Source organism: Rutilus rutilus (genome assembly GCF_951802725.1).
Source record: "Rutilus rutilus genome assembly, chromosome: 6".
NCBI classification, from domain to species: domain Eukaryota; kingdom Metazoa; phylum Chordata; class Actinopteri; order Cypriniformes; family Leuciscidae; genus Rutilus; species Rutilus rutilus.
This window is the reverse complement of record NC_140214.1, coordinates 14,700,184-14,844,362: the sequence shown is the minus strand read 5'-3', so window position 1 is coordinate 14,844,362 and position 144,179 is coordinate 14,700,184. Positions and strand designations below refer to the sequence as shown.

The following is a 144,179-nucleotide window of genomic DNA, read 5'->3' as shown; positions in this document are numbered from 1 at the left end:
AGGCGACAGATGATACTGGTGAGCAATCCATTTATTACTAACTCTAAATAGAACGCCCAAGGCCAGCACAGACAAGTTGCTGCTTCTGCTTTAATATCTAATGATGCCCTTTTAGGCTCGCCGATTTGTCTTGTGAAAACTATTTAGTCTGGAGCTATTTGTTGAAACAGTTTGGAAGTTTGCCGCTGCAGCAGATTGATCAATTATAGAGGCCTATTGATTGGAAATGTCAGCAGGCATGACTGTGTCCATCGACTGTATTCATAATATTTTCCTCCACCTGTCGATACGAGACAGAGGGCCACCACTTCTTGGTGAGGGGTGAGGCGGGGTTCTGTCCGCGAGCCTGATAAAGCAACAGCGGTTATGTGCATAATCTGACCTTTGGCATTGGCAGAACCTGCTGAAAAGTCTCTATGAAGAGAGAGGCTGTCAGTTGGACGTTTCACAGGGGCTTTTGACATTGCAGACACTGCTGGCACAGTCTCCTCTACTGCCTGCTTTAATAGCTCTCATCATAAGTGCTTGTTATAGAATAAAAACAACCCAGAGAGTTGATGGCTCTGAAGTACAAATTCCATTTTCCAAAGTGGGCTTTGCATTTGGAATTTTAAATTTAAATCAGATGCTCAAAGTCATTCCAGTCAAAATCTCCAATTTAATTTATACTCGATGTTTGATATTCATGTGATGCTCTCTAGTCTTCTGGATTCAGATAAAAAATGCAGGCATTAATGCAGAATGCCCACAAGCCAGTGCAGAATTAGCATTTAAAATGGTCTGAGTTGAGTTTAATGAGCCTCTACCAGGGACAGCTTTGTTTTTTCTGTATTCTTGGATTATCGGAAGCAAGTTTACACATTTGGACACAAGTCTGTCCAGTCACAAATAAGAGTTATAACTGTCAATGCAGATTCCATTATAGCTTAACATTCCTGTCTTGATAATATTTTGATATTATCATTGATATAATTGATAATGCACCATTTGTGTAAAAACATAAAACCTGAAGAGAAAGACAGACATAAGAAGAGACATAAAAACATCAAAATAACTACTTGTTGTGACTATTTGCAAATGACTACAATCAAATTATAGTATCTAACATTTGTACTTGGTGTAAATACTGTTTCATTTGTGTAGATAGTCTTTTTGTTGTCTGGTTCTCAACCCCTTGTGAGTGTAAAATGGGTTTCTCATACTTATTTTCAGAGCTGCAACAGACTGAGAGATCTAAAAAACTAACATCCTTTCACAGAATTTTTTCTTTCTTTCTTTCTATGAAACAGCAAGTTCTCCTTTGATTATTCAGACGAATCTTCACGTTTGAGTAAACTTTCAACTGAGTAAACTTGAGTAAAAGTATTCAGTTTCATAAATTCATATTTTAGTCTTGGCAAGCTATACAATAAAGATTTCCTTTGCCTGCCTCTTTGCTGTTAAAAGTGGATTTTTGGCTAATTGTATGGAAATCAACAGGGGTCCATTGGACCCCTAGGTGTTAAAAGCAAAACTCGAGAGCATGTAGATGTGAATTTGATTGTACAATAATTATTCGTACTTGTACACTAAGATTAACACTCACAGCTCCAATGTAAAAAAAACCTGTCAAATAAAAATGTGAAGTTGAATGTTGAGAATTGCACTCGCAGACAATAGTCACAAATCTGTATTCTGAATTTGAAGCTGCAGACACCAAAATGTAGGCTATACCGCATTTCCAAAACACTTTGCATGCACATAGGGTAAGTTTCACAGAATTTTACTTTATCTGCTATTCATGCTGACTTTCATTTCCATCACAACATTTATAGCACCTATCCAAAAGATAATCACATGTGCTCAACTCAAGCACTGAGGCTTTCAGTCATTTTAGAGGTACGTTTCATATCAGTTATCAGTGTTCAGTCATACCTCGATTTTGTCTCTCTCTTGCCCGGGTGTATAAAGAGCCAGAGAATCCCTGCTGGTGTTACTGATGGAGAGAGCACTTCAGCGGACACGTGTGGCCTCCTCACACCATTGGTTATCATAGCAACACGCTTGATTGATAGATTGCTGAGCGTTTGTTTATTTTTCGCCAGTCAGAACGACCGCCATTGCACAAAAAGTCTGCAGACGGTGCCGGCAGGAGCCCTACTGTAACCCAGGTCATTAAAATGCAGAAATCTTTCAATCCCCAGGTATTTGTGTACTCTTCCATGAAATTAAAATTGTTGTTGAACCATGGATTAACTTGGGGCGAGGTAATTGAATACACAAGCGTAAGCACATTCGAAGTATAGTAGCGCGTCTCCTGCTTCCTGTCTCAGCACTCAGCATACATTTAATAGCATGTTTTAGTCATTGTGCGATTCTAAACTCAAGATGCTTAAAAAAGTTATCTTTTTGATCACATATGATGAATTTTATTTTAGCCAACTACGTCAACCTAACTCGCAATTAAGGAGAACCAACACACTTTCATGGAAAATCGTCTATTTAACGGGTTGGCGCATTGATTTTCATGTTTCGTACGATTGACTTTCGTTTCGCCCCACTGACACATTAGGTTGGATCTTTATGGTTACTTTTTTTCTTCTTCTACAGAAGTCGTCTTACGTTTCCGTAAGAATCGTACGAATTCAAACGAAAATTGGAATATCGTAAAATCCTACGTTTTCTCACGAGATGACAAAAATAAAATAAAATTCTGTCATTTGCTCACCCTCATGTTGTTACAAACCGCTATTAGCCTACTTTTTTTTTCTCTCTCGGCGGAACACAAAAAATATATATTTTGAAGACTGTTTGTCCATACAATGAAAGTAAATGGGGTCCAAAAACCCCCTCTGGAAACCTTTGATTTTTGTATTATCATTATACACACACACACACACACACACACACACACACACAAAACAACATTGAGACTTTTTTTTGGAAGGGTATGTAAATGACCAAAAAAAAAAAAAACTTCACGGGATTTGGTGTTTAAATTGATATTTAAAATGCTAACCAAGCTCATGAATTATTCATGTTTTGTTTCACATGCATGCAAAAACTGAGTGCTCATATATGTATGTAAGAGAGGGTAATTTGTTGGTGTAACAGGGTAGAGAGGTAGAATCGCTATAGGCGTTCCCACAATCTTCCCATATCAGCCACTGGATGCCAGTATAGTACTGACTGAGATCCTGACTGCACCCTATTAGTAGGATTTTTTTTTATTATTATTCATCAAATAGTGGGGTTTTATTACCATGATGTCATCAGTTAAAAATCATTTAGCATTTTAAAGATGTATGCTACCAGTTTATGACAAACACAACACAGGTAAACACTGTAAAAGAGTGATAGGTGGCTTCTGCAGTCATATCATAAGCTTGAGATGTTTGTTGGCAGTGAAGTATCAACTGCTGCTATCCCTCTAGCAGCTTATCAATTTCTCCAAGCACTTTGGAGGCAATCCTCAGCTCCGTTCCCACCTGTCACCAGCACGCTGTACCTCTCACAAGCCGAAGGGTGAAAATTCACTCACACAAGGTAATTGTGTCAAAGTACATGTTTGAACAGCAGTAGAACAGATGTATAATTTTCCTGTTGCCTTCCTTACACCTCCACAATTTGTCTCTGAACTTTACCTTCGACACTCTCGCAATGTGTTGCCTCAGAATTTTCGTGTACTTGTATGAGCCTGTGCAGAACCGGAACTGTAAAGGACGACAGATGGAAATGAATTAATTTGCATTGAAAACACAATTTCAGTTCACTAAGGATCCTTTGTCAAATTTAGCAAAGATGCGTTTTCCATTCCGGCCGACTTCTGTGAGGAGACAGCTGTTTTTAATGCAGGGGCAGCGCGGGTCACAACACTGATATTTCAGTAGGTCAGCTGTCTGATAACACTCTCCAGCAAAGGCTTGCCCACTGGGGTTGTTTCCATTACTGTGTTTAAAGCACAATAGAGTAAATCCAGTCTCCAGACTTTTCTTTAAAGGGTTTATCTTAATAATGTGTTTCAGGAGAGGTCAAAGTTCATCCTGGCTCCTGGCAATCTCCAACGCTCGGTTACAAATCACTGCAGAGTTTCAGCCTATACTTTATGGACACCAGCTGATAAAGGTTTTGCTTTTAAACTCATTTTATTTATGCACATCCCAAGATCAATCATATATGTATTGAATTTGTATTTGAATTCCTAAAGTCATGCAGATTTAAAAAACACAGTTGCCTCAAAAAATATTTGGACTCACATTAACAAATTTCTTTGTGTCTTTTAAATTAAAGGGGCTATATGTAGAATTCAGAAACCCTTGTTATTAACGATGCCTGTGGCTGTTAAAGGGATAGTTCACCCCAAAAATAAAATTATGTCATTATTTACTCTCCCTTATGTCGTTCCAAACCAGTGAGACTTTCGGTTATCTTCGGAACACAAATAAAATTGTAATGAAATCTGAGATTTCTGTCCCTTAGACAGTCTACACAACTACCATTTGACACTTCAGAAAGTTCATAAAGAGATTGTAAAACTAATCCATATGATTCGAGCATTTTAGTAAAAACATTTTTGAAGAGACAGAATTTTTGAATTTGGGCATTTATTCACATAAGCATTCATCATCTTCAGAAAATATAGACTAAACCACTCGATGCACATGAATTAGTTTTATGATCTCCTTTTGAAGCGTTGAAGTGGTAGGTGCTTAGACTGTCAATGGAGAGACAGAAATCTCTCAGATTTCAATGAAAACATCTTCATTTGTGTTTCGAAGATGAACGAAAGTCTTACGGATTTGGAACGACAAGGTGAGTAAATGATGACAGAATATTTCATTTTTGAGTGAACTATCCTTTTAAGTGAACTGCAGCAACTTATTGCTCATGCAGGCACTCGTGCACACGTAACGTACAAGAGACAATTAGTTAAAAGTCAATGCAAAAAACTGAAGTTTGCTCAGAGAAAAGTAGTTACCATTTGTTTGGAGATGCCACTTTTAAAGGGTAAGTTCGGTATTTTACACTTAAAGCCCTGTTTACAGATCGTTTCTGATGAAATAGAACAGTTAAGATTAAAATTTGGACACATGCTGCTGTCCCGAGAATTTTAGGTTTCTTTCGCTTTCCCCAAAACCTCTAGAATGGGTGTATAGGTGCACTGGAACAATCCTTCACAAAACGCATTAAACTTTCGTTTACAAAGACGTGAAACTCACCGAGTGGTCAGGGGTGTTCACTGATATGCTCACACAAAAAATCGCTGCAAAAGATGCTTTCCAACAGGTGTTTCACCATTCGTTGTAAAACTGTGGATCTATTTTTCCAAACGTCTCACACCCGTAGATTCTTCCGTTGAGAGCTTGAATAATAGACACTCCAGCCCAGTTGGTGGCGATAATGCACCTTTGCCAATTGCAAGCAAACCGCTGGCATTTCATTGAATACACAGAAGAAGCAGAAGAAGAAGCGGCGGAGTAATACCAGAGAATGTCTAATATGGCGAGAAGTTTCCCTCTCAGTACACTTCCGGCTTCTGAACTGGTTGCAGTTCCACTCTGATTCCATATGAGGGCGCTCACAGGACGAGTGCAGAATGAATGGAGGTCAATGGCGGTATACCCCTCAAAATCCACTTTTCTCAGGATATAATTTTTTGTCTAGTAATTTGAATGTTGTATTCGAAAGGAGATGCAAAGAAATTACACATTGCTGGGTGTTAGATTTTTTAGAGTCACTTATTTGCTTTAAAAAAGTCTTTTTGAAAATGTCAATGACGTCAGAATGCTGACGTCATTAGCAGAATGCTAGCGTGTTATGGGCAACAACAACTCAACCTGTAAGAAATCAAAACGACATAAGTACTCGTTCATTCAACTTTCGACCTAAAACCCATGTTGAACTTGCAAAATCTACAATCACATCTGAGATTTCTCAACGGCAATCGGGTGAAAGAGACAAATTTAGCCGTCTAGCCCCATTGACTCCCATTCATTTTGCACTCATGGCGAGCGCCCCCAGTGGAACTCTGGTGGTACTACAACCAAAATTCGGTACATTAGGGCTTAATAGGGAGTGGACAGGCTCTCCGTAGACGGGCTCTGGTAATACCGTACCTCACACAGCTCATCTAATACAAGTCAATGGAGTTGGACAAAAACTACGATAAAACCTGTTGGAAAGCATCTTTTGCAGCGATTTTTGTGTGAGCATATCAGTGAACACCCCTGACCACTCGGTGAGTTTCACGTCTTTGTAAACGAAAGTTTAATGCATTTTAGGAAGGATTGTTCCAGTGCCCATAGGCTGCCATTGTGGAGGTGGGGGGGGGAAGCGAAATAAACCTAAAATTCTCGGGCCAGCAGCATGTGTCCAAATTTTAATCTTAACCGTTCTATTTCATCAGAAACGATCTGTAAACAGGGCTTTAAGTGTAAAATACCGAACTTGTCCTTTAAATTTTGTTTTCCGTGCAATGATTTTTTTTAAGTGTCCAAAAAACATTTTGGGTACACTATATCTCAAATGATCATTTCCCTGTAATGATCCCATCCCATCGTTTTCAGTTTATGTGTCCATGGCTGCACATGACCACAAGTTCACTGCAGTTCTTTATTCATTCATACGCATTTGCAGATCGTTCGAGAGTACATGTGTTTCATTAAAGTGAACTTCAGTAGATTACATGGGAACCACTTTAGGTTTGAATTAGTAATGCGTGTTAATTATGCATGGTGTGCCGGCTGTTGAAAAAGTGTAGATTAGGACCCGGTCGGCCCTACAACACTGATGTGATACTTCAGTAGACTGAGGCATCTCACTGCGTCTGCGCACAGGCACTGTGGGCTCGCTTTAATTGCATCAGGCAGCGCCCACAGCCGGAGCACTGGGCAAGGAGCATCCCGTCTCTCTGCCTAATGTATGAGATGCTTCAGAAAGTTGTTGGTCCCTGAGCGCTAGCTGAGTCATTATGCCGGGCAGTGCTTCTCTGTGGCTTTGCACATTTTCTCCACATTGATGTTCTTTCATCTCTCCTCCTCTCCCTGTGCTCCAGTAATGGAAGAGCGTGATCAATCCTTGCCCTTCCTGATCTGCAAAAATGCCTTTTGATATTGTTTATTGTGTATTACCAGGAACAGCAATTGGGAAGACGGATTCATCTGTGAGGGAAGTAAAAACCCTCTTTCACGACGGGCTGTAAAATTGAATAATATTCCCAAACCTTCCAATCTATTATTTTGCTTAGAGTGGTTATAAATGACAGCTTTACTGTGAAGTCAAATGTACGCTGCATTTAGCATCTGGAAGAAAAAGACATCCTGATACACTAGATACATGTCATGTTGAAAAGTTTTAGGATTTTGAACAAATTAAAACACATACATTTAAGTATAATGTCCATTATCGCAAATGAAACAGCGATTGGGGGTTATTCGCCAAATTAAAGAAAAAAAATATCTGGACATATTTAAATGTAGTAATTTGACCATATCTTAAAGCTTTTGCAAAGAAAATATATAATACATTATAATGTACAAAACTAGCAACCAGACAAACACTGTAACAATACTTACAGTAATTAGTATAAGGCCATTTAAACTACAATTAATAACTAAGATTAATCTGGCATTTATGTGAATAAATAGACGGAAGATGATGCCAGATGCGTTTGTAAGAAAAAGAGAGAGCGAGTCCAGGGTGCGTCATACATGAAAGTAGCGCCAGTAGTTTCAGTTACCCAAGATATACAGATTTGTCAAGGATGACAGCGAATATTACAAAATAATGTTGCAATTGACCAATCAGAATCAAGTACTCCAAAGCAGTGCTGTGCAATAATGAGAATAGCTAAGATTTTGCACTTTTTCTAGGTCACTGATCAAATAAGCAAATTTGTGAGACTGAGCATGTAAACTCCTTTTCACATTTTTCATGCTTCCGCTTGGAACATTCTCAAATCATGCTGGAAACCATGAATCATCGCTTGAGAAGTGCATGTCAGCTCAAGGTCATTCAATCAAAAACGGACATATTGCATACTGAGAAATTCACCTTTTTTAATTAAATTTTCTCTGAAATTGTAATGATAATGAAATAATTGGGATGTTTTCTTAAAGGCCTTTAAACTCAAAACAACCATCTTTATGATTTAAAATCAGCTTTATCGAAGTCACATAAAAACTGCTCTACTGCAGTGCATTGAAGAAGTATATTTCTCTAGTTCTTTTAAAACTTGATATGAATATTTAAAGTTATAGATTGCCTACTGAACCCAAACCTTAAATCTATTTGCATGAATGTATGCAGCTAAGAACCTGAACAATTATTTGCATGCTGACTTTCTTTCCCTCTTTAAAAGATTTTTGCAGAGAGAGAGAAAAAAAAAAAGAAAAAAACCCTTTTGCATTAGAAATGGTGCTCCTGAAGCACAAGGTAAAAGTGAAAATAGTTGTGTCTCCTGTGCATGAGTGCCGGAATAAATGAATTGGTAAGTAGTTTGTTTGTTGGGGTTTTGCTGTAGTATTGTGGAGCACCTCTCTCTGTAAATTAGGTCCCAATGGAGCACTGCATCACAAACCCCTGCACTGATTGTGCGGCTAAAGCTCCTACAACCTACACTCCATTTGCACGAAAGGATCAGAGCTGATCACGCACGGCTGCGGATTAGCTTTTTATTTTATGTCGCCCTAACCTTTTTTCTTTTACTCTTGCAAAATCAATCTGAAATGACACGAATGCTGCAAACTAAGGTATGCAAGATGGCATTCTCACCTGCTGATGAAAACCGTGGGATTCACGCGTTCTCCGGGGCCGATTTTGCTCCCAAGAGTTTCTCCCATTGTGAGGACTTTTCATTCTGGTTTTAATGGGATGCTCCAATCATGTCAGTTTGGCCTCAAGGGACAACCTATATGCACCCTATCACATCGCCCACAATCCTTCAGCAAGCAGAGAGAGAGGGAGAGAAAAATGAATATGCCAGGACTGCAGCTGGGGATGATGAATTATATTTGAGATATGCAGACAATTTACCTGAGTACGGTGCATATGGCTCCTGCTATGCTCTTCTGTGTTCCACAGTGTTTTATGCATGTTTGTCGCTCGGCACATTTCATAAGAAACGGTCGATCTCTTGTGGCTTATCAATTTCACACACGACCAAGTCAGAGACGCGTATAAGTTCTCCAGTGTCTTGCTCTGTATATTCCTCAGCAAATAGGTTGGCGGATTAGTTGATGCAATCGGGTAATACAGCGCTCTCAGCGCCCGATGCCGCTGCAAAAATCCCTCAACAATGACCGTATGAAAGTTAACTTACTCGAAAAATAGGAGCTGTTTGGCTCCGCCATTATTCCGGCTTCCAAATACGACAGAAATACAGAGATCCGAACGCTGTCTGCAGGAATATAATCTCAGGGTGTGATTTCTTTTGGACTCAATGTTCTGGTATTGCCTTGAGATAAACCCTTTTCCAGATGCAGTCCAGCATCTCATCCTTGTGATTTACAACACCACGCTGTTCCCTAAATTAAATTACTCCTCATCGAAACACTCAAACCCGAGTCCTTATTTAGTTTAGCCGTGACACTAATGTGCGGAGAGATGGCGCCTGCAATACTCATAACTCCCCAGCGCCATGAGCGCAAGCTTTCTTTACCCCAGTGCAGATGGAGCTCGCGTCCCAAGGCGCCTCAAGGCCTGCAGGAAAGGCCTAGGATTGCTTGGACGACTGATTGAATTTGGGCCTAATTTGTGCCACTCGGGCCCGTGAGCAGGCTGTAAAGATCCCGCTGCAACCTGCAGATTAGAGCCCCACATGGTGCCTTACAAATCACTCCCACAGTGTGACTGCATGCGCGACTGTGTGCGTCTGCCGCAAGAACATTAGATTAATTAACGCGTCTGTGTTTGGCACAATTGGAGCTGCAAATGTTAGCATAGTGATTAGGTTTATCTGGCATTTATGTGATAAATTGTAGGTTTAGGACACACACACACGCACACAACTGTGCTGGAATTAAGTGTGGTGCATAACAGTTAAACGTGCAAGTTGGTGCATCTCTTTATTCTTGTGAAAATAGCTTGGTGTTTTCACAGGTGGCGTGTGTTGATGAGTCAATGTTTGGATCGGGAGGCGGCTGTGTGTGCACGTCCTTGCTTTTATATCTGTATGGGGGAGAGGATTTCTCTTCAAATCTTGCATCTCATTTGCGCTGGCGGAAGTTGTGCCGCAGAATGCTGTTTTCTCCCTCGGAAGGCCAGACACAGATCATTTAGCTTAGGATTTGCAATGCAGCCTAATAAGATGCCATGATAGGCCCTCTGACAATACAGTAAATTAGCTCATCGCTGCATCTTCTTATAGCCGTGACTAGAAGTCTGTGCCTAAGACGAAATAATTATGTCAGATTTAACCATTATTATCCAAATGTCGCCTGTCGGAAAGAGATGAGCTGCACAGAGATGCTCTGTGTATAATGAACTGCTCTGCTAGTGGTTCATTCTTTAGGGCAATAACAGGCCTAAATATAACTCAATAATTAAAAGAGAAAAAAAAAGAAGAAAAAAATGTCCTTTTTGTATTAATATTATTTATATTGCCAACTATTATATTTATTAATCATTTGAATGAGCCTTTATTTGTATATTTTCATTTTAAATTTAGTTTTAGTAATTTTGTTAAATGCTTTTGTTATTTTTATGATTTTTTTAAACATTGCTATTTAGCTTTATAGTTTTAGTAATAGTATTACTTCAGTTTCAGTTAAATTTTCATTTTGTAAGCTTTAGTTTTTTTCATCTAATATTTATATTTTAGTTCAGCTTTATTTCAGTTAATCAAATTAATTGTTGGTTTTAGTTATCAATAACAATGCTGTTTCATGTTGTTTTGAAAAACTTTTATACCATTTCAGAGAAAAGTTTCAAATATGACTCTCAAAATGTCATATGGTGTAGGCTAACCATCAAGTAAAAAGTAAGAAAAATGTATATATTTATATATATTCAGAGTTTTTCATGTGTCCTTTTAGGATTAGGATTAGGGTTTGGTTTAGGATTAGCAGAATTTCTTATTATTACTAACTACATGTAACGTGTAACAAGGACACTGTTAAATAAAGCTTCACCAAAGTTTTAAAATATGATTAATATTTACTATATATTTTTTTATAAAATCAAAAATATTATGCTTGATCAAATATGACACTCATCTCAAGGACTCTTATGCAAATGTAAAAGTATGGCCATCACAGTGCATGATTTATGAGTTGTTATAAGTAACATGTTGGTTGTAATGATGAAGCCTATAAGATCTGTAAGACCTATAAGACCTAAAAGAACTGAATTTTAAATACGCTAGAGGAGTTAAGGGTTATCTCGAGTCCTATTGAGACTGTGATGTTCTTCTGTCACGCGTGCCGTGAATGTAGAATTGAAGCGCTGGATTTCAGTGCTAACTGTATCAGTGCATCTGTGGATCAAGGCATGCATTTAATGAGCGAATTATCCCTGCAAACATTTCCTAATAGCCGCATTCATACATTCTCCACCCATTTCTTAAGCAATTAGGCCGTTTTAAAGATAGTCTTATCGATCTGAGAATATTTGCTTTCTTTTATTTGATAAAAGGCAATTAGCTTATCAGTGCAAAGCAAGCCACCATATGACAATCTGATTGATGGATACCCCACAAAACACAATGCGGCCATCACGTCTTCACTGTCAGTGACAGGAGTTCTATTACAGCTACAAAAACATCCGCATCAATCATTGCCTCTGCACCTTTTAAAACAATAGGCATGGGACTCACTGGAAATGGCAAATCAGTAATTGCAGCCTCATTGTCAGACGGGGACAAAACAGGGTCTCATTCGGAAACTCCCACCTCACTGTTTTTCGAGGTGATAAAGTCAGTCCAATACACCGGCATAACTAATAATGCATAATCACGGCAATTAGAGACAACCGCGAAGTGAAAGGCTGAGAATACAGGCCTACTCCCTCTAGAATAACTCTCTGTGAAGGTGAGATGTCTAGTGGTTGTCTTGATGATGGCGCTCCACAATAGAGTTGTTCACGTCCCGTTCCGTATTCGCCGAACGTCTGGGTAGCTTTGTGAATGTGTGATTTAAAGGAGTTAATTGATAAGGAGACTGAAGGAGGCTAATGAAAAGCACTTTGATGGCTCTCATTCGGAATGCTCCGTTACTCTGCTGTAACCTCAGGCCTCTCTGCAGTAGCAATTATCAAAAGCATGTAACCCGGTGAGAGCCATCTGCAGCCTCTAGGAGAGTAATCTTCACGAAATAGATTCGATTTTCTCCAAATAAAAGCCACAACATTGTCCAAAAAGTGTGAACTTTCAAAAGCTTTCATTGTTTTGGAGGGTGATTTCAACATAACATCCAAGTGAGTACGAAGCGTTATCCAACATCATACTACAACGGGCTGGACTGATCACAGAAGCAAGATGCTCGACCGACTAAAAAGGGAGGTGCAGGCAAAAATATAAATAGCATCACTAAAACATGATTTATCTCTGACCATATGTGTTAATGTGTTCTATAACTTAAAATAACTCTCAAAAATATTAATGAACGTTCTTTAAAGTGCCCCTATTATGCTATTTTAAAGGTTCCAAATTTATGGAGGGCTCCTATTCAATCGGTTTGCATGCATCCAAGGTCAAAAAAACACTTTCATTTTCTCATAATATAAATTGCACATCACCTCATTTATCAAAAACTCAGAAAACGGTAACTCTAACCCCTCCTTTCCACGAGCATACTCTGCTCTGATTGGTCAGATGGCCCAGTCTGTTGTGATTGGTCTACTTCTTACAGCGTGTGTCGGAAACAAAATGCCTATTACCACATCTGAATTTCAGCTCTGGAGGCTTCCTCAGAACTTGATACACCGTGATAGTGACAATGGCTTCGATTTTACCGTATCAAATCCAACGCGAGTCCTCAACCTTTTGAAGCGCATGCAAAGTGGATTCGCAGCGCTGAAAACAGCATCTTCTCGACATGTCGACAACACGAACCAAACTTTTCCAGGCCTCAACTACAGGGCAGGTCAAAGTAGACGTCACTCGGGCAGCCAATGAAGACCATAGGCTGGCATTATGCAAATTTGTTACATTGTTACGTAGGCATGTAACAGGAAGTGAGTCTGGAATTGCTGACGACTCGTTGCAGCAGTTCAGAATCAAAAAATTATAATTTTAAGAGAGAGACAATACATTTATTTGTTGTGTGCTTCGATCTTTAAAACTTTCTAGAACTTCAAACCTACATTCACAAACAGCTATTTTACACACTGCATGAAAGGTGATATTTGCTAAAAGCATAATAGGGGCACTTTAAAATGCTGAGCTTTAGGGTTATGGCATATGTTCACAACTCCCCGAATGCTTTTTTTTTTTTACATAAAGTCATTCACAGGTGCAAAGAATAGCAGATGACTCTGCATAAATTACAATTGATGACACTTTTTATATATACATTTTTATCAGTTCCAAGGTGTGAAAAATGTTTTAACTGTTCTGATTGGACAATCTGCGTTCCAAAATTGCTAAAAGTTAGTGGAAACAGCACTGGGACTTACTTTTCACTTTTTGTTTCACCTGTGTTCTTTACATTTTAGATCAGAGTATGTGAGTGGTGAGAACTAGAGCGTCTGTTTTCAATTCTCTCACAGAAACATAATTAATCAGCAAATGAGGAACAAACAACCTGGAGTGGAGAAATTTCAGAAACTTGCCTGGAAAATATGCTATTTCAGTTTGCATGTTGCTTGGTGCCATGCAAAAAATGATGGTTTGTCTTCTTTTAGAATTTCTTTTTTTTTTGGTGGAGAAAACAAATGTAGGCCTACATTCTAACTGGCCAAGTTGTTTTTTGTCTGAAGTTCCTGAAGAAATGCTGTGTAAAAGCAAAAGAGAGCTGATATTCAGTGCTGTGATTTTGTTTAACCTTCACATTGGACAGATCACCAATCACCACAATGCATAAAAATGTTTAAGGCCCTGATCAGAAGACAAATTCCAATTCCTTTTTTAGCTAACATGTTGTTTTTGGTGATTTCTCAGGCAGCATGCGCCTCTTGCACAAACATGGGCCGCCGTTTTTATCTAGATATTGTATTGATGTTTAAAACTTAACAAAAGTCTTGTTTTTTTCTCATCCTTTGTGTTTTCACTTCATCATGATGATAGAAGATTTCAGACTGTTGTGAAACCTGGCTGAAGAATTGATTTACAGAGGAGTCGATTCTCGTGTGGGTGTCTCATCCTCCCCACCGTCTCTTACTCTTTTTCTCCTTTCTTTTCTCTTGCTGCCTTTCTTTCTATCTTTTTTCTTTCTCATTGACGTTCTTACTCCTGTTACAGTACCGCATGACAGGTGCTGATGAGCTTTCTGGTCTAACTAAGACCTGCTTGTGGATAGTCAATAATCATACTTCTTATTCAGTCCTTATGTTCAACTTCGTTATTGGCTTACAAAACAAAAACAATAAATCAAAATGGAGAAACTTAATTAAGCACTGTGCACTGAGCAACAAACTCTTTTAATGTTTTTTTTCCAAGAGAGAAAGATTTATAAAAATAAATAAATCAAATATATATTTCCGACAAGAGATTTCATAAAAAAAGAATATTATCTGATTAGGCCTTAATTAAATGTACTATCTTTCCATTTAAACAGATTTCATAGGAAAATTATTTAGAATTTAAGTCAGCTTTATATATATATATATATATATATATATATATATATATATATATATATATATATATATATACACTCACCTAAAGGATTATTAGGAACACCTGTTCAATTTCTCATTAATGCAATTATCTAATCAACCAATCACATGGCAGTTGCTTCAATGCATTTAGGGGTGTGGTCCTGGTCAAGACAATCTCCTGAACTCCAAACTGAATGTCAGAATGGGAAAGAAAGGTGATTTAAGCAATTTTGAGCGTGGCATGGTTGTTTCTTGCCAGACGGGCCGGTCTGAGTATTTCACAATCTGCTCAGTTACTGGGATTTTCACGCACAACCATGTCTAGGGTTTACAAAGAATGGTGTGAAAAGGGAAAAACATCCAGTATGCGGCAGTCCTGTGGGCGAAAATGCCTTGTTGATGCTAGAGGTCAGAGGAGAATGGGCCGACTGATTCAAGCTGATAGAAGAGCAACTTTGACTGAAATAACCACTCGTTACAACCGAGGTATGCAGCAAAGCATTTGTGAAGCCACAACACGCACAACCTTGAGGCGGATGGGCTACAACAGCAGAAGACCCCACCAGGTACCACTCATCTCCACTACAAATAGGAAAAAGAGGCTACAATTTGCACGAGCTCACCAAAATTGGACAGTTGAAGACTGGAAAAATGTTGCCTGGTCTGATGAGTCTCGATTTCTGTTGAGACATTCAGATGGTAGAGTCAGAATTTGGCGTAAACAGAATGAGAACATGGATCCATCATGCCTTGTTACCACTGTGCAGGCTGGTGGTGGTGGTGTAATGGTGTGGGGGATGTTTTCTTGGCACACTTTAGGCCCTTTAGTGCCAATTGGGCATCGTTTAAATGCCACGGCCTACCTGAGCATTGTTTCTGACCATGTCCATCCCTTTATGACCACCATGTACCCATCCTCTGATGGCTACTTCCAGCAGGATTATGCACCATGTCACAAAGCTCGAATCATTTCAAATTGGTTTCTTGAACATGACAATGAGTTCACTGTACTAAAATGTTCCTAATAATCCTTTAGGTGAGTGTATATATATGAAAATAAATATTTTTGGATAAAAACAGCTGCTAAATGAATAAAATCAACACACACTTATCCATTATTATCCACATATTTTATTGAACAAATGTTTAAACAATCTAAGTCAGTTCAAAGAGCATAAATATCTATATAAGTGTGTTTTCATTTTCTCAGGAGGATGTCACAATAGCCACTTATTTACATTAATAAGAAACAGATTTACCTAGAGATAGCGAGCTGCCAGCTAGCATGAAATGTGCCACAATTCATGTAAGCAGTTGGTTAATGTGAAATCAAATATCACAGCGCATGGCTGTCAGGAAGTCGCTGTGAAAGTAATTGATGGTTATTGTTTTTTGACGTTAATCAAATCGGCAGATTTGAAAATTCAGCCAGCCGCTGTTTACGAGTTCACAGGGAAGGCATCAGCAGGGGTTTACTTGATTTAGAGCACATACGGTTGAGCAATGCTAAGTTGCCATCATAGCTAATCAAAGCCGATTTTGGAAGCTGTCGAAAGTGTGCATACACTGTTTTATGTGTCTTTTTTTTTAGCTACAGAACGTCAGGTGACCTTACCGACCTATGAGTCATGTTATTACCATATCTCCATATCTCTCTGTCCAACTAGTCTAACGCTTGTTTCAGTTTCAATCTATTGTTGATGCCTCACAGTTTTAATTCGCCTGCTCTCCAAGTCTGATTGAAACAGGGTGTTTCTGTTTCTCTGAACAATCACGTTTGTCCTCGCCAGGGTCAAAACAAAGATGATAGTGAAGTAGAGAAGAGTAGAGATGAAAGCTGCATGCCAAAGCTCTCTGGCAACAGATGGATGAAAAACATGAAACGGTCATGACAAAAAAAAAATATATATATATATATATATTTTTAAATAAATAGACAAAAAGGATTCAATTCAATTCAAAAAACATTTTTTATCATAGTATTCTGTTATATCTGGACTCTGAAATAAAACTCGTAGACAGAGGTTCCTTTGTTTGTCATAAGCCGAGGCAGAATTGTGGGTCTGTGCTCACAGGAGGGGAAAAAAGATTACAGTTTTGATTCCCCAGTCTATAATTGATCTGTGTATTCAATAAAGAGAGAGGTTTATTACTATCCATAAAATGAGTTTTTCCACCAGCTTCAATAAACAAACCAATAAGACTTTGCTTGGAAATATGATGCACTGTTCTTGTACAGCCCAAATTCATGTCCTCATTTCTTTCTTTCAATAATTTTAGCTTTCTGCTCTCTGAGAGTGTTGCTGCTGCCTTTCTCATTGCTTTGTAAATTTGATGAAGAATCTTGTAAGTTCTTTACAAATTGAATAAGAGAAAAATTTGAGTCAGGGTGCTCAGGCCATATATTTTTGCAATTATATATAATATTTTAACAAACACTGGGAATGTTGTAAATCTGTGAGAGGTTAAAAAGCGACATTACGGCTCTTGTCTTCTTGCCAATCTAAAAAAACATTATCAAAAAATCTGCGAATCCATTTTTCATGACAGCACAAACAAATTCAAAAGATTGGCCTCTTTCTTAACTGGAGCATCATAATGCCTGCAGTGGTTTAATTACTTTCTTATTGCTGCAACACATAGAGCTAATGAATCCGAGCAGTTTAATTTTCGTCATTTTACAATGTTCTACAAATATTAAACGCTAGACTGGTGAGGGATACGTAATGAGCACCACTCCATATTCGGGGACTGCTCTCTGCAGTATACAGTGTATCCGCATACTCAATCTTCTTGATATTAAACATAATTTGGGAAACAACAGAACCCCAGAAAGTCATTAAGAGGATATTTGTATTTGTTTATTTGCTGCTCATGTCCCATCCGCACCCCTTGAGGTTTGATTTTTTTTGTAATTCTGTAATCAGACATCAAGAAAATGTATACCAGCCTACACAAGTGCAGCCTCCAGGTAGTTATACTTTCATGGGATTACAAAGTCAGCGCAGTCAAACAAGAATATCTGTCATGTACGCAGTCTAGCCTTGATATATTTCTCGCCGGATTCCTCCCAATTCTTGACTCTTCGGGGAATGTCAAACAGCTTGCACAATTAAAGTAAATGAAGGGGAGCAAATCAAATGCATCTAGGAATCGATGTCAATGCATACAGTAGAAAAGGAAGTGCTGCGGAGACTGATTTTGTTAGTACTGCAAAATCGCTTGTTATACTTTGCCCACATGAATGCACAGCTACATACTCAAGAATATGAATCAAAATGATTTTTGCTGCTATTTTAAACAGAAGCCGTCAGTGATGCCCTTGCATCGTGCTAATGAATTGTGTTCATGCAGCTGGAGGTCACACATTTTAGAAGCAATTGCAAACCACATAGAAGGTGTTGACAACGATCATTTCGAAGCGTGTAAAATTCCCACTTACAGCTTCCCAACTTAGTCGGCCCGCCGATGTGTTTTACTTTCTTCGCAGCAACAGCAAAACTCCTTTCTATAATGAGAACAGAGATGTGATTTGACAGAAACAATTGTATTCGCACAACTCCGTCAAAGCGCTATTTCAACTGAATGCCAAAACAATGAAGTGTTTAAGTGCAGTGACCAAGCATGTACTTCTATTGCGATCATGAACCAGCTTTTATCTCCTCCTCGGTAAATCCCTGCCTACGGGCACTGAAGGATTTGGCTTCTGCCTCTTCTGTAATGAGCTCTGTGTCTGTACATACAAAACAGGCCTTTTCCTCAACACTGGAGCTGTGGCTCTCGCTCTTTTCACTGTCTCTCACAGTTTGATCTGTTTCAAATGAATGCTTATTTAAAAGTGAGTATTTTGGAGAACGCTTTGTCTAATACCTCATGAATGCTCTGACGTCCTGCAGCGCAATACAACATCGACCATTGTCAAGCATTAATTAACAGTGATGACTCATAGCCCACATTATTATGTCAAAAAGTAGTACAATATAATTGTGTCAGAAAATAGTTAAAAGCCCCGTTTCTCTAAGCTGCAGTCATGGTGTAAATCTCTTCCCACTAAGCGACTGCCAGCTTTCAGGATAAATTTCCATTATAATTATGTCATATTAATTTACATTATACGTAATTAAATATGGAACTGAATTATGCCTGGTATTTCTTCACCACCTGTATGATACTGCAAATGAATAATGTCCTAGATTTAATGAACCAAGGTAAACAAGTTCTTTCATCTTTGAAAGGATGCATGCAGATGCTTTATTAGTCAAAATCAAACCAATTTTCTTTTCAAAGCCCATAGGCATCAGTAGATGTCTTTAAAGCACACTCAAAAACAACATAAGACGACCTTTATTTATGGTTACGCTATGACTCTGCAAAATGAGCTATTACAGCTTGTAATAAACGGAAGATATAATTCACCATTGATGAGCGTTGTGAAGAATTACAGCGGAATCAAAACTATTAAAATAATTAAACACTCCAAGACTGTTATTGCATGCTGAGCTTCATTAAAATAGTTTAATTATTTTAAATGCATAAACGCTCAGATAGTAAGGAGATAAATAGGGAAGTTGCACACACACAAAAAATGCTTCCTGTTTGTTCTCATTTCCCTGGAGGACGTGATACCAAGTTTCTTTGCTTTAAATACAGCGGTCCTAATTACTTTGACACAGAATATGAAAAATGCAGAGAAATGGTTTTATGTCCTCCATTTTCCCAGCTCAATTCAAAAAAGAGAAGCTCATGAATTACTAATGGCAGAAGTGCAGAGATGCAATTGAAACATATGCAATCATGAGGAACTTCACGCTCCTGTAAGGTTAAGCCTTGCACTTAACAGCAAGATGATAATGACGATGGATAACATTAATGAGAGCCTATTGATTGAACAGGCTAGGTGAGGGATGTCTTCCACTTATGCGTCCCTAACAAATGGCTAGTTAGCGTTATTTATAGTCACAATGGATTTTGAGTTTGAAGCATTTCTTTGTTTTTGTATCGTACACTGTAGCTGTAAGTGTGTTTGAAAGATCAGGGCTGGAGTAGGATTACTGTCAAGTGACGTCCCTGGAGTCGAGTCTAAACAGAAGCTGCACAGCTGTACACACACAGAAACGCACTCCGCCCCGACACGGCAAGAGATAGCAGGGTGGATATATATATATATATATATATATATATATATATATATATATACATATATATATATATATATATATATATACATACACACAAACACTTTTTTCAGATTGTGTGCAGTTGAGCTGAATTTCAAGCAGAGGTTTGTAAATTTCTGGGTTTATCTATTTAATGCTCTGATACGGGAAATGTTTTATGTAATACATGCAGTTCCAAAGTGATTCATAAATGGTTTGTAGAATTTATAGCAGATTTGTTTGTTATCGTTCTGCATATGCTGCAGCCATGAGGAGCTTAGAGCTCCACACACTTTGCCTGCAAAAAAAATAAAATAAATAAATAAAAGCACTTAAGAGAGAGCTTGTGATAGTGAATATGGAAGGAAATGCTGATGTAGAAAGTGCATGAACGAGGCATACTTTCAGCCTACCATTAGCATGCATTAACATCTGTTATCAGTTTTTGTTTTTGTTTTCTGCCACTTTGGCCGGATTTGGTCACCCACATTTCAGCCTTCTACATGAACTGGCTATTTATCCGACAACATCACTTGTTTTAAACATCAGGTTGGAAACTGAGAACCGGGTCTTGTTCCATTAAAAAAACAATACATTCATCCAATCATTCTCCAAAGCGCTTTATCCTCTGCAGGGTCGCAGGGATGCTGGAGCCTATCTCAGCGTCTCGGGACACCATGGACGGGTGGCCAATCCCAACACAGAAAAACAATACAATGAACCAAATCATTTTCAAGACATTCAGATCTGTAAACACATTCTTTCAATGCAGATGGAAATTGTACAAAACATTTTTTTTAAGTGTTCCAGGCGGTAATATTTAAAGGCCCCCTGAAATCAAAATTTACGTTTTTTAGTTTTAAGTATGAATATGTTAGCCCTAAGGTTATGAATAAGCTGATATGTTCCAAAACAATGACAAAATTCGCATTTAGGAGATATAAGCATTCAAAATGTCTTTCTCTTCCGCTAAAATGGATTACGGATTTTTATGACATCACCGCGGACTTCAGCTTCTCATCACATCTTCTGTCCAATCAAATGCTCTCTAGAATCTAATGCGTCCTGCCCGCTATGCTATAAATACCACCTGGGCAAAGCGACCATTGACACATCACAGACAAATTGGGTTGGGTTGCTCAAACACTCGAGTTTTATTCCGTTTTCTAACTGTAACGTTGGTTAAGAATGAAATGGCAAGAATTTATTCACACCTCTACTATTGAATCCAACGTATCATCAGCGCTCGGATTGTCAAGTACAACTTGCAGTCTGTGAGGTAAACTACACGCTATTGGCTACTTGAAAAGGGGAAGTAGCCATTCAATATGTCCCGCCTTAGCTTCCTGTTTCAGTGGAAATGACGTCAACGCATCATACAAAGCTGCACGTTCCAAGGCACTTCAGTGGGCCTTTAACGTGAGACATACAGCACACCAGTCCGATTCTTGAGTGAATGACTCTTATGAGCCCATTTTTGTTAAGTGAATCAAAACCATACAGTTTGACCGGTGGAGTCCAATTCCTGAGGCAATGACTCTTATGAGCAGGTTATGTTGAATCAATCACACGAATCGCTACTAGTTCCGTCATGTCTAACTCCATGTACTAAGCAGTGTTACTGTCAACTAAAATAATTTTCATTTTTTGTCATTTAAATAAAGCAAAAATGTAAATATTACATGATTTATACTATTATATAGATAATATACATTTCTAATTTTCGTTTAAGTTGAAGTACTAAAATTACAGAAACTAAAACTGAAATGAAACTAAAATAAATATAAATGTAAATATATATTTTTTTTTTTTAAATGACAAAAGCACAAAGTTAATGAAACTAATCTTAAAATGAAAAGCGAAATGATAAAAATAAAAGCTAATTTAAAATATTAATAATAGTATATAAATAATAAAAAATAACTAAGATCGGATACTGTGTTAAAGTATGTTGTACTTAAGGCTTAAAGACAAAAATCAGTGGTATTTTATTATTTTTTAAATAAAGGAATGAAGGTAATTTATATGAACACATTTCTTTGTTCTTTGTTGGTTTACATATATTATTGTTTCCAGCAATTGGCAACAAAATCGCATTTCTGTTTTCCAAATATTTCTTACTCACAAAAAAAAAAAAAAAAAAAAAAATTAATAGGGCTGTTAAGGAATCTGAATCATTAAGAGAAATCAAAATCAAACTAAAATTATTAAATTACTTGCCATTCCTATGCCTAAACATTAGAAACAGGCTATTCCTTTGACAAATATAAGAGACTGCAGGAATGGACGTTTCATGGCTGAATGTGTGATGGAGAATAAGTGGAGGAGTCGGGAATGCACACAGCTTTTCTGTTGCATTTGTTTTGCCAGCACAAACACAGCTTCTCACCGTTAATTTCAGTGAGGGCTTCTTCAATAACTACTCCTTGGAGCAATTCCATGTCATCAAAGAGCACATCATCTGTTATTGTAATGAGTCTTGACTCTAACTCTGCTCTGAATCATTAGTGAATGGATCAACCGCTCTCATCAATGTGTTCGAGCCCCAGTGGGAATGTGAGCGTGATGAGGGCCCATCCAGTGCACTGTGATTGATCATTATTTTAATCACTGCAGGCAGACGGTCACGAGGACAACGTCAACCCACATCATTACGAACGAGGAAAACAATACATGAAATACAGGTGCTAGGCATTATTTCAAATTAGCGTCTTTGTAGATTCTCGGTCACAGTTAAGGGCTTCCCGCACCTTCCTGTAAGCACCACACTTGACGCTCTGGTCCTCCAACCTTGAATACATTCACAGCCAGTGACCACACACAAAGATGACTCTGCTCTCTGCCCGCTCTGTGCCAAGGTCGTCTGGGTAGTATCTTAGTTTGCTTACTGGCACATTTTGAAGGATTGCTTGCTGGAAATTCTGGCTAGGAATATAAAACTAGAACATTTTAACATGTGATGTCACAGGCTGCCGGTTTAATGGTTTTATTTCAAATAAAACACATTTCAGCTCTGTCATTAACCTGTGTTTCTGCAACATGAATAGCAGCTCTCAAACTGCTATTTTGTGGGTTTCTCTGTCTTTTATGATGCCTGCAAGCACAAACAACACAGCTTGAGTAATCAAGTCAAAGGCTTTGAGATGAACTCTTCAAAAACATACTCCCACTTCTGTGTAGGAAAAAAGGTCACATTCGATCGCATTTCTGAATGTGTGCAGCCCAGTACAAGAGAATGTGCTGGGAAGTCTAAAACATTAAAAGCTGGATCACTTTCCCTGTCTCTGTGGTTGAAGTGGCAGAACACAATATACACCCCACATTCAGAGGTATTTTTACAGATTACCACAGATAGCCTCTGTTTTTTTCCACAATGCACCTGCATTGGTGACAGGATCTCAAGATAGTCCGGCAGCAGATAGCACACGGACCATCTAAAAAATCAAGTGGACACTTTAGAGAGATTGTATCTAGAGAAAGCTATTGTTTCTCACTTATCAGATATTGGAAGAGTCTGGATTGCTCTCAGGTTCACAGGTGTCTATGAGGGTCTTGTACAGAAAACTCATTTTGTTGATTTGATAAGATGAACTGCATTGACAACATTTGTTCATTGTGTACAGAGAGATCTTACATACAACTTTCATACAACACAAAATAACTGTCAAACATAAAACTGATATCTATCTATCTATCTATCTATCTATCTATCTATCTATCTATCTATCTATCTATCTATCTATCTATCTATCTATCTATCTATCATCTTTTGGCCTTTCATAGGGATATGGGTAAAATGGGATACATCAACACATACTGTACATATGTATGTACAGACAGACAGAATTCTGGGGGGTTAAATATTTTTTACGGTATCTAAAAAAATAGTAAGTAGCATAACTGCTTTCAACATTGCTAATAGTAAGAAGAAACGTTTATTGAGCACATAATCTGCATATAAGAATGATTTCTGAGTAATTTTCAATTTTTAATAAATGTGCTAAGTTATCACAAATCTGTTTCTGCTTTCTCGTATGAAATATGGAGTGCAAATTTATGTAAAAATGTGAAAACATTTTTGCATAATGTTGCATCATTCATTTTTGTTGTATATACACATATAGATAGACAGACAGACAGACAGATAGATAGACAGACAGACAGACAGACAGAAAGATAGATAGATAGATAGACAGACAGACAGACAGACAGACAGACAGACAGACAGACAGACAGACAGAAAGATAGACAGACAGACAGACAGACAGACAGATAGACAGACAGAAAGATAGACAGACAGACAGACAGATAGATAGACAGACAGACAGACAGACAGATAGATAGATAGATAGATAGATAGATAGATAGATAGATAGATAGACAGACAGACAGACAGACAGATAGACTTACAGAAAGATAGATAGACAGATAGACAGACAGACAGACAGATAGATAGATAGATAGATAGATAGATAGATAGATAGATAGATAGATAGATAGATAGATAGATAGATAGATAGATAGACAGACAGACAGACAGATAGATAGATAGATAGATAGATAGATAGATAGATAGATAGATAGATAGATAGATAGATAGATAGATAGATAGATAGATAGATAGATAGATTCATTGTTAAATAATAATTCGATATCAAATAATAAATGAAGAGGCTCTGTTGCAATAGGAAATGGATGAATGAGTTGTATGTCTGTTGTTGGAGGCTACTTTGCTTTTCTGTATAATGGATTTATTATTTGTGCTGGTGGATAAACCGAAGGCTTTGGGTTGCCAAGCAACAGCGGTCATGTGATAAATAAACGGTGCTTCCTTCTGTAAAGGATCAGATTATTCTCCCTCAGTGTATTGTCGAAGGGGAAGAATAACTAGGGATGAGCTATAGGGCAGAAGTTGGAAAGATAATGCATTTACAAAAGTCTTTTAACTTCATGTAAATTGACACAATGTGCAACTGGATTCTGTTGGCAATTTAACTGCCTTGCATTACAGTCAATGACCAAATTTAAGATGCTTAATTAATAACTCAAGTATCATAACTGTACTCGCAAGCACAGAGGACTTTATCACCATACCAAGCCAAATGGATTGGCTCAATTATCTGAATGGGGAACAGGGACCATAAAGCAGACAGCTTTAAATGAAAGCTGTGAGTCTGTTTCTGAATAATTCAATAGGAATTTTTCTTGAATTATCAATAATTGCACACCACCGATACGCCTTTGTGAGGTCATTACAATGCGCTGGGTGAAACTTGGGTAATATGCTATAGCTTTGTGCGTGTCTTTTGTTTTTCCTCTAATATTCCATGTCTCGTGAGGCAATATTTTGTACAATTAAGAAGAGTAATTAGTTTTCACCAACACAGAGAACTGAATCATTTTCAGTGGAATATTATTAATCATAATTCCAGTCCTGACCCAGCCTCTGAGCTGTGAAATTGTATTTCTACTTTACCAAACAACAATAATGGATAGGAGAAAAAAAGAGAAGAGAAAGAGTAAATTGTACAGCATGGTCCAAATCAACGGATAATAATTACAGCACCGAGCAGACATTGTGTCTGCAAAGGCTGTACTCAGCCGAAGTCATTTTCAATTAATCTAGATGAAAGCCATTGTGTGAAGCAACTCATGGAATTCTCTGAACTTCACAATGCTTAATAGCACACTCTCTCTGACACTCGGCTGTGCTGAAACTTTGGAACAGAATTGCATTTATTAAGCCAAATGATATGAGATGTTCACACACGCTCACTATCTCTCTCTCTCTCTCTTTCTCTCACTAATCTGTTTGAGTGTTGAAATGAAATCGAAAAATATAAATACTGAAATAAGGACTGCAGTCAAACTCACGCTGAATACCTAAGGGAAATTCTACTGGATTCTGGGGGTTCAAATGTTTCAGTGCAAGAGATGATGCAATCACTGTGGTGGTGGCCATGATGATGAAATAGGCATAAACAATATACCAAACAGACATATCAAGTACAGTCTTGATGGATCTTTCTCTGCATTGCAGCAGTGAAAAAAAAAAAAAAGTTTCTTTCCTAGCACCAGTATGTTCCTTTTTGCTCTGGCGGCAGAATGCTTTATTGCACATATTCAGTCATATTTCAGATGCCAGAGATGTGATTAAAGAAATGTTCTATAAACTCTCCTATTAGAAGAAATAAGGATGCACAATTTAATTACATTTTGGTTGACTGAGTTCACCTATAGCATTTCAAAACACATGTTCTTGTTTAATTTTTTACATTTATTTAGACAAAATAGTATAGAATTGTAATATCAGCCAATTATCAGATATCAGCCATAATATGAAAAAAAATTAAATTGGCTTATCAGTACCAGACAGAAATTTTGTATTAATATTGTTGCAACCCTACTTAGAAACTTATAATTTTATAAAGATGAAAACATCTCAAACAATCTAAGAATGTGACATCATTAATGATGGCAAAATCTATAAAATAAAATAATCCCATATACCAATCTGTGTTCTGAACTTTCTTTCTGTTTAGCTTGATTTTTGATAGGGAGGTGGAATGGTGGAAAAAACCCACATGCAAATTAAAAAAACATCTTCATGTTTCATTTTTTACATTTATTTAGACAAAATAGTATAGAATTGTAATATCAGCCAATTATCAGATATCAGCCATAATATGAAAAAAATTAAATTGGCTTATCAGTACCAGACAGAATTTTTGTATTAATATTGTTGCAACCCTACTTAGAAACTTATAATTTTATAAAGATGAAAACATCTCAAACAATCTAAGAATGTGACATCATTAATGATGGCAAAATCTAGAAAATAAAATAATCCCATATACCAATCTGCGTTCTGAACTTTCTTTCTGTTTAGCTTGTTCTTATTTGATAGGGAGGTGGAATGGTGGAAAAAACCCACATGCAAATTAAAAAAACATCTTCATCAGTTTGACAAAAGATGTGCTGCGAATACTCACAATGCAACCAAATACAGAAACGCTCTGCAAATACTCACAATACACATACGATCAAGACGTTAAAATTAAACAAAAAATTCACCTTTTAGGTCATCGACAACACCACTGATGAGTAGACATTGAACAACTTGTTGGGTTCCCCTTGCAACATTTCTGTGCTATTTATAGCGTGTTTTGCATTGTGAGCATTTGCAGCACATGTGTTGTCAAACTGGTGAAGATGTTTTCTTAATTTGCTTTTTCTATTTGCATGTGTTTTCTTCAGTTGCAGCACGATGAGTGAGTAAATGATGACAGAATTTTCGTTTTTGGGTGAACTATCCCTTTAACTGGAACCTCAGTGTGTTGAGAGAGGAAGAGGGATGCAGAGGAGTAACCCAGAGAGCTCAGACCAAACCCAATAAGAAGAATAAAAACTGGCCTTTGGCAGGAACAGATTGCAGCTGTCTGTCTAACAATGGGCCACAGAGGTCTGTAGCGACAGCACATCTAAGCTCAGGTTGAGGTATAGCTGTTGGGTTAGCTCCCCTTAGCAAACAACCACAGCTGTTACTCTAGTGATTTGAGGCAAGCTTAGAGATTGAATACAGGGAGCTCAAAATGACACTGTGTGCTAAAGGTCCAACCAAACCTCATTTACTTCTCCCTCTCTTTTTTTGTGATCAATAAATCCTATTAAAGGAGCCGTATGTAAGATTGTGGCCAAAACTGGTACTGCAATCACTTTCAAATTACTGTAGAGCGGTGTATCCCCTCCCCCTCCCCCCTGACTCGAGGTTGCCAGATAGGCTGCAGGATCCAGCACGAACGTTTGTAGCTGCAACTGTGGTAACTAGAGCTGAGCTGGCAACCCGGATGCCGAAACACTACTGACTTTGTGATTGGTAGATAGGTGGAGGGTGGCGCTTCAGGCCAAAACACAACATGACAACATCAACATCAGTTAAGGGCTGCAACTTCACTTTTTAAATGACAATATCCTGGCCGGACTACTGTTATCAGTGATATAAGTATTTGAAATGAACATGATTTCTTAATGTCTAGTGACATATCAGGGGCATTTTATGATTAATTGAAATACATTTCTTACATACAGCTCCTTTAATGGTTTATTTGGTGCAAACTAAGGAGGTCTTTAATACCTAAAGAGCTATACGTTAGCATTTAGGCTTACTTGGCTGGTGATATAATATGTGATAGTGTATAAAATAAATGTATAAAATAGTGTAAATATTTCACATCCAATTACTAATGTCTAAAAATGTATTGGGCACTACTAAAATATCTTTTAGAATAAATTATTGTATGCTTATATTTGGCCTAAAACATAAATGGTCATTAATGGAGAAAGATGAAGTTACGACATCTACCAGCAAGGGTCAACAGAGCCATGCTAACCAGCCACAAAACAACAGAGACAAAACAAACATACATCATCTATTCTCATGAGCTCAACTTTATGCAAACGAGCAGCGACAGGACAGGGCAACGACCAATGGGAATGCAGACAGTAGGAACGCCCAGTCAAAACCAACAGCTCAGCGACCTCCAACATTTTAATCACTGTCAGTGTGAACGCCCCCTTAAGTTCCTTGAAAAACAAAAACAAATTAGTATTAGCATAATATAAAGACACATCTGAACATGCCATTTTCCTTTCTGCCTCCGTTGCTGCGTCGTCTGCAAAATTGCCCCGTTGTACTTGTTGGGTTTGTTGAGTTTTTGGCTGCATTTGAAGCATTTCAGTGGTTTCGAGGTAATCTGCGTTGACACTGCAGTGATTTAAAGCTTATTTGCAGAAGATTTCAACAGAATTCCTGGCACTGTAAAACATCCATAATTCAGTGAACTCTTCCCTCTTGGTCTCATGGGATACAAAACCTGGCTAGTGGCCTTGTGGAGAGAGAGGGAGATTGAGAGAACAGTTTGCTTTGCAGCAACTGATGCTAGCTGATAGCGTGCAGTGGAGAGTTCAGATATGGCTGCTGAAATGTGCTTTGGAAATGTGCCTCATTAACATCAAAGGTTAATTCCCTTAAAACAACACGCTCTCCCTGTGTTGTTTTCAGGGAAATGCAAATTCGCACTCTCTATCTCTGCAAAGCCATGAAATCCGTTAACCAGGTACGGCGCTTTGAAACGCGACCGATCTACAACTATAATCTCTTTTAATCTGTACGGAACAGATTATGTATCCAGCACATGAACAAATACCACTGAATGATTGATCTCATCGGTTTCATCTACGATGTGCTTGTGCACAGGATTCCCTTTCATGTTTGCTCATCCTCTTCATTTCCTTAGGGCTGTCCCATTCCGAATCAGAACCCGCAATCGATAACTACCGTGAAACCTTCAAAATTCCGTCCCTCAAATTTATTGAAGTTCCGATTAATTTAGGACTTACATAAAGGTTACGTAAAGTGATGAATAATGAATGGTGCATAACACCACACTGTCATTAAAAACTTCATATTTTATTAAGGACGGGGAGAGAAGCTCTGCAGATACAATTCATGTACCTCTCTAATTATCCTTGCAAATGACTTCGGGGACTGGGCCTAAATAAGAGACTGCAGAAGACAGCACCACTGCCTATCATACAGCCGCCACTGTCATTTTCTCTTTCATGTGCGCTAGCCAAGGTCAGACCCACGTTTGATGGTGTGTACGTTTAACCAGGGCAAACTTAACAGTAAAAAAGTGCTTATCACTTCAAGGCCTCTCTTTGTAATTGATCTGAACGCAATTTCGATCACACAAGAAAAAGAAAAAAACATTGCATATCATTCATCTGGTCTAAGTGAATTCCCAGAATCCTCCACGCTGAAATCAAAGAGATTGTGCTTAGTCACGGACCATTTTTTCCTCCACATTCACGGGTGAGCGAATGAATGCGGTGTTGGGTACAGAGCTTCCTCTGCGAGCGAAGCACTTCAAAAAGAATTTGAATATCACTGTGTGTGACATGCGTGTGAGCACCTTATTGAAGCAAAATCGATTTGGCCATCTGAGCCCTCCTCCGTCTTCGAGAGTCTAGACAAAGTAGAAGCCCTTCGTATTACGACGGGGGCCTGTGTTGCAGAAGATGGGCTATAGAACACGTGGGTCGCAAAAGATGAGCCGTCATTTTAATGTGACATCTGTGCATCCATTCCACGTCAGGGATGAGCAGGCGCAAATTCCCAGGTAGACAAACGCTTCCGCCGTGGCTCCATTTCAATGACAGCGATGATATCTGAGAGGATAATGGCGAGTGTCAGACTGGGAAATAGACTGGAATAATTGATACTGTGAGGGTGTTATTCCAGCAGTCAGAGTTAAGAGACGATTGGCAGCGAGCCTAAGAGCGGAGAAGACTCCCTGAAGCCGCTGGGCTCTCTGAAACTAACCGTTCTGGAATTGAGACTAGTGATGTGAACAATAACCTGCCCTCCTCTGAGGAAATGAAAAAGCCTCATAATGGAGACCGCTAAACTCTGCCTGCGTTACAGCTGAGGAAATCATTAGGCTTTTATTGGAGCATTATGGGACAAGCTTGTGCACTTTTCTTGTTGTTTTTTTTCACTGTACAAAATGTCCTTTCACTACGGTACTAATGAGTGTATGGTGAATCTTCTCACTCTCATTATGAAGTCTGCAAAATCGTCTCTTGACACCAACAAACCGTCATCAACATTCTGAAGGCATCGAGCAAACTACTTTACGGTGTCACTCCTGCTCACTCCACTGAATTTAACCTAGACTTGCAAAAATAAATTACATGAGCAGATTTACTGGCATTAAACTGGATATTTAGAGAATTGGTGTTTTAATCCATAATTCCACTATAGTATGTAATGTAATATAGTACTATAATTCACTTTAAAAAAGACTTTAATCCTTGGAATTCAAAAAGAAGATCATAGAGTTATTATCATTAAACGGAAGATGCAATCGTCTTATATTGTATAAGTTGCAATTCTTCCCTATTGTGATGTATATCTGACTGAAACGCAAATGAGAAAAAAATCTAGGCCTGGATTTTATCCATTGGGAATTGATTAGATAGTTGTATTGTTGTCATTTGCTAATTGCTAACTGAGTGACAGATTGATGGAGGGGACGAGACATTATTTTCCTGCCCTGTCCCGCCTATTGTCCCGTCATTGCACACGTCATTGCACACATCATTGCACACGTCATGAGAGAAGAGATGTTGTTGTAAAGTGTTAAATGTTAGGGTTAAAAGTTAATGTTAATGTATACAAAAATTATGTGTGCAAGGAAAAAATATTTTAAAATCATAAACATTAAAAAAAAAGAATTATCAAGTTTGAATTCTTGGTGACTTTGTTAACCCACAAATAGCTTTTTATTTTTTAACTGGTCAGATATTAGTCAGACAGCAGTTCATACAGCAAAAGCTTTCTAGTTTCCTCGAAAGGATAGATCACCCAAAAATTTTATTTCTGTCATTATTTACTCACCTTCATGCTGTACCGAACCTGTATGACTTTATTTCTTCAAGAAAAAAAAAAAAATATATATATATAATATAAATATAAAATAAATCTAATATGCTGATTTGGAGCTCAAGAAAAATGTATTATTATTATCAATGTTAAAACAGTTGTGCTGCTTAATCTTTTAGTGGAAACTTTGATACATTTCTATCTATCTATCTATCTATCTATCTATCTATCTATCTATCTATCTATCTATCTATCTATCTATCTATCTATCTATCCATCCATCCATCCATCCATCCATCCATCCATCCATCCATCCATCCATCCATCCATCCATCCATCCATCCATCCATCCATCCATCCATCCATCCATCCATCCATCCATCCATCCATCCATCTATCTATCTATCTATCTATCTATCTATCTATCTATCTATCTATCATTTCTTTGAAAAAAAAGAAAAAAGCGAACCCTGCATCAAGCTCATTTTAAAGTGTCCACTTATGTATATGCTATTTATAATAATAACTTATTCCATTTACATCTGATTAATATATAGCTAGAGTTGTGTCTATCACAATTTTGTCATAATAATAAATGGCTTTTTTGGCATAATGTTTCCTCTGGAAATGTTCCAAAATGCAGGTGGACTATATTAGTCATTGTTTTTCCAGGAGACATTAAAAATGTTTAATTTAGCTTAACCCAAGTCATGTTATCAGTGTAAAAGTAAATTACACATTTCATTAACATAATGTTTAACATCTGCAGATAGTTATGAAATAAGTACACATAAAATGGAAATAGATCCCAAATGTCTAAAAACTGGCAGTGCCATGCTCTCCTGTTCCTGCAGTTATATTAAGAGCCCTGACTAATGATCTGTCCTTTATCTCAGCCATGCAAAGTATATCTTCTCTCGCCTTTTCCTTCGCACATCCTCTCGTTTCCATTTCGTTCTCTCGTGCATCTGTCGACCAAAGGATTTGGTTTAGAGATTTCATTTCAGAACGCCATTTAAACAAACCACACAAGCTCCAAATGAGTTGCAACACTCTGCAAAAAAAAAAATATCTAGATAAATCTACCACAACACATCACACTAAGTCACAGCTTTCCTTCTCTCCCTTTTTGGGTGGATTTTTTTTTTGTGGTTAGTATGCTTTTTTGCAAGCCTTTGAAGAGAATGTTAATGATCACAAAAACCTGTGCCAAAGCGCTCTGCAATAAATTCCTTTCCTTCTGATCAAAATTGGAAGAGCCTGACACTGAGTAAACCCGGCTGGAGTCCCAGTCGGTATGATCTATATTTCATTGTCTCCGAAACATCTGTAATTAATCACTCTTCTCAAAATGAACGCAGTCTGTCTTCTCTTCTTTTTTTTATCTAATGGGGTCAGCACTCTCATTTAAACGAAGGAAAATGGAGGGGGAAGAAAAAAACAGAGAGTGGATATGCCTCTCCGCAGATATTTTGATTGGTTTGGGATTGATTGAAAAAGAAATTGAAGCGGCATATTCTTGAGGTGGTAGGGCACAAGACTCTAATTATGCTCTCTTTGTAATTATATTGTTGCATCCAATATAAAACATAAAAAAACGCTCTTTATTATTGTTATGTCTTATCATGCAGAAACACTACATAGCTTCAGGTTGCTTATACAAACATTAAGATAGCAAAACTATTTCTGTCAATCTGACATGAGATTTTATAATTAAAATGTTGCACTGTAGGCTACATTTCGCTAGTTATGGTCTTATCTAGCTCAGTGGAATTTTTTGTAATTAGCTTATTATGGAAACTAGTGTTATATTGTGAATTGAATTCCATCATTACTGCAGTATATTATTTTATATAACAGCTTTCTGGAATACTTCATTCTGATTGGTCAATCACGCTGTTTAGATATTTCCTAAAAGAGTGCAACAGTGCCTGTCCACTTTTTCAGTGGCCTTGGTTCTGGAAGTAATTTTTCTATTCATAAAAATACCCATAGGGATTTAAAAATAATCCCTCTCTTAATGCTCTCTGAGGCCCACTTATAATGTTATTTTTACATCAAAAAACATCCTAGAAGTAATAAGCTATTTTCTCTCCTGGTTTTGACTCTCTCTTTCAAACACTCCATTTTGATGGGCTGGAAGCTTGAGTTGGAAGTAAACGCCCACTGCTGTGATTGGGTAACAAAGATGAGCATAACCAATGTCCCTCGCATATGCAAAAAGTTTTGTCATTTTTCTTCTTCACACTAATGTTTAGACATTTAAATAGAATAAAACACCAGTAACAAAGCTGATTACCTTAAAAGTCCATATATCGGCGTCAGTTGATACTGCTGTTAACACAAGTGATGTGATGAAACCAGGGTTCCGGTTTGGTCATGCGATGCTCTACATAGACCTAGCCTATTCACAACTATTCACAGTTTGGCTTCAGCATACAGTATAGATAGTAAATAGTACATATCAAATCTGTTTCAGACAAAGCAACAGTGACACATGGTAAAAACACAGTTACTCACACTGGTGTGTTGTGACATTGCTGTCGGATCCAATATAATCGGAACTGCGTCATCTTTTATTTTCATGCTGAAAAAGCCTGCGTTGAACTGAGTCTTGTTAAAACCGAATCCACGGTAAAATTAAGCAAACAAATGAACAGTGTCTTACTGACGCGATCTGGAATCTTCGTTAAAATAAAGTTTACACTTTCTTAATATGATCACAATGAAGGCAATGCAAAGACTGTTTTTCCACAGCTTGGCACTGCAAAAAGTCTTGCAATCTTCAAAGGCATCTCTTTCATTTTGTTGTTTGCATCTCAGATTTATATATACATATAACATATGAATATAAATCTAATATAAATTATTTCGATTTATATATAAATAAAATATATGTAAGAAGTATTTATTCCTACATGACATGGGAGAATCGGTGGGCGGGGCTAAAGAGGCGATGATGTAGAAGTAGGCATTGATTTTTTTTTTGCCACACTATTACATCATAATGTGACAAAATCCCAAACTAGTCATTTGGGCAGTTTCAATAAAATAAAAATAAAATTGAATAAAACCTGTTTTTGGACTAACTAGGAAGTTTTGAGTTCTGAAACTTACAGGATATTTTTTTATAGTTCGATGACCTCTTAATATATGGAAAATTAGATTTCTCAATTCATGACTCCTTTAATGAGGGAAATAACTACAGTCCCCATGAATGCTTGTGCATGGGAAGGTGCTAAAGTGTTCTTTTGGAGAGATTTGCTTATCTTGATTCTCTGATTGGTGGAGATTTCTCTGCAGAATTATGGGTAATGTAGTTTTTCACCAGGAATTCCACTGAACACAAAACTATTTCTGAACACAATTTAAAAACAAAAGCATATACCATCAATTAACAACCTTGAATCTCACAGTGGGTCTGTCTTTAAATGTTTGTAAGTTATAGTTCGAAATAAATTCCCCTATGGAGAAAATGAATGGGATTTTTACTTGCAGAATCCGACTGTTGCGCACTATATCTGCCGTCATCCATGTCAACACTATCACATCAAGGACTCACTCTCTCGTTTCATGTACATGATCTCTAACATCATTTTATATCATAACTGATTGAGTAGGACATGAAACGTGGATAGGAGATTAATAAACAAAGAGCTTCCTTTGTTCATTTGAGCTTTTTTCTGCTTTATTTTTTCACCTGCTTCTATGTTTGCTTTCCAAATTTAGTTCCCCCCTGCCCAAAGCAGCTCACACAAGCGTAAACATCTCTGTGGAGACTTCAGCATTTTAATATTAGCATAATAAAAATCATCACTCAATCACACAATTGCTTTGTGCTTGCATGTCTCTCTCTTTCTCCCTTTATATAAGATTAAGGAAGATTTTGCTAGGTGAGAGATATTTCCAGGAAACATGCTGCTGGGAAAGAAAAGAAAAAAAACATGATCAGCAAAATTCTCCATTGAGAATAATAGATAGGCCTAATTAAAAATAAAGTGCCGTTTAAAAGCATTCCATGCTGTCTAAAGTTCCAAGAAGCCTCTTTTGTAATATAGTGATTTCCCATAAACCCTTTGGCAGATATCAGAGATAAAAAGCATTACTTTCAAACGTTTAAATATAGAAATTCACATCAATTAAATTCAAATAAACAAATACCACATGTAATGTGCTTTGTTTTCATTTCGTCTCTCCCCCTTGCATGCTGATCAAGTTTTCTTAATGAAAACCTGCAATTACTGAGACAGTGACTGGTGTTCCGTTAGATGCCGTAGGTCAGATCAATGCCCTCCCAGCCAAGAGACAAACACACAATTACACTGACAGATCTCCCATAAATGTCCAAGAACTACAACAGATGGTGGACTTAAGAAACGGTGCAGATTTCTGCATCACAGTGTACTAGATTCTAGATTCATCCTCAGATGCATAAAACAGCTCCCACTGCAGGAAATAGCACACCGCAAAAGCTGCACAGCACAGCACAGCACAGCACAGAGCCTTGCAGAACGCCTTGCTGATACCTTCTCTATCCTTTGCACAAAAGAAATTCAGCACCATGGACAGGGAACAACCAGATCACACTAACTGTATCAGCACCGCTGTGCTGTATGAAGAAACTGGGCATAAAAAGTCACTCGTCAGACACTAAAATACAACTTTTCTCCTTGCTGGCAGAGTTTAATTCCAGATGAAAAAAGAAAGGTAAAGAAAAAAAAAATCTGGTTTGACAGCATCCTACTCTCTTTTCCCAAGACAAAGCTCTCAGTATGGTGTCAAAGCTGCTTCAAACAGAGATTGATCCTGTACAGCATACAAAACACGAGCCTGGTCTTGCACCGGCTGTACATTTAGAGAAGTGTGCGGTGAGGTAATATTTTCTTATCATTTCCTATACCAGCAACCACAATCTATTATTCAATCAGGGTTTCTGAGCTGATCTGACAATCTGGTAGATGTGAGCCACAGAGTGACATGCGAATGCGGGAAAAAAATGATACTGTAGTGTTGTCAAGTATAAGAAAAGTACACCTCAAAATGACAATTCTGACTGAAAATATTTGTTATATTAACTGATAAATGGCAATATTAATATTAAAAATATTACTATTGTGTCTTAATCAATAAATAAAAATAATTTCCAATTCTACAAGTGAATTTAGGCATCACAACATAATGTACAGTATGAAAAATGAATATTCATTCATTCACAAATAAAAATCAATTTAAGAGTGTTATTAAATTTGTGTTTTTAAAGATTAACCGTTGCCATCATCTGACACTCACTTAGAGCCTAATATAATATGAAAAAAAGGAAATGACATTTAAATATTCATTCAATATCCAATATTCATTGATTCTTGAAAATGATTATAATGGCCGCACATAATGGCTGCAGATACATTTTGCATCCCTACTAGAAAAATGTGCTTCGTGTGGTAACATCTAAACAATTTTATTTTATTCAAATCAAAAATGCTCACTAAATGTTCACTAGGGATTAAATTGGTTTGGGATTAAATTGGTTCAATAAATAGTGACCTGTGTAAAATCTTATATCTAACGACTTAAGCTACGTGAGTGGTTTCTAAAGAACTTTTCCATTTTCTCTCTCTGTCTCTGCCTGTCCCTTTCAAGCACATTCTTATTATTCCTCTTTTCTTTAAAAAAAAAACTTCAATATATTGAAAGGTTAAAGCACAAACCACATGCAGCAAATATCACCCAACACAACCGCAGAAATATTGGTCAATATAGAAAGGTATCATCAAGTATTAGAAAGGTTTTTCAGAACAATAACATGCCTAGTTCTTAAAGAGAAGCGCATCTAAATGCAAGTCAGTGCAAATTTTTTCATATTTTTCTGCTCCGTGATAAATTTTGGAAAAAGAACAGCATTGACGACAGTGGAACACTTGAACCATGTCCAAGCTGTCCAGCTTTTCAACTAAGTAAAATGACAACTGCCTGCACTATGGTGTCCCTGAATTTCCCAAGGGGCAAGGGTTTTGACGGCATGTCTGAGCAGACACATTACAGGCGTGACAGCCAGAGGAAAAGGCCACAGTCTCTGGTAAAAATGCAAATGTCAGAGAGCAACGGCACACACCGTTTGCTGACTAATTGCATCCCATTGAAAATTCTGCAGGTACTTTGTGGCTCATTTACGTGTTGGGAACACATTATCCGTGGTGCGGCGCATTACATTTTCGCATTCATCGCCATATGTCGTGTTTAGAATTCATAATAACAGTATTTTGTTAAATGGCTGTACTGAGAGCATTTTCCAGAAGTAATTATTAACCTCATAATGATGCCACTTTATGTTAGTAGCATTCCCATAAAAATAGTCACACAATACTCTCAAAGAAAGTAACTGCTGGTTAGATTGCATCAACCATTAAACATAAGCTGTCATTTCACATTTGCCCGTTTCTCTCTGTTCATGGTCTCTTGGTTAAATGCCACTTTGTCTTGGCGAGGCACATGAGCACTATGTAGCAGAGCAGCTGACTGCCCCTGCGATCGCATTCTCTGCATACAGGATCAGTTGGCCAGGCCGTCTGTGGGATTGGGTAGCAGAGGCGTATAATGAGGGTTACTGGAGTGGCATTGAGAGGATTATCTCTCCTCATACTTTGGACAAAAGCTTTGTGAATTATCACTGAGGAAAGGTGGTTAGGAAGCTGCTCTCTTTGACAAGCAGGTCTGTACGCTAGAAGCAGAAATGCCGTTATAAACGTCCAACTGTGTAAATGATGGATGGCCTGTGAGGGATGGAATCTGCCAAGTACAACATTAGCAAAAATAAACAGGGGCAGTGCGATAAGAGCAGATCCGGGGCTCTGACGTTACCCTCCTTTCACACGCGTGTCCTTGGACTTTCAGCGTGTCGACTGGCCAATTTCAAGAGAAGCTGGACCAATAGCAAAACCCTTTTGAGAGCAACTGAAACAATCAGGCACACACTTTCATACTTTAGACACTCCATTACTTTAATGTTTACTGTAGCTCTTTGTGACTGAAATGGGAATATGTGTTTAGCTGGCTCTAAGTGGAGGTTTGTAATTGCATTTCATAGAATGAGACGAGAAATGATAAAAGCGAAAAAAGATCATGCGAATGAGGAATAAAATAAATAAATAAATAAAAAGTCAAATCACGGGATGATGGAACTTCCGATATTGATAAATATTCAGCTTCATCTCTTTCCATGTTTGACTTTATTCAAGGTTTTTACAGTATGATGGCAAAAAAAGGTATTTTTCACCCTTACGCAATGCTGCGTAACTAGGTTAAGCCAGCTTATGCATGGTGAATAGGTGTATCTAACTGATGCCCTCCCATGGACACTCGGGGGACTGGAGACTGCAGAGGATGCTATAAGATTGCTGCACATATTCTCTGCTTCCTCTCCTCCAGGTATGTGGGTGACCTGACAGAGACTTTCGCAAATTGACTGTGTCAATATCATGCAATCTCTGACAAATTTCACGCTGTTATTTTCTAGTTTCCAGCATATAAGGTCTCGTTTGAAACACTTTGTTCTATTGAATCTATTTTGAAGCATATTATAAGCACGTGGATAAAGTGCTGTGTGTGTGTGTGTGTGTGTGTGTGTGTGTGTGTGTGTGTGTGTGTGTGTGTGTGCATGCTGCAGAGGCCAAAATCTGCATGTCTGCAACTCAAAATGGTACAGTTTGCAGAACTTGGCTTAGTTTAGCACCCTTTATTGAATTCATGGGTTATTTTTTCAAGGAAGGCTAAACCAGAGGCATAATCATTATACACTGATTTAACATGATGTCTTACAATAATAATTGCAACACTGAAATCTAAGAATAAATATATGCACATATCTGTCTTTGCCTATGTGAGATATGGAAATTACATCCCTAGACATGATCAATACTTCCCAGTCTTTTACATGTTTTGACCTTAGCTTGGTCCATAAAACCATTCAATAAGTCCAGATAAAGACAATCTACTCAATTTGAAAATACAGAATCAACAAAGCACTTAACAGTTATACAATAACTGCAGTATCTCTATTGCTGATAGACAATTTTTAGTTAAATAAAAAATATCTCAGAAGTTTTTGATGCAAACGAGTTAAAAGCCAAGACCGCACGCCCTGCATTCATACGAATAATTTGCTTCACGTTTACCAACATTGCAAAGTCTGGAAACAGCAGTTGATCCTTTTCCTTCTAATGTAAATCTATGTATTTTAGATAAATAAAACTGTGATACAAAAATACTCATTTACAACATTGCTGGCTGCTCTTATGAAGGCACTTTAAAAAATCTGAACAAGGGATTTCCTCCAGAGCAACTTGAGGGAAAACCGTACCATCTTACATCGCATGAATTCTTTTTCCATCTTACCATTTTCATTTTGGATGTGCAGTCTTATATCTGACATGTCTTAGAATTGATATGACCTCTCCAGCATATCAATGTAATCCATCTTTGTTTTGAGTCTAGCCCTCAGCTCAGGGTAATCACTTTGGGTTTGATTAGGACATCCTGTCCTTGTCCCTGTGGTTGTGATCGTTTGCTTTTGTCTGGCATCCTGTTTGGCATGTGGATACTCTGAGGGAGGATGTGTGTGTCTGTCAGGCAGGTTGCTAAACTGGGGAGTTGTGCCAAAAAGACTGTCCACTAATCCCACCTTGGGCGTGGGACCTTGGCTATCAATGACAGTCGGACAGAGTATTCCATTTTCATGAAAGCCGGCAATGTCTCCACACGGCGGGCCGACGCTGACAATAGTGTTAATAGGGGAGCTGGAGATGGCCATGGTCCACTCCTTTTCCTTCTCCACCAGCGTTCTGTAGTGCGAACCACTCTCTTTTGTCTCTGAGAATGGATGCTTCTGCCCCGACTCCTCCTGTCCGCTTTTGTAAACGGGGTTGCTGCACATGTGCGAAGAGGGAGCACCGATGCTATCGTACACGTGATTGGAAGGAGGAGTTTCTGGTAAGGTTGGTGGCTGTTCTGTGAATATTCCACATTCCATCTGAATGCCTGCCAGGCCCACTTCCCCTTGCTTCCTAAAGGGAAGCTTTTCACGCTTTTTAAGAGCATATGCACAAAGAGCTGCAGCAGCAAAGAAGGCAGACACGAACAGAACCAGCAGGCTGAGAATGAGAACAGAGAGGGGTATGGCACCTTTCGGCGGGTGCGGTCCCACCTCGGGATATGTAGTGATAAGCCCATCTGATTCGGCAGGAGACAGTGAGGACTGTCGGAGCTCAGGGCAAATCACTTCAGAATTCAGAGAGCGTAAATCTTTTCCTGAGACCAGCTCGGGGGTCTTACACACCACTTCTCCGACTATGACCACTAAGCTCAGCGTGTCCAGCCACTCTTTGAGAGGGATGATGTCACAGGAGCAGTCCCAGGGGTTCTGATTTAGGTCGATCTGGACTACAGCATGCAGGTGTTCTAGAACGCCACTGACAGGGAGGCAATGAAAGTAGTTGTTCCGCAGGTTCAGGCGTGTCAGCGAGGTACCTGCAAACGTTCCCACGGGCAATGTGCGCAAGAGGTTGTTGTTGAGAAAAACAAGCTGCAGGGAGGGCATTAAACTGAAGGCAGCCGGCTGGATTTCTCGTATCTCATTGTACTCAAAATACAAATACTCAAGGCTGTGCAAACCATGGAACATATCAAGAGTTAACTTCACAATACTATTACCATTCAGGTAAAGGCTTCTCAAATTAGGGAGATTAACAAAAGCCCCCTCTTGAACGTAAAATATCTGATTGTTTCCCAAGTGCAATAAATCGAGACTGGAGAAATTCCAAAAATCGGACTTGTATATTCTCTGAATGAGATTTCCGCTTAAGTAAAGCTTCTTGGCGTTCAAGGGTCGAGGCATCAACTCAGAAATGTTCCGAAACCCATTCTCCTTACAGTTAACTGTCAAACCAAGGTCATTAATATGCAAGTTACAGGTACATCCAATGGGGCAAATGATAGGTATAGGCGGCCGTGTCTGGTATCCGGCTACAGGCGGCTGATTAGGGAACACACTGCGTGGAGTTGGTGGTGTCTTTGAGGGCCTGGGTCTTTTTGTTGGCTTTGGAGGTCTTTCTCTTTGTTCCACAGAGGAGACAGTGTTTTGATTAGGGGAGACTATAGATGACGGCTTTGTAGGCCTCGCCCTCCCTGTGTAGAATGGTAAGTGTAGGACGGCTAGAACTGACTCAATTTCCCCTTCATTTAATAAGGGACAAAGCTCACCGCGTTTGATCTCTCTGAGGTCCTTTCCGTGGAGGTGGAAAGGGTACTCGCACGTGATCTCGCCAACAACTGCAGTGTACGGAATCCGCTCCAACCAGGCCTTGAGCTGGATGATCTCGCAGACACAGTTCCAAGGGTTCTCCTCCAACTGGATCTCCATAAGACTGCGACCGATATATTCCAAAATCCCTTTATAAGCCAACGTCTTTAGTCGGTTGCCTCTCAAGTCAAGGTGCGTCAGAGAGACAGATCTGAAAAGAAACGCCGGCAGCATGGGTATTAAATTGTCATTAAGGATGAGCACTCTGAGTTTGTGGAGATTTCGGAACGCCCCACTGTCTATTCTCTTGATAACATTATAGTCTGCCTGAAGGTATTCTAAACTCTCCAGTCCGAGAAATGTGTCATTCCGGAACACTTCCAGCTTGTTTTCGTGAAGGTACAACCTTTTCAGGGAGCTCAAACCATTGAAAGCCCCAACATGGATGTCCTGCAGGGCATTATTGCCCAGATTAATGGCCACTGCATTGTTCAAGTGCAAAAAACTGTTGAAGTAGAGCTTCCGTAACGAGTTTTTCTGCAGGTAGAGCTTGAATGGTCTAAGCCATGACTGTGAGACTTGGCTAATATTTGTAAATCCTTTGCTGTCACAATGAACGTGAAACAGGCCTTCCTTCACTTCGCAGTAGCAGGGCTCAAAGCAAGGTTCGTCTATTTCTTCTGAATCATCAAGTAGAGGGATAGGTGTCGTCCATCCAAGTGCAATTGTGCTTAGCAGTGTAACCCACAACATGCTTTCACCAAATGCAGGCAAGTGCATAGCCTCAAGAGTTCCTTCACTGCACTGAAAAAAATACAACAGTTTTAGTGGCGTGAATACAGAGAGGATGAAGAACAACTGCTCAATTCAAAAGATATTGACTTTTGACAAGTTAGTTGTGATAATACTGAAGAATAGGGGAGGCTATCATCTATACTGTATGACGGAGCATAATGCAGCTTAGCAGCTTTGACTGCAGCTTTTTACTGCAAACAATATAGTCGAAATAAAAAATAAAGGCTTCAATTACCAATGTCAGCAAATGCACCAGAGCTTAATACTGCCTTAAAAGTATGCCTGCTGCATTTACTAAAGTGATATTGAGAAGATGCAAAATGTGACATAATCCATTTAAAGGCATAATGCTTCTCTAGAGGTTTCGATTTAGTTTCTAAATCAGCTAATGACTCTGGAATATCAATTTGACCTCCATGGAAAATATTTCTTTCTCCCCTCCTCCATGAGCACCTATTAGCTAATGTGCACAGCAGGGCACTTAGGAATGTGATGTTAATAAGACCTAGGTTCTATTGATTGCTGAAGGGGTATGTGCATACAGGTCATTGAAATAATGTAGCTCCCTCAGGCCGCCACTAATGCATGCAAAGCATATTATTGCAAGCAAAATCTTTAGGGTAACAGAAAAAAAAAATTCTTGCAGTTACAGTACTTTGAGGTAAAGTATGATAAGAAAAATAATATTCTTATTTGGCAAATCCATGTAAACCCAACAAGATAAATAAAATTAAAAAAGACAAAGTTAAACTGAAATCCAGTCCATATAATCACATTGCTCTCTCGACAGCACAGACCCAGCTGAGACCCAGATCAGATCCAGCTTTGAACTGAGTATGCAATACAGACATAAGGAAACCATTCAAGCACTGCATGAAAAAAGCTGAACTTATGGAAGCTAAAAACAATGTATTGTCCTTTAGCTTACCATACCAAGAGCGATTCATGCCATGATATTAGGCTGTCAGATATATAATTAACACATAATGATAATCCAGTGCGCTAAAATGCAATCTATTAACATTCCCCTTTGTCTGGCTTTACCACCGCCCGCGTCCGGATCCATATCAGAGGCATTGACTGAGCAGAAATGTGCGCTACTCACTCAGGTTGCTGCAGTGGAATTAAAAGAGCAGAAGATTGAGCACTTTAAATAATGCTGCTTCTTGCCATGTCACCAACGTTGAGCCGCTTCTTCTTCTTCTCTCCGCTCTCGTGGTGGAAGCAAATAGGAGAGCCGAAGACGTGACAGGACTGCAATGTCTCAGAAAGGTTTGCTTTAGGATGCAGGTCCGCTCCCCTGACGAGCGCTCAACAGTGAAGACAGCGAAGGCTGCAGTTCAGCACCACTGTGAGGACTGATGATGTGCGAGATCTTAGTACATTTCGGTTGGAAACAGTTACAAAAACTAACCCGGTTCAAGTTGGCATGGAAATAAAATCACAGGATGGCGCTGCCTCGGACTTCGGTTTCCAAGTAAAATATATTGCACCGAGCGCGCGCGCCCGCCCGCCTGCAGCCCTGCTATGAAACGCTCCAAAATATGCGCGAGATGATGAGAATAATATGAACGCGGCAGCAGTCGGCGCGCGACACACCGTTTCAGATTTGACTTGGCTTTTTAACGCGATTTAATGTGTTACGCTCGCTCTCATGAGACATATTTGTGAGATTTGCATTGATTTACGAGAGAAAGTAGTTGAGTTTGTTTGTACCCAGAATACGTAACGTTGACGACGGTATTTAGGCCACTTTACTCGTATTATTAAATAATAAGGCTACTGTAACTATTCCCATAGCGACATGGCTTCTTGGGTTACTTATTCATCATCCTTCATGATATAGGCCCCTAACAATTTAATGAAACCTTAATTTGGTTACCATGGAAACATAGTGCCATCTGCTACTGCACAACAATGTGGTGCTTCATACATGGGCATGTTGCTTATTTTGGAACTGAGAATGAACAATGTTGACTTGATGCCCACTTTTGCTGATTTCTCATATGGCTGATTAATTATCTTATAAATCACCAGTTAATTACTTCATAATGAGTTTGTCATTTGACAGTGATATGCATGGATAAATAAATGCTTAATAAATACCAGCCTGCAATCTCCAATTGCTTTATGTATTAAAACCAAAGCAAACTAATTTCTCATATATCCAGAGTAATATTCTGAACACATACGCATATCGACTTTAGTTTTCCCTTTATTGTGAATTTCCCACAGGTAACAGACAATCTAAGCTAAAGCTAGTTAATACTCTGTCTCAGCAGCTCTCTGTGCCTTTGAGCATTAAAGCATTTTCCTGAAGATCCTTAAAAAAAAAAAAATCTTTAATGCCGTCACACAGATCAGGGCTGCAGATCTGAACATGTTCCAGTGAATTAGCTTGCGACAGCAGCTTCCCTTTTCTTCAAAAGCCTGTTAAAGGTGATTAAAGCAGTGTTTCTCCATCACATTGCTGCAAGATTATTGACCAGAGACCTTAGAAGAGAAACAAAACCCCAAAAAAATGTGGGGTTGAAATTATGATCGCTATTAAAGGTATGTGGTGTAGGGCACACGGTAATGAGGTGATTGACAGGATAGTAATGGGGTCCAGAAACCCCAACCGTCTCTGAAAACGAATGCCATATTCTGACCTGAACGCATATTTCAACCCCCTTCAAAGAAAACAATTCAATCTCCATTCCATAATATTATAACAGCCAAGTCGTGCTTTCCACTGATCAATTTAAGCAAGTAATTGTATGTAATTAATATAATTACAAAAGATTAGCTTTGTTTGAAGAATGATTGTATTAAGGATTTACATGATTTTAACCACCTTAGACTAATTAACAAATCATTTAAAGCAACTCTCGTTCAATTATAAATCCCTCTCACATGAAACCAACAAAGACCATTTGACAAAACCAACTGTCTCAATTTGCCACTGAAGAGACACGATTAGAGGTGTAATTTTTCCAGAAGAAAAATAAATCACGGGATTGTAATATGGTGGTCAGGCCATTTGACGTTTATTTAGCCTGGAGCTGGTCATTAATTATCCAGCTTTAGAAACTGAAGATGAAGGGCGTAGCTGACACTGAGGTGCAGGAGCGGGAGCTATCTGGATCCACAGGTGCTTTAACCATTTAGTGAGGTGCTCCTCATAGATAGCACAGAGCAATGACCCCTCTCCTCACACCTCCACCAAGGACGGCCGGCCTTAAGCAATAACCAGTGTTAGGCTAATTAAACTACCCTCCCATTTTAATTAGGATATAAATCAGTTGCCATTGGAACCTGTCCCTTGGAGTCCCCATGTAAACTCCTGATGGATTAAGTGCTGTGGATGAAGGGTGCTATTTTAGAAGCCATGCGGGAGAATGGCAGTGTCCGTACAGACAGGTATACTAACATATAAATGATAAAAAATATGCATTTAAAAAAAAAAACGTTTTATTACAATATAAACAGCTGTTTGTTATCATATAAAAATGTGTATTTTATGTTGCATACTAAAATTTACAAAACAATCAGCCTATGGCAACAAGGTGAACACTGCAGCAAAATTACAGTATATTAATACTGAAGTACCATCAGTTATAAGATATACCGCGTTGCCATGGACGACGGCGAATAGTTAGAAAAATCTGATCACTGAATGCCTTGGTTGACCAATTAGAATCTTTTGTTAAATCTTTTCATATAAGACCATTCAGGATCAATCCATAGGTTGACTATAAGTATATAGCACAATAGCTTAAATCATCTATCATTATGTGTATGTTCATCCATTAAAAATCAGCATTAAGTTCTAAAGCACTTATGTAGCCATTTAGATTATATTATTTTAAAATCAACGGTGATGACAAATTGTCAGAAACTGTTCCATTTTACCTGTATTGACCCTAAACGTTGCACTTTATTATCATTATTATTATTGTGTGTCATATTATTCATTTTGAATGGGCTTATTTATTTTGCTTGGAAATTATTAATATTTCAGGGCAAGATTGTTATTGTTTCCACAAGGACTTAAAGGGATAGTTCACCCAAAAATGAAAATTCTGTCATCACTTACTCACCCTCAGATAGGTTCACCCAAACCTATATGAGTTTCTTTCTTCTGTTGAACACAAAAGAAGATATTTTAAAGAATGTTGGTAATCAAACAGTTGACGGTGGCCATTGACTTCTATAATAGAAAAAGAAAAAAAAGAAAAACACTATGGAAGTTAATAGGTGCTGTCAACTGTCTGGTTACCAACATTCTTTAAAATATCTTCTTTTGTGTTCAACAGAAGAAAGAAACTCATTGTCTTTGGAAAGACATGACGGTGAGTAACTGATGACAGAATTTTCATTTTTGGGTGAGCTATCCCTTTAATTTTCAGTGTCTGATTTGTTTGTCGGTTTTGAGTGTTGTTCTGGCCTACAGCATTTCCTTGTCAAAAGTATCTTGTTAAAAAATGTAAACACACCAGACCCAAACTCGAAATGTTGCGACACAGCATTTCATGTGCTCCAAGGGAAATCACCTCTTATCGTGTGAAGCATCATACTTGAAATGCTAAAAGATTACATCAAAGCAGCAGTAATAAATGAAGCAGAAAATATGCCATGACGAGAGCTCCCCCTACTGACGGAGAGAGTTGCAGTCATCCACTACTAAACAATGCAAACGCGTTCACTGGCATGTGATATCCACACAGGATTATACAGGGATGGAATCCAAAGATTATGATTATCTCCACATCAAATCGTAAAATATAGAAACAATTAACCAGAATTAAGTGACTAAGAACAGATTACCTGTTCTAAACATCAGCAAATAAGAACCTTGCCAGAAACAAACTCAATTTCTTTCACTCTCAGCAGGTTCTAACTCATTAAACACAACACATAAGGCTCAAGCACAAACCAACAGGTCTAATCCACAATAGGCTAGCAGCATGTATGTGATATGCAACAAAAACACTGTGCAATGTGCATAACCTACTCTTAACATTTGATAATGACAGTACATCTTACCAGCAGGCTTCCATATCTGGTTGTCATGGATGCAGCATATAAGCCTCTTTTCACAGGGTACCTGTATGTAATTAAATGGAAAGGAATGGAGGTTCAAAAGAACACTTAAGCTGTGCCTGTGCACTTTTATTAGTTTACTGAACATTCAATATAGGCTGGTCAGCAATCTGATATAGGCTATTGAAATAGGCCTAAATAGGCATTTTCTCTACACAAGATTTTCTTACTAGTATTACATGCCAGGCTTTACTGGTTTAATAGAGACTTGACAAAATATGTTTTTATAGTCAAGACAATCTTAGACATATCATTATTACAGTTATTTTAAAGGTCATGTGTTTGGGATAGTTCACGCATTACATGTCCATGAACTTTTCTTATAAAAAAAAGAGTATAAGCTATATAAATTCATAAGGGCGGGTGTGTATTTATATGTCATTAATGCATTTTCAGTTATGTCTTACCAATTATGTAGGCTACATCCTTTTCTTCAAGGTAATTTATTTTAGATCACCATCCATCTATCCACACACCCACAAAACCATCTCTCTAAAAGTAAAGTAAAACGTTTGTAATTTTAAATAAGTCCAAAATCACTGTATAGACATACAATCACAAATAAAAAAATATGATGTGGGTATGGGGCGATTGGATTATGTTCTCTGGCGTTTACTTCTATAAAAAAGGAACAAGAATAGATATTGTGTCATTAAAAAAGTTTCGTAATCGATGGTGGAAATCGAAATGTAAGTATCCACATTACCTATAGACAACATCACACCACCATATGGAATGCTGAGACAGATGAAACAGATGTATTCACCCTGGCAATAACTTTGGCCAATCACAGACTCGCGTTTTACTACGTCAATGATCTTTGACGAATCAGAACTCTTCTTGTTGCATAGACGCAACCTACCGGTGACAGGCCCTGTGCTGTAAAGTTCGGCTGACCCATCATCAGGACGGCAGGTATGAGACGGAGATGAAACTTGACTAACTTTGTGAAATATTGCCAGGAACTGAACTCACTTGGTCGTATCATATTTTAGATAAATTAACTGAATCCGTTTATTAAACATAGCTAGTGAATCTCTGTGTCTTTGCGTCATGTTAAATTGTGTCTGTAGCGGATTAGCTTCATTGTAGCACAGTAGTGATGATCATTGTAAAAAAGATGTCTCCGAAGTTAAAGTATTCCCTCTTGAAAGCCAGACCCGACTGTATCATTTAAGATAGCATAATGTGTTTACTTTTAATGGGGATCCTGTTTCTAATATACATATAATTTCTTTTAGATTGAAAAAACAAAGTCAGTATCGCTCTGTTGAAGGCTGCGCGTGCGTTTCCCCTGTTTTGTAGCAGGCTCATAAACCGCCCCATTCACCTCAACTCCAGTGCTAAAGTCGCATCATTTCTCAAGATGCCCCAAACAAACAAGTTCAAATGTGCTGCAGCTAGCAGCCCTGCTCAGTCTGCTGGTCCAGACCGGGGAGAACCACTCAGAGACCCCAACGAACCTCCAGGGGACAGTGGAGGAGATGACAACCCAGGGGACCCTCAAATTATCAAGTCCCCAAGTGACCCCAAACAATACAGGTAAAGTCCAGACGTACAGATTTAAACCTGATATCTATCAGTCAACACCTGTCTTATCCTTAAAATAACAAGTGTAACCTTTTAAAATATCATTTTACGATACAGTGTGTTGGCACTGGAGTATAGGGAGTCAACAGAAATATGAGATCACACAAGTAAAACACAAGCTCTGGTTCCTTCTCTGAGTGTGAAACACAACACTGCGTGCAAGTGCTGATGACTAAACCGGCTAACAGAATATTTTCCCTTTTCATCCAGATACATTGAGCTGAGTAACGGACTGAGGGCTCTTCTGATCTCTGATCGGAGTGGCTTAGATGGAAAAGCTGAAGATGATGATGAAGATTCAGAAGAGGAGGAGGAAGAGGCAGAGGGAGAGGAAGAGGAGGGAGACTCAGGGGAAGGAACGGACGAGGAATCTGTAGAGGAAGGGGACAGTCAGGATAGTGACTTTGAGGAGCTAGATGAGGACAATGACAGGATGAAGAAAAAAGGATCTGAAAAACAGGTTTGATTTTGTTGTCTCTGGATTCAAACTGTAATATTGACTGCTTTTATTCAAACTGTCATAACTCTACATTTAAAATGACTGAGCTTAGTTTGTAGTTTTACTTTTAATTTATTTAGACAAAGTAATCTAGAATTCTAAATATCAGTCATTTATCAGTTTATCGGCTATAAAATGAAAATCGGGCATTACAGTAAAATATCAGGTTTAGTGTGTTGAAATGATTTCAGTGCAATACGTTTTTTGTCCTCCTGAAATTAGTCTGCAGCGGCCCTTTGTATTGGCGTAGGGAGTTTCAGTGACCCTAATGACCTACCTGGCCTTGCACACTTCCTTGAACACAGTAAGTCACACCTGCAGCTGTTCTGCCATTACTGTATTCAGTAATGCTTTATTCTCAGTGATAATGTTTCACTTGACCGTATCTCTCTTCTTATGTGCCAGTGGTGTTCATGGGCAGTGAAAAGTACCCTTCTGAAAATGGCTTTGATGCATTCCTGAAAAAGCATGGTGGCAGTGATAATGCTTCAACTGATTGTGAGAGAACCATTTTCCAATTTGATGTGCAAAGGAAACGCTTCAAAGAAGCCCTTGACAGGTGAAGTAGCTCTAAAGATGTGATCTTATCACCTTATCCTGATGTCCTTTTCTTTTTTTTTGGAACAAGTGCACTTGTAATATTTCGCACAATCCCATTTTGTATTTTCCTAACCAAAAACATTCAAATAAAAATGTGATAACCTTTAAAATAATGCAATTATCTTTTTTCAGATGGGCTCAGTTTTTCATCTGCCCTCTTATGATTGAAGACGCCATTGATCGTGAGGTTGAGGCTGTGGACAGTGGTGAGTGAAGCTTTTATAGGTTAAAATAGTCTTGATAGCTAAACTAGGCAGCTTAACAGCCTTATGTTTTTTTGTTTGTTTGTTGTTGTTGTTTTTTTTTGGCCACAGAATACCAGCTTGCTAAGCCTTCAGACTCTCACCGGAAGGAAATGCTCTTTGGCAGCCTAGCAAAGCCCAACCATCCCATGAGCAAGTTCTGCTGGGGTAAGTCAAGCATACAAAGCTGTTTTAGCGTTGCTCTTTGATTTGTTCTAGAGTTTCAGTTGCTTTTGTTTTGGTGATCGTATTTAAGGAAATGCACAGACCCTGAAGACTGAACCTAAGGAAAATAATATCAATGTTTACAAGCGACTCCGTGAGTTCTGGAAGAGGTACTACTCTGCCCACTATATGACCTTAGCTGTGCAGTCTAAAGGTAGGTAATGTATACAGAACTTTACTTGGATATGGAATTTCTAATGGAAAATGATCCTAAAATTTCTTCTATTCTTATCCTTCACAGAGAATCTTGACACCCTTGAGGAATGGGTTAGAGAAATCTTCAGTCAAGTGCCCAACAAGTAAGCAAATGACTATTTTGAATTCTGAAAATGTGATGATATGAATGCGATTAACACGTTTTTCAATTGCTTCCAGTGGGCAGCCAAAGCCTGATTTTTCAGACCAGCTGAGCCCCTTTGAAACACTTGACTTCAACAAACTTTACCGAGGTATGTTAAAGAACTTGATACTCGAATGAGGTTTAACAAAGTCTGAAACTCCAATATTTTAACAGCCAATATTTGGTTTGTTCCAGTGGTGCCTGTTAGAAAAGTACATGCCCTCACCATCACATGGGCTCTACCCCCTCAAGAGAAGCATTACAGGTAAACCAGCCAAGGTGGTGCTCTGCATGGCCCTTTTCAGTGACATTATTTTCTAAAAGATATACAGTATACCAGTGTTGTTCAAATCACACTGAAATAAACAAGGGACTTATTTAGGTTAATTTAAGTCTGTATCTGTTTGCTTGAGAACATCTACAGCAGGGTTTCTCAAACTCGGTCCTGGAGGGCCACTGTCCTGCACAGTTTAGCTCCAACCCTGATCAAACACACCTGAGCAAGCTAATCAATGTCTTCAGGATCACTAGAAACTCACAGCTAGGTGTGTTTGATCAGGGTTGGAGCTAAACTGTGCAGGACAGTGGCCCTCCAGGACCGAGTTTGAGAAACCCTGATCTACAGTATATCCACATCTTTATGTCCTGCCCTATCTTCCTGTTTCAATAGCAAATATATAAAAACTGCTCTCATAAAGCTATTTCATTGGGTCTTTACGTATTGATTTTGTTGGTCTGTATTGGAATGCCAATATCGTTTCTCAAATAATGTGACGCTTAGCCAAAGCTCTTTATGTCGGTCCTCAGGGTAAAGCCTCTGCATTACATCGCTTGGCTGATTGGCCACGAGGGAACTGGAAGCATTCTGTCCATGCTTAGGAGGAAGTAAGGCCTTTCTCTGATGATTTGGTTTTTAATGAGTGGCAAGGTTTTTCTGCTTTCTTTGTAACCTGTACATGTAACATAGTGAAGTGCTGTGCATAACTTTTGAATTGGATCTCTCTATCTCTCTGATTAGGTGCTGGGCTCTGGCTTTGTTTGGTGGAAACAGTGAAACTGGTTTTGATCAGAACACCACCTACTCAATTTTTAGTATCTCCATCACTCTGACCGATGAGGGATTCCAGAACTTCTATGAGGTCTGCAAAGGGTCACCAGCCCAAATACTGCATTGTTTTACATTTCTACACTTAGTTCATGTCAAAAAATAAGCAGTTACAAGGATCCTTAAGATATAATATTCTTTTCACACTTAATGTCATTATAGGAATACTGGGGGAAAGCTGAGAAACTAACAGCTTTGCTAGATTATGTGTAAAATAGGATTACAAAGCCTTTGAGGCACAAATACACCCCTTTGCCATCCCAAATTATAACAGGCACGATTGCTGTGAAGTTAAGTCCCACTCAGAAGGAATGCATCCATGGTCATTTGCATATTTTTCTTTATTCAGGTTGCTCATCTGGTCTTCCAGTACTTGAAAATGCTTCAGACTCTTGGGCCCCAACAAAGGTAGGCCCTTTATGTGAAGTGTGCTACACAGGGTTTTATTGAAGTAGAATCTATGCACACACTACACTCAATAATGAAGCTTGAAAGACATTATGAAAATCTTTGTTTTTCTTTGGCAGAATATATGAAGAAATTCAAAAGATCGAGGCCAATGAATTCCACTATCAGGAGCAGGTGCGATTAAGCATTTTACACTATTGTTGTTAGCCAATGAACGCTTCTCAACAAAAATGTAGAAGTTTTGTATTCCTGGCTATTAGAACCATTTTAAAAGTAGATTGTTATGAGTATTTGTGTGCAGACTTAGTACATGCAATGTTACTTTTACAGACTGATCCTATTGAGTATGTGGAGGACATCTGTGAAAACATGCAGCTGTTCCCAAAAGAGGACTTTTTAACAGGAGACCAGCTAATGTTTGAGTTCAAACCGGAGGTAGTTGTCCTTCACAGGCAACATTGATTTTCATTTATAAGAGGTTTTGTAAAATATAGGTAAATATTTGTGCAAGCGAAAGAAAACAGGAAATCTTTTATAATTGTGCGCATTTTTTTCTCTTAGGTGATCTCTGCTGCACTGAAGCTCCTCACACCAGAGAAGGCCAACTTGCTTCTTTTGTCCCCCGAGCATGAAGGCCAGTGTCCACTCAGGGAAAAGTGGTTTGGGACACAGTACAGTGTGGAGGGTTTGTACTTCTTTTTAATTTCAATTCTCCGTTTTCAGTCCGTTTGATATGTGTCCATATTTGTTCAATCTGGAAGTGAAAGTCAGAATGCACAGTGTCGAATTGTTAGCATTGCAGATTAACCTATTGCAGTAAGCTTTTAATGAACCACAGCATTATATACAGTATACTTAATATACACTTGAACAAACAAGCGGAAGTAGGGCCAGTTTGAAGTGGAGAACATGCGCTAGCTTATCAAAATGAATCAGTGCAAACACTGCAGCTGTAGATGAAGATCTGATGCCAAAATTAGGAAGCCCCTTGGTTGTGTGGGAGTATTTTGGTTTTAAACATAACCACAGTAAAGGACAACCACAAGATTGTGGGTGGTTATTCAGAAGGGAAATACTTCTTATGTCCAAGCACAAACAAGCTGTGGCTGCCTGTAAGCATGGGTGTATCTAACTCTCTCCGTTCTCTCCATAATCTGTTTATCTTAATGTTCTAGATGTCATATTGCACACAAAAGTTGTTATTAGGGATGCACGGAAATGAAGATTCTGGGCCAAAACCGAAAATTCACGATGCACTTGGCTAAAAACCAATAATAAATTAATTAATCAAACGTATTTAATAATCAACACTCAAATACCTAAAACTGAGTTGTACAAACATTTAAATTGCACATAAGGTGGTTTTTAATACTGTTTCTACTCCAGATTGTTGGTCAAATATAACCATTTAAACAACAATAAACTGTAATAATAGTGCATATATTTAGCAAAATGATCTTTTTCAGTATTAAAGAGTGCCAAAACAACATTTATTGTTTGAATTTCTTAATAAAATCTATAGAATTTTAAAATTGAGAGAAATAGCTGTTTCAGCTGAAAAATTTCAGTAGCTGAAATTTCAGTGCATCCCTAGTTGTTATATAAGCCTGCCTGTGGTTAGATGTCCATTTGATTGATATTAATGCTGAATAATAGTTTTTACAGAATGTCATTTAAGTAAAATATTTACTATTTCTTACTTAAGTGCACTTTGAGGAATTCCTTTCCTTGCTCAGGTAGATGTGCTTGCTGAAGGTTAAATTTGCTTGAATATAATTGAAATGTATTGTTAGTTAATCGCATTATGCAAGAAGTAGCATTAAGCATTTTTCCTCTATATTGTGCAGCTCTGGAGACACAAACACTTGTCTGAACCATGTTTTTGTTGTCTTTTCACAGACATACAGCAGCACTGGAGAGAGCTCTGGGTTTCTGATTTCGATTTAAACCCGAGCCTTCACCTACCTGTTGAGAACAAGTTCATCGGTAGGTGTCTTTAGTTGACGTCTTATAATGTTGTTGTCAGGTACTGCATCTGTAGCCTGTTTCAAGACCGTTTGTTGTTTGTTCTCACCTCCAGCTACTGATTTCGCCCTCAAAACCTCTGACTGTCCCGACACTGAGTACCCTGTCAGAATAATGAACAATGAAAGAGGGTGTCTGTGGTACAAGAAGGACAACAAGTTCAAGATCCCCAAAGGTGTCATTGTGTTTGTCTCTACAGTCAATATATCATGTACCCGATGTCTAAAAGCAAAATAGATTGAATGGGGAGTTCAAAAAGTCTCTTGCCGAACCTCTGTGCTCACTTACCCAGCTCATACTTTCGTTTTCTTTCTCTTCCTCCAGCATACGTGCGTTTCCACCTCATATCGCCTGTGGTTCAGAAGTCTCCAAAAAAGTAAGATCATGTAAAAACGTACAGTCGTTCAAGCAGATCTTGTAAATGCTGTAGCCATGGAAACCCCATCTAGCCATTAGTGTCTGCTTAGCTCTTTGGAATGACTTCATCTCTAGTTACTATTCTTGCTCATCCATTTACCTTTTCATCTGACCTTCTCTTTTTGTTCTCTCCTCTCTCCTCCTCTTAGCCTGGTGCTTTTTGACCTGTTTGTGAACATCCTGGTGCATAACTTGGCAGAGCCGGCCTACGAGGCTGATGTGGCCCAGCTAGAATATAAATTGGTTGCAGGGGAGCATGGCCTGGTCATCAAGGTTAAGGGCTTCAACCACAAACTACCGGTAAGTAAAAAGTGCAAATCAGGTTCTATTCAGAAATTGGTTTTATTTTTTTTAATTTGTTTAAATTGCTGACATTTGTTGCAGTTGCTGTTCAACCTGATTGTGGATTATCTTGCTGATTTCTCTTCCGCTCCTGACGTATTCAGCATGTTTGCAGAGCAGCTGAAGAAAACCTACTTTAACATCCTCATCAAGCCTGAGAAGCTTGGAAAGTGTGTCTCTTTTACATTTGCCTTTACTGCAGTTACACTTTATTTGCCCCGTAGCCCCACCCACAAGTAGTGACATCGTACACCAACATTCTTAGCAATTTTTTGTTCATTTTTATAAGTTTCTTTTATTTAGAAAATGTAAATCTGGTGGGATAATGCAAGTCTTAAAATATTTTTTCCCACTGCGTCTTTACACTACCAATCTATGGTGTGTTTTCTGGCCGCTATGCATAAGTGTGGGGTTTATTAAAAAAAAAGGTTTATTATTTTCACCAAGGCTGCCTTTATGTGATCAAATATAGAGAAAAAAAAAACACATTAATATTGTGAAATATTAACACAATTTAAAAGAGAAGTTTTCTCTTTTAATATTAAATTTAAAATGTGATTTATTCCTGTGATGCAAAGCTGAATTTTCAGCAGCCATTAATCCAGTCTTTAGTGTCACATGATCACAAATCATTCTAATATGCTGATTTTCTGCTCAAGTAACAGTTCTTATTATTATCAAAACAGTTGTGCTGCTTAATATTTTTGTGGAAATTTATTTTTGTGTTGATGAATAGAAAGTTCAAAAGAACATGTATTTTAATTAGTAACATTATAAATGGTATTACTGTCATTTTTGTCCTGCATTCTTGCTAAATGCAGGATAAAATGCAGTATGTGGTGTCAAAACGACTCTAGAATAGGCAAATTGAATCATAATATAATTGGTAAATAACACCACGACCCCTGCAGTCCAGAACACTAGTGTGTATATATAGCCTTTGTAATATATTTAATGAAAGAAAGAAATGCATGGTCTTCCTCTCACAGCACTCTCTCTGTCTGTCCATATGTATCTCCTCAGAGACGTGAGGCTTCTGATTCTAGAGCACTCTCGCTGGTCAACCATTCAGAAGTACCAGGCTGTGCTGGATGGGCTAAATGTGGGTGAGCTCATGGAGTTTGTGAGCAGATTCAAGTCTGAGCTATATGCTGAAGGACTAGTGCAGGGAAACTTTACTAGCACTGTGAGTTTGCACACTTTTTATACACTCACACTGCTTGTGTTTGGTTTTTTTGAGGAACATCCCATGAATGAGCCTTTTTTTTCTTTCTCATTACCTGTAGGAAACCATGGGGTTTTTGCAGTATGTTACTGAGTAAGCACTTGTGTTTTTATTTCTACCAGTTGTTTTGTATAGCAGTACCACAATGTTTTAAAAAATAGAATCAAAAATAGTATTGCATTTATTTATTTTTCGCTTTCAGAAAATTGCAGTTCAAGAAGTTGTCAGTAGAGGTCCCTGTTCTCTTCAGAGTGGTAGAGCTCCCGCAGAAACATCATCTCTGCAAAGTCAAGTCTCTCAACAAGGGAGATGCGAACTCTGAGGTCACTGTCTATTACCAGGTAATACCAAGCTAAATCAACAGCAGCGCATTACATTTTGTATATTGTATTGCTATAATCTGTGATTATCCCTAATTTCTACTTCTGTCTTTTGGTAGTCTGGTCCTAAGAACCTTCGTGAGCACACTCTGATGGAGCTACTAGTGGTGAGTATGAAGTTTTGGGAGCTGACTTCATAACTGGTAACACTTTACAATAAGGTACATTAGTTAGCATGAACTAATAATGAACTGTTCTTATACAGCATTTATTAATCTTTGTTAATGTCAATTTCAACATATACTAATACTTTATTAAAATCTTGTTAACATTAGTTAATGCACTGTGAACTAACATTAACAAATACAGTAACAGATGTATTGCTCATGGTTATTTAATACATTAACTAATGTTAACAAATGAAACCTTATTGTAAAGTGTTACCGTAACTTTATATATGTATAAGAACAGCATCCCCTGCTTTTAAGCAATAAAGTCAGTCTCTCCGGCCAGTTTCAAAAGAAGTTCTCAGTTATTGCTCTTTAGGGTGCTGAGCACACACATCTGCATGGCCATAAGCTCAACTCATCCACTTTACTTTATACTGAAGACTGATTTGGACACTGTCCAGTTCTGTCTTTCTCAGCAGTTACTTTAAAACACTCTGACAGCTTGAGCTTGCTCTCGTTTTAAAGTGTCCGACCATGTATTTACTTTTGCCGATTAATCGCTGCTGATAACTTTTGGAACTATCAGCTAAAAATGTTAACCTTTTTTCATTGTGGGCAATCCCTGACATTAGCTTACACTTTATTTTAAGGTGACGTAGTTGCATTGTACTTACTCAAATAAGTACTAAGTAATATTAATTTACATGTACTTACTATAGAGTTATGGTTTGGTTTGGTTTAGGGTTAGATACTTGTAATTATGCATAATTTACTGTTACTACTGTAGTAAGTACATGTAGTAACGTGTAACTATACCAACTTAAAATAAAGTGTTACCTGGGATTATTGTTTGCATATTAAACTAAAGCCTCACTAAAAGGAATGTTGTTGTTTTTTTTCACATTGAATATAATGATATTAAAAACCATTGTCTAATTAACCAGAAATTCTTACCCCTCTGCACCTTATATCAGCAAACTCCAATATAAGGCGACTTCTATACTATTCTACTGTTTTGGCTGCAGACTAAAGCATGTTCGTACACAAGCGGCATTACATTAACATAATGTCTTATCATTGTGACTGCTGTGTTGTAGATGCACATGGAGGAGCCATGCTTTGACTTCCTCCGAACCAAAGAGACACTAGGGTAAGTCTGTGGTGAAGGGACAACATTAAGACATTATCTTACTCCAGTTGCTGGTTTTAATTAGTTGTACTCCATCTGTTTTCACAGATATCACGTCTACCCAACCTGTAGAAACACATCAGGTGTCCTTGGATTCTCAGTCACAGTGGAGACTCAGGCCACAAAGTTCAAGTGAGCTCTCACTGTGCTTTTTTAGTCGGAGTTCTCACTGCTGCATCAGAATGATCTGATTTATGTACTGCAGCTGCTGCCTCTTGACTTCAGAATCATAATTAACCTTTATCTCCACCTCTATCTCGACTAAATTGCAGTTACTTTACACTGATTGGCTCTCTTTAGTATTTCTGAAGTGAAATACACTCAATGTTATCAGTACATCCATGTATTTAATGATGCATAAAATTGTATTGCTTCATAAAAGTCTATATTGCAAAAGGTTGTTTATATATCAGGGTTACCACTGGAAACAGAATAATTATTCAAAAGTGTGAATTTCAAAAGAATCTTAAAAGGTTAGTTCTAAAGTATTTCTTTATCTAGAAATAATCTTGAGGTCCCTATCAAATGATTCAAAAAAATCTTTATCCAGGCTTTACAAACAACTGGAAAAGTTATGAGAAAAATCATCTTTTATTAAGCAAGGATCAATTAAATTAATCAAAACATTTTCATTCAAAATAAATGCTGTTCTTTCTTTGAACGTTATATTCTTCAAAGAATCCTGAAGAAAAGTTTCCTCAAAAATATTAAGCAGCACAACTGTTTTCAACATTGATAATAACAAGAAATGTTACTTAAGCACCAAATCATTATCTCAAGCCGAGTTCACACTGTACGATTCTGGCCACGATTTGTCCATCTGAGACTAATTTAGCAAATTCTAAAAGATACCTCTGATCCTTGGCTAAAGTCTTAAATCGTTAGTTTGACTTGTTAACCGACAGCCGATTAATGACCGTTGTGATCAAATTTTACCTCCGACGAATTTCTGGCGGTGTCAGAAGTCCTGCAGTGTGACTCTCCTACGACGACCGTCAAATTGTCTTCGTTTTTCAAGACAAGCCATGACCAAAATTAACATTAGAGATTTCTTTGTAGCCACCATTTCAATCCAAGTGTCATTGATTGATGAAAAACTCCGGACAAGTAATCTTGTGCGTGTCCGATTTTGACACGTCTTGACTGTCGTACAGTCTGACATTGACAACTTAGATCTTACAGTGTGACATGGTTTACAGCGGGGATCATGTTCATACAGCCTGACAAGGAACAATCGTAAAGGACTATTATAAATCGTACAGTGTGCACCCGGCTTTAGAATGATTTCTGAAGGATCATGTGACACTGAAGACTGGAGTAATGGCTGCTGTAAATTCTAATTATTAAATTAATAATTCATTAATTAATTCTAAAATAACTATTTAAAATGTATTAAAATAGTTCACAATATTACAACTTTTACTGTATTTTTGATCAAATAAATGCAGCCTTGGTGAGCGTAAGAGACTTCTTTGAAAAATATTTTTCACAAAATCCAAATGACTCCAAACTTTTGAATAGTAGTGTGGTCAGGAAGTGTGGGAACCCTATTATGTTAATAGTGCGTGTTGAGTTCAGTTTGCTAGAAGGGGCAAATATTTATGCTCATTGTAAATGATGTAATCTGTTCATTTGGGTGCATCAATGTGGTCTGCAACTGACAAAAACGTATTTTCTTCTCCACGCACTTCCTACGCTCCAGCACTGAGCTGGTGGAGACAAAGATTGAGGAGTTTCTGGTGAGCTTTGGAGAGAAGATGAACAGCTTGAGTGATGAGGCCTTTAAGACACAGGTGACTGCTCTCGTCAAGCTGAAGGGTTGCGAAGACACCCATCTCGGTGAGGAGGTGGACAGGAACTGGACAGAGGTGGTCACGCAGCAATACATCTTCGACAGACTCAGCCGAGAGGTGAGGAGCCCTGTTGCACATGAGCAAAGTCTGACAGCTCAGCAATGTGTTAATGATGAATTGTGGGAATATACTTGGACTTTTTATTTTTTTTACTTGTACAACAGATTGATGCACTGAAACTTATGACCAAGGCTGAACTGGTGAACTGGTTCATGGAACATCGGGGTCAAGGCAACAGGAAGCTCAGTGTGCATGTAAGTTTACCCACATACCGGGTATATATTCAGTGAATCTATGTACGCAACGTTTATACACCAGGCCCCAGGAGTTTCAGTTTTATTGTCTTTTCAGGTTGTTGGTTTTGGAGTAGAAGAAAACGACCCTCCTAGTAAGGAGCATCCGGCCACCGGAGAGGAGGAGGGCAGTAAGATGTCACTGTATGGGGAGGTTTCCAAACTCACCTTCCTTCCTGCTTCCACTTTACTGGCCTCAGCCACTACCATCACAGACATCCAGGCCTTTACTTCCAACCTCAATCTCTATCCTTACCACAAGATTCTCAAATAAACAAAAGCATGGACTCAATCTGCCAACTGGCAAGCAGGCACGCACCCCCTACCTCCATCTTCCATCCTCTCCTCCTGTCTTCTGTGTCATACTTGAGCAAAGATGAGCACGGAATGGAGGACTCCCCATGCACTCATATGATGCATTCATATAATGAGCCCTGCTGTTGAGATGACGTTGATGTGTATGTGTGAATGTGTGATTGTGTGTGCGGGCATGGATGTTGCTCAGTTTGGGGTTCCTGCTGACAGACGCAGATCACAAGGTCTCATTATATCCATCCCTGGCTGTAGTGGACCTTTAAAACATAAACATGACTCAGAATTGTGTGTATTTTATCAATAGGCCTGCAGTGTTAAGTTTGTACTAATACATTTATAATGTAATGCCACAGTGCTGAAAAGTATGAAATATATTTGAATGAGATGCAGAAAGGGAGATAGCTGGACTGCTTTTTATGTAGCCGGTTGATGACGCCTGATACTGAGGATGTGTAATGATGCTTCAGAGGTGGGCATTTGAGCATGCAAGACCAAAATGATGATGCTTCTCTTACTGCTATAGCATCATTCTGCATTTGGCACAACTTCAATCTGCAAACTGAGGGATGGCTAATATAACTGCTTGAATTCAGAGTGTGCAAATATATTTATTAAAAGCACCGTAAAACTACTAATGGCCTGTCTGCATTTTAATATTTCCATCTCCATTATGAATCACCATTCGAAAATAATGTAAACATGGAATCTGAATTTACTATATACTTTCTTAATACTGGATCCTGGTATTACTTTATGTGATTAATTGATTGTACCAAATGTAATCATTTTATCCGCCACAGAAACGAGTCGACTTTTCTTTTGGGCTGACGTCACAGAGCACACTCAAGGCAGGCTCACATTACACGACTTTTGGCTGTATTTTGCTGTCGCAAACAGATTTCCAAGGTCTGCAACAAAACTCCCGGATCTCGGCCAAAACGGTGCTCATTAAAGGAATAGTGCATTCAAAAATTAGAATTATCCCATAATTTACTCCACCTCAAGCCATCCTAGGTGTAACTCCTCAGCCAAACACAATCAAGAGTTATAATAAAAAAGATCCTGTTTCTTCCAAGCTTTATAATGGGAGTGAATGCTACCATAGATTTAAAGGCCCAAAAAAGCACATACATCATAAAAGTAATCCATATGGCTCCAGGGGGTTAATAAAGGGCTTCTGAAATTAAGCGATGTGTTTTTGTAAGGGCCAGAGGTCACCCTTTCCGCTTTAACTCGACTCTCTCATGAACGTGTATGGCTGTATAAAGTTTTAAATATGGATACTTTTCTTTAAAAAAAATCCCCGGGTGTATTTCTGCCCAATTTCCTTCTTTTTTTGGTCTCTTTTTTTTCTGCACATATGACTTGGACAGCGCAGCGAGCATGAGAGGCTCTCTAATATTTCACGAATTAATTTGAGAATTTTTTGCCAAAGATTCATGTAGTTTGTGTACCTTATCGGCGTTGTGTAACCAACTGCAGAACCGCTGAGCCATGCATCACAGCAGTCTGAGGACAGCAGCGCCAGGGCAGTAATCTCAGACCGGTGTTGGGGTGGAGCTTATAGCGTGGTTGGGTGGGGTTGGGCATTCGTTAAGGTAGAGCTTATAGTTATAGTGAAGGGTAAGGGTAGTGGTTGTGGCGGGATACACGATCCTATAACTACCGATCTGATGCTTCTGGCCTGCCGCTGCTGTCCTCAGACTGCTGTGACGTGTGGTTCTGCAGTTAGATATATCTCTTGTGTTGTGTAGTATGAGCGCTAAGACAATAAGACGACAGATGACAAGAAAACTTGTGTAGTGTGAGCACCATGGCGATTCATGTAGTCTCATAGTCCTCCTGTGACCTTGCTTTTACTTCCACTCCGCCAATCGCCTCACTTCCTTCTGGTGCGTAATTTAATATTTCCCACAGTTTTGTCCTGCATCAACTTGTTCTGAAATACCATCTGATTATCATCATGATTTTTAATGACGTCCCAATCGAAATGAAGGAAGTTGAAATGAAATCAGTAACATCATATAACAGCGTGTCGTTAAAGATACACATTTTCTGCAGTTTTTTAAAAATAAATTAAGGAATCGACCTAAACTTCTGCTAATTAAGTCCTGTTTTGTCTGATTTCAGAAGCAGAAGTCAAATGTGTTGCAAATATTGTTTCATGTTTACTATGTTGAAAATGTTCCATTTAGTATTCACCTTATTTTGCAAAGCGAATATGCGAGACATTCACCGATATAAGGAAATAATGAGAAGAAATTGTAAAAGTGCAGTATAATTGGTAAACCTATTACAATACATTAAAATAGTATAGTAAGAAACACCAGTTTGCAATATTACAACTGATTTGTAGGCAGCTGAAAATAACTGGAAGCAGATGACACCGGAATTTACAAATGGCAGCGCCCGCTCTTATACTTGAAAAATAAGGTGAATAGCAGGATATTGAAATAATGTGAGCTGTTGTAGAGGTCATATATGGATGTGATTTATAGGTGGTGTGTCATTTTTAAAAGCTTGCCTTCAACTCTCCAAATGTGACCTTAGATTCTGCTGAATTGTCACGGTGCCAACTCTTACCAGGCATCACATGGAGTTGGCATTGCGTCTCCTTGTCCAGGCAGGTGGCACATAGCAGCACAGCAAGAGAGTTGATCTCTTTGTGCTCCAGAATAGCTCTTCTCTGACCAGCCCGTCTCTCGTTGTTCTGATTCTGCTGTCCTAAAGCACTCTTTAGAGGTGCGCTACACTGGCTAGAATTTCATCAATCTGCTGAAACAGGCACAGTTAAAGAGGGATCACATTCTAAATATTTAGACTGTCTTGGATTAGACTGCCTGCCTTTTGTAGTTAGATGATTCGTCACTACGCTGTCGCTTCATCTCACTCCTGCGGAGTGTATTAATTGACAAACTTTCTGTAGCTGAGAAAGAAAACGACTGGATAATATGAATAAATAAGGCAGATGTGGGAAAAGTCAGCCTCCTGTTCTACAGGGAGTTCTCTCGGTTGTACGCATGGAGCTGCGAGCCTCCCTGCTCTTACGGATCATGAAAATATAAAAAATATAAGAAGGACATGAATTATGTGCCTCCCAGGCATCAAAGCAAGGGATTGAAACAAGGGATAAACCTAAGAGGTTAATTAGGTTTGGCCTTTCGATGGTGGATAATGGCATCTAATGCTAGATTCAGACAGCCCTAATGTAATTCATTTAATAACAGATAAATTCATAGTTGTAATTATAACTTGTTTTATTTTGTGGAAATGTACTATTATGGATTTTTAAAAAACTATAAAAAATACTTGATAAAAAATCAGTGCGGTTGGAAAATGGCATTGCAGCAGCAACAACAACAAAAAGCACATGCTTATTGAGGTGACATTTTTATGTAATCATTCCTTCACATCTAAAGACAGTGTAGCAGTGAGAGAGGAATGGCATTCCCATGTTGTGTGTAATATTTAATTAGAAAGATGTCAAATGACAAGTATGGTATCTTGCACTAAAGCACATTTCCTGCTTTAAATGCATTGACACAGATGAGTTCAGTAGGCTCATTCAGCTTTGTCACAGATCCCTTCTGCTGGTACTATTCTAATGTATGCAACAAATCCCTGCCAGCTGTCATAATCAAATCTGTCAGTGGCACCTTGCTGTGTGTGTGAGCACATATACTAGAGGTAGAGCTTGATGGAGTTTTTGTGCATACTGTATGCGGGTGATCGTGTCTTCGTTTAAGTCTGCAAACGTCATTAATCTTCCCACATACTGGAACATGTTTGTAAACCGAAGGTATTTTCATTCATTTGCTTGCCAAAAACAGATTGACAAGTCATGATACTTAAAGGTAAAGTTCCCTCAAAAGACAAGACTAAACTAAACAAATTGTGAGTGGGGTTTGATTATTCTCATAATTAGTTGAATATTAATTTACTGATGTGTTTAGTTGGTCCAGTCTTGTGCAATATGAAATGTGCAATTAATAGGTCAGTAGACCAGCATTGTGTTTCAAACAAGTGGTTCATCTGCCTAGTTTCTTGCAACAGCACTGATACATGAAAAAATTAAAAGTTAAAGTCTACAGTAACTGTCTTATTATATATAAAGTGTATATAAAATTATATATATATATATATATATATATATAGGCCTAGTGCTAGTGGTTATTTTGAGATAGATAGATAGATAGATAGATAGATAGATAGATAGATAGATAGATAGATAGATAGATAGATAGATAGATAGATAGATAGATAGATAGATAGATAGATAGATTCATTCATTCCGGGCTATATATAACCTTTATAACCAACCAAATGCTTTACAGTCTATTTAACCTTTTCTTTATGTAGTCATATTAACTTGAACCTTTTCGCTATGTAGTCATATTAACTTTAAAAAATAAGATATCATGTTCCCTATTTACTTGACCATTATAAACTCACCATCATAAAGCGAAGTAAAGTTGCATGTGAATGCTGTCACTTTTTTTTTCTTTGTCATATATTCTCTGGCCAGTGGTCATGTGAAACTTGACGCACGCTCATTGGCTGACGCTTTCATCTCGTTTTAACGTCTGTAAAAAGGTGTGGGTTCGTTTCCTGACCCTTTCCGCGCCGCGCGTGCACAACAGCATCACCATCTCACAGGCTGTTGCTTCCTCCTGAGGGACCGAAAGCGCACTCCACAGCCTGCACACTACATCGAATCTGGGTAATACTACTCATTCATTTGCGAGCTCGGATGTGTTATATTGTCTCTCACAGCATACACGCGGGATTTCGCAAGGAATATACGGAATTACAGGCGCAACAAATGATGATGTGACAGCCATCCGTTCAGATAGATAATAAAAGCTAGCTGTTCAGTCAGTGGACGCTGCAATTCTGCAAACGAAGCAAAGCCTCAGACGATCCTTTCCCAGATGAACAGTTACAGTAGTGTTCACTACTGACAGACAGCAGTCATTTGGAATAATACCCTGCACCCTGGAGGAGAAACAGGTTTAAGGTAACTGAAATGTCCTTCTATGAGCTGACATGCACTTGTGCAGAAATGGTTTGATTTTGATTATGCAGCCTAATGTAAGGATTGAAGTGGCAATTCAATTTGTAAATGTGTCCGGTTATGAATTTTGGTGCATGCTCTTTGTTTGCATGAATTTAAACACACACACACACACACACACACATATATATATATATATATATATATATAATTTTTTTTTTTTTACACACATAGTAAGCAAGCATTCAACAGTGAAAGTGGGATGACTATCCAGAACATTTGGACACAATACACATAATTGTTGTCCACTTGTTCATGTTGTTGTATGCCTTGTGCAGGGTTAAACTGGAATTATGAAGGTGAGAGAACCCTAAAATCTGGTGAATCTGGCAAAATATAATATGGTCACCATCCCCCCAAAAAAGAAAAACACATTAATGTTGAACCACTTTTTTGACAATACTATATTCTAGTAGAATTCTATATATATTCTATATATTCATTGAAGAATGAAGATCGCTGTGTAAAGTATCTACAATTTAAAAGACATTTCATATATTAAAAAGACATTTTATAAATTTGTTTAAAGTGATTACATTGTCCCAGATTTAGAGTTTTTTATTTATTTATTTATTTTGTTTTCTACTGTATATACAATGGTTAAATTAGGATAGATAGATAGATAGATAGATAGATAGATAGATAGATAGATAGATAGATAGATAGATAGATAGATTGGATTGATAGTGTCATAGTGTAGATTTCATTTTTGTGACATCTGAGCATAATAGTAGTCAGATGTCTCATGCAAAGCTATAGCTTTTGGCCAAGAAGTAATGTTTTCCAGAGGGGGAAGCATATGTTGTCTGTTTCTAGCAGACACGACACATACACAGATGCTGTTTTAGTGGAGACATGATTTCTAGGCCAGTGATGCTCTATCTGCCAAGGGAGCCTGGCGTGTTTGGAGCTGCTTTTCAACTGTTTGTTTTGCTGGATTTACATGGCAAGCTCTCCAGCAGTGTGCTCTTGGCAGATGTACTGGTTGAGGGAGCCTGTTTGCCTGAGTCAAACACAGTCTCACTGTGATTCGACTTGACAAGGAAGAGCCCATCAAGGGCTTTTCTGGGAACAATTCTTGTCTGTTGAGAGCAATGGGTTTAAAAGCCAAAGAGCGATGACAACATGATGTAATACTACTATACTATGATAAAAAGAGAAATTGGTGGAAGATAGTTTGATTATGTAGTGTCATTATTAACTGCTTGCAGGACCGTAAACTACCATAGACATTGAGGGGGACACTATTGTACCCCAATATTAGGATTAGCTGCCAATTAAGATTAAACTTTCATAATTTGACTACATCCATGCAATTAATTAGGAACAACTTTGACATTAACAGTAATAATAATCGTACCTATATGGTATAAATGGACATGATTGCAATTATATTCTCCGACAAAGAAAAGCGAGTGACGATATTCCTCTTTTCTCTGTTCATTTTTGAAATCCATGCAACTGTCCCAGATTTAGACATAAATATATTCTCTTCATACACAGCAGAGATGAGTGCTTTTTGAAGAGAATGGGGTGAAAAATCCTTCCTTCGCTACCTGGCTAAATGGCCTGGTGATGGAAAAATATTGTTACTGGAATGATATTTGAATAATTGAAAAGGGCCGACTTTAAAATTGCAGGCTTGCCATGATTTCAAGTGCAAAGTTAGAGGCTTCCACACCGAAATATTCATGCCATTATTTAGGAGTCAGGAGAAGGGATTCATTCAAAAATGATCAGAGCTCCTGCATGGCTGCGGAGGAGAGATTCATTTTAATAATGAAGAAGGACGTTCACCTTACTATCTCCCCACAGCGTTGTTATAAGTGACATCATAGATCAGGCCGACAAGCTGTCAAGAGAAGCCTCTCAGCATTGTGATTGCGGTGGTTTCTGTTGCTGACTAATGTAACACACATCAAAAACAAATTACAATGTGTTTATGAGTGAACAGAGCACACGGCATCTGAGTCATCAGCTCGGTATTGCTTGAGCTATCCAAAGAGAGAAGTCTAATACTTATTGCTGAGTTGGACATGTGCACACTTGACTGCGTTGCCATTTTCACTTTATTGACTCACGCTGTGTAAGCAATGATTTAAAAAGTTAATTTTTCGCCTGAATGAGCCCATTAGGATCGCAGCTTTTGCTGCAGGTTGGTTTGGAGCTTTTGTCAGTGATCCTGTCTAAAATGTGTGGAAATGCATTTCAATTTTATGACTGGTTTTGTTGTATCTATTATTTTACATGATTTTTTTTTTTTTTTTTGATTTCTTGTCCTGACATAGTTGTCTGCTCATATGCAAGGCAAGTCAAATGTATTTGTGAAGCGCTTTTCACAATATGCAAAAAAAGCAGCTTTTTTTTTAATACAAAATCATGATGGTAATGTTTATAATATCTTATATTCATTCTGCATTTAGCAGAGTTGGGTGATAATATAGTTTACATTTTGCAATGATACAAGCAATCAAGCTTGTCTATTTAAGCAAATGTGCATTCTTTGAGTGACATTAGTGACATGTTGATATAGGTAAAATTCAAACTAATATAAAACTATTTTATTTTATATTTTTGCCAATATAATACAATTGTATTGCCACAATACTGCTAAATCAATATAACTACTTCTTAAAACTATGTTTTGCTATAATGTAGCATGTGGACATGAACATTTTACATTTTATTTTTTATGAGCTTTAAAACATTAAAAAAATTTTTTTTTAATTATCATGTCTGAACGAAATAAAAAAGCGGAATAAAAATAAATTTGTATGTATAAAAAATATATATATAGATTTTTTTTTCATATATACACACACACTTGCTTTCACATAAAAAAAAGAAAGTATATATATATATATATATATATATGTGAAGACTTCAGATGCAAAAGCCTCTAAGTCCGTCTAACGTTTTTCTTTAATATTAACATTTTTATCAGGCTCCTATGTATAGGTTTCTACCTAAGTACCGACATTTCTGAATGGGCTGAGGCTGGGGTTTAGTGAGTTTGAAGTGAAAGTATTTGATGAACGTGTACTATGTGCGGAGAGCATTCACTCAATATTATTATCTCATTTTTGACATAGGTGGCTTTTAGAGGCTTTTGCATCGGAGGTCTTCATATATATATATATATATATATATATATATATATATATATATATATATATAATCGCATCCAAAATAAAAGTTTGTGTTTACATAATATATGTGTGTGTACGGAGTATAATTATTTTCTATATATAAATACACACATATATTTAAGAAAAATTTGTTATTTATATATAAAATATATATATAATATAAATTATATATAATATAAATATATATACACAGTATATACATGCAAATATTTCTTAAATATATACATGCATGTTTGTGTATTTATATATAAAAAATAATTATACACCGTACACACACATATATTATGTAAACACAAACTTTTATTTTGGATGCAATTAATCGCGATTAATCGTTTGACAGCGCTTAAGGGTTTTTTTTTTTTTCAAAGCACATTGAGATGATCAATATCACACTGATTGACACAGTAAAACATTTGTATCTATCACCTTAAACCATGAGCGCCATGTCCATCAAAATTTCTTTAAAGAATCACCACTCAATTTTTGATAGTCTCTCTTTGTGCTTTAAATAAACGCCAGTGAATTAAGTGGGTTAGCGGCAATTGCTGAATAAGAACCCAGTCAGCAGCTGCTTTATAGCCTGACATCTGAAGCTGTCTCTTGATTTGTCCTTGGGGTGGGATGTGCATTCTGGCCGTCCATAAATCAGGCAGCAGAGACCCGCTGGCATACAGAGAGAGAAGCTAAAACTAAAGCTGCATCAGACGTTATAGATTTGGAGGTTTTATTTGTATTATAAAAAACTCTAAAATGTTGTGGGTTTTTTGGATGATAGATGTGGAAAACTGAACAAGAACGTGAAGCATAGCTCTATTTCAATCAATCCAAAAGACATTAAAGTTGAATGACCAGGATCTTTAGAGTTTATGATGGTGGAATAAGTCAAATGAAGGTGAGAACAAGGAGCTTAGCGAGCTCTCTCTTATACTCGGTTTCTCTCCAAACTCTAATCTCAGCGAATCTCCAAAACTCTCATTGTCAACAGAGACATGGGCTCTGAGTCTGATCTTATACAACTCAAGAGTCAGTCACTCCTGTGATTCGATTCCTTTAAATAGTTCCTTAAATATCTCTCATTGACTGTGTCAGAGCCCATTGAGTTCAACTGAGTGGTTCTATACATCAGGGAGTATTTAATATATGCATGTTTAGTGCTTCTTACAGCTGTCAGCTACTTGATATTATTAACTGACACTTATCCAAAATGACTTGTGTTAAAGGCATAGTTCACCCTAAATTCTGTCATTTACTCACCTTCATGTCGGTCCAAACCTGTATGACTTTATTCTGTGGAACAGAAGATATTTTGAAAAATGTCTCATCGATTTTTTTCATCCATACAATGAAAGTCAATGGATCCAATAATATCGATTTTTGTTCTTCTTTAGATTCATTTCATACAGGTCTGAGATGACAGGGCGAGTAAATGATGACAGAATGCTAATTTATTTGACAGATAGAATCAGTTACCACATTGATGTATAAGAATTATTAGTCTGATCTGACAAGGAATACAATCCAAAAAAATAAATAACTCTACAATGACCTGTGATCAGATTAAATTCAGTTTTACTTTCAGCTCCCAAAGAGAAGCTGAGCATGATCTCTCTAAATCCTTTAAGAAACCAGCCCGCTGTAAGATAATTCTCTACAATGAAAAAGGATTATGAGAAAATTTACGCTGAATGGGATTTGATTTCCGTCTCTCGTTTCTTCTCTTATTAGACCCAGTGGTTGAAGTGTATATTATCAAGGTTAGAACCGCAATTAGAGTAAATGAAAGCTTGGACAGTTCCAATAATGGCCCTTTGGGCTGTCCATACAGTGCAGTCTCAGCTCTTTGCAAGTTATTTTCTATTAGCGCCCTGCTGCTGTGATTTGTTGCAAAGCTGGTGAAATCATAAAGAAGGAAAATGAAAATGTTGAGGGAAATTAGCTGTTTGATAGTCACACAGTGTCAAACTTGCCAAACAGGAGTTTGTTCAGGGCTAGCCATTTAGATTTAGCATTTTTTTTTTGACCATATAGGACACTTAATTTGTCCTGTTTAGCTTGCTCAGTGACATGAACTGTTTTGCTGCCACTTTAAATTGTGATATATGAGGTTATTTACACTGAGAAAACAACACTGTTGCTGAAAAGACCACAGCAGTTGCTCATTAGAATACTGTTGTTTTGGATGTTGGTGCCCCACCAGGCTTCTTAACTAAGCTGACCAACAAGACTAGAACTAATCGCACTATATAAACCAGCCTGGACTAGCATGGAAATTCATACTGCAACCTGCCCTGCATCTGAATGGCTACTTCCATTCTACAGGCAAAAAACATGTGTGAGTCGAGCAGTATGTCCGAATTCATAGTATTCATAAAACAGTAGTAGGCAAGTGACTTACTACTTCCCCTGTGATTCTGAAGTGTGCATCTAATGGACACTTTGCAATCCCATGAGGCCACAGCAGAGGATTTATGAATGACAGTGAAGCGCCGCAACTGATGCCACTGACAGTGACAACATGCCGGATGGAGTACTTCTGAATTTCATTCATACTACAAACATTCACAGAACATACTTTTAACAGTCGCGATGCAAGTTTCAAACCAAATGTAGTACAGTATGAGGTTAGGATGCAGTGTTGGTCTTTATAGCAGGGTTTGCATTCTACTATTAGCTTTGCTAATCTTAATAAAATCTTATTAAATATAAATCTTATTTGTGTTTATTCAAACTAGGTTATGTGTTTATCATTTGCTTTTCTTAAAACAGTAAAAAACTGCAAAAACAGCAGCTTTCGAGGGAGTATTCATTAAAATGTTATTTTGCTTACATAGTTATATGACAGCCTCTTGTTTGGAGACATTAATGCAACTTCTTTACACTATACTAAATGAAGTGCAGTGTTGTTTTCCTGTCATGTTTAATATGATTTGATTTTGCTTTTAACATTGCAGACATATTTGTGTCATAAACATGTGGAACCCCCACAGCTATATTGGGCCTGGTGCTGTCAGATAGATAAGAGGTCAGATAGAGCTGCCAGATAAAAAGTCCATAACTGTTCTGGAGCAAAGACAGGAAGGACAGACAGCACACACTACCAGAGCACTGAGGGGAAGTGGCATCATGTGGTTCTTTAAAAAAGAAGCAGAGGGGAAGCTAAAGAAATGAGAGGAGTCATATTTTTGAGGCAAGGAGAGAAAAATAGAAAGTTGCCAAGAAAATCTAGAAGGTGAGATGAAGTGAGCAGGTGAAGAAAACTCTATAATGTTCTCAAGGTCAAAAGGTGTCTGTGCATAAAATATAAACTCAGCAAAAAAAGAAACATCCTCTCATTTTCAACAGTTTTTTTTTTTTTCATCAAATTTCTTGACGTGTAAATATTTGTATGAACATAAAACATTTCAACAACTGAGACATAAACTGAACAAATTTCACAGACATTTGATGAACAGAAATTGAATCTATCTATTCATATGTTTAAAAATATAGCTGGTGAAAGGCTCTTAAGACCATTTATATGCATATATATATATATATATATATATATATATATATATATATATATATATATATATATACTGTTTCAAGGCAAGGCAAGCTCATTTTTATAGCACATTTATATATAGCACATTTCATACACTATGGTAATTCAAAGTGCTTTACACAGCAAGGGAATTAAAATAATCACTTACTGGGGTTAAAGGGACCCCACCCATTTTACAAATCCACGAATAGGAGCAAACCGTTATTTCTGGGATTTTTCTAAATAAAAGCAAGAAAAAAAGGAATTAAAAGAGATATAAAGATGATACAGTTATAAAAGGAATTAAAAGAGTAAAAGATGATACATAGATAAAACTTCTCATCTGGCAAAACACCGGTGTATCATTTTTTCCACAGCTGCTTGCTTTACTGTGAGATTTTCCCATGTTGATTGTACTGTGTCTGTGGTGTTCTTTCGACGCGCCTAAGTAATCTATTGGACGTCTCCAATAGATACGATTTTTCACCTAAAATCGGACAGGAAGTGCTCTAAGAAAAGAATCGATCCAATCCGTTTCAGATGTGGTTCCTGTGCTGCCTTCACAGTGTGAAGATGGCTGACATATACTGGTGACGCACTGAATATACTGGTAAATGGAGGGGGGGAAACCAATAAAAGGAAAGCAAAAAGAGAATGGGCGAAAGAGAGGGGTGCTGGGGTATTTGGGGAGAAGTGGGTCAGCAGCCTTGGGTACCATGGCAACGGAGATATACGAGCATCTGTGTATTGATCTGCAGACTCATTGGTGTAATAGAGTGAGCCAGGTGATAAACGAGCATGCTGACAAGGTCTGCACCGGGTCACACTTCCTCTTGCACCACATCTCCGTCTGCTTCTCATCACATGCCATAATACACATACATCTACATGTACATGGGATCATCTCATATTATTATGCATGAATACGTGTTTCATGAACAGATACATTGAAACGTACAAACACACAAAAAAATGTGCAATGTACACCTTGTGCGCCTTGTTAATGAACATGTTTGTGGGATGGGGGAAGCCATCAGCGTTGACAGGTCCATTTTTTATTGAGTTTTCATTAACCTCAAGAACACCAAAATACAAACCACCAAACAAAAGGTACAGTATGCTAGGAGTATTATCTCAGTGTTCATTGCGCTTAGTGGTGTCTTTTACTTTTCGCTATGAATAATTGACTCTCCATTTACAAAAAAATATCTCTCCAGGGACTTGAGGACCAATTTAAAGCACTGCTCAATTTAATTGTTCTGCTTTTTTGGCTTCAGTGTGCACTGCAGTGTGGTTTTATCTGTAATTATGGTTATGCAGTATGTATGGTCAGAGACATATTGGGTGTAAGAAGAAAGAGGCAGGCCATACATTGGAAAATGAATGTATGTCAGTGGTATGAAAGGAAATCCCACCAAGCTCTCAGCTTGTATCACCTAATTGGTAAAATCATCACAGTGGCTGAATTCAAAATAGCATACTATTCTTAATTGTGATGGGAAGTTCAGTTCATTTAACTCACTTGGATCTTTGAATCCCGTTTATCAAAATGTAATAACCCTTATTGACGTAGTATACGTATATACGTAGTTTAGTTTATTCGAGCTGTAAATTTAGAATTAATTTACAGATTTAATATAAATGTTACATTTTCAATAGCCAAATCCCTTCAAATGTGTCCACTTACACAAACGTTGCTTATGCAGTTTCTACTGGACTAGTGAACGAAACATGCAGTACTCGGGAGGTGAACTAATCACATCCCGATTACAGATACTGAGTCTATGTGGCTGTCACATGACAAATTAACGAAAGGATGTTGCACATGTGCAGCCACGTCAAAAATAGCGAATCACTGTCTCATACAACTCATGTGTCGTCACAAAATGAACGAAACATTCTTGAGCTACTACTACTCGGGGCTATTCACAAAGAACACATTTTTGTGTTGGAAACGGGCAGTAAAATGGGGAAAAACACACTCCATGTTGTAATTATTGAAATTAATTCAATTCACATTTATTTGTATAGCGCTTTTCACAATACACATCGTTTCAAAGCAGCTTTACAGAAAATGCATGAATCCACATTATAATTTAGAGTTATCTGTTATCAGAGGTAACTGTCTAAGTTATGTATTTCAGAAATGTACATATACAAATTACGAGATTTCAACTAGTAAAAAGTGTTCATCTGACTGCAGCAGATTAATTTAGCTGTTGATAGTGTTGCCATAGAAACGCATAATTCCCAGTAGAATTCTTTGAGTGGAATGCCACATGTTGTCATTTCGAAATTACAGTAAGTACGACATGGCGTCCTGCTGAAAAAAAAAACCGACTGGTTTAAGCTGGAAGTAGCTAGTTTAAGCTGGTCTTCCAGGCTGGTCTCCCAGCTTGACCAGCTAAGACCAGCCTGGCCAGCTAAAAAAGTGTCCAAATCCCCTCTAAAACCAGCCTGGGAGACCAGCTAAGACCAGCCAGCCATCTTACCATGGTTTTAGCTGTTTTTTTTTCAGCAGGGCGTGAACGCAGCATTTATCCATTGAATTAAAATCATCAGAGGTCTTTTTCATACAATATATTGCAGTATTTGTCTTGTTGCTAGTCAGATTGTTTTGTGCAATATAACAGACTTTTCTTTGTGGATGCTTTAAAGGAGTCATAATGTTGTGTTACCTTGGATACCCAATGCTCTATTATAGTCTTTCAGGCACTTCTAAAAAAGAAAAGTGGAAAAAAAATAAACACAGAGCTCCTCAGACCCTTATTTCTAAAGGCATTATTGTCTCGCGAGATCTGATGCGATGTTTTGGCTGTCGTGGACGGTCATTATAATAATGCAAATGAGGGGCGCGTTGATTGGTCGTAGAAAAAATACACCATTTCCAGATACATTCTTACAGAAGCCCCACTAACTGAAAGCTATTTTCAAACTGCATGTTTTGCATGAGTTTGGCTAATAATGTTTAGTGGTATATTGTTTTCATACTTGCATTTAAACAGTTTTAGCCACTGAGCATGGACTCCTGTACCGTCACTACTGTAGCTGCTAGTGTAAAACAAAGTGGAAAGATGTGGCTAGCATTCGTAGAGTCCATTCCCCGTGTTTACCTCGAAGGTAACGTTACATACAATAGCCGCATTAGCAGTTAGCTGCTATTTGTTAACCACAGTAGAGCAATAAAAACACAGTTTTACCTTTTCAATTTCTGGCAAGTCCCTGATGGTTGGGATGGCACCTTTTCCCAAACGGAGCTTCGAGGCCAAGTTCGCCTGATATTGCCCCAAATTTGTAAATGATTCCGGTGTAAAATGTTTAGCGCACACACCTAACGATACGCCACTTGAAAGAGTTGTTGGGACAGCGTCATTAAAAATTAATTTCCTCCACTGTTCCCTGATAGTTTCGTCCGTTTTTGGTAGATAAAACACATTTGCATGTTGTTTGTGGCAGTCACCCACAGAGCATCTCAGGTGTGCACTCGGTTTCTCCATCTTTCGCGAGTCGACTAAACTGAATCTGAGGGGGAGAGGGGCGGGCTTCCCGCGGCATAGGTTTGCGGTGTCCATATTTGGTATATCCTCCCCCGTCTTGACGTCAAGAGGGGGAAGAAATCAAAATCTCGTTTTTTCGTGCGCGTGCACGTGGCCTATTTTACAAACCCTGAGGTAAACAAACGCTTCACTTTTAAATATCGGCTTCCCGGCCAGTGTACAATCATTATGCAATCATAACATACATTGATTCTCGTGGAAAAGTGAAATTTCTACATTATGACTCCTTTAAGATAAGTAAAACTAAGTAATTTACTCTCAAACAGTGTTGGGGTAACTCATTACAAGTAACTTGAGTTACGTAATGAAATTACTTTTTCAAGTAACTAGTAAAGTAACACATTACTTTTAAAATTTACAACAAAATATCTGAGTTACTTTTTCAAATAAGTAACACAAGTTACTTTCTTTACTTTACTAAGTTACTTGTCCCCATGTTGAATCGAAGTGCAGAGGTGTTGTGTGTGGTTGTTAGTTCTATCTAGACTAAATGTGAGTGCATTTACTCATCTCACTTGCACAAAAAAAAAAAAATTCAATTTTCTTAGTGCTCAATTTTCTTACAGTTGCGAGTTTATAGAATTGCGTGATATAAACTTGCAATTGCGTTTTTCTTACAATTGCGCAACTTTAACAACGCAAATCTGAGAAAAACGCAATCGCGAGTTTATCTCACGCAATTCTGACTTTTCTGAATAAATTATAAAGTCAGAATTGTGAGATAGACTTTTTTGCTTTCAATTGTGAGTTTATATCTCGCAATTCTGACTTTATAACTCACAATTGCAAGATTATATCATGCAAATTTGAGAAAAAAAGTCAGAATTGTGAGATGTACAATGTGAGATGTTTACTTTTAAAAAAGTTGCATACTCTTTTTATTTTTTATTCAGTGGCGAACACAAGCTTCAATATCTACTCTACTTTTTTTTTTACCCATTACTGGCTGACTATTCATGCATGCATTATGTAAGCTTAGCAAACATAAAAAAATAAAATAAAATAAAAACATTTTTAAGCCTTTTCCTATTCATGTAGATAATAGACATTAGCTGCATTGCCAAGATGGTCACCAAGTGAACAGATTTTGGATTTTGGTATTGTGTGCAGAAATGGCATTACTTTGAAGTCAAATTTCACAGTTCAGTATCACCACAAATTAGCACAAGAAAATACTTGGATAAACACAAGCGCTCTCCAGTCCCCACCTATCCTTGTTATTCAAAGCGTTCTCGGTGTACTTACAGCGACCTTGTCTAGCCCATCAGGCTATGTGATTGTCCAAACATGTCCTATCAGTGGCCCGTTGCTGTCACTGTTGCACTGATGGAGGGGTTTGACCTCCAACAGCCCACCACAAGAACCCAGATCAGTACTTTCCTCCAGTTTAACCGCTGGCAAGGAGCGCAGGGGGACAGGAACATGCTGCTTGGACACATTCCAGGGAGAATAGATGGCACATTGCTTTTAACAGCATTAGCATTCCACCATTCCTGTATATAATTTAGTGCTTTTACTCTGAGAAAAAAAAAATGGACTGGAAGAGTATGTGTGATAGGTTTGAGAACGTCCCTGATTTTGAACTAGAGACTGCTTTCCATCGAGTCTGGGTTCTGTAGTTAAAGGGTTAGTTCACCACAAAATTTGTATTATCCTGTAATTTATTCAACCTCAAGCCATCCTAGGTGTATATGACTTTCTTCTTTCAGCTGAACGCAATCTGAGTTATATAAAAAAATATCCTTACTCTTCCAAGCTTTATAATGGGAGGGAATGGTACCTTAGATTTTAAAGCCCAAAAAAGCGCATCCATCCATCATAAAAGTAATCCATACGGCTCCAGGGGGTTAATTAAAGCAAAGCCATCCGTTTTTGTAAGAAAATATCCATATGGCTTTATAAACTGTAATCTCTGGTTTCCAGTAAAGGCCGTACGCGAGTCGAGTTCCGGCCGAAGAGTGACCTCTGACCCGATGCATGACGTAGGATGTAGGAGTAGCGTAAGCTTAGGTGGGAGTAGAACTCACAGTTCAAGCAAATAAGACTGGGCAACAAACACAAGCTCCTCTGACATTTCTCTTTAAAAATTCCTAACTGATGTTTCGGTTTGCTCTTTCCTCTCGTCAATTTATAAAGTTATAAATATGAATATTTTCTTACAAAAACGCATTGCTTCACTTCAGAAGGACTTTATTAACCCCCTGGAGCCGTATGGATTACTTTTATGATGGATGGATGTGCTTTTTTGGCCTTCAAAATCTATGGTACCATTCACTCCCATTATAAAGCTTGGAAGCGCCAAGATATTTTTTTATATAACTCCAATTGTGTTTGGTTTAAAGAAGAAAGTCATATACACCTACAGTATAATGGCTTGATGGTAAGTAAATTATGAGATAATTAAACATTTTAGGTGAACTAACCCTTTAAGGCGACATTTTAACAGTGCCATATTACAAAGTGCCCTGTAGTAATGTCGCCTCTCAGTTTACCTTAGTTTGTTGCGTTTGTTCTGTTGAAGTGTCTGTATATTTCACTTACGGTGTTTTTGTAGATATAAACATAATTCTTAACACATTATACTTTGTTAAATATATATATTTTACTTTTCTCTTAGTTATTACATTACTATTTAAATAATCTGCAAGCAAAAAAGATCATTTGTGTACCTCTGTGAATCTTGTGATGCCACATAAGTAGCCTATACTGTGCTGTGGTGATGTCCTATATTATACTGCCTCCTTTTGGATGGAATGGTTATTGTGGCTGTTATCCAATTGATGAAATAGACGTTTTTAACAAATCTGTTTTTACATATCACATGTTCCCCTTCTTTTGTGATATCCAGAAACTCTACTGGTGAGCGTCTGCAACCAATGAGCAGTGCGTCAGGAGAAGCAGCAATACAAACTCTATGTGGCCTGTCGTCCCCTCTGCTCTCTTCTAATGTAAGTGCTGCTGAGTTTAATCCCATCCACAGGCTTTAACACATAAATCAGGGGTCCTTTGAATGTTATTTAGCTAAAATTGTTTCAAAAGTTCAACTTTGTTTTGGTGTTGTGAACGGACAAACAACGCAGTTTCGATCTGTATGGAAATGAAGTTTCATTAAGACAATTGACTCTCTCTGTCTTGCTCTCAGGGTTTGATGGAGATCTGGTCGGATGACAGCTGGAACTGTTGTCATAACCGGAGGAATTCTCGCAACAGTAATACTCCTGTGTATCATTGCAGTGCTTTGTTACTGTAGACTCCAGGTGAGCATTGTTTTTACATTTCATTTAAATTTCACTGCAGGGTGCTGTAAGGTATAAGGGACCATTCACACACATCGCGTTTTTGTGTTTAAAATGCAAGACAGTGGAATGGGGAAAAACAGATTTTATTGCGTTCAGTGGTTGTAGTCCAATTAAATTTGAGACCACTAAAAACCGAGAGAACGAAGTAATTCAACATAGCCACAATTTAACTAAAATGAGAAAATGAATTAATAAGTCGTGGGAACGTTTGCAAATAATGGCTGCATCCAAAATCTCATACTTCCCTACTATATAGTAGGTGAAAAATAGTAGCATACGTGACAAAACAAGTATATCTGAATTCACAGTACTCATATAAGAGTAGGCAAAATTACTCAGATGACTTACTACTTCCCGCGAGATTCTGAAGTGTGCATTCGATGGACACTTTACTATCCCATGAGCCCACGGGTAGGTCACATGATAATGACAACATGGGTAATGTAGTACATCCGAATTACATTCATACTACACACATTCATACTATAGAACATGCTTTATTTACCGGTCGTGAAGTAATTACTTATTCAAAATAAGTACCTACTCAAGAGAGTATGCGATTTCGGACCCAGCCCATATGTTTGCAAAATTCACTATTGAGGTGTGATTGTAATTTAAAGTCTCATGTTGTGCTGACCACAGACCTTATATAATTCATAATCAAAAACCCATAGGAAAGTACTGAACGTTGTTTTAGCTTTACTTGTTGACCTAAATGACATCATGACTGAACAGCTCTGTTATGTAAATAACTAAAATCCATTCCAGAATCTTTCTGTGTTTTGTGCTCAAGTACACTCAGCGTGTTACTCAACAATTTGAGGAAGATCTGTGTTGAAGCGCCAATTCCTGATCTTGTTTCCCCTGTATATCTAACTGTCCCTCCATCCCAGTATTACTGCTGTAAGAGGAATGAGTCAGATGGGGAGGCGGGCTCGGTCGGAGATCCTGAGCCACAGTTCGCCTGCAACGCATGCAGCGCTCCAGGAGTGGACGGGGCGGCCGTCACACCTCTCTCGCTGCCCTATGACCCCGCTCCGCAGCACAGCTACTGCCCCACTTGCTCGCCCTACTACCTCCGTGGCTCGGATGAGATGCGTAATGGCGGCGAACGCCTGTCCTACATGCCCGCTCACTACGAGAACCATGGCGCCACTGCCCTTGGTCTGGCCGCCATGTACGGCCCCGTGCTGAGCCACCGCAGTACACCAGACTTTTACACCAATACACGAGCCATCAGCACTGACGTCTGACCCTCACAGACCCGGAGATGAACCCAGGGACAGAGCTGCCTCTGTGAATCAGAGCATCTGGGGGCCGTGCCATCTCCTTGCGCCAAGAGTCAAAAGACCTACAGGATGCCATGTTATTCTTCCACGCAGGTCTAAGGCCTTCTTCAGTCTTCCATTGTCTTTTGTTTTACCTGTTTTACCACTTCTTCTTGCACACCCCTCCCTCTCTCTCTGCTGTGAGGGTTGTGTGTTATATGACGTGAAGTGTTTGTGGGGGTTTTGGCCTTTTTAACGTTAAAGGTTAAATGCAAATAGGATATTTTATTTATCTGGAAAAGTCAGATATATAAGCATATTTTCAATTTAGAAAAAAGAAATGGAGCATCCCAAGGAAGCTTTATAGGCTCATCTTAAGTATTTCATTGTTTATGGTGACATAAAAGGCAAACATACATTCCACACAAGTTTTTAATAGCTTTTAAAAGAAAGTACTTTTGTTGGAAAAAGCATGACATTCAGCTTTATCTAAATAGCCCCTGATATGCTGAATCTTTTTATTTGAAACACTTATTTTAGGATGAGAAATTAACTAAAATGTAATTGTCTTAATCTATGAAGATCTGTTGGGAAAATGTAAAATGAACTGCTGATGATGAATATATTGGTTAATTCATATTTAAATATATGTCACATCAACTAAAATTCACAGTGGCACAGAGTGAAATGTGTGTTGGCAGTTTTTGAAAAATCAAATAAGATTGAGGTTGGAGTCATATGTTGTTCATTCTCACTTATTTATTTGTCCATATCCACTACTTTTTAAATTAAGAGCTTTTTAAATTAACATTTCAGTGCAGTTACTGATATCTATGTCATATCATTTTCAGATTTATACACAACATTTTCAAAAATCTTCTTAAGGCAAAGTCACTGTGAGAAAATGACTGGAAAATATATTTAAAAAAAACATTTCATTGTTCTTATCGAAATGATACTTACATGAACAATAGTTTCCTTGTCTTTGCAAAAGTGTGTATGTAAATTATATTTTCTCACATACTTGTTTCAGTAGCCATTGGTTTATGAATTGTGCATTCTGATGTCGATATTTACTGTCCTAAACACTCTTTGTTAGTAACTGGATCACATTACAAATCACAAGAAGGCACTTCTATTTTACATGTGAAAACTTTTTTGGCAAAAATGGGGAGGGGGGAGGAAAAATCTGGAAGTACATCAGTCTATGGTTTAAAATACTGAAGAAAAAAAGTAGCTTATTGTGCACATATTTCACAGAATGCTTTTGAATATAAATTAAGCATTTATAAATGCCTGTAGACTTTTATAAAATTGGTCAATTGTGATCAGAGTAATAAAAGCCATTTCACATCTATAAAATACATGTACATAAAGATCAAAATATTTCAATGATTGAAAAGTTTCCTGTCAAGTCTCTCTATATGTATCTTCAAACTAACTGCCAATGCTTCTGTTTGCATTAATTGTGTTTTTCTTCCGTATTCCTATTCATGTTGCTATATTCTAGCCCCCGGATTCAGGAGGAACAGTACGTTTTTTGTCCCAGTCGTGGAAAACTGGACCAGCTCTATACCCTCTCCAGGGTATTATCCTCCTGGAGGGTTCATGGGAGTTTGCCCATCCAATCCACATGTGCTTTGTGGATTTGGAGAAGGCATTTGACTGTGTCCCTCGTGGCGTCCTGTGGAGGGTGCTCCGGGAGTATGGGGTCCGGGGCCTTTTGCTAAGGGCTGTCCGGTCCCTGTACGACCGGAGCAGGAGCTTGGTTCGCATTGCCGGCAGTAAGTCAGACTTGTTCCCGGTGCATGTTGGACTCCGGTAGGGCTGCCCTTTGTCTCCGGTTTTGTTCATAATTTTCAGGAACAGAATTTCTAGGCGCAGCCAGGGGCCGGAGGGGGTCAGGTTTGGTGACCACACGATTTCGTCTCTGCTTTTTGTGGGTGATGTTGTCGTGCTGGCCTCATCAAGCCAGGACCTTCAGCATGCGCTGGGACGGTTTGCAGCCGAGTGTGAAGGGGCTGGGATGAGAATCAGCACCTCCAAATCCGAGCCCATGGTTCTCAGTCGGAAAAGGGTGGCTTGCCCACTTCAGGTTGGTGGAGAGTTCCTGCCTCAAGTGGAGGAGTTCAAGTATCTTGGAGTCTTGTTCACGAGTGAGGGAAGGATGGAACGGGAGATTGACAGACGGCTCGGTGCAGCTTCTGCAGTAATGCGGTCGCTGTACCGGTCTGTCGTGGTGAAGAAAAAGCTGAGCTGCAAGGCGAAGCTCTCGATTTACCGGCCAATATACGTTCCAACTCTAACCTATGGTCATGAGATGTGGGTCATGACCGAAAGGACAAGATCCTGGATACAGGCAGCCAAAATGAGTTTTCTCCGCAGGGTGTCGATCCCTTAGAGATAGGGTGAGAAGCTCAGTCACTCGGGAGGAGCTCAGAGTAGAGCCGCTGCTCCTCCACATCGAGAGGGGCCAGCTGAGGTGGCTCGGGCATCTGTTCTGGATGCCGGAAACTGCTTCGCAGCTAAATTTAAACAGTAAAATAATTAAGAAACACAATAGACAATTCTAAAAGTTAAAACAGTTTAGCCTTTCAATTAAAATAATTAAATTTTAGCTTAAAGGATATAATTAATAAAAATTTAAGAGGGTTAAGAACTAAGTTTTTAACACAAACATACTACCGTTAAAAAGTTTGGGTTAAAATAAGATTTGTAATGCTTTTGAAGTCTCTTGTTCACCAAAGCTGCATTTAAATGATCAAAAATACAGCAAATAATATTAAAATTTTCCTATTTCAATATATTTTAAATGGAATTTATTCCTGTGATGGCAAGATTTTCAGTATGATTACTCCAGGCTTCAGTGTCACATGATCCATCAGAAATCATTGTAATATACTGATTTGATGCTCAAGAAACATTTCTTATTATTAATGTTGAGAAGTGTAGCTCAAACTGTAGCGCATGGCGCTAGCAACGCCAAAATCATGGGTCTGGGAAAGCAAGAACTCATAAAATGAATGCCTTGGATGTGTCTACCAAATGCGTAAATGTAAAAGTTGAGCTGTTTAATAGTTTTGTGGAATATATATATTTTTAGGGTTCTTTGATGAATAGAAAGTTGAAAAGATACTTGAAATAGAATTTTTTGTAACCATGGTAACTGTCACTTTTGATCAATTTAATGCATCCATCCAAAACATAACACCAGACATCTAATCGGTAGTGTACAAAACCACTGCTTGAGTAAACACAAATCAGAATCCACTAATTTTACCGTTTTCTCTTTGCAACATTTTCTTTCACTTTGATATTTTACACGCACTGAAGATACTTAACCGGGAGTGTCAAGCAGGGCTGGGACTGCATTCTATCTGTTCATTGTGATTGTGTTAAACGACTTGAAAGACCAGTTTAAGATCTTGTTAAGCAAATAGCTGTTTCATGCATCTCATTTCCATTGCAGTTCGGCAACTGTAAAAAGAATTTCACTTTCAGCATGATGAAGCTTTCCACTGACTCACTATGAGTTTTCAGCCATAATAAGCAGCACACTTAGCAAATGGAGGTGAGAGCCACTCCCACCGCACCGTTGGAGACAGTTGTGTGTTTGTTTGTTTCGCAGGTTCATGGCGATACCTGAAGATTGAGTTGGCACCTCCTCCAATACAAGAACCTTTGAACAGTCACACTTTGCTGTTTGTCTTTATTGCTCTTTTCTCCTCCCTTCTTTCAATTACTAATAACATCCTCCCCCACTTTTGTTCACATTCCCCTTCTCTTTCTCTCTCCTTCTTTTTTTCGCCTTATTAGCTCGGCTTTGTTCAAGCTGATGACCACAACAGATTAGCTCTGCATAACAGACAAAGAAGCAACGGTAGTTTCATAAGAAACTAGTGTTTCTTACCATTTTGATTAATAATATCTGCATGATGCCTGCCTGAAGCTGCAGTGAAATGATAAAAACAGCAGTTCTCAGCCTCCATCAATCCCAATGAACATATACAGCAGCCAGATATAAGCAGCTTAAGGAATGGAGGAATGTACTGGCACCTGCTTGTCCCCGGCAAACCACAGTGTTTTTGTGTGAGGGGCGACCTTCAGGATTACAGCAAGAATTTCAATTTCACAGTCTTTTGCCCTGTGCTTGAAGCCACAGGCAGGCTTGCAAACTCTAAACTGTGACGGTAAAAGGAAAAAAATGATCTGTTCTGGAACCTAATTGTGTTGGATTCATAATTTTAATGATATTTAACTGATTTTGATTTAGTAATGTAACTTTTGATTTAGTAATGAGGAAATAATTAGTATTGGCTGCTGGATTGTGAAATTATACTGCGAGGAAGTTCAACAGGGAGCAGTTGGAAGGCCATAGTGTTTTGATACCTGCTTATTAGGTAAGTGAAGAACCACAGGACAAAGGTGGACTGAAATGAAACTCCTCCCATAGTCTTATGGTGGGGCTGGGCTTGCATTGAGACAAGACAGACATAGACCGTTGCCTGTCAAACCTGTTGTCATTTCTCCAGAAACGTTCAGTGGCCTACTCTGTATTTTGAGATCACTTGTGTTCGACTCGCCTGCCAAAATGATGGAAGAAGTGTCTATTGCTGTTGCTTATGATGCCTATATTATTGACCAAATGTCAGAGGAGGAGATCCTGGCCAGTCTAGTGGTGGAGTCTCTACCGAAACAAGTGGTAAGTTCAGCAACTTTGGACCTCACGTTTGTCACATGTTGACTTAAAGCTGGCATGCTGTAATTTTTAATGGAGTAGCACAACAGCATGGTTATTTTTATTTTTTTCAAATCTCTTTTAAAAAATATTAGTGTGTTTGTGATCAATTATTGTTAAAATGTTTACTCCTTGGTGGTCACAAACATAAATATTATAATAATATAATGTACATGGTGTATAATATATATATATATATATATATATATATATATACTTTTTTTTTTATTAATACAAAAAAGTCATTATAAAATTGCAAAAAGAAATGCTCATATGAATCCTGCAACTATGAACTTTACATAAGTACTTAAGATGTTACTGAACATTCCTTTCATGCCTTCAAGATTTTTGCACCTGATATGATCTAAAAGTTTAATAAATATGTACTTGATAATATATAGATAATGTGTGTGTGTGTGTGTGTGTGTGTGTACATTTATTTATATGAATTAAATACATAATTTCATTTAAAATTATTGATAAAATTGCAACTACGAATATTATATAATCACTATTTAGAAGATGTTAAAGTACATTCCTTTCATGCCTTTTAGATTTGCATACAGGCTACCTGATATGATTTGAAAGTTATTTGAATCTCCTTTTTAAACAGGTGCCATCTAAAAAGCCAAAATTAAGAGATAACCAACTGCAGCCAGAAGACCCACTCGACAGGTACGAGGTAAGTGATCACACCCTGACAAAAACAAAAAGCTTCCGTCCTGTTCTGCAACACCCAGATCTACAAAACTACAGCTCTTGCATAATCATACATTGAATACTTCAGGGTTGTAGAGTTGTGGTATTAATGATTTTCTTTCTTTTTTTTTTTTTTTCTAGAGAGAAAACCGTATGCTTCAGGAAACCAGTTTGCGTCTGGAGCAGGAAAATGATGATCTTGCACAAAAACTTGTCACCAGCAAGATTGCACTGAGGACTGCTTTAGATCAGGTCTGTCAAATTTTTATGAGTTATCATGCATATATGCAACAGGCTAGTTTCATTTTCTGTTTTATTTGCTGTGCATGTTTAGATAGATCTGGTGTGCTTTTTTTTTAGACCGAGGACCAGGTGGATGAATTAACCAAGGAGCTGTTAAAAACCAAACAGCTTCTGAGGATTACAGAGGAGGAGAAAAGGGGAAAGGAGGAGGAGGCTTCACAGGTGCTTTAACATCACTGATTTGAGCAGTAAAGTGTTTGAACAATCTCTGTGAAAGAGAGCCCATGCTTTGCCCTTGTCTAATGCATTGATGTGTTCGACAGCTAAAAAAGATGTTTAGGAGAGAGCTGGACAAAGCAGAGTCAGACATTAAGAGATCAAACAACATCATCGCCGACTACAAGCAGGTAAACATTCAATTACAACTCCACATATTCAATAAATGTTGCATTTGATGCCAACTTTCAGCCCATTTTCTTGCGTCCTTTAGATTTGCTCCCAACTGAACACTAATCTTGAAAACCAGAAAGCTCAAGCAGACAAAGAGCTGGCAGTTATCAGGGTAAGAAACAAACTGACCTCAAAGCAGCTTGACCTTCGCCGTCAGTCTTACTGTAGTATGATGTTTCTCCTTAAACAGCCTATTTTCTCACATACACTGTATAAATTTGATTATTTCAGAGCAAGATGCTGGAGTGTGAGCGGTGCAGACACATCTTTAGTATGGATGGATCAATTCAGCTGTGCTCTGAGAGTGAAGAAAACTCTGCTCAGGAGGAAGTGAAGGCCTCTCTCAGAGAACAGGTCCAAGAGTTAGAGAGAGAGCTAGCCCAGACCAAGCTACAAATGGTGGAGTCCAAATGCAAGATACAAGTAAGACATAAAAGTCTGATGAAAAGCATGTGACTTAAAACTTGAAATGTGACTTGTGAGAAGATTTTTAAAATATATTTTTCTTAGTGCCGTCAATCGATTAAAAACATTAACTCGATTAATCACACTTTTTTTCCCTAATTAATCGCAATTAAAAACACTTACGTTTTTTATATGTTTTATATTGTAATAATTTAACAGTTAATCTCCAAATTAATGTAGAGATAACATAAAGGCAGTATATTTTAAATACTTGTACTTGGCATCTTTTTATGAATGAAGGTCCATTCAGTATCACTGATACTAATAGCTACTGATGTCTGGATGAAAATGATTTTCCCTCCCCAATTTTATACATTAATTATAGCCATTCAACATTACAGTGTAATTGAAAGCTATGATTTATTTTACATTTATTGGGCTTCAAAAAATATAACAACTTTTAATTTAAGTGAACTTCAAACAATCCTCACATAAACCCATAATAACTGTCATATTTACCTGTGCCCTTTCTTTACGGTGGCCCAGTAGTGCACAACGAAATTTAAAAAGCAAACATAAGTTCACAACACAACAGAAATAAGCCACACAACGGAAAATGTACAACACAACGAAATAAAGCCGCAACACAACGGAAATGCTCCCGACCACTAGAGGGCTCTCGGAGCGCGGTAAAGTTAGTTTTCCATGCCAGCAGTCTAAAAAATATATCAACACCACGATTAGTTTTAGCAGTATGTAGCTAACCATTGTATATCGACATTCATTAATTCAAAATCACCTATGTGCATTATAGCTGCATTTATACTCTAGAATGCTTTGACGCGATACCAAAGCGCATGATCACTAAGGGAACATCCGCCAATTCCTTCAAGTTGTTAAAACGTATAATTTGTATTAAAATGACTTTGTTCCAAATCCAAAGCTTGATTGTATTGGTAGTAGACTGACTTACTACAGCTGACTTTTTTCCAATGCCTCCCTTCATGTATTTACAGTAAACAATTATTTTTTAAGATATTTCCATAATATAAAAGGTAATTTTTTTTCTTTTATCATGTTTCAAAGGTTGTAGTTCCTATTAACCAGACTGACTTACAACAGGTGAACAACAGTTTTTTTTATAAAAACATTAGGCCTACTGTAATTCACCTAAAGTTTTTTTTTTTTTTTTATGTCCCAATGCTTGTGGTAGATTCCTAGTGACCAGACTGACTTATTACAGGTGAAATTGTGCCAATACCTTCCTGTAATTCTGCAATTCACCAAATGGTTTTTATTTTTATTTATCAAATTAAATTATAATAAACTATACGTTTTAACCACTTGGTGGAATTGCCAGACGTTCCCTTAGGGATCATGCGCTGTGCGTGTCCAGGGGGGCAGTGTTTCATAAAATATTGAAGCTTCCCCAAGCACTGCCATTGATTAGCAGACCCCCACCTGCTGTTAGCATTCCATTGACTCCCATTCATTTTGGCGTCACTTTGACAGCGAATAACTTTACATCTGAGGCGTTTAAAGACTCCATTTGTCCATTATTTATTTCTAAAGAAACACGAAAATGTATAAAAGGCTCCATTACCTTGTATCTTACGTTATGGCCCCGTAGATGCAGTTTTTGTAAAAATAGGCTAACGATTGCGTCATAACCACGCGACTCTCTGTCGCACAGTAGAGAAATTACCGTATGGACAGGAGGAGAAGCTCGCGCGCAATCGGGGGGACGTGGAGGCAAAATGACAAAGTAATTAATCAGAATACTTAGCAAAAGTTGCTCCTGCTCCTAGCTCATGGACACCTCCTACTCACGCTCTCCGTCTCTGCAAGTTTCGGAAGGGAATGATTCAGATTTCTCTTGGCACAGCTACTAGAAGACAGACGGGTTGCTCACGTCACATCTACGTCGTCAAGCTCAGTTTGAGTCTGCGCAGTACGCTCAGCCATCAGGAAGTGAGTGCTTCTAATTGACTTCACTTTTCTCCGTTGAATCCAATGGGGTCGCTGTGTCCAGTTTATATACTGTCTATGTGCGCGTCAAAGCATTCTCCAGTATAAATACGCAGCTATAATTCATGTAGGTGATTTTGAAGTATATTTTATGTCTATATACAATGGCTACATACTGTTAAAACTAATTGTGGTATTGATATATTAAGACTGCCGACTCTATAGAACAGTGGCAAGGAAAACTAACTTTACCGCGCTCCGAGAGCCCTCTACTGGTCGGGAGCATTTCCGTTGTGTTGCGGCTTTATTTCGTTGTGTTGTAAATTTTCCGTTGTGTTGTGGATTCATTCCGTTGTGTTGTGAACTTATGTCTGCTTTTTAAATTTCGTTGTGTTGTGCACTACTGGGCCACCGTAGTAAACGCGTTAACGTTAAGAGCCCTAATTTTTCTTCTACCTTTTTTTTACTCTATATTACTTACAACATTTGTAAACATTTCTGATTCTGGCAAAGTCTTTATTGATTAACCAAGAAAAACAGAATTAGAATTTTTCATATAAATATAAAATGAAAAGTAAAATAAATGAATAAAAATGACATTAGGTGTAAAATTATATGTTTTTACATTGCTTTAACTCATCAAAATAAGTTATTTATAAGCTATAAAAAAATCATATAAGCATAATATAAACATTGCAGTTGAAATGACTTAAACATCCAAGTTGATGGTACTTAAAAATTGAAGTTAAAAATTCTTAAACCATGGGCAATACTTTAACAGAATTTATTAATCTATTTTAATACATTTTTAACAATTCAAGTTTTATAAATAAACATTTGTTCACTTATTGTGAATAACATGACTCAATGAACAATAGTAAATTAATAAATTAACATTCACAAATGCTGTTAAAAATAGTGAAGTTGTTCATGATAACTTGCGTTAATAAATTGAAGCTTATTATTTAGTGTTACTGAAGTGTCATGTAAATGATTTTAAATGCATACTTTTATGCTAAAAAAATATATTAAAAAAATCTCTTTTTCATCATTTATTTATCATCTTGATTTCCCAAGGAGTTGGAGCACCAAAACACAGTTGTGACGACTGAACTTCAGGCTGCTAAGAACACATGGCTCAGAAAAACTCTGGACTCTTTCAGGACAGCTGCCAGCGGCCATCAGAACTCCTCTCAATCAGATTCTGCCTGGAGCCCCACAAATAACCCCCATTCCAGCTGGGTAACCAGAAGGCTCTCCTGGGCCCAACGAGAAGGGAGAGCGGCCAAAGTATGAAAAGGAGGAGCGTAGTACGGGCCTACTAGTGGAGAAGAAAAATATTTCATGAGAGCACTCCTGAAATGAGTCTCACAAATGATGAGAAAGCTATTCTCTCAGACCTTAGGGCCAGTTGCATAAACATAGTAACAATAGTCACAATGTTAATACTGAGTCTTAAGAACTAGTCTGACCAACAGTTAGTCAAGGGGTAATCTGAAAATACCTACTTTTCATATTCAAACTAGACCAATTTACCTGTTTAACTTTCTTAAAAAAAAAAAGTTATGACCAATCTTAAAGAAAAAAACTATTACATGACTAACCTTTAAGACTAATTTAATACGCAACTAGCCACAGAGGACATTATCCACCTTAAGAGCTAATTTGATGTGTCTGGCGTCTGGTGTCATTCGCTTCCAGTTACTTTTAGCTGTACAAAACAGCTTGTTATGCTGCCTGATACTGCAAACTGCTGTTTCATATTCCATATTATTTTAATGTATAGTGTTGCAATTATAAACACACTGGTTTGTAGCACTTGGATATTTTTCTAGTTATTTACCTATAGTGGCTAGTGAACCAGAAGTCTCACAAATTCACAGAAATTAGCTTACTTCTGCAATGCAAAACAAGGTGGAACAACCTGTATGGTTGTAGACATTGGGAATGAGAGGATTCTTAAAGGATGGGTGACAGGAATAAATATCTGCCCACATGAGATGACTGCAACATATCAGTTGCTCTAAAGGCAATCTCACATGAAGACTGGATGAAATTTTTGTACTGTGAGTTTAAGCATACACCGCAAAAAGTGTTTTGCAACTTATTATGCTTCTAAATGAACTGTTTTTTTTATTTAATTTCACTACATCAACCTAACTACATTAGGTTACATAAACAAAAGTAATTTGAATGGGTTAGATCAAGTACAAACAATTGTCTTCAAACACATTTACGGTTCATTGTTGGTACTGTACAATGTGAATGTATTTATTTCATTATCTTCTACAACAAATAAACTTCATGAGACCTTTAATAAGACCTTTATTTCAATTCAAAACTACAAATTTTTCTCTCAAACTGAAAAGAAAGCTTTGAATATTAGACAACTGATTGCATGTTAAGAGCAACAGCAGAAATGTCAACAGACCTTACACAAACAAAGATGCATTTGTCACCTAAAACAATATGAATGTAAACAAAGAGGTACGATTTGCTAATTCTAATCCAGAACCTAATACTCAGACCTCTCCTCTGGATTGTAAAGATCATCAAAAAAGCCCTCAGCGGCTCTGAGTATCTGAACAACAGCGTTTAGAAGCAGTATGTCAGTTTGAGGGTCTATTTCCAGTTCTTGGCAGTAGTTTTTCACTGGGATCACAGCAGACATGGAAACTCCAAGCTGAGCGCTCACCTCTTGCACCTGACACAAAACAGTTCAACAGAAATACTCAAGAACAAGATGTGAAAGAGAACAGTATAGAATACTGACAATAAAGTAATTTATATTCATTTGTACCATTTTGTTGACATAGTGGCTCTGGTAGACATTTTTCAGGTCTTCTGCCACTAAGGGACAGGCCTCATCCACCTTAGTGAGCAGAACCAGCTGAGGAATACCTGAAGTACAGAATAACACCTTAAAAATCCCAGAGATCATTAAACTATGGGTGAAGCAGCCCTAGTGTGGTTAAAGATTTGTGTTAATTGTACAGAAGAAGTGACATCAAGAAATGTTCAGAAATGGACTTTACCTTCTGTTTCTTGAGAGAGGCTGAAAATACAATATTTTATTACTTAAATGACAAAATACACTCATGTTACTTGAAATGTATTTAAATCTAATTCATTATTGTCAGTCACTCACCGAGCTGGTTGGTTTTCTTTCGAAAAACCGCAAACTTGTCATTCATTTTGTCAGAGAGGAGCTTGACTTTGCTGGAGTCGATCACATACACCACACAGTGAATCTTGTCCTTCAGGCCAGGAGATTTGTGGAAATGAGGGGAGTCTGGCTGTATAGGCATTGATGGGTTAAACTAAGAAAAAAACATGTAGTAAAACTTTAAATCATTAAGAAGTGAGACTGAAAATACTAATAAAACATCTCCCACACCTAGTAACTGTTATGTTTACCTTTCACCAAAAGTTCTCACCTGATACCTGTCTTGAATGTGACCCTTCAAAATACTGGCAAAATCATCTACATCCAGACCGCTGTTCAAACCCTCCTCCAGACCCATCGAGTCACACAGAGTGAAGGGAACATGGCTGACACCGCTGCCTGGCTTTATGTGGTAGGTACGGAACTACAAGGCACAAATATTTAGCTATTCATTTAAATACAGTATAGAGATATCCAATCACAATATATCCCTCTGTAAAATATCAGAGGTATAATTATCAGGGTATATTTCTACCTGAGTAGTCAAACTGGTTCTGGCAGTGCCAGTGTTGGCCTGGGTGCTCACATAACCCTTGAATACAGAGTTGATAGAGTTGAAGAAGCTTGATTTCCCAGCCCCAACAGGACCAACCAGTAGAATCCGAGCCTGTTTAACTGAGCTTAAAGAAGGCTTCCAGCCCGAGATGATGCTCAAGAGTGCCTTCCTTCTCCTAAAAATATTAATTTCATTGTCAAATTCCTTAAGGAACACAGTAAGTCAGAAACATTTTGTAAAAGACCTTGATCTTAAAATAAAGACAACAGACCAAATTAAAATCTAAATTACTTTTAAGAAGACACTAAATTTGCTTCACTCACTCAGAGTTCCACTGCACATTTCTCCATGGTTTCTCCATGAGTCCTCCACAGTCTGGTGAGAATCCAAACCAGAGTTATTCACACAATCATTACTGAAGGTGCACTATTTTCTCAGCAATTATCTGAAATAATACAAACCTTCAACTCTGTACACCTCACATTCTGTCAGCTGTAAGTCATTCCCATGCATCTTATGTGGATCGAATTTGTATGTTCCTGGATTACTGTAGACGGTGGCTGTGTTATTGTAAAGAAACACTAAAGAACCGAAGTTCGGACCATTGTCAGTGAAAGAAATCTGGGGATTTTCACTGAACACTCGGAGAGGATCTCCTTTAACCTCTTTGTCATTAAAGCTGAAGAGAAAAGCTTTGTCATCCACAACATATTGGCCAGTTTTACCATAATCTTTGCTAGTAAAAGCTCCAAAAACATATCCAGACTTATTGTAAGCTACAATAACAGTTGGTCCCTGCTTATTACACTTTTGGTGAAATGTATTGATATTGTAGCCATGCACACTGGCTTTGAACAGCAGGCTGAGTCTGTCATGGCTGAGCAAGGAGCAGAGCTTCCTCCTCTGCCATTTGGTCAAGCTGGATGTGATGGTGGTGCTCATAATGATCTGAAAAACATTCAACCAACATTTTGTTATAATGGAATGGAAAGAAGAGGTCCTTTAAAAGTATTTTGAATATATTGTAAAATATGCATGCAACTAGCCTATGTAAAAAAGAGCAACGTAGCCTAGTGCCCCCAATCCCCCATGCACCCAAATTCATCCGAAATGACTCAAATAATTCAAATTATATTAAGTATGCAAATGAAATGAAACCAGCTTACGTTGGAACAAGTAGTCAGAATCTCCTGCTTTCTTTCGCAACCCCGAAAGATATTACTTTAGTTTTTAGGGTAACGCAACTTGCGGTACGTCGTAGCCTACGTCACAAAAATGAAACGTGCCGTCGTAAGTTTGGTTCTGGCAGGTTCGGTAAATCAGTGATGTGATGTTTCATAATTAAAACACTCGAATAAAAACTAGTTTGGTAATGACACCTAATAAAGCTTCTATCAGACCAAGATGTAGACAATATTAAACTTAATGATATTTCGGATCTTTAAACTGTAGCTCTGCTGCCCAGCAAAAAAAAAAAAAAAAAAATAAATAAATAAAAAAAATATATATATATATAGCCTATATTACATGTATTATGTTAATAAATAATAAAATTAAGTTCAAGGTTCTCTATCTCTATTTTTTGTTTATTTTTTGTCTATTATTGTTTACTCTACATGGTAAACAAATAAAATACATATCCTGTTTTATCTAGTCATTTTTATTGTTTTCATTTTAAAATTGTAAGATTTCATTAAAAATTGCTTTTCATTAAACGCACAAACCTGCAGTTCATTAAAAAAAAGAACTCAATGTGGGAAACCTGACGTAATGTAAAATGTAATGCACTTCATGTTATTCATATTGGTTATATTTGTTATAACAATTGTTATTCATTATAAAGGTACATTATAATAAAAGGTACATTATTCATTATAAATTCATTATAAAATCTTAAAGGTAAGATTTTTGTAATAAAATATCCAAAAATCACTTTCACAGTGTGATATATTTCCTGCAGTTGTGTAGCCTACTTACAATATCCCAAAAGTTCCCAAAGATTTTTAATTTCAGAGAAATTCCAAATTTAAATAATGACTCGTCCCTGGTCATTGTCACCTGTCAATGACATAATATCTGCACTATCCCTGGTTTCCGCTCGTACTGCCATAGTAACCATGGCGACAAACGGGGACAACTGCATCTAGTGGCACGCTCACGCTGTTGTTGTTTTATTCAAACATTATGGACCATGGCAAGCAGACTTTGGGACAAAAGGAGAACTAAAATAAGGATCAATATCAGCCTGGTGTTTTCGAGATGCCGAGGTCCATGTCCGCGACTAACTTTGTCTTGACAGAGACGCCGCTCTTGCGTGTACTTTATTAGACAGGCGAGCAAATGTACATAAAACTAATCAATGTTATATAGCTCAACATGATGAAATGTTAGAATATGATCAGTATGTTATTCTAATGTTGATCTAGCTTACTGCCAGTCTCATACAGCCAACAAAATAACACATTGAATAACATTGTAACTTTCAACACACTCAGATGCAGTTTAGTGTGATAGTGTAGACCAAATGAAACACCGCTGCGTTACCTCATAATTTTAATTCGTCAAATAAACTGACCTGTGTGAGTAGTATTTCTGCACTTGCGGCTAGTTCGGTAGAATGAAATGTCCTTATTCCTTTATATACGCGGGATCGCGTGTGGCGCTGATGTCAGTCTCTCATTAGCAATCGTGCCATGCTTCATACCACAGTCATGTTAAAAACATTAATGTATTCACTCATCCATAAACATTATTAGATCCATCAGCATGATGACAAGTTCCATAATTCCGCTTATGCGTCATCAACCTACGCCTCTGTTATTGTAAGAGGTTAGCGACCGCTAGCGGCGAAAAAAAATGACATATTGTAGCTTTAAACAATCCTGATGCGCAGTTAGTCAGAAGCATTTCATAAAAGACATTGATATTAAAAACAAAGAAACCAGACCACATTGACTGATTTATTGAATCTGAATTTTTTTTAAGAAGACACTGAATTTGGTTTGCTTCACTCACTCAGAGTTCCAGTGCACATTTCTCCATGGTTTCTCCATGAGTCCTCCACAGTCTGGTGGGAATCCAAACCAGAGTTATTCACACAATCATTGCTGCGAGTGCACTACTCTCTCATAAATTATCTAAACATTAGCACAAAATAATACAAACCTTCAACTCTGTACACCTCGCATTCTGTCAGCTGTAAGTCATTCCCATGCATCTTATGTGGATCGAATTTGTATGTTCCTGGATTACTGTAGACAGTGGCTGTGTTATTGTGAATCAAAAAAGCCCTCAGCAGCTCTGAGTATCTGAACAACAGCGTTTAGAAGCAGTATGTCAGTTTGAGGGTCTATTTCCAGTTCTTGGCAGTAGTTTTTCACTGGGATCACAGCAGACATGGAAACTCCAAGCTGAGCGCTCACCTCTTGCACCAGATTCTGCCTGGAGCCCCACAAATAACCCCCATTCCAGCTGGGTAACCAGAAGGCTCTCCTGGGCCCAACGAGAAGGGAGAGCGGCCAAAGTATGAAAAGGAGGAGCATAGGCCTACTAGTGGAGAAGAAAACTTTCAGGAGAGCACTCCTGAAATTAGTCTCTCAAATGATGAGAAAGCTATTCTCTCAGACCTTAGGGCCAGTTGCATAAACATAACAATAGTCACAATGTTAATACTGAGTCTTAAGAACTAGTCTGACCAACAGATAGTCAAGGAGTAATCTGAAAAGACTTACTTTTCATATTCAAACTAGACCAATTTACCGGTTTAACTTTCTTTAAAAAAAAAAAGTTATGACCAGTCTTATAGAAAAAAACAATTACATGACTAACCTTTAAGACTAATTTAATACGCAACTAGCCACAGAGGACATTATCCACCTTAAGAGCTAATTTGATGTGTCTGGCGTCTGGTGTCATTCGCTTCGTTACTTTTAGCTGTACAAAACAGCTTGTTATGCTGCCTGATACTGCAAACTGCTGTTTCTTATTCCATGTTATTTTAATGTATAGTGTTGCAATTATAAACACACTGGTTTGTAGCACTTGGTTATTTTTCTAGTTATTTACCTATAGTGGCTAATGAACCAGAAGTCTCACAAATTCACAGAAATTAACTTACTTCTGCAATGCAAAACAAGGTGGAACAACCTGTATGGTTGTAGACATTGGGAATGAGAGGATTCTTAAAGGATGGGTGACAGGAGTAAATATCTGCTCCCATGAGATGACTGCAACATATCAGTTGCTCTAAAGGCAATCTCACATGAAGACTGGATGAAGTTTTTGTACTGTGAGTTTAAGCATACACAGCAAAAAGTGTTTTGCAACTTATGCTTCTAAATGAACTGGTTTTTAATTTAATTTCACTATATCAACCTAACTACATTAGGTTACATTAACAAAAGTACTTTTTATGGGTTAGATCAAGTACAAACAATTGTCTTTAAACACATTTACGGTTCATTGTTGGTACTGTACAATGTGAATGTATTTATTTCATTATCTTCTACAACAAATAAACTTCATGAGACCTTTAATAAGACCTTTATTTCAATTTGAAAACTACAAATTTTTCTCTCAAACTGAAAAGAAAGCTTTGAATATTACACAACTGATTGCATGCTAAGAGCAACAGTAGAAATGTCAACAGACCTTACACAAACAAAGATGCATTTGTCACCTAAAACAATATGAATGTAAACAAAGAGGTACGATTTGCTAATTGTAATATACATCCAGAACCTTCTACTCAGACCTCTCCTCTGGATTGTAAAGATCATCAAAAAAGCCCTCAGCGGCTCTGAGTATCTGAACAACAGCGTTTAGAAGCAGTATGTCAGTTTGAGGGTCTATTTCCAGTTCTTGGCAGTAGTTTTTCACTGGGATCACAGCAGACATGGAAACTCCAAGCTGAGCGCTCACCTCTTGCACCTGACACAAAACAGTTCATCAGAAATACTCAAGAACAAGATGTGAAAGAGAACAGTATAGAATACTGACAATAAAGTCATTTATATTCATTTGTACCATTTTGTTGACATAGTGGCTCTGGTAGACATTTTTCAGGTCTTCTGCCACTAAGGGACAGGCCTCATCCACCTTAGTGAGCAGAACCAGCTGAGGAATACCTGAAGTACAGAATAACACCGTAAATGCTATAAAATCCTTAAACTATGGATGAAGCAGACCTAGTGGTTAAAGATTTGTGTTTTTTGAGCGAGGCTGAACATCTAATATTCTATTATTTAAATGACAAATTACACTCATGTTACTTGAAATGTATTTAAATCTAATTCATTATTGTTATTTCCTCACCGAGCTGGTTGGTTTTCTTTCGAAAAACCGCAAACTTGTCATTAATTTTGTCAGAGAGGAGCTTGACTTTGCTGGAGTCGATCACATACACCACACAGTGAATCTTATCCTTCAGGCCAGGAGATTTATGGAAATGAGGGGAGTCTGGTTGTATAGGCATTGATGGGTTAAACTAAGAAAAAAACATGTAGTAAAACTTTAAATCATTAAGAAGTGACACTGAAAATACTAATAAAACATCTGCCACACTTAGTAACTGTTATTATTACCTTTCATCAAAAGTTCTCACCTGATACCTGTCTTGAATGTGACCCTTCAAAATACTGGCAAAATCATCTACATCCAGACCGCTGTTCAAACCCTCCTCCAGACCCATCGAGTCACACAGAGCAAAGGGAACATGGCTGACTCCGCTGCCTGGCTTTATGTGGTAGGTACGGAACTACAAGGCACAAATATTTAGCAATTAATTTAAATACGGTATAGAGATATCCAATCACAATATATCCCTCTGTAAAATATCAGAGGTATAATTATCAGGGTATATTTCTACCTGAGTAGTCAAACTGGTTCCGGCAGTGCCAGTGTTGGCCTGGGTGCTCACATAACCCTTGAATACAGAGTTGATAGAGTTGAAAAAGCTTGATTTCCCAGCCCCAACAGGACCAACCAGTAGAATCCGAGCCTGTTTAACTGAGCTTAAAGAAGGCTTCCATCCCGAGATGATGCTCAAAAGCGCCTTCCTTCTCCTAAAAATATTAATTTCATTGTCAAATTCCTTAAGGAACACAGTAAGTGAGAAACATTTTGTAAAAGACCTTGATCTTAAAATAAAGACAACAGACCAAATTAAAATCTAAATTACTTTTAAGAAGATACTAAATTTGCTTCACTCACTCAGAGTTCCACTGCACATTTCTCCATGGTTTCTCCATGAGTCCTCCACAGTCTGGTGAGAATCCAAACCAGAGTTATTCACACAATAATTACTGAAGGTGCACTATTTTCTCAGCAACTATCTGAAATAATACAAACCTTCAACTCTGTACACCTCACATTCTGTCAGCTGTAAGTCATTCCCATACATCTGCTGTGGATCGAATTTGTATGCTGCTTGATTACTGTAGACAGTGGCTGTGTTATTGTAAAGAAACACTAAAGAACCGAAGTTCGGACCATTGTCAGTGAAAGAAAACTGGGGATTTTCACTGAACACTCGGAGAGGATCTCCTTTAACCTCTTTGTCATTAAAGCTGAAGAGAAAAGCTTTGTCATCCACAACATTTTGACCAGTTTGACCATAATCTTTGCTAGTAAAAGCTCCAAAAACATATCCAGACTTATTGTAAGCTACAATAACAGTTGGTCCCTGCTTATTACACTTTTGGTGAAATGTATTGATATGGTAGCCATGCACACTGGCTTTGAACAGCAGGCTGAGTCTGTCATGGCTGAGCAAGGAGCAGAGCTTCCTCCTCTGCCATTTGGTCAAGCTGGATGTGATGGTGGTGCTCATAATGATCTGAAAAACATTCAACCAACATTTTAAAGCATGCTGTTATAATGGAATGGAAAGAAGAGGTCCTTTAAAAGTATTTTGAATATATTGTAAAATATGCATGCAACTAGCCTATGTAAAAAAAGAGCAACGTAGCCTAGCCTATGTTGGCTATTATTTCACCCATGCACCCAAATTCATCCGAAATGACTCAAATAATTCAAATTATATTAAGTATGCAAATGAAATTAAAACAGCTTACGTTGGAACAAGTAGTCAGAATCTCCTGCTTTCTTTCGCAACCCCGAAAGAGATAACTTTCGTTTTTAGGGAAACGCAACTTGCGGTACGTCGTAGCCTACGTCACAAAAATGAAACGTGCCGTCGTAAGTTTGGTTCTGGCAGGTTCGGTAAATCAGTGATGTGATGTTTCATAATTAAAACACTCGAATAAAAACTAGTTTAGTAATGACACCTAATAAAGCTTCTATCAGACCAAGATGTAGACAATCTCAAAATTAAGGACATTTCGGATCTTTAAACTGTAGCTCTGCTGCCCTGCAAAAAAAAAAAACCACAACCTAAATATTTATAATAGGCTACATTTATTATGATAATAAATAATAAAATTAAGTTCACGGTTCTCTAATGGTCACATGGTAAACAAATAAAATACATATCTTGTTTTATCTATTTAGTCATTTTTTATTCTTTTCATTTGAAAATTGTATCATTTAAAAAAAAAAAAAGTGTAGGAAACCCTGACATAATGTAAAATTTAATGCACTTCATGTTATTCATATATTTTCTTTCTTTTTGTATTTTCGTTCAAAACTATATTTCATTCATTCCTGTTCAAATCAGTGTGATAAATTAGTTAGGTCAAAAGTAATCTAAAAGTAGTCAGATTATATCACCTTAAATGTGTAATGTAATGGATTATACTAACTACAATATTTGTCATGTAATTTGGAATCAGTAACCGACTACAATTGCACTGCAAAAGGTGCAACAAAGGACACATGAAGCCAAGATGCAATTATATCGAAACATTTCATACAAAAACAAAATACCAGGAGCAAAAGAAAACTTGTTTCATCAGAGAACCAAGAAGGTGAAATAACTCGAAAAGGCTTAACAGCAAATTACCAAAACACAAACAAATAACAATAATAAAATAATAAAGCAGATGACACCGGAAACCAAACACATTCGATTTACAAATGGCTGCGTCCACTCTTAAAAATAAGTAAGGGTCCCTAAACTAACATATACTCAGAGAGATGAAAGGAGTAATGATGTCACGCATTTACAGAGAGAGGAAAACACTCAAAGCACAGACTGTAACAAATATAAATGTATGCGTTTAAAACCGAAAGATTCAATTTGTTAATACAAATAATAGGCTACATCCATCTTTAGGTGAGACAAGGAAAAGAGACTGAGCTCTACTTAGGATTGCCCTCTGGATTGTAAAAATCATCAAAAAAGCCCTCAGCGGCTCTGAGTATCTGAACAACAGCGTTTAGAAGCAGTATGTCAGTTTGAGGGTCTATTTCCAGTTCTTGGTAGTAGTTCTTCACTGGGATCACAGCAGACAAAGAAACTCCAAGCTGAGCGCTCACCTCTTGCACCTGTCACAAAACAGTTAATCATACTCAAGAACAAGATGTGAAAGAGAACAGTATAGAATACTGACAATAAAGTCATATTCATTTGTACCATTTTGTTGATGTAGTGGCTCTGGTAGACATTTTTCAGGTCTTCTGCCACTAAGGGACAGGCCTCATCCACCTTAGTGAGCAGAACCAGCTGAGGAATACCTGAAGTACAGAATAACACCTTAAATGCTATAAAATCCCAGAGATCATTAAACTATGGGTGAAGCAGCCCTAGTGGTTAAAGATTTATGTTAGTTGTACACTCAATCCCCACAAGAGGTGCTCTTGAGAAAGGATTTTCATCATTTAAATGACAAAATACACTCATGTCACTTGAAATGAATTCAAATCTGTTTCATTATTGTCAGTCACTCACCGAGCTGGTTGGTTTTCCTTCGAAAAACCACAAACTTTTCGATCATTTTGTCAGAGAGGAGCTTGACTTTGCTGGTGTCAATCACATACACCACACAGTGAATCTTATCCTTCAGGTCAGGAGATTTATGGTAAGCAGGGGAGTCTGGTTGTATAGGCATTGATGGGTTCAACTAAGAAAAAGATATGTCAAATATCTTTAAATCATCAAGAATATATATAAAAAAAAATCATGTAACTAGCTAGTAAAATATCTTCTAAACCTATTAACTATTATGTTTATCTTTTACTGAAGTTCTCACCTGATACTTGTCTTGAATGTGACCCTTCAAAATACTGGCAAAATCATCTACATCCAGACCGCTGTTCAAACCCTCCTCTAGACCCATCGAGTCACACAGAGTGAAGGGAACATGGCTGACACCGCTGCCTGGCCTTATGTGGTAGGTACGGAACTACAAGGCACAAATATTTTTAATACAGAACAGAGAGGTGTAATCAGAGGTGTAATAATCAAGTTGCACTTCTACCTGAGTAGTCAAACTGGTTCCAGCAGTGCCAGTGTTGGCCTGGGTGCTCACATAACCCTTGAATACAGAGTTGATAGAGTTGAAGAAGCTTGATTTCCCAGCCCCAACAGGACCAACCAGTAGAATCCGAGCATGTTTAACTGAGCTTACAGAAGGCTTCCAGCCTGAGATGATGCTCAAGAGCTCCTTCCTTCTCCTAAAAACATTATTAATTATAATTGTCAGATTCCTTAAAGGTACAATATGTAAGATTTTTGTAATAAAATATCCAAAAATCACTTTCACAGTGTGATATATTTCCTGCAGTTGTGTACTTACAATATTCCAAAAGTTCCCAAAGATTTTTAATTTCAGAGAAATTCCAATTTTAAATAATGGTTCGTCCCTGGTCATTGTCACCTGTCAATGATGTAATATCCGCGTTATCCCTGGTTTCCACTCGTACTGCCATAGTAACCATGGCGACAAACGTGGACAACTGCGTTACGTCTAGTGGCACGCTCACGCTGTTTTTGTTTCGTTCAAACATTATGGACCATGGCAAGCAGACTTTGGGACAAAAGGAAAACTAAAATGAGGATCAATATCAGCGTGGCGTTTTTGAGATGCCGAGCTCCACGTCCGCGACCAACTTTGACTTGACAGAGATGCAGCTCTTGCGTGTATAACATTGAATAACATTATAACTTTCAACACACTCAAATGCAGTTTAGTGTGGTAGTGTAGACCAAATGAAACACCGCTACGTTACGTCACAAGTTTAATTCGTCAAATAAACTGACCTGTGTGAGTAGTATTTCTGCACTTGCGGGTAGTTCGGTAGAATAAAATGTCCTTATTCCTTTATATCCGCGGGACTCGCGTGTGGCGCTGATGTCAGTCTCTCATTAGCAATCGTGCCATGCTTCATATCACAGTCATGTTAAAAACATCAATGTATTCACTCATCCATAAACATTATTAGATCCATCAGCATGATGACAAGTTCCATAATTCCGCTTATGCGTCATCAACCTATGCCTTTGTTATTGTAAGAGGTTAGCGACCGCTAGCGGCGAAAAAAATTACATATTGTAGCTTTAAACAATCCTGAGGCGCAGGATTATAAAAACAAAGAAACCAGACCACATTAGTGAATCTGAATTATTTTTAAGAAGACTGAATTTGGTTTGCTTCACTCACTCAGAGTTCCACTGCACATTTCTCCATGGTTTCTCCATGAGTCCTTCACAGTCTGGTGAGAATCCAAACCAGAGTTATTCACACAATCATTGCTGCAAGTGCACTACTCTCACATAAATTATCTAAACATTAGCACAAAATAATACAAACCTTCAACTCTGTACACCTCACATTCGGTCAGCTGTAAGTCATTCCCATGCATCTTATGTGGATCGAATTTGTATGCTGATGCTGGATTACTGTAGACGGTGGCTGTGTTATTGTGAAGAAACATTAAAGAACCGAAGTTCGGACCATTGTCAGTGAAAGAAAACTGGGGATTTTCACTGAACACTCGGAGAGGATCTCCTTTAACCTCTTTATCATTAAAGCTGAAGAGAAAGGCTTTCACATCAACAACATTTTGTCCTGTCTGCGCATAATTTTTGTTGGTAAAAGCTCCAAAAACATATCCAGACTTATTGTAAGCTACAATAACAGTTGGCCCCTGAGTATTACACTTTTGGTGAAATGTATTGATATGGTAGCCATGCACACTGGCTTTGAACAGCAGGCTGAGTTTGTCATGGCTGAGCAAGGAGCAGAGCTTCCTCCTCTGCCATTTGGTCAAGCTGGATGTGATGATGGTGCTCATAATGATCTGAAAAACATTCAACCAACATTTTAAAGCATGCTGTTATAATGGAATGGAAAGAAGAGGTCCTTTAAACGTTTTTTGAAAAACTATATACTAGATTACCGTCCACACCCTTATTCATGTGAAAGAATTCAAGTCATTCAAATTGTCACATTATAAAAAGTATGCTAAATGTAAATATTTCAATATAAAATATAAAAATGTATTGATCTTGCAAAAAACAAAACAAAAAAAAAAACCTTTTTATGAAATCAGCTCACCTTGGAACAAGACTTCAGGTTCGTCCTCTTTCCTTCTGTAACCAGAAAGATATTATTTTCTTTTTTACTGAAACTCAACGTTGTAAAGGCACGTCATAAAAATGAAGTGGCGGTACAGGTTTGCTTTATTGTGATATTTCCAGTAAACCAGTTAAGCACAAAACCCAGCCCTGCAGTCAATTTCACAGTCAAGTCAAGTCATCTTTATTTCTATAGCACTTTTTAGAATACAGATTGTTTCTTTGAGCAGCTTTACAGTGATAACAGGAAAATAATGACAGAACATTTAGAATATTTATCCAGTTCCATCTGGTTGAAATATTTGATCAACTATAAACTAACTTCACACCTTTCTCTTGCACTGATATTGCAAGATACAGTATTTTCTCTTTGCAGTGTAAATGCATTTATATACTTCATATTCTTCAATCTCTTAATCTTGAGCAGAATAGAGAATTATACGCTGACTCTCTCACGAAAAGTGAATCGCAGCTTCTCTGTTTCAAGCCATACCTGCCGATGTCACACTTTAAAGTGCATGTGCTGCATGAACGGTTCATGATGAAAATTTGATGACCAGTGTCATGGTACCAAGCCAACAAAGCCTGATTGGATTGGTTTGGTTTTATCAACTCAAAACTATCCCACAACCATGAGTTTGTTCAACTAATATCATGCTACCAGCCCCTGGATTATGAAGTCCTAAACTAAAATAAACAAGATTCATTTAAAACCAACTGTGCTAATCTGAATTAGCATGACTGAGGTTGTCTATAAAACATGGAATGAACCATGAAAAGCTTAAAATGGTATGGAACAGTATCCCGGTTCCAAAACTGTAACTGTGTCCCGTCCACACCCAAATTCATGTGAAAGAATTCAAGTTATTCAAATTGTCACATTATAAAAAGTATGCTAAATGGAAATATTTAAATATAAAATATAAAAATGCATTGATCTAGCAAAAAAATTACATTTTATGAAATCAGCTCACCTTGGAACAAGACTTCAGGTTCGTCCGCTTTCCTTCGGTAACCAGAAAGATATTACTTTCTTTTTTACTGAAACTCAGCGTTGTAAAGGCACGTCATAAAAATGAAATGGCGGTACAGGTTTGCTTAATTGTGTTATTTCCAGTAAACCAGGTAAGCACAAAACCCAGCCCTGCAGTCAATTTCACAGTCAAGTCAAGTCACGTTTATTGCTATAGCGCTTTTTAGAATACAGATTGTTTCAAAGCAGCTTTACAGTGATAACAGGAAAATAATGACAGAACATTCAGAATATTTATCCAGTTCCATCTGGTTGAAATATTTGATCAATACAGTGGGTACGGAAAGTATTCAGACCCCCTTAAATTTTTCACTCTTTGTTATATTGCAGCCATTTGCTAAAATCATTTAAGTTCATTTTTTTTCTCATTATTGTACACACAGCACCCCACATTGACAGAAAAACACAGAATTGTTGACATTTTTGCACATTTATTTAAAAAGAAAAACTGAAATATCACATGGTCCTAAGTATTCAGACCTTTTGCTGTGACACTCATATATTTAACTCAGGTGCTGTCCATTTCTTCTGATCATCCTTGAGATGGTTCTACACCTTCATTTGTGGAAGGTGGTCCACTTCTGGTTTATGGAAGTTCAACTTCCGGTTGGAGCGCACGCTGGCGTGTCTGACTGCCGCTGCTCTACCAGCTCAGTTTTCTTGCGTGAACTTATATTTTAATTTTGAGCTATCCATTTTGGATTCAAGGGAGCGCCTGTCTACTTGAAGGCCTTTCGTCCGCTAAAATTATATTTCCTCTGATGAGGATGGGCTCTTACTGGCTGGTGTAGGAAGGATTTTGGCGAGTGTGATCGACTACTCTCGGCTGGACGATCAGCTGTTAATCGCGGGGTTCGCCCGAACTTCCTGCCAACACTTCATCTCCATAAACATTGTCTTGCCGTGGAAGACTTTGTCTTGTGAGTGCAATATTGAATCGGCCGTCTCCGCCGGATGATCGGCTGTAAATCGCGGGATTTCCCGATCCACCTGCATATTCTTCATCCATACCATCGGCCTGTCGCGGAAGAGTCGCATAGACTCAGCTCTGCGCTCGGACGGTCCTGCTGCGGACTGGGATGCTACTGCCTTTCGGCCGGAGGATCGTATTGATGTGGATATTGCTCGATTTACTCGCCGGCCATCTATTACAACAGCGGCTTCACTGACGTGTGTTAGGACTTAGACCTGGTGATGGTGGCGCTTCAGAGGATGCTGTCCTTCCTGCTCACTGTTCTGGCATGTCACAGCGGTTTTAATGTACTTTTCTACACTGCTGTTCCGACTCTGGATTATCATACAAGTATGGCTATCTTCTACTCATCTCTGGATCTGCATAAACTAAACTCAACATATCGTCTGCCTGTGGACATTTATAATTACTGTGCTCACTTGAAAATTGTGCGCCGTCCTCGTCCACCGAGGATCCCGGCGCAGTTTCTATAAAGACGCACAGTTCACTTCTCTGGCAAATGACGTCATTCCAGTAATTTCATCCTGTCGGTCTTCCTCCAAGCCAGTCGCAAAGTTACGGTCAGTAAACCAGCTAAATCTTTGTTCTATCAAGATTTCATCTCCAAATCATGAAATAGCAGAATCTCAGACACTGAGGATGGCCTTGATAAACGCGAGGTCATTATCTAATAAATCGTTCATTTTAAATGACTTTTTCACTACAAACTCACTGGACTTTCTATTTGTGACTGAAACCTGGCTGAAACCCGATGAATTCTCATCTCTTGGTGAACTTTCTCCCCCGGATTGTGCCTTTTTTACCACCCCAAGACTTTCCGGTCAGGGTGGGGGTGTTGCTACTGTTTTTAAAAATAATTTTAAAAACAATCAACTGCAAACGGATGTGTACTCAAGTTTTGAAGTACAGTTAATGAGAATTAACATAAGGAGTCCTGTATTATGTGCATTGATTTACAGGCCTCCTAAATTTAACAAAGATTTCATCCAACAATTCTCTGAGTTTCTTTCTAATATTGTATCCCGTTGTGATAGGCTGTTGATTCTAGGAGACTTTAACATTCATATCTGTTGTCCATCTAAACCTTTGGTGAAAGAATTTTCTTGTCTTATTGAATCTTTTAACCTGTCACAATCAGTCTTTAGCCCTACTCATAATCTGGGTCACATTTTAGATCTGGTGTTGTCACATGGTTTTCCCGTAACAAATCTGAGAGTAGTTGATGCTGCTATCTCAGACCATATGCCAATTGTGTTTGAATCTGCTTGTGTTATTCCCACCTCAACTCGCTCAAAGTCTTTGAACTACTCTCGTTTTATCCAACCTTCTACTGCCAGCTTATTTTCTGAGTACTATCAGGCCAACCTTGCGAATGTCATCCCATTTGACGAATTAAATACTGAAGAGATGGTGGAGGTTTTTACTAAAGCCTGCTCCATTTCTTTAGACGTTGTTGCTCCCCTTAAGCCCAGGAAAGCTAAGGGAAAGGGCCCCTCACAGCCTTGGTTAAATGATTTTACTCGCTCTCTTAGACAAGAGTGTCGTAAGGCAGAGCGTAAGTGGAAGAAAGATAAACTTCAAATTTCATATGAATGTTTAACTGCATGCTTAATCACTTACCAAAAATCAGTGAAAGAGGAAAAATCCAAATTCCTCTCAAAACTCATCACAGAAAATGCAAACCGGCCGAGAATGCTGTTTAAGACAATTGATTCTGTGCTAAAACCATTACCAGCCCCTACTCTTGTTCTATCTCGAGAAACATGTGAGAACTTTTCACAGTTTTTTAATGAAAAAGTTTTGACGATCAAGGGTTCCATTAAGCCAGTAATATATACTCCACCTCTGACCTGCTCACCAATCAATTCACTAACTTGTTTTCACCCTGTTTCCTCTTCTCAGCTGGCTGATATTGTTTCTAGGGCAAAATGTTCCAGTTGTGAGTCTGATGTTGTTCCTACTCGTCTCTTTAAGGAAGTGTTCGAAACTTTGTGCCCAGCTGTAACAGATATTATTAATAGTTCTCTAGCGACCGGAATTGTCCCTGCTAGTTTTAAACATGCTGTAGTTCACCCTCTGCTTAAGAAACCCCATTTGGATCCATCTCTCCTCAATAATTTTAGACCTATATCTAAGTTGCCTTTTATTTCTAAACTTTTAGAGAGAGTTGTGCATAGCCAGTTGAATGCCTATCTCAGTACATCCAATATTTCTGATACTTTTCAGTCTGGTTTTAGATCTATGCACAGTACAGAAACTGCTTTGTTGAAGGTCAACAATGACCTTTTGCAAATCCTCGACACCGGATCGCACGCAGTGCTTGTCTTATTAGATTTAAGTGCTGCTTTTGATACGATCGACCATAGTATCTTGCTGCATCGTTTGGAAAAAGTGGTGGGCATTCAGGGTGTTGCCTTGCAGTGGTTAGCCTCGTATCTCAAAGACAGAACCTTCTCAGTAAATATGGGGAAATTTACTTCTACATCTGTTCCCCTCCTTTGTGGTGTGCCCCAAGGGTCCATTTTAAGCCCGCTCCTCTTTTCACTCTATATGTTGCCACTGGGTGCCATTTTTGAGAAACATAGGATATCCTATCACTGTTACGCTGACGATACACAGTTTTATCTACCGGCAAAAACTGATATGTCTTATCCCCTGGAAGCACTGTGTGACTGTTTTGAGGAGATCAAATGTTGGATGGCAAATCATTTCTTACAATTAAATGAAAGTAAGAGCGAAATTTTGACTTTAGGCCCCTCTAGCTTCTCATCTACTTCTAATTCTGGTTCGATCCCTGTCAGTGCTCGACCTCATGTAAGGAATCTCGGATTTACATTTGATTCGGCACTTAACTTTGATAAACAAGTCAGCTCAGTGGTAAAAGGCAGTTTCTTTCACTTGAGATCGATTGCAACGGTAAAACATTTCTTGTCTCAGAAAGATTTAGAGATTGTAATCCACGCCTTCATTACATCACGGCTGGACTACTGTAATTCCCTGTACTGTGGTCTGCCTCAAACTACAATCTCTCGCCTGCAAATTGTTCAAAATGCTGCAGCGAGACTTCTGACCGGTACAAAAAAGAGAGATCACATTTCACCTATCCTAGAAACTTTACATTGGCTTCCGGTGAAGTTCAGAATCGATTTTAAAATAGCAGTTTTTGTGTACAAGGCGTTATCCGGTGTTGCACCAGAATACCTATCTGAGCTTCTTACTCTGTACACTCCCCAAAGAACTCTCAGGTCTTGTAATCAGCTTCTTTTAACTGTCCCGCGCTTTCGCTGCAAAACCAAGGGTGGTCGGGCCTTCTCTGCTGCGGCACCTAAACTCTGGAACAGTTTGCCCTTCGCTGTGAGGTCTGCCCCGTCATTATCCAGTTTTAAATCGGCTCTTAAAACTTATTTATTCTCTCTGGCTTTTAATTAAGTCTCTTTTGATTGATTTTATATGATCTATTAAATGGATTATATTGGGTGTAATCGTGTCTATAATTGTATTTTGTCTTGTCTATTCTAATGCTTTTTATTTGCACACTGTAGCTCTGTACAGCACTTTGGCGCAACTCTGTTGTTTTTAAATGTGCTATAGAAATAAAATTTGACTTGACAATTTGACTTGACTTCATTTGAGTCCAGCTGTGTTTGATTATACTGATTGGACTTGATTAGGAAAGCCACACAGCACACACCTGTCTATATAAGACCTTACAGCTCACAGTGCATGTCAGAGCAAATGAGAATCATGAGGTCAAAGGAACTGCCTGAAGAGCTCAGAGACAGAATTGTGGCAAAGCACAGATCTGGCCAAGGTTACAAAAAAAATTCTGCTGCACTTAAGGTTCCCAAGAGCACAGTGGCCTCCATAATCCTTAAATGGAAGACATTTGGGACGACCAGAACCCTTCCTAGAGCTGGCCGTCCGGCCAAACTGAGCTATCGGGGGAGAAGAGCCTTGGTGAGAGAGGTAAAGAAGAACCCAAAGATCACTGTGGCTGAGCTCCAGAGATGCAGTCGCAAGATGGGAGAAAGTTGTAGTAAGTCAACCATCACTGCAGCCATCCACCAGTTGGAGCTTTATGGCAGAGTGACCCGACGGAAGCCTCTCCTCAGTGCACGACACATGAAAGCACACCTGAAGGACTCCAAGATGGTGAAACATAAGATTCTCTGGTCTGATGAGACCAAGATAGAACATTTTGGGCTTAATTCTAAGCGGTATGTGTGGAGAAAACCAGGCACTGCTCATCACCTGTCCAATACAGTCTCAACAGTGAAGCATGGTGGTGGCAGCATCATGCTGTGGGGGTGTTTTTCAGCTGCAGGGACAGGACGACTGGTTGCAATCGAGGGAAAGATGAATGCGGCCAAGTACAGGGATATCCTGGACGAAAACCTTCTCCAGAGTGCTCTGGACCTCAGACTGGGCCGAAGGTTCACCTTCCAACAAGACAATGACCCTAAGCACACAGCTAAAATAATGAAGGAGTGCCTTCACAACAACTCCATGACTGTTCTTGAATGGCCCAGCCAGAGCCCTGACTTAAACCCAATTGAGCATCTGGAGAGACTTGAAAATGGCTGTCCACCAACGTTTACCATCCAACCTGACAGAACTGGAGAGGATCTGCAAGGAGGAATGGCAGAGGATACCCAAATCCAGGTGTGAAAAACTTGTTGCATCTTTCCCAAAAAGACTCATGGCTGTATTAGATCAAAAGGGTGCTTCTACTAAATACTGAGCAAGGGTCTGAATACTAAGGAACATGTGATATTTCAGTTTTTCTTTTTTAATAAATGTGCAAAAATGTCAACAATTCTGTGTTTTTCTGTCAATATGGGGTGCTGTGTGTACAATAATGAGGAAAAAAAATGAACGTAAATGATTTTAGCAAATGGCTGCAATATAACAAAGAGTGAAAAATTAAAGGGGGTCTGAATACTTTCCAGTCTACCCACTGTATATAGACTAACTTCACAACTTTCTCTTGCACTGATATTGCAAGATATTTTCTCCTTGCAGTGTAAATGCATGTATATTCATCATAGTCTTCAATCTCTTAATCTTAAACAGAATAGAGAATTATGCTGACTCTCTCACGTAAAGTGAATCGCAGCTTCTTTATGTTTCAAGCCATATGATTGGCTGTTCGCTCCTGATGTCACACTTTCATGTGCACGTGCTCCACGAACGGTTCATGATGAACCGGAGAAATTTGATGACCAGTGTCATGGTACCAAGCCAACAAAGCCTGATTGGATTGGTTTGGTTTTATCAACTCAAAACTATCCCACAACCATGAGTTTGTTCAACTAATATCATGCTACCAGCCCCTGGACTATTAAGTCCTAAACTAAAATAAACAAGATTTATTTAAAACCAACTGTGCTAATCTGAATTAACATGACTGAGGTTGTCTATAAAACATGGAATGAACCATGAAAAGCTTAAAATGGTATGGAACAGTGTCCCGGTTCCAAAACTGTAACTGTGTCAAAATTCAGAGGCTGCATGCATCCATCGAAGGACTCAGACTTCAGAGACTGCACCCTTTGAAGGCCACGAAGGTCAGAACGAGCAATGTTAAATGGTACGGTCAAGCCAACGGAGGATTGTTCTTGTCACCTAGCAACTATGACAGCCTTTGATGAGTGGCAGTAACTTTTGTACTGGACTTATATTAAACTGTCTGAAAACAAGGCAGGGTTCACAAACTGTCTAAATATGTTCACCATGGTCAATTTCTGTATTGCATCTTAGTAAGATACAAGTCAACAGCTTACTTGTTTGTCTGTGTTTTCAGATCTTCCACACTTCTGAGTGCTTGCGCATGGATACCAGATTGAAAAGATGAAATACAACACTGGGTAGAAAGTGTTCTTTTAACAGAAAAGATCTGTGTTGAATAGAATCAACATAATAGTATAATGACATTTTCATATTTTTGTTGAATCTCATTATTGTTTCACCATTAAATGTTTTTGCAAAAGGGATGATGAAACAACATCACTTCATAAATTGATTCAGTGACATTACCATTGTTTTTTATCTCACCATTATTTCAACATTAGTTGTGGGTGCAAAAGTAATATTGAACCAACATCACTTTGTAACTTTTATTATTAATTAGCATTGACACATCAATATTGTATTAACATTGTTTAAGTGATTGCTTGCTATCTGGGATAGTCCAATTTAATTATATTCTACCATTTTTATTGCTACTTTACAGTATTACCTGAATTTTTTTTTCTCAACTTTTAGCAATCTTTTCCACAAATGATGTCTGTGTATTGTGTGATTGTTTTATCCTATCACACTGACAAGGAATCAGCAAAGTATTTACAATGACATTTAAATGTTTTAATTCATCTCATTCATATTACATATACAGTAAGTAGCCTATATTACACTTTCCTCTACATGATTGTTGCAATGCATGAATTCAAAATTATTCTGTGCCCCACAAACCAACCAGACATTCTCTTTATAGTGCTGAATTAAAATCTAGAAAAATAAAGGAGCAGTATGCACTACATCAGCGGTCAGTAACAGAAGCACAGCAGGCATACAGTAGATATCAGAGGCTCTGCTTTGCAGTTACAATTTATACTTGGTGTCACACAGTTGCCACTTCTACTTATCACATTTCCAAATGGGATGAACTGAAATCGTCACTTACATGCCGTCATATTTATACAGATTTCATAGTGATTTTCTATTAAAGTGCAGTACATTCATACCATATCTGTGTGAATTGGCGTGAAAATGGTATAATACTATCCTTTTCAGAGCGATGCAATGGTCTTCATGCACAATGGCATAATCAATGCAATTCTCCCGCATAAACCAAAATAATGCATTTTCCAAAGAAGTGTGTTTACCTCTTCCATAGAAACATCTGACCTCGGGGGCTATGTTAAAGTTTGCAGTATTTAATTACTACTGTCTACTTTTGTGTAGTGAGAATCTATTAAATACTCTTCTTAATAACAAATCAGTGCAATTATACTCCTAGAGTAAATACATATATAGGTGTTGATTTAATATTTGTGATTTTACTGTGTATTTTAGTCCTTAGCTACTTGCTTAGGAATCCTTCACGAACGCAAAATATGTTGTTTGGTGAAGCATCTGGTGAGAACATAACTGTACATATGAATGGTGGTGAAATTTGTGTATGTGTCCCTTTAAATAAGTAGGGATGCACTTTTTCCAGAACGAGTCTGATACCGATACTCCCATTTTTGGTACTCGCCGATACCGATACCGAAAACCGATACCTGTATTTTCACTGCATTTCTAATTTTTAAATGAATTAGAAGATAAACCAACAGAATATAGATCATATTAGTTGGCTTAATTTGTTCATCAAATATATATTTCCTTCAGTTATTTTCATGCTTAATTAAGCCTGCTAAAATGCATTGTGTGCGCTTCTATTACTTTGACTGTTCATTCTATTGCTCTATCATATTTTATCTTTAATTTAATAGCACATAGCATATCGTTAGCCTCATAGCATAATTGCCTAAGTAATATTTTTAAAAAAAGGACTTAGGCAATTATGCTATGAGGGCTAACGATATTTAGAGCAGCTCCAGAAAGGCTCAGTGCTGAGGATTGGGTCAGTGGTACAAATGTTTAGACACCAGTGAAATATCAATTCTTTATTCCAATTTTGAAAAAACTACAAAAACTACCAGCCTAATTAATGTGAATTTAAAACATTATTAAAGACAAGTAAGCAGTCAGTAATAAAATAAGAACAAATAATCAAATTACACATAGCACAAATAGCAAAAATAAATACAATAGAACAAAGGCTACAAATGAAATAAACAGTGTTTTTAGAGTTTTTCGGGTAGATCTAACAGGTACAAAAATTTGAATAAAGTAATCAAACGTTAAAAACCATTGCATATTCTTTACTGTATAAATTAAATATAGATGGATCTTTTTGTAAAGGTGAAAAGGGTAGCCTATTTAGTCAAGAGCAGTGAGTAATTTATTTGTCCATTGTTTGATTAACATTAAAACACAGCAGCAGGTTTATTTCCTGCTGCCCCTTTAACGCACGTACCCCATTTGAATATACTGTCTACGTTTACTTGAGATATAACCGATTTTGTTTACTGGGATACTCGCCAAGACGGGCGTTTTTACATAAACTTGTGTGAATTCGTCCGTACAAGCGCAAGACGTAAAAAAGACAATTCAATTCAGTATTCGCACGCTGTCTATCAAGACGTTGGTTTTCGAAGCGCTCGCTTTGGAAGTTTCGTTCATGGAACTTCTTGACCTGCAAACGTCCTGTAATAATAAAGGGAACCACTCATTATACATAAATCAGGTAAATGTTCATGTTTTACTTACATATACGATTTAGTTTTAATCCAAATAACATGTGCTGAGTGAACGATCAGCAATCAAGAGCATTCAACAGAAGTGCGCTCTCTCTCTCTCTCTCTCTTTCTCTCTCTCTCTCTGGTCAGTTAACATAAATAATAAGCTACATCAATCCTCGTTTTACTTTCTTTGCCATTGACATCCGACTGAACTAAACTTTCCACTGACGTCTGTGAAAAGGGATGTGCCACAGCGCGTTTTTCTCTTATCAGCTCGCGCACCACAGCTATATAGGCGTTACTATATTTCTTTTAATATTCCACTAATAAGATACATTTACTTCATAGACAGCCTTCTTTTTTGGGGCACAAACACTGTTTACACGCTACCTGGTATCGGTTGTTGGTATCGGAGCATTTTTACGAGTACGAGTACATGAGCATAGTATCGGGCCCGATACTAATACTGGTATCGGTGCATCCCTATAAATAAGCATGGGATACACAGATGGAAAATGTAAAGCATGTGTCATATCCCTGTCCATCTAGCAGAACTCTACTTTACAAGCAGGGAATGTTTCCTCCTGCATAGCCACAGTGCTGTTGCTGCCTAGGACTGTAATGCCCAGTTGCCGTTGTTTTTCTTGAGTTTCCCGATACCACTCATGCATCATCAGTGACTCAAACGTGGGAATCAGGGTCACCTAGAAGTTACACAAAGATAAAACAGACTCAGTATGCTACATTATCCCCACAAAAATGTAGTAGCTTTTAAAGGTGCATTACAGAAGATTGTTTTGGGTCCACTCTGATATGGTGATCACAGGCAACCATAGGTATACCTATCCGTGTAGAAGTGGCATGACAGAAAGTGGCATGACAAAAAACAATTAAAGTATCTTGCAATTATATGTTTAACCACAGATGGCGATAGAGAGGCCAAAGTTCTGTGGAGTTTCTTTGAATTGACTTCTTCTGCATATACTGTATCTACTCATACATACCGGCGCATCCTCAGGCCATACAGATTTTCCCTCCAATAATGCATCCAGAATGGACCTCATCAAGCTTTCTTTGAGTGTGTCGTCTCCACTTATTATGTAACAGGACGATCGCAAGCGACAGAAAAACTCAGCATCAACAGTGGAAGCTCCATGGCCCGACGGAAGGTAAGCCAGGTCCAAGTATACTGAAGCGCCAACCTTGCTACCTGTTGATGCATTATGACACCAGTCAGTACCAGATAAATATATTTATACAAAGATAAACAATGTGAAATCAGTTCAAACCTGCTGTTGTCGATCGTTTAGAAGCAGAGCCTGTGCTACGACTAGCCATTATGTCCCCTGCTGAGCTGCTTCTTGAGCCGCTAACAGAAGTACCTTGACTGCCAGCCCTGGTTTTGGTGCCTTGTGTTAAAACACTAGAAGATGTTAACCTCTGTGTAACTCCTGCTGCTTTTCTGCCTTTTGTTGCACCAGGCTTTATGTTGCTGACAGGATCAGGCATACAAGCACCAGGCTGAGGTGGAAGAGGAGGTAAGTCTTTCAGAGGTGCGGGTGGGGGATCCTTCGGCAAAGGATGATTCCCTCTACAAGAATTCACACCATCATTTAGGTTCTGGGATTGCAGGTTCACAACCCCTTCTTCATCAGAATCCAAAAGTCCATCTGCAGTAATGGATGAGCAATCTTCTACACCAGGATGTATATCTGAGTCTGTTGCCATGAAAAAATAGTCGCTGGCAGAAGTGAGAGGGGTCTCCTGAGCTGGATGAGTGGCCTTGTTACCTGAACATGAAGGTGGAAGGGGCTTAGCTACATCTTGGGAGTGGTCACTATCATCAGAAAGGTTCAATGGGCTGGTGTTACTAAAACCTAGTGACAGTGGATCCTCTTGATCGCCAACCGGCTTGAAATGTTTGAACTCACATGGAGAGACCAAGCAAAGGTCAACATCGTGGGTACCATCAAATACTAGACAATGCGGTCCAGATGAACACCCTTCCGGGCCATCATGAGGTGCCCTCTGGGTGTGAGGCTTCTTTAAAGACAAAGACATTCCTACTTTGAAATCAGAATTGACATGGTGTCCATTGGAGTAAGATGTTTCGTCTTCGTTGGTGGACTCGCTCACTGTTGGCAGCACTTGTTCAAAAGACATCGACAATGATTCATCAACCTCAGTGGACTGTGGTGAACTTACTTCTGCAGGCATTGAGTGTGTGGTGGTGGTAACAGTGGGAGATATATCAGGCATTATATCCTTGAAAGAGCTGAGAGACAGGAAACTAGAATGCTTCTCTTTGGAGGAAGTTGAGATACTTTCTTGGTTACTTTTAGGGCATCCGGACTCTGAAAACTTGGACAATCCCATCTGCTGGCTCTCTGAACCAAGACACATCTTAACGCCAAAACTACTATGATCTTTTGAGGCCCAGGTCTCTTCAGGTGACAAGTGATAAGGAGTATGACCAGCACTATTTGGACGTGATCTAGGAGATGTTAGCTCTAACGTCTTTTCATCGGGACTGACACAAACTTCCTCATGCCCATCTTTAAAAGTCCCATCAAGCAAAGTATACTCAGTGGGAGTGAGGTCTAGATTCACACAGAGCTCATTTTTTGTTTTGACAAAGGGTCTCGCAGATGCTCTGGACTTGCTAGGATTTACTATGCTACTACATATAGACTGGACATTACCTGTTGAGACATTTTTCATGTTCCCAAAGTCAACAGTTTGTAAATCATGTTGTTCTCGACCCATTTCCAGAAAATCTGCGGTCATATCTTCTGGTGAAGACATAATGGAGCAATTTATATCTTCTGAGTCTGTTGACAACTTCTGATTCTGCTGCTCCTTGTTAGATTTAAAGTTTTTGGCTTTGTCCTCAGCCTGTTTGTGTAATTTTGCTTCGTTTTTTACGTTTCCAGGCTTATTTGAGTTCAGTAATCCTGCAGAGGTTTTCTTGATATCTTTTCCAAGAGGCTTTGTTGCTTTTCTCTCTTCGGGTCTGCTCTCTAACTTTGGTCTTCTCATTGAAGCATTTTTGCTACCTGACATTTCTCTTTGTCCATTTTCTTGTTTCTTTGAGTCTGATATGTTTATTTTTTCATTGCTCTTGTCCTTCAAAGACTCCTTCCTTGTAACTAGTCTGGAGTGTTTAGGTTTTACGTTGCTTTCTACAGATTTCAACTTTTCTTCACTTTTCAGATCATTCCCATTCATGCATTTGGTTTTGTCTTTTAGCTCTAGATCTCCACGAACAGCTCGGTCTTTTGAAGCACCATTACTTGGTCTGGATTCATTTTTGACAGTTTTGGAACTGTCCTGACTCTCTGCAACTTTTGGATTTTTATCCGATTTTGATGTTTCAAAATCTTTTGAGCACACCACAGGGCGCTTAAGAAACTCTAGATGCTTCAGTCTCTCCAGACCATCCATTATCTTTCCTTGTGGTGTAGAGCCAGGGAAGAGAACTCTGATGATTTTCTCCACTGGGTTAGCAGGATGCCAAACAAGCAAAGCACATATAGAGACCAAAGAGGTTAGGTGGCCATCTAAACTCTTGGATTTGGAACTATTATCTGGCCAGTTATTCATGAAAGACTCTACTTCTTTGCTACGTTTGACTGGATTTAGGATGTAAAGCTCAAGGCATCCCACTCCCATTTTCTGGAAAAGAATAACTGGTTCAATGGAGCCACTTGAATTGCGAAAAAGTGGTTCTGGTGAGATCTTTAGTTTGTCCAAATGCTGTAAAATAAGTGCTGCTAGATCACTGCTTCGTAGTACATTAGGATCACCCTGAAGTTTTTTAAGTCTGTTTGGGGCATTTAGGAAAACCACACCAAGCTCTGGAGAGATTAGATTCTTTGCCCATTGCTCCTTTTCCTGTGAGTCAGTTTCACTTTCCTCAAGCTCTGTGACCTTCCTCTCCAACAGGCTGTTAACTCCCGGCAGGTTGTCTGTTCCAAAATGTGTGAGCAGCACTGAGTCAACACGGTCCAAATGCCTGACAAGTTTCCAGAAGCAAGAGCGTGGATCTGCTCCACCATTTACCAAAATATTGAAACCATTGACAGCAAAAAAGGCACAGTCACCTCTCCCTCCTGGAAAGACATAACAGCACGGACGACATAGCTTGAGAAATCCTACTGTGCCAGGTGGCTCTAAGAGATCAAATGGAGACTGTGGCTCTATGGACTCAAAAATATGGTCCGTGAACTCTTGAAGGCCCCCCATTTTGGGTAGTACCATTAGAGGATTCACCTTAATGTCGATAATGTCATGTATGTTGTGCTTCCCTAGCACTGAGTTTTTCCATTTTCCAGTTTTAGGGCAGCTTAAGGTGAGGTTTGCTTTGCCATGTGTGCTTATAGAGTTTAAGAGAACTTGAATCTGTTGGAAATGTACAGAAAACAGCTTTAATTCAAATGTATGAGAAATTACATTAGAGTACAACAGAATCATTTGTAATGCTCAGAAGAATCATATTATATTCAAATATAGCTACTTTTTCAAATCCACTATTAACGTGAGGAAAACACTTTAAAATATTGGCATACACATTTACAGTCTGGCAAACCTCTTCATCTGAAAAGATCTGGATGAAATCATTTGGAGTGAACTGCCCCGTGTGCAGGACCAGATCCCCAGAGTCCTCAAGAGACTGTCCCGTGAGCACCAGCAATTTGTGCCGAGGTATGGATGATATCAAGCTCTGGACCTGAATAAAATAAAAATAAATGAATAATTATAAATTACAATAATATTTCAATGTATATTTAAAATATATATAAATATATATATATATGCATATCATGTTTCTACAAAGTGGACAAGGAATACAGCAAATATACAGGTAACACACATCTGGGTGTGAGTGTATGGTATATATATATACATTTTGTTACAAATGTTTACGTTAAAAAAAGACACTCAATTTTACTTGCAGGACTGGTAACTGTTTGCCAAGGCACTCAATTTAGCCTTAACATATCTAATGTGTTAATTATTAAATATCTATCTAATTTAATCTAATTTATTGATTATTGTGTAATTCAAATAAATAGAATTGAGGAAGAGAAGAATAGATGCCTTTAACAGTCACACACCTCAGAGTAGAGAAACCCTTCAGATGGATTTACTACAACTTTAATTTCCAGTACATCTGAACTGAAATGAAATGTCTTCTGACCTAAGATGGAATTGTAGGGAGACAAATAAAAAGGGTCAATAGGGAAATAATCAGAATAAGTACACAAAGATGGCATGCATATGTGGATTTCTCAACGGCAAATATTAATGCATTGCATACTAATATGAAAAAAGACTACACAATAAGGTAAATCAAAGCAAACTAAACTAAGCAAAAAAATTATGCACCTCTATAGTATAAGAACTGTGTAAGAGCAATGCAAAATAAAAGAACAAGACGTTTTTTCATGAGTATTAGATATGCAAACGTCTAACTATGGTTTGTCAGAAAAATCACTTTCAAAACTAATGCAAGAAAATGTTCCACTGCTGTTTTTTCACCAGCAACCTGAACAATTGGTAGAAAGCACTTCCTTCCTGTCTTTCTGCTGTGTGTACGGAAATAGCAAATTAGGACCAACACGCCAACCTAAATACAACATTTACTGAATAATAGAAGTGGGAAGTACAGAAGTTACGATTGTGCGCAGTACACAGTTCACACAGTCTTCATTACACAATATAAATTTATAATTATATTACACAATATTAAAATTATAATGAATGAATGATTCTCTCCCAATAAAGCAAAGAAAACATACTTATGCATGTTTACATCAGACAGGCTGCAATAAAATATACACATATTAGCCTATAAATAATACATAAATATCCGCTATTCTCATGTTTGGCATGACCCATAATTCTTTTAACATAGGAATATGCAGTTGCTGTTGTTTTTTTAGTTTTTTTTTAAACTGAAATATTTTCATAATCAGATTAATGGTAATGGATTTAATGAGTGTACATAACTCATACACATTGAAAATATGACCATATACCATTATTAAGTGGAATAGAATTGTGCATGTCTGATACTTTAAATGGAGCTGTGCTGGGGCTGAACTACACAGTTGCTTCTTTGTTAATTCATAAGATTGCATCCCACGCTTAAATATCATGAGCTCCAAATTATTCCCAGCAGTGTTCTTCAAAAGCGTAGCTGCCAACCCAAATTTGCTTCTTTTTGTATAGGCCTACCTCACAAACATATGTCTACTGTATGACTTTGAAAAAGTTTACCTCTTATGTCTTTTGATTCATATGAAGAATGCTGAGAAGTAAAGAGCTTCAGCTGCTCATCCAAGTTACACACTGCCAGGTCCACATCCCATGCCCGAACACCTATATGTAAGGAGCTGCAATTATCTTTACGAATTGAAAGCATTATCAAAACTCAATGAATTAAAACATGTGCTAATGTCCTTATTGACACTTACTGTACTGGGTTTACAAAAACAACGTTGATTTGAGAGCAAGCAGCCTTAACCCCCCAGTGCAAAAGCACTGCAGTCAGCATGTCATTGAAATATCATGTGAGACTCATTGTGGCTTTAAGAAACAAATAAGATGGTTGGCTGACTGGCTTATCAAAAAAGCTTTGTTTTGTGGCATTGGTCTCCAATACTCATGAAATATAAACGCCTCTGAGCAGCATGTTCTCATCTAATATGACCATAAAAAATCCGACTCATCACTTCTTGCACTGAAATAAATAATGTCGGCATAATCAGCAGTAAAGTCAGGTAAATTTCCTGATATAGATAGGAAAAAAGGTGGACTGACAATAAAGCCATACTGTAATATTGTAAGATTTAAAACCTGACATATTAATTCTGTGTGAAGTCCAGCTTAAATGAAAGCAAATATGAAAAAAAAAAAATCATTTAATTTGACTGAAAGCTCTTATTCATATTTCTTTGTAAAGAGATTTCCATTTTTGCCTGCTCACCATGTTGACAAGCTCTTCTCAGTTTGTGATCGATTCCCTCAGACATCTGTGCTGTCAACATCTGACATATTGTTAAAGCCTCAAATGAATGACTATAATGGCACCTCTGTTGTTGAAATGTTGATGACTGCCTTGCTGGAAAATCCAGTTTACACTGGTAGCTTTTTTGTTTTGTAGCATGCTCTGGTTTAGCTGGTCTACGGTGATCATTGACTATCTTAGACCAGCTGTTCCAAAACACAACTAGATTAACAACTTCAAAATCAAAGTTGGATTTCTCATCAGGGTGATGCCACTAAAATTATGTAAGCAATAAAATGACCGCTGGGGTGGGTGTGAACATGCAGCCTAAACTGTTGATGTGTGATGAACACATCTTTACTTAAATTATGAATAATGACTGTCACATAATAAACCGAGAAACCAGTGATAGGCTACTTCAGCAGACTGGAAAGGGTGATGCACAAGGTGGCTATTTTTGATGTACTGATGTCATAACACTGCAGTGCATGCAGGGAACAGCTGCGCGAATCTTGTACCAGAATATACATAGTATTATTGCTTTAAAAGCTATAGTCTATACGGTATATACGAGAGCTCGTTGAAATATGCGTAAAAATGTATTGCTGAACGCGAGAGAAAGTGACTGGCGCAATGAGTCGCACTGTGTTGATTGTGTTTCATCCATCTCTATTCACCAAAGAACAAACCGCTGAATAACAAAATCAAAGAATGGAATATCCACATGCTCGCAACCAGTTCTACGACACACAGATATGAGAAATAATGATAATATCAAATAAATATTATAACAGCTTGGATTAACACTGTTATTATTATTATTCATAGAAATACAACATTTAAAAATGAATACCTCGTTCAATCTCCACCACAATATAGTCCAGTATGTGCGGTCTATAGAGCGCACCGATTACAATCAACATCGAGTATTTGTCATTGCTGAATCCAGGATGGGCTGTCAGGTCCTCTGATTCCATCGCTGCCGTTACACCCGACGCCATGTTGGAAAGTTATTCTTATGATGTAATACACAAGCATTCGATTCAAGCGTTATTGAAGGAACAGGCGGATAATTTGAATGAAACTGAAGCTGACCAATCGAAGCCAGGATTCAGACCGCCTTGTTGCAAGCATCACTAGGCTATTGCAGCAGTCTTCAACATTTATTGTTTTTGCATTTAACAGGAATCAAATAGGAAAAACACAAGTTCAGTGAAATGCATTCATTCAAAATAGATGTTGATGAACGAAAAACAACTCAACCATTCAGTAACTCTTTATTTTGAATTTGCAAGTCACTTTACACAGTAGTAATAAAAAAAAAATATATTAAAAAAAACATAATTTAGCTATCTTAAGGCATTTTAAAATAAAAAAGAGGCATCCTTGTGGACAGCCACATAAGGCATCCAACTTGCACTTTTACGTATAGGCCTACTGCACAATGTTCACATTGTATCACACACTTAAGATTTAAAAAACAAGACCACATGTGAGTGATGGAATGATGGTCAACAATAATAAAAATACATACACGAACAACACGCACATTGCAGTGCATGATATATCATGAGTATCATGAGACTACATACGAGTATCGCTGTAAAATATTTTCAGCTAACTTGTAATAGCCTGTCATTTTTTTGTTGTCAAATTGCTATCCTTCAGTAATTAAAGTCAAAGTGGTCGACAAAGTGCTCATCACATATCACTGCAGGACAGGACAGTATTATTATTAGGCTATTATTATTATTACCCTATTATTATTATTATTATTAATTACCGAAGGATGTAGACTAAACTTTTTTTTCCAGTTTCCCAGTTTCCAGTTATTATTCTTTAACTTCACCTCTTGCTGTTATATATATATATATATATTTTTTTTAATCTAAATATGAGATTATTCAAGATGGTTGGTTCTCTTCATTCATTTTTCCAATGTCCCATAATGAAAACTTTGTAAAACAGAACTTGAAAATAATTAAATCTCCTCAACAACCACCAATGTGCAGCATCCACCTGGATGATACGACAGCAGCAATATTGTGCCAGAACGCCCACCACACATTAGCTTATTGGTGAAGAGGAGACAGAGGGATGAAGCCAATCAATATATGTGGATGATTAGGAGGCCAATGGGCAAATTTGACCAGGATTTCTTTTCCGAAGGACATCCTGGGATTTTTTATGACCACAGGACCTCGTCTGACTCTCTATGGTCATAAATGAGATGTCTCATCTGAAGCAAGGACGGTGCTTTTTGATAGTATAGTGTCCCCATCACTATACTGGGGCATTGGGACCCACACAGACCACAGGGTAAGCGGTGCCCCCTGCTGGCCCCACTAAGACCTCTTCCAGCAGCAACAAAGTTTTCCCAGGAGGTCTCCCATCCAGTTACTGACCAGGCTCAACCCTGCTTAGCTTAGTGGGCAACCAGTCTCGGGCTACATGCTGATAGCTGCTGGCCATTCAATATGGAAACTATAGGACATTTTGATTCACTGTTTCTGTTTTTACATGTATATGCTGATCTGTTAAGCATGTATGTTATAAAAGGTTATTTGAAGAGTTACTAAATTTCTGAGACTGAGTTGGTTTTTTTTATTTTTAAAGAAACGTTTATATATTTAGTATTAGCCTTTCTGGTCTCTGAACCCTGCAAGACCTTCAAACACCGCCATGGGTCGACCTCCGAATAACTACTAAATAATTGTGTAGCCCTTATGGGCTAAAATCCATAGCTAAAATCCAAAGTAAAAAATCGAAGTAAACCATTTAAAAACATATCGTTTCATTATAATTCTAAATAAAATCTCAAATCACAGAAATTAATACATAAAATCTATCTATATCTAAGGCCTATCTATCTATCTATAAAAGTTTGTCACAGCATATCGAAAAGCATTTCAAATATTTAAATACAGATTTAGACCGTGTTAAATAAAATAAAATTGTACTTAACTGATATTATAAGATGTGCCAAACATGCAAAGCTAAGAAATAGCCGAAGTAGAAGTGCATGCATAGCCTATAGATGTTATGGACATCAAAATAATTAAGAAATATCTAAATGTAAAAGTTAAATTGTGTACAAGGCTATATGAAATAAGACTGCAATCGACAGACTGGCCATTGTACTATACAATTGTACAATATGCTAGACCTACATAAAACTTGTATGCGTTTATCATTTAAACTGAAGAGCTATTAACTCTATATGTTTGCAAGGTTGTATCGTTGATGCCACCTGAAAAGGATTAAGATGATAAACACGTTTTCAACAGATGATTTATGGTGCAACAAACTTTGTCACACTATAATCTTAATGAACTGATGTAATCTAATCACGACAGCCCTGGTTGAACTGATTATCATGCAAAATGGCGAACATCTGACAATCAAGTAAACCTCCGAGTGTGTTTCGCTTCACAACTCATCTTTATTTAGTTATAACACATTATCATCACCTGACACAACAATAAAGCTAAACGATTTAAGTTAATGATCTGACCATAAGCAGCGAAACCAACGAAATCGCGGAGGTTCGTGTAATTCTCGGATCTAGTTATTAGTTCTGATGTAATCAGAGAATGATCACCTTCATGATCACCTTAATTTCTGAGGTACGTGCCCGCACATGTCCCTCCTGTCCCAGTGCTCAGGCCTCCAGTTCTCACTTCTCGCCACCAGATGGAGCGCTGGACAATCGAGACAGTCTGGGGCTCATGACTGTTGGCATTGGGTGACTTTTGCATCAAGCAATACATTGATGATAATTATTATTATTATGTGAGACAATAATGAAAAACATAGAGATTAATATCAAGGTTAAATAATGCGTAGGCCTAATGTTTCATTAATTTTATTACATTATTTTAATGAGACATTTTTTAAATGTATTTTAATTTTACAGTCTGAATACAACCGTTTTAATGTAAAAGTGCACGTGCATTAGTTGACATTATAATGTATCTTTTTTTTTTGAAGATTGCCTATATAGGCTATTATTATTTTCATTCTTTTTGCACAACATTTTGCAATGCCACTGCAAAATAGACAAGTCTGTGAGAATGCAATAGAAATGACAACTGCAAAATAAACAACATATAAAATAAAATTAATAAATAACTAAATGTAAACACACAAAAAGTGAAAATGCACAGATAAAATAGGCCTATATATTAGCTTATCTCAAATATTATCCAATGTATTATTATTATTTTATTTATTTTTAAGTTTAACAATAGGTTGAAATCTCAGAGGGTAGGCTACTTCATCATTAGGGTGCAGCTTTAAATCCATATCAGCAACCATCTATCAGTATTAATGAGAATTCAGGATTACATTATGGAAAATAGCTCATTGATCGTTCCCAACACAAAGACAACTGTAGATGACACAATACTCCAGGCCACACAATAGGAGACTCCATAGAAACCTTCGTGGGCAACTAACATGAGGTTTCGACTGCAGTTTCAACCACGCCTACTACTCTACTCCTGCTATAAAAGCCTCGGCTCCCACACAGCTCGAGTCAAACACGAGTCGAGACAGTGCGAGAGAGAAACCACTCGAAATCTCTGTGGATTACTACCGCCTCTAAGATCGACATATTCTTTGGAATTACATTATTTGGAGGAATTTCGATTTCTGGATTGTAATATAATTTAATGACAAACATGACTCTGGAGGAAGTTGTTGGATGCAGCAGCACTGACAGAAAGTAAGTTACTTGTTGTTACGTATAACTAAGGAGGTTCAAAATGTATAATTTTTCTTCTTCTCATTTTAATTGTTTCATAAATTAAAACTGACAATTTTTTTTTTCTTTTAAAGAATGGAAACAGTACGTGAAGCTCTCGAGGAGCTGCTAGTGGCTGCGCAACGACAAAACTGTCTGACAGTTGGAGTCTACGAGTCTGCACAACTCATGAATGTGTAAGTATTTTACTCAATTCAGTAACATGCATGAGCAAATTGGATATACCGAATAGTATATTAAATTAAATGCATTTGTTAACTTTTACAGTGACCCAGACTGCGTGGTCCTATGCGTTTTGGCGACCGATGAGGAGGACGAAAGTGATGTTGCGCTTCAGATCCACTTCACTCTCATCCAAGCTTTCTGCTGTGACATCGATATCAACATTGTGCGTGTGTCCGGCATGAGGCGTTTAGCACAGGTTCTCGAGGAACCTCTCTCCACTGACAGCAACGCCAATGAGCCAAGAGACCTCCACTGCATACTTGTCACTGTAAGTAGCCTAGCCTATTTTACGCATATAACAAATGCATTAACAGAAAATAACATTCGGGGGCAAGGGTGCAGTTTGTTCGCTTTAGTTGTCGTTAACTATCTTTAACTTTTTTTTAACAAAACACTAGCTTTTTTGTGATATGTTTGTGATGTGTAAATCTCTTGAAGGAGACAGTTTTAATATTAAGTGCGTCTGATAATGACCGTGGCTAAAAAACGTGTTCCGGAAGCAATTTGCACCCTTAACACAAATTAGGGAAGTACAAAACAAGCTATAGTGAAATATTTTCCATACTAATCATATTTCTTTCCTTCTCATAGAACCCACAAGCTGAGCATCTGAAGCTGAACGAGGTGGGGAGTTACTGCAAGGAAAGCCGTTGCAGGAACCAGTGGGTGCCCTCTATTGCCCTGCAAGAGCGTTGAGCTATTCTGCACTGAAATGTGCTGAAGAGAAAAGGAATATTGATGTCGTCCTTTGAGGACAAGCTCATCAATTAAAGGGGGACTGTCTAATAGTCCATTCCAGAGCTTCCACTTCCATGTTTATGGAATTCGAAGCGTCAGAGGATACTAGAGACATTCGTCCACGTTCCTCATAATGCATGGTCGGTGTTATCGCCCTTTGGAAGGACCAAAGGAGCACCAAGGGTTGGTTGTGGACTGTGTTGTACCTCTGAAGGGATGCAGCAAGGATGCTACGGGATGTTTCCGGACGGCGGCGTACGGCCGCACTTTGCACTCCACGTGGGGAATGAATGAATAACACGTGACTCAGACCTGACAATATTGTGACAGGTCTTCAGAGGAAAAGAACTTCTGCTTTCAATAAGAGACTGCTATTTAAGGGCTGAATTTGTCTTACCGTCATTTTTTATTTATGCACAACACTCTGATGTCATTCAAAACAAATAATATATTTGGTTATTTATACATTTACAAATGTGTACTTTTTCTTATGAAATAAATTTCATGCCTAATGGCTAAAAAAATGAACAGTTCCTGTTGTGTTTTTTATGCCAGATTTAAAATCAGAAAGTGCATCTTTTTGGACATTAGAGCAAAAACTCTCACATGGACTGACATGAGTTCAGTTCAGAGCTGGTCATAAAAAGATAAATTAGTTAAAAATACTTTTGCTTCCTTGTTGGAATAGCCAGTACGATCATTTCCGATGTTATTTTAAGCTCACAATAAGGAAGAGAGGGACTTATATTGTTCTGTGGGACAACAGACAGTTATGATTAATAGTAAATAAACATCATTCCCAAGAAGATTGCTGTTCACATATTGACACCTGTTTTTTCCCCTACCTGCATCATAAATCATGCAGCCTAGATGCAGCACTATGTGTACAAAAGTAAGAGGTTCCTTATCGGTTTCTCAAACAAATGGCTTTGTTTGCAAGAGGCGCAAAATATACCCGAGAACACGGCTCTGCTGATAGACATTCTACACTTGCTTTTTAATATCTTCCTGCTCAAGAGGATGAAGGAGAAAGTTCAGTCAGATAAATTACAACATGCTTAGCTATTCTTTTACACTGATTCTAATATTACCCTTCAGCCAAAAAGACAAAGTGGCACAGTCAGTAGTAATATATTGTTCAAAAAGAACAATGTCTTTATAGATTGGACATGAAAACATGCACAAACATATTAGTCACAGACTAGTGCTGTTTTCAGAAGACCAAAAAAAAAAAAAGGGGGGGAAATAGCTTGATCACTGTGACTTCACTGACCTTTTCTTTGGTGACTGTGAAAGGTCAGGCTGCCTGCAGGCCACAGTAAACATGCAGGAGGGGTACGTTGATCAAATAGCCTGTGATCTTCCCATTAACTTTGCAGACAGCTAAATGGACTGGTTGAAAGAGGCTGCACGTGGTAGACCCCACATCTTCCTGACTTCCCACAAGACTAATGCACTGACTCACACCATATTCTTTTAAAGACCAACTGAGACATCTGGGCATGACTCCTCTACAACTTTAGTAAAATGAAGTGAATAATGTCATGACTCATACGTCAACATCTGCAAATCTTGAAAACATCTTTTCTTGAGAACATATAATGCTGTACAGAAGGGTTGAATGGCATGTCTGTATTTTCACAGGGAGCTCTGTTCTTACATGTGGCAGTGTTTACAGTTCCCTTGTGCCCCAAAAAAAAGAAAAAAAGTTCACTTACTTGAGAGGGGTAAAAAAAACAAAAACAAAAAACAATGGCACAATTCAAGAGGGGTGATGAGAAGAAAGTTAGTGAGCAATAATCACCCACTTTATGAAGTCATCAACAGGGGCCATTGTTTAGGTGGGGTGGATCAGCAAGCAACTGACAGATATATTTGTGTCTTCATTGTAAAAGCCCAAGAGAAAACAGTGTTTTCTGACCCGAGGCACTTGTCCGTGCACAAAGCTGACGTTGATGGGCTCCTCTGCAGACAGACATGACTAAAGCATGGTGCGTACCCTGGGCGGCTGCTGGGCTGAGCTGCGCACTTCAGGACTGCGCTGACGTCAAGCCGGAGGGAGAAAATAGAAGAAAAACAGGAACAGAAGGCTCTTATTTCCATGGCAGCAATAGCACAGCCCTTTAACAACGATACTCGCTATACTGAGGTAACAGCCACTGCCATGAATAGTCTGACTGCACGTTCTATTCTTAGACTATAAGGAGCTATATTTGAGCATGTCACTGACTCAAATGTTCACTGAAAAGCAAAAAATGGAGCATGGTGGGGTTTTTACATCAGACATAAACACTACAGTCTGAATATAAACACAGCATAGTAGAATTATGATGTCTGCAGTGTGCATATTCATTGGGCAATCTATTTTCAGATCATGAAATGAAGAAAATCACAGGCTAAAATGCAGGTTTAAACATCCCTTTCCAGATTTATTCCGACAGAAAACATTCTCTGAGCTTCAGAAATATGCATGATTAACTTACCAAATGAAGCCACTGTTGTACGGAGCTTCGCAAGTAGTCAAGTCACTTTTATTTATACAGGGCTTTGTACAATACAGATCGTTTCAAAGCAGCTTTACAATGATTCAATGATGCAAATAGAATTCAATTCTGCTCTAAAAAGACAATAGTTACCAGTCATTATTTAGTTGAAATCAGTTCAGTGTTGATTCATTTCAAGCCAGAAGTCAGATTGTGGATCTGTAGCATTCAAAATAGTTCTAAGAATTCGTTTCCACTTAATTCATGGCCATGTTTTATTAATTAATTAAATCATGACTATTTACTAATTTGTTCCATTGATTTAGTTAAATAATGGCTATGTTGTACTAATTCATTCCCTTGTTTAAATTCAGTTCAATCGTGGCTGTGATATAACTAAAACGAGGGAAATGATTAGTGCGTGTCCACTATTTAACTAAAACATGGGAATGAATTCTTAAAGGAGAACTCCGGTCAATTTTAACATTGAGCTCATTTTTTTGTACATTTGGAGTGCTGTCAATACATAGAACAACGACAAAAATCGGTGTTGCCTACACCGAGTTATTCTATTTTTAAAATTTGCGCCCTGTTGACTTCAATGGGTTAAACCTGCTTTTAGCCTCTTAACATCCTTGATGTGTCATTACAAGTGCACAGACAATGTGAGTGATTCCTTCAGAGTGAACATGGTGAATCTGACTGCAGTAGATGTGAAAGATATTAATAAAAAATAAGTTAATTCAGCCAGCGCTCATACCTGTATTTACTTCCTGTTTTCGGTCGAAGCCCACAGTAGTCGATTGTCGAGTTCTCCACTGTTGCTTAGTTACCTATGATCACGCGCGTGACAATCGCTCGACAATCGACTACTATGGACTTTGACCGAAAACAGGAAGTAAATACAGGTATGAGCGCTGGCTGAATTAACTTAATTTTTATTAATATCTTTCACATCTACTGCAGTCAGATTCACCGTGTTCACTCTGAAGGAATCACTCATATTTTCTGTGCACTTGTAATGACACATCAAGGATGTTAAGAGGCTAAAAGCAGGTTTAAACATTGCCCCATTGAAGTCAACAGGGTGCAAATTTTAAAAATAGAATAACTCGGTGTAGGCAACACCGATTTTTGTCGTTGTTCTCTGTATTGACAGCACTCCAAATGTACAAAAAAATTAGCTCAATGTTAAAATTGACCGGAGTTCTCCTTTAATTCGTGGTCATGTGCATGGTTCCGTACTGTTGCTCAGAAAATATAAAGAATAAAATCCCACATTATGCTGATTATTGAAATTATTTCAATAAACATTTTTAATATTATTTAGTAATAAATGGACACCCCTCACATGCCTGAATGGTTGCATCCAATAGTACTTATTGAACATATAAATAACAATAAATATTGGATGCAACCATTTAGATGTTCCCAGCAAATCAGTATAAAACATAGGTTCAAACGTGCTATGCATGCTTAACTGGGGTCATGGATGGCCATGTTGTTGAAATAGTGTGAAGTCAGAACGAGAGTCATGTGCAGCTGGGTCACCCCTCTCTGTCTGAGACACTAATGAGTTCATGTGTTCTGAGCCAAGGTCAGAGGCCGCGAAAAATAAGATCCTCTCATCACTCCGTCCCTTATGAAGTCCACTGTTGTGCAGCAGCAAACAGAGCAGTCACATGACTTTTAAGACTCACAAGACATTTCATGTCTGTGAGTAGTTTAAATTAGTTCTGACTGAATGCCAAGGTCTGTTTAACAATGGCCTAAAGCAAAATTGTACATTTATACATTTGTACAAATCAATTCATCCATTTCATTTTAATGTATATAATGTTTGGTAATACTTTATTTTACAGTGTCATTGTTACATATGTTACATGCAGTTACTATAGTAATAACTATAAATGATGCATAATTACACACAACTAACCCTAAACCAAACCAAACCCTATTCCTAACCCTATAGTAAGTACATGTAGTTAATATTACTCAGTACTTAAATGTATAATTACAAGTTAACAAAGACACCTTCAAATAAAGTGTAACCTAATGTTTTTAACAAGTGTCCTGAAGCACAGCTAGTAGCATAGACAGAGGGCATATGGGACAAGCCTATAGAAGTTCAGACACACTTATTTAAGAAAATACAGGTAATGACAACAATCAGTCGAACGTGCATCACATATCATTTTATTGTTTTTCGCTTGCTTGTTTAATTCTTGCATCACATATCATTAATCGTGGAATCCTAACGCTGCATCCACGCACCGTTCTCTTTGACGCAATGGGACCTTGTTGTCAATTGTGGGCCTGTCCTATGGTAAATAAACTCATCAGCATGCACAGCTTTACAGCCCACATTTCCTGTTGCCACCACAGCATGTTTCCTTTTACGACATTGGAGATTAATGGTCTGCAAATACGGAAGAACCAGCAAGAATAGCAACACAAACATGGATTTTTGTGACTGAAGGGCACCAGTTCAAAATCAATACAAATTACCCTCTTCATTCACCAAAAAACAGAGTTCATATCGATAACAAAAGCTGTATCGTCAGCTTGTCAATTAGAGCATTTACTTCAAAGAAATTTCCCATTCTACGATGTATTTTGTGTATAATTTGCTAAGTTAATTATTGTCTGTGTTGTGCGTGTAGACGATATTTTATGACTGCTACTTTCTGTGATGCCAGCGAGTGCAGACCATAAGAGCACTCAGTGGTTTCTCCACTTCCTCTACAGTCTGACAGTCAGGCAACACCATATCTGTCTGATTGGGGGTTACCGTTGGTAACAGAGATTCATTCACTGGTCACGTTAAACTGAAGATGGGAACACATGGACTCCCTCCTGGGACTGATTGATTAGCAGAAGTTAAGTGCTCCGGAGCCAGTGGGAAGTCAGGCACGCGCCCGTCAGCTCTAAGTCTGTAATCTGACAGCACACATTGCACGAAGACAATGCCAAACACAAAGCCCTGATCAGATGAATTGGGCCACAAAACTTAGACACAGAAAACGTTTATTAGCTTTAAACAGTGTCACATGCTCCTAATCTTCATTTTGTAAAAATGTCTGTTTGCATTCTCCAAATGCAGGGCCTTATCAAACCAATCCGTTTTTCATTTGAAGTTGGATTGTCACTTTCACTAATAAGCGGATCTAACTTCAGCGTTGCCCGAAACGAATCAATCAAGCAAACATTCCTAAAGTCACGTGTCGTGCTCATATGTGAAAGTAATTATTAGGCTCCTGTTTCCTCAGCAGAAATCAATCAGTCTGGGGCAATCAGCAGTGGCGGAGAGAGACGACCGCTAATGCCAAACCTAATATTTCTGCAGGGCTCGGGGGCAGAAAGAAAGGCAGTCACAGGTTTTAAGATCTACTCCAAACACATGGCCTACGATGCACAACAGCAATTATAGACAAAAATGTCACTTTCAATCAGATCTGAAATGCAACATCTCTAGATCAGGATCATAGCATATACTTCAATTATGCATCTGAGTCTAAAAACATGCTATTCCAATAATTATAAGTATAACTTTAAATTTCTCAGATTTTTAGCTAAATCAGTGTAGTTAATTGTCTATTGCTCAGATAACATTGTAAAAAACCAACAGAGAAAAAGAATGTAAAAATGTTAAGGTAAAAACCTGTTAATTAGTCAACTAAAGACAGTACATGCAATTCTACTGCAAAATATTGTTAAAAAAATCTGATTTATGCATGAAAAAAATGTTTTAGACAATAATGTTTTGGTCAAATATGTTTACTGTAAAAAGTGATCAGTTGACTTAACTTAAAAAAGTGAGGAAACCCATTGCATATTGAAAAAAATAAGTTACGTGAACTTGACCATTACACATAATTAAGCATGACGTTTATTTACTTAATTTTAAGGCAATGGGTTTCCTAATTTTTTTAAGTTAAGTCAACTGATCACCTTTTACAGTGTTGGTATTTTAACATTAATTACAAAGTTAATAACTATAAAATATACAAATATCTGTTGCTACAATCATATCTCCCCAATGTAACACTGTGAATATTTTTTATGGTAAAGTTCTGAACCACAGCTGCTAGATGTTTTTTACTGTAAATGTAACAAAATGTAAAATGTAAACATTTTATTTAGAAAAAAAAAAAGGAATAGGAAACACATTTACAGCTGCTTATTTAGCTGTTAGCAAACCTATTTTTTCTCTTCCTTGTCTTCTTTAAGCACTGAGGTCAAAGGCCACCTGATCACTTAAGGTCATCAAAGGTCATCTTATTCAATGAGCCTCTCCAAAAGTCTGAGTGAGCAGGTCATTTTAACAGTGCTTGCTCAGGGGAGACAAAACAAGAGGGTGGCTTAACTTTCACTTCCTGCAGTTGAGTTCTCTGAATCGTCTCTAAACTAACTGGAAGTGCAAGGGTCAGTATTTTATAAAATAAAAAAACAAGTCCAATTATGGTAAACAAACAGGCAGTCAGATGCAAACAAACACATCTTGTACCGTACTATTCCATGAATGTTATTGGATGCCGGCGTTGAATCATGTTTACAGTGTTTTCAGATTGTTTGATGCAAGTACAAACACGCAGATAGAGAAGATAGAGACACTTCGCAGACAGAAAAGATAGAACGACCCATGCAGATAACAGACTGTTCCAAATAATCACAGTGACCCAATCCTAAAAATCAAACGCTAGGTGAGTAACAGATAAAACTTTTTTGTGTTGAAAAGCATATTTACAATGTTCACAGCAGGCCGTCTGAACCTCCCTGACTAGCTGGCTCGCAGCCAGGCGTCTGTGTGTATCGGTGTCTGGGAGACTGCATGATCCGCAACGGTTACAGCCCTGATCACGCAGTCATCACAGTGGCTTAACAAACCTTCAGCGGCCCCAGCTAACTGTCTAAGTCTGGCAGACTCCAGCTAACTGTCTGGCTATGCAGGTAGTTCTTGCACTCAAGAGACAAATTAGGCAAACAGGCTAGTAATAATAATTGTAGTGTGTACTGTCTGTTCTTTTGGTGTAAGTGTGTGTGTCTGTCTCTAGTGCATGTGTAAATCAGACACTGACACAGATATAAGAATGTCTTTGTGCTCTATCTTGCTCTACTATACTGACTCACAACACAGTGTTCTCTTTGAAGATGCCAGAAGATAAAAAATAAAGTATGAAAACTATCTTGAAAGCTTGAGTTGAAGTACCAACACTACCTAGTGTTATATTATGTGACTACAGATGGGTTGTTCTCTAGCATAGAGATCTCACTCTTCCCAAAATGGCAAAAACAAGCAGAAAACAGGATTACAGCTAAAGAGACAACCAAATTACATAGTTGTTTTCTCTTTGTCTGAGCTACATAGACACTTTCTGACAATGTCATTCCAGAATAAACAATCTGAGTAATTAGCCACTCCTCGCACTAGGATTTTTTTGGTGATTGCATTTTTTTTTTTTTTTTTTTGTGAGAGCTATTTTTGTAAGGATTTGTTTTTATACAAGGTATATATTTTGCATAATATGCAAACATACAATATTTAAATGAAATAGAAATAAAAAAAATTGTTTTATTTATATATATATTTCATACATATATTTCATAGGCTACTTTATATACATATATTAAATATGCAGTACCATTGAAAAGTTTGGGATCGGTAAGACTAAATGTTTTTGAAAAAAGTCTCTTATATGCTCACTAAGGCTGCATTTATTGAATTAAAAGTACAGTGAAAACAGTAATATTGTAAAAATATTATTACAATTTAAAATACTGTTTTCTATTTTAATATATTTTAAAATATACTTTTTAAAACAGCATTTGTTTATTAATATAATTATATATTTTAACTTGTCTGATAGGGCTGAGCTGCATGACGATATATATCGTTACCACGCTATAAAATGTCTATCTTTAGATTTTGCTATATCGTGTATTTCGCGTTATGTAAATATATAGCACTATTGACACTTCAGAGTGATGAAATGCATGAGAATATAAAGAGCGGGACATGCTTGAACTCTTGTTCAAAAGAGTTATAAGCTCAGTATATCATGAAAAGGAACTGACTGACTGGCACACTGCCATTGTCGCGCACGGAAAGCTGCCACTCTCAGAAGGTGATCGCTAATTTGGGACGTGCTCGATGTTAAAAACTGTTATTAAGCACAATAAGCAGTGAAAAAGAACTCAATACGGTGTATGCGCTGACTGACACACAGTGTAAGCTGTGCAAAGAAACCCACGTCTCTCAGCATGCAATTGTGAATTCAGTTCTCTTTCATGTCTTATTTTGCTTGAATAGTCGAATACACACACAATTACGTCAAAATGCTCATCGTGTGGAGTATTCATGTAAACACAGCCGGTTATGTCTCAAGTGAAAATAAACTGTTGGTTGTAAACCAGATGTATCAGTATAATGGATCTGTGCATTTAGTCTTAAAGTGACAGCAGCCTAATAAACCTACATGTGACCTAATGTGAAACAAACAAAAGAAAAAAAATACTTAGGCACTGCTCTTGACTGAATAGCTTTTTTTTTAGCTTTAATGAGAATTTTATATTTATTTATTTCAATGAAGTATTTCAGTATTTATTTCAGACAATGCAAAATTTTATTTTTACATTTGATTATTACATTTCTGTACTAAGTCTAAGCCTATATTGTTCCTGAAAAACTTAATTTATGAATGAACTTCATTTATATGTTTGTTGTCCCATTGTTTGTAATTTGCTTCTTCCTTCTTATTTTTAATAACAGAAATGAGATAACACATAATAACTATATTACAGGGCTCGAAATTAACTTTTTTACTTGGTAGCACTGGTGCTCCCAACTTCAAAAAGTTAGGAGCACCAGCAAAAATTTAGGAGCACCCACCAAAAATTAAGGAGCACCACAACTACAAATAATATATTAACAGATTTTATTTCATCCTGTGGCCAAGATTTGAATTTGGTCTTCTGGCTCTATATCATCTCACCCCGATGATATTGGCACATGGTTTGTCATTTGACATAAATTAAGTGAAGGCAAGCTCTTCTTTGGCGATGGTGTATGCAGTGTTATATTCATAGACAGTATGGTTATATTTGACGTATCCTGCTGATTAAAAGCCTTAATAATCGAACCTGATGAACCTGATTTGTTTGCCACACACCTGTCCCTGCATTTTTTGCTTGGCACTTGGCACTCTATTGCTATTATATGCTGTATTAATCTTTGTTAATCTTAGTTAAAAAAATACAGCTGTTCATTGTTCATTAATGTTACTTCACAGTGCATTAACTATGTTAACAAAAAAAAAAAAAAAAAAAAAAAAAATCAATAATAGGCTATTAGTAGCCCAAATGTTGAAATTAACATTTTAACAATGGTTAACAAATTAACAAAGTGCAGTTTATTAATAGTACATGTTAACTGTGTTAACTAGAATTTAATAAGTGGAACATTATTGTAAAGTGGTACCGATTTGTTATACACCGATTCAAACGTCTCGTGAGTGTTTTGGACAGATCAGTTGTTCATTAAAGTGAATCGGTTCAAATGAGTCATTAGTTCGCGAATCGGACGTGTCATTAGTGGACGTGTAGCATACGGCAAGCGTTGTGTGATTATCCCGGTAGTTTATTTTTTAGCACAATTCACACTCCACGGTAATTTAGGAGAAAAAAAATCTCCGAATGCTCCACGTGAAACTTCGGTCTTCCACCCTTTTTCTATCGTGTCAAATGATTTTGATTAATATGCGCGAGGGAGAGAGAGCAAGACAGCGCGCGCGCGGCCGGGGCTTTCTCTCGTCAAGCGCAGCAGTCACGCACCGATCAAAAGGCTTTGGCGGCCGCCAAAAAAAAATCAATGCAGGAAAAACCCCGGGATTGGTTATATATATAGCGTTGGATAGAATGACGGTCCGGCCATCGCGTATCAGCGCACATAAGGTACACACTGTGAAGTAATTTACAAACGTTTTTTAGAGAAATGAAAACAGGTCGCACCACAACCATTATTTGCACTCGCACAAATGCTCCCAAATATATTTTTAGGTCGCACAGATTAAATTTCAGGAGCATATGCGACCAAAATGGTCGCAATTTCGAGCCTTGCTTGATATGTATCGTTATCGTGAAATAAAATGCCTCATATTGTGAAATTTAGTCATATCGCCCACCCCTACCATCTGAATGTGCACTCTGCTTATCAACGATTGTAACTGGCAATACAGTCATATTGCAACTTCAGTGCAAGCCCAGGGATTCTCCAAATGTACACTCTGAGATTAAAGCCAGTGGCACTTTTTCCAGAAACTGTTGCTAATATCACGTCATTGAGCTAACAGGAAGTGGGCTTTGCATGCTGAGCTGCAAGGGTTCCAGATAAATGGTGACAATGCACAGAAAGAGGGAAGCGGCTCTTCTCGCTTCTTTTGTATGAGAGGTTAATCCTGGACTGAATACAGATGGCTAGGGGGTGACAAAATCTGGCTTGGCATTGGGGGTCAAAGGCTCCACCGCAGACTACAAACATACAAGCTTCATTATAGAGTTACTGGCTGCACAAATCCAAGTTAAACGCATCTTGGTAGCTAAAAATTCATCAAACTAGACCCCAAAACTAATTATGTTTAAGACCTTCAAAGGCACAATGCACTGCTGTGGTAAATACTCTGAAGTGACGGTTAATTTTTAAGAAAGAGGGAACCCTTGAGGTCAGAATTCCACATCACGCTGTCAGCGACACACGGCACAGATTGCATTCCATACATTCCACATTCCAAAGGTCACTGCAGGAGGCCGGTATACAGTACTGACTACACCCTGAACAAGTAACTGCTTGATATGCAAATGCACAAGTCCGATTGCCTCCAGAAGTTTGTGCAACGTGTTCAGCATTCCTGTCATACACTAGACGACTTTGACCATGCTAATTGCCTAATTTCATGAGTTTAGATGTCTATATTTAAATCAATCCTAAAAGGCCCCCAAAGCCTTGATAATTGTCTTGTTATTTGTCTATATTTCCAAGGTGTGGAAGATCTGCCTCTTTTCATTTAGCAATGATCATGTTAGCAAAACTGCAGTCAATTATTGCATTATTATTGACCACAAAATGGAAGTCAATGGGGTCCAGTGTTGTTTTGAACCCCATTGACTTTCATTGTAAAGACAAAAACAGTTGAAGAATTCTTCAAAATAACTTATTTTGTGTGTTACAGAGAAAAGAATGTCACACAGGTTTGGAACAACACTTTCAGTGATGAAAGGATTTTCATTTTCGGGTGAAACTATGAACTATGCCTTGCCGTACAGACAGTTTGTACCATCAATTCATAGATATAAATGAAATATCCGGTTAAGAGATTTTCAGGTATTTCAGCTTGTTCATTCTTTTAATTCTTTATACATGCCATTGATGCGGTTGACAAACTCAGTTTAGACACATGCCGTTACATGTTTTACTGAAGCATAATTGTTAACTGTTACCCATATATGGGTGTCATTTAGAAACTTCCTGGTATTTTATTGTCTATGTAAATAATTGACTGTGCTCAGGATGACGGACATACTTTATCTCTGAACCTTTTCAAAACATGCTATAAATCTGCCACGAGCTTCAGAAGAACTACCATCTATGGAGCGAATGTGTTCCCTTTTTAAAGCATATTTAATTATTGCAGAGATTATGGAAGTGCCCTTTGATGGATTCCAGTGTAAAAGACTGTTGATTATTGAGCAGGCAGAAGACACTAATGTAACTCAGTGTCAGCAGGGAAGCCCACCTGATCAGCTATGAGAAGACTTATTGATCATTTATGTAATCTTCCATGTGCAGAGACTGGTGTTAGCAAAGTCTGCTAATAACACTGTAATTAAGCAACCTAGCAATTTATTGTTTGCTTTGATTATCATATTGACACCTTTAACATGACCAAGTGGAGGATTTTATTGCTCTTTCATAGCTCATAGCCAAAGTGAATGTGTTCTACACTGTCATTGATCAACGTCGCCTCAGATGTTTCTCTTCATGTGATGTGTGAAGCAGGAGATATAATCGTAGCCTACACTAAGAATTTTTTTCACTGGCCAGTAGTGGCACAATACAATGGTTGTGACTGGTCATGTGATCAAATATGTTGGCCCCTGTGGGGCGACCCACTTTATGTAAAAGAAAACCTTTTAAAGTCCCCCTGTAGTCAATAATTGTATCCCTTAAAATCCATCTTTGTTAATCAAAATGGCCTATTTAAACGTTTTTTCCTTGAAAAAAATCTTCATGCCTTAAAATAGCTTGAATGCAACTCTACACCCTTGCCTCATTTAGTATACACGGTTCTATGAATATGCAAATTAGCCCCGTTTACACTCACTCGCACCAGCTCAGAGATCCACTTGTTGACAATCACACGTTGGCGATTTCAAACCGGTTTGACTTTGGTTCACTGCAGTTTTAAGGAGAAAATAGTCAGTAATGGTGCTGACTTATGAATTTGCACATGGTTTGTCTTAAAGCATATTAAAAACATTACATAGACTTATAAACAACATTAAAAACTTGATTTTCACCACAGGTGGACTTTAAGGCATTTTCTAGTACATAATTGTACAAACATTATATACAAATTATTCACCTTTAAATAAACATCTCCAACAGCACTCCATCTTACGGCTTTTCTTGGGGTCTAAAATATAAAAGAGTTTAAAGGGATAGTGCACACAAAAATGAACATTCTGTCATCATTTACTCACCCTCATGCCATTTTAAACCTGCATGACTTTCCTTCTTCTGCAGAACACAAAAAAGACGATATTCTGAAGAATGTTCCAACGATGAACAAAATACTGGTCCCCGCTAAGTTTCAATGTATAGAAAAAAAAGAAAAAAAAAACCTTTTGTGTGTGCACTAAAGTAAGTAAGTCATACAGGTTTGGTAAATTATACATTGACATTTGTTATCACAGACGTTTTCCACTGCAGGGTTAGCATTTTTACAGTCGTTTAAGGTAAAACGTTATTTTGCCAAGGTTATGAGAATAGGATTAGTGTTAAGGAGAAAATCAGTTTGTATGGGAGAATGCGCCTGCATGCCAACTAGAGGAAGGCCTATTGTGAAAGAAATGTGATTTAAAAAAACTAGCAGAACTTGTGGAGAAACAGCAAGCAAATCGAAATTCCAAAGCTTTTTGTTTCCAGCATCTACCCATGCCCAGCCTTTACTAATGACTTTAGTAATGCATGACTGGTTAAGGCTGTAGAGGATAGTAGTTTTTCCTGAGGAGCCGGGGCAGGACAGCGATGGGTGCCAGGAGTGCATTTTTGTCATGAGACTTAAATGGATTTATGGGGAGTGTCAGAACTTACAATGTAAAATATTCATAACACGTCCTCCATAGGAAACTGGAGGTGGAGGTGGAATGTGGCATGACAGAAAGCAACCGTCTTTCTCTTTCTGTCCCCCCCGTCCCGTCTCATCCGCCCCCTCCAACATCAGGTTTGTGCAGGGCAGACAACTTGCTTTGATTGATATCGTGATAAAAGCTTGTTCTGTGTACGGCTGACGTAAAGCCATCCAGAATACCACCATCGATAAAATCATGCAGAATGCTGACCGAATGATTTAGTCATGCCGTCCAACTGTCCCCTTATCTGCGTATCGCAAGCCGACACTAACATACTGTACGCTCTGCTCGTTGCAATGAAAGTATATGAATCATCATCACTCTTTATGCTGTCGATACAACACATGGCAACCTTTTGAGCGATGTTGCCAGGCAACATTGCTGAACATTTGCAGTGAGAGACACATTGCACAATCCCATCTTTTGCTGTTCTGTAAAGCGTATATTTGTATAGGGAAGCACTGATATTAAGAGTTTGGCTGATATTAATAATCTGAGAATTATTTTCATGTTATGGATAACAGATAAATGGCTGATATTAATGGCTGGTAAAGGCTACTATTTTGTCAAAAATAATAACAAAACATTCTAAAAACATCAAAAATTAAATGCTATGATTATGCCTCACAAGATTATATTGTGCAGTATGAAATATATATATTCATTTTTAGATGTGCTAAAATTTACATTTACGCATTTTTAAAGATTATAAATAAGCGTTAGATAACAGGACTAAAACATCCCATTACAAATGAAATTTTTGGGAGTCAGTTTTTGTTTTATTGTTGGATTGTTGTTGTCTTTTTTAAAGAAATGAATGCGTTTGACAGTAAACACCTTTACTTTGGTGTGACCTTTGGTGTGACTTTGGTGTGACCTTATCACCTTTACAATGATGCTGAATATTCAGCTTTGCATCACAGAAATAAATGACATGTTAAAATATAGGGGAGGCATAAACAGTGTTTTTTCATGCATTTGTCAATTTTGAGATTTTGGGCTTTTCATAAAGTGTTTTTTCAGACTAGTGGACAGAAAACATCCAAAATACACTTTTAAATGTATCTTTTAGAGCACTTTATCTATTTGCATCTGAAGATTTTAATTACAGTAAAAGGCCGTTTTCTCGAAATGAGTTTAGAAATCTCCACTTCAGTAACACTTACATACACCAAACTTAACAGTTTTATTCCTATCTATATTATGAAGGTTTTTACAAAGGGGTTTGTTCATATATAATTTTCCTGATTTTATACACCATTTTATTCCTAAAAAAATGGCGAAAATGTAATTCTTTTTGGCTGTTGACAGTATTTTCTGATTTGTGGAGTGATAAATAGAGATATCCAATATACCCTCTGTAAAAACCTTTGGCTAATATATCAAATCAATTAAAAAATTTTATTTGACACGTTTTTAAAAAACATCCAATGTTCTGATTTTTGTTCTAGAAATGTATGCAAATTAGTGCATATTTAATTAGACAACGCCTCATTTGCATATTTAAACATACAATTTCAGAAAGCTTGTAATACAAAAAATGTTTGCTAATGTAATCAATCAACAATTTTACTATTTCAAGAAATGTAATGTAATGCTATTGCATTAAATGTAATATTAAAAATATATCATATTTTATATAGCATAATAACTAATATTGGCTGATTAGCAATATGCATCCCTAGCATTGTATCTAAAATGCAATTAGACACATCATGAAATATTTCTCTCAACACAGCTAAACTATTTCTAATGATTCTTATTTCTGTTGTTGTTGAAGTTGAATCAAGTCAAAATGCGAAAAAGTCAAAAAAGTTCTACAATCCTCTGCTTGGCTGAAACTTTGTTTTGCTCTGTTTTGGCTGCTCCGTCCGAAAGGCGGTTTTTCCAGTGTCTGCAGCACACTGGCCGTAGTAAACAAAGGCAAGCATGCATACACTTGCACATGCTCACGGATCAGTCTTAAGCCCTTAAGACGTTAACTATTGCTTTGCAACTGCGTGTTAATGATACAGACTCGATCCTAGCACAACCAACACCTTTGCAGCGTGCAAAACAACAACAGCTGATGGTGGTCACTGTCATTTTTCCACCACAAAAACACTGTCTGTCCCTCATAATCCCCCTTGTATTTTCTGCCCCACCCTGCTGTATGTTTTCTCTTCAGGCCTTGTGCATAAAGATCAGGTATTTTTTGCAGCCGATTAAAAGAGCAAGTGCACGCCAAAACAATACAGAGGACAAATGTCCCCATAGTTGACCTTTTCTTTCTCTCGGTCCTATGGTTGTCAATGTCTGCACACACACACACACGCACGACACTTATGTAACATCCCCAGTTTCATGTACCACCCTAAGCTCTGTTGTTCTCCCCTGAAAAGAGCAGCTGAACTGGGAGGTGTTTTGGCCCTACCCAGCACTTTCCTTTAATGTGTATTTGACACATGCTCAGACTCCACTCCCTTCATCCTCACATGTCAGGGAAGAATACTACGAGAACACAGTCACACTCTCTCACATGCTGCTCCTGGTTGTTTACCATTTACCAAGCAGCTGGTTGGCTGAGTCACTCTGGCTTTATTTTAACAGACTGTTCCTATTTTACTTTTGCACCACTCTTTCATGTATTTTTATTTTATTTATTTTTTTAATATAGCTGTAGAACTGTGACTTACAAGGTGACCTACAACATCTAGTGCACAAAAACAGAGATCGGCAGATTTGTTGTAGACGTTGTCATTAGGAATATTTGTGCAAGTCTAAAATGAAAAATCATAAGTCAACAGTATTATATAAGATCTCATCTATTGCACAGCATGAACGACATAAAAATGCATTGCAAAGCATGTGCCCTTAAATCTTAAATGTGCAGGGGTTGGGTTTTTTTTTGATAAATCGATAATTTGTTTAACCCGTATTTTTCACAGATACTGCAATATTGGTTCACAACATTGCCAT

The 144,179-nt window shown here is 37.9% G+C and overlaps 9 protein-coding genes across 12 annotated transcripts; 4 read left to right on the top strand and 5 right to left on the bottom strand.

The window, feature by feature from the left end:
* Positions 1 to 38,360: 38,360 nt before the first annotated feature.
* On the bottom strand, positions 38,361 to 47,471 carry LOC311291963 (SLIT and NTRK-like protein 3). 2 transcript variants are annotated; one of them, XM_084411348.1, is made up of 2 exons: positions 47,453 to 47,471; positions 38,361 to 42,433 (listed from the first exon to the last, which is right to left on the bottom strand). In XM_084411348.1, the coding sequence occupies exon 2, from the start codon at positions 42,407 to 42,409 to the stop codon at positions 39,767 to 39,769; it is 2,643 nt and encodes an 880-aa protein (XP_084267474.1). In that variant the 5' UTR covers positions 42,410 to 42,433; positions 47,453 to 47,471; the 3' UTR covers positions 38,361 to 39,766. The 2 variants fall into 2 exon arrangements, with proteins under 2 accessions (XP_084267474.1, XP_084267473.1); XM_084411347.1 differs by lacking the exon at positions 47,453 to 47,471 and adding an exon at positions 43,530 to 43,927.
* Positions 47,472 to 48,313: 842 nt separating this feature from the next.
* Positions 48,314 to 61,298, top strand: nrd1a (nardilysin a (N-arginine dibasic convertase)). Of its 2 annotated transcripts, none has more exons than XM_084411159.1 (31): positions 48,314 to 48,424; positions 48,815 to 49,051; positions 49,310 to 49,559; positions 49,821 to 49,902; positions 50,004 to 50,157; positions 50,331 to 50,404; positions 50,513 to 50,608; positions 50,697 to 50,819; positions 50,907 to 50,964; positions 51,041 to 51,114; positions 51,201 to 51,270; positions 51,813 to 51,890; positions 52,024 to 52,144; positions 52,460 to 52,518; positions 52,638 to 52,692; positions 52,849 to 52,953; positions 53,080 to 53,203; positions 54,418 to 54,504; positions 54,599 to 54,718; positions 54,868 to 54,919; positions 55,110 to 55,260; positions 55,345 to 55,472; positions 56,326 to 56,488; positions 56,589 to 56,620; positions 56,730 to 56,868; positions 56,967 to 57,014; positions 58,115 to 58,167; positions 58,255 to 58,338; positions 59,909 to 60,116; positions 60,224 to 60,313; positions 60,411 to 61,298. In XM_084411159.1, the coding sequence occupies exons 2-31, from the start codon at positions 48,876 to 48,878 to the stop codon at positions 60,624 to 60,626; spliced, it is 3,270 nt and encodes a 1,089-aa protein (XP_084267285.1). In that variant the 5' UTR covers positions 48,314 to 48,424; positions 48,815 to 48,875; the 3' UTR covers positions 60,627 to 61,298. The 2 variants fall into 2 exon arrangements, with proteins under 2 accessions (XP_084267285.1, XP_084267286.1); XM_084411160.1 differs by having other exon boundaries at positions 48,361 to 48,424; positions 48,751 to 49,051.
* Positions 61,299 to 65,284: 3,986 nt separating this feature from the next.
* On the top strand, positions 65,285 to 81,933 carry fam163aa (family with sequence similarity 163 member Aa). Its single transcript, XM_084411194.1, has 4 exons — positions 65,285 to 65,684; positions 78,819 to 78,918; positions 79,113 to 79,227; positions 80,163 to 81,933. The coding sequence occupies exons 3-4, from the start codon at positions 79,135 to 79,137 to the stop codon at positions 80,520 to 80,522; spliced, it is 453 nt and encodes a 150-aa protein (XP_084267320.1). The 5' UTR covers positions 65,285 to 65,684; positions 78,819 to 78,918; positions 79,113 to 79,134; the 3' UTR covers positions 80,523 to 81,933.
* Positions 81,934 to 84,378: 2,445 nt separating this feature from the next.
* rabgap1l2 (RAB GTPase activating protein 1-like 2) lies at positions 84,379 to 91,355 on the top strand. 2 transcript variants are annotated; one of them, XM_084411192.1, is made up of 9 exons: positions 84,379 to 84,937; positions 85,070 to 85,239; positions 85,889 to 85,957; positions 86,116 to 86,226; positions 86,335 to 86,439; positions 86,541 to 86,624; positions 86,708 to 86,779; positions 86,899 to 87,090; positions 90,118 to 91,355. In XM_084411192.1, exons 2-9 carry the CDS (start codon positions 85,129 to 85,131, stop codon positions 90,334 to 90,336), a joined length of 963 nt encoding a protein of 320 aa, XP_084267318.1. In that variant the 5' UTR covers positions 84,379 to 84,937; positions 85,070 to 85,128; the 3' UTR covers positions 90,337 to 91,355. The 2 variants fall into 2 exon arrangements, with proteins under 2 accessions (XP_084267318.1, XP_084267319.1); XM_084411193.1 differs by having other exon boundaries at positions 84,395 to 85,239.
* LOC311291864 (interferon-induced protein 44-like) lies at positions 91,342 to 94,024 on the bottom strand. Its single transcript, XM_084411189.1, has 8 exons — positions 93,929 to 94,024; positions 93,224 to 93,710; positions 93,086 to 93,137; positions 92,742 to 92,937; positions 92,478 to 92,630; positions 92,189 to 92,360; positions 91,841 to 91,941; positions 91,342 to 91,744 (listed from the first exon to the last, which is right to left on the bottom strand). Exons 2-8 carry the CDS (start codon positions 93,702 to 93,704, stop codon positions 91,556 to 91,558), a joined length of 1,344 nt encoding a protein of 447 aa, XP_084267315.1. The 5' UTR covers positions 93,705 to 93,710; positions 93,929 to 94,024; the 3' UTR covers positions 91,342 to 91,555.
* A 3,126-nt stretch (positions 94,025 to 97,150) lies between these two features.
* LOC311291866 (interferon-induced protein 44-like) lies at positions 97,151 to 99,928 on the bottom strand. The gene is made up of 8 exons (XM_084411191.1): positions 99,836 to 99,928; positions 99,111 to 99,597; positions 98,973 to 99,024; positions 98,629 to 98,824; positions 98,365 to 98,517; positions 98,076 to 98,247; positions 97,788 to 97,888; positions 97,151 to 97,691 (listed from the first exon to the last, which is right to left on the bottom strand). The coding sequence occupies exons 2-8, from the start codon at positions 99,589 to 99,591 to the stop codon at positions 97,506 to 97,508; spliced, it is 1,341 nt and encodes a 446-aa protein (XP_084267317.1). The 5' UTR covers positions 99,592 to 99,597; positions 99,836 to 99,928; the 3' UTR covers positions 97,151 to 97,505.
* Positions 99,929 to 100,293: 365 nt separating this feature from the next.
* LOC311291865 (interferon-induced protein 44-like) lies at positions 100,294 to 105,296 on the bottom strand. Its single transcript, XM_084411190.1, has 9 exons — positions 105,213 to 105,296; positions 104,219 to 104,253; positions 103,472 to 103,961; positions 103,322 to 103,373; positions 102,140 to 102,335; positions 101,912 to 102,064; positions 101,611 to 101,782; positions 101,296 to 101,396; positions 100,294 to 101,207 (listed from the first exon to the last, which is right to left on the bottom strand). The coding sequence occupies exons 3-9, from the start codon at positions 103,953 to 103,955 to the stop codon at positions 101,022 to 101,024; spliced, it is 1,344 nt and encodes a 447-aa protein (XP_084267316.1). The 5' UTR covers positions 103,956 to 103,961; positions 104,219 to 104,253; positions 105,213 to 105,296; the 3' UTR covers positions 100,294 to 101,021.
* Positions 105,297 to 113,900: 8,604 nt separating this feature from the next.
* map1sb (microtubule-associated protein 1Sb) lies at positions 113,901 to 122,632 on the bottom strand. The gene is made up of 7 exons (XM_084410867.1): positions 122,458 to 122,632; positions 120,875 to 120,976; positions 119,710 to 119,792; positions 119,181 to 119,321; positions 115,882 to 118,993; positions 115,597 to 115,802; positions 113,901 to 115,296 (listed from the first exon to the last, which is right to left on the bottom strand). Exons 1-7 carry the CDS (start codon positions 122,603 to 122,605, stop codon positions 115,138 to 115,140), a joined length of 3,951 nt encoding a protein of 1,316 aa, XP_084266993.1. The 5' UTR covers positions 122,606 to 122,632; the 3' UTR covers positions 113,901 to 115,137.
* Positions 122,633 to 126,138: 3,506 nt separating this feature from the next.
* On the top strand, positions 126,139 to 127,860 carry gadd45bb (growth arrest and DNA-damage-inducible, beta b). Its single transcript, XM_084410420.1, has 4 exons — positions 126,139 to 126,330; positions 126,444 to 126,545; positions 126,637 to 126,862; positions 127,186 to 127,860. The coding sequence occupies exons 1-4, from the start codon at positions 126,278 to 126,280 to the stop codon at positions 127,288 to 127,290; spliced, it is 486 nt and encodes a 161-aa protein (XP_084266546.1). The 5' UTR covers positions 126,139 to 126,277; the 3' UTR covers positions 127,291 to 127,860.
* Positions 127,861 to 144,179: the final 16,319 nt, after the last annotated feature.

Coding starts and splice junctions, on each gene's coding strand:
- map1sb (XM_084410867.1), bottom strand. CDS start 122,605: ATGGCGTCGGGTGTAACGGCAGCGATGGAATCAGAGGACCTGACAGCC. Junction 120,977..122,457: donor TGTGGTGGAGATTGAACGAG/GTATTCATTTTT, acceptor CCTTACATATAG/GTGTTCGGGCATGGGATGTG. Junction 119,322..119,709: donor AAGGGTTTCTCTACTCTGAG/GTGTGTGACTGT, acceptor TATTTTATTCAG/GTCCAGAGCTTGATATCATC.
- rabgap1l2 (XM_084411192.1), top strand. CDS start 85,129: ATGATGGAAGAAGTGTCTATTGCTGTTGCTTATGATGCCTATATTATT. Junction 85,240..85,888: donor AGTCTCTACCGAAACAAGTG/GTAAGTTCAGCA, acceptor CTTTTTAAACAG/GTGCCATCTAAAAAGCCAAA. Junction 85,958..86,115: donor ACCCACTCGACAGGTACGAG/GTAAGTGATCAC, acceptor TTTTTTTTCTAG/AGAGAAAACCGTATGCTTCA.
- LOC311291963 (XM_084411348.1), bottom strand. CDS start 42,409: ATGCACTTGCCTGCATTTGGTGAAAGCATGTTGTGGGTTACACTGCTA.
- LOC311291865 (XM_084411190.1), bottom strand. CDS start 103,955: ATGAGCACCATCATCACATCCAGCTTGACCAAATGGCAGAGGAGGAAG. Junction 101,783..101,911: donor ACATTCAAGACAAGTATCAG/GTGAGAACTTCA, acceptor TCTTTTTCTTAG/TTGAACCCATCAATGCCTAT. Junction 101,208..101,295: donor GCCACTACATCAACAAAATG/GTACAAATGAAT, acceptor GTTTTGTGACAG/GTGCAAGAGGTGAGCGCTCA.
- LOC311291864 (XM_084411189.1), bottom strand. CDS start 93,704: ATGAGCACCACCATCACATCCAGCTTGACCAAATGGCAGAGGAGGAAG. Junction 93,138..93,223: donor TGAGGTGTACAGAGTTGAAG/GTTTGTATTATT, acceptor GATTCTCACCAG/ACTGTGGAGGACTCATGGAG. Junction 92,361..92,477: donor ACATTCAAGACAGGTATCAG/GTGAGAACTTTT, acceptor TTTTTTTCTTAG/TTTAACCCATCAATGCCTAT.
- LOC311291866 (XM_084411191.1), bottom strand. CDS start 99,591: ATGAGCACCACCATCACATCCAGCTTGACCAAATGGCAGAGGAGGAAG. Junction 98,518..98,628: donor GAACCAGTTTGACTACTCAG/GTAGAAATATAC, acceptor TGTGCCTTGTAG/TTCCGTACCTACCACATAAA. Junction 98,248..98,364: donor ACATTCAAGACAGGTATCAG/GTGAGAACTTTT, acceptor TTTTTTTCTTAG/TTTAACCCATCAATGCCTAT.
- fam163aa (XM_084411194.1), top strand. CDS start 79,135: ATGACAGCTGGAACTGTTGTCATAACCGGAGGAATTCTCGCAACAGTA. Junction 79,228..80,162: donor TTTGTTACTGTAGACTCCAG/GTGAGCATTGTT, acceptor CCTCCATCCCAG/TATTACTGCTGTAAGAGGAA.
- nrd1a (XM_084411159.1), top strand. CDS start 48,876: ATGCCCCAAACAAACAAGTTCAAATGTGCTGCAGCTAGCAGCCCTGCT. Junction 52,145..52,459: donor GATTCCAGAACTTCTATGAG/GTCTGCAAAGGG, acceptor TTCTTTATTCAG/GTTGCTCATCTGGTCTTCCA. Junction 54,719..54,867: donor CAAGTTCAAGATCCCCAAAG/GTGTCATTGTGT, acceptor CTCTTCCTCCAG/CATACGTGCGTTTCCACCTC.
- gadd45bb (XM_084410420.1), top strand. CDS start 126,278: ATGACAAACATGACTCTGGAGGAAGTTGTTGGATGCAGCAGCACTGAC. Junction 126,546..126,636: donor TCTGCACAACTCATGAATGT/GTAAGTATTTTA, acceptor TAACTTTTACAG/TGACCCAGACTGCGTGGTCC. Junction 126,863..127,185: donor TCCACTGCATACTTGTCACT/GTAAGTAGCCTA, acceptor TCCTTCTCATAG/AACCCACAAGCTGAGCATCT.